At 34.8% G+C, this 136,638-nt stretch overlaps 1 protein-coding gene across 1 annotated transcript; it reads left to right on the top strand.

The window, feature by feature from the left end:
* The first annotated feature begins 14,956 nt into the window (after nt 1-14,956).
* SCaMC (Short Calcium-binding Mitochondrial Carrier) lies at nt 14,957-126,305 on the top strand. Its single transcript, XM_089088048.1, is given in 13 exon segments — nt 14,957-15,177; nt 43,725-43,933; nt 49,446-49,457; nt 49,597-49,711; nt 61,613-61,700; nt 72,313-72,424; nt 108,517-108,678; nt 112,896-113,127; nt 113,130-113,155; nt 116,964-117,131; nt 118,668-118,815; nt 120,285-120,430; nt 124,775-126,305. Coding segments are annotated over 12 exon segments (1,485 nt in total). The 5' UTR covers nt 14,957-15,177; nt 43,725-43,732; the 3' UTR covers nt 124,850-126,305.
* Nucleotides 126,306-136,638: the final 10,333 nt, after the last annotated feature.

Genomic DNA, 136,638 nt, shown 5'->3' with positions numbered 1-136,638 from the left:
TTTTTGTCCATGGCATTTGAAAAACTTGGATCAGTAGGAAAATGGTTTATATTTGAGTCGCCTAATAAAAGAGGTTTGAATTGTTATAAATAAGTATGTCTGGAATATGTTACTTTTGAACAACCTATTTATAAACTAGTGTTATGTTTTCAACCACTTTTCAATAACTTAACTAGTGGTGATAACTTCTTTGTGTGGTTACAAAAATGAAATATCTTTGGGACCCTTTTAAGGGCTCAAGATGCAGCTAGCTCCAGAAGCAATTATTGAATTATGAAAAAGCATAGGCCTAAAAAAGGTATCAAATGACATTTTCACTTTTACCCTAGCTAAATTATAGCACCACCTAGAAATTTACCTTTTATTCACATAGGCAATTAACAGTAAGTTGATTTTCTTCTGATTCTAAAAATGTGACATTTATTGCTTGATATTTGTTCTATAGATCACGAATATTAAATATAATTTCTCGCTTTTCAATTGTTAGTCAAAATAGAGACCAACTTTTTAATTTATGCTGACAAATTATTGGTGGAAATTTCACCAAGAAGGTGAGGCTTTTGTTACTACCCTCACATTGTATCATTGTTTAGTAAAATAGGGGTGATTTAAAACCCTGTCTCTATGTTTCCACAATGCCAAAGAAACGTGGTTCTTCCCAAAAAAGAGTCTTTTACCCTAGCATGTTTGGAGAGGGTATATTTACAGTTATCAACAATATTTTAACTGGGATGAAAGTTAATGCATCATTTGATGCCTTTTTTTATGCTCTTGTATCATTTCTTAATTACTTCTGTGGGAAATTCAAATTAAGCCCTTAAAGAGCTCCAAAAAGTAACAGTTCTTAGTAATCTAAAGTTTAAGAACATGTTTCTAAAAAAAATCTTCTACTGAGAAAAAACTGGCATTTACAGCTGATTCAGGAATGGTAATTATTATTTTTCTTAGTGTATATAGTAGCATGTTAATGCCAAAACAGATTTTCAAGAATTATTAGAAAGAACCTGAAACCCCTCAAAAATGACATCAAAGTAAGACTGACATAACTTTTGAGGGGTTTCTGGCTCTTTAAAATTTCTCCAAATTTGTTTCCATAGGCTAATAAAATTTTATTATTTAGGCTAATGAAAATAGAATTACTGTTCCAACATCGGTTATAAATTCCAATTGTCTCTTATTAGCCAGTTTTTTTTTTTCAGAAACACGTTTTTGAACTTTTGGCTACTATAGGCTGTTTTGAACCCTTTACGGGCTCAGAATACAATTTCCCCCAGAAGCAACTATTAAATTATGAAAAAGCATATAAAGACATAGGCTAGGTAGGGTGATGTATTCAGTTTCATCCTAGCTAATTTATGCGAAAATTACAAATTTACCAAAGAAAGAGCATAAAAAGTTTTGAGTAAGAGCATTGATAAAGGTTAAGAACCATGACTTTTCAGAACAGTGGTTACATGCTAGAACAAACAGAGTGGGTTAAGTTTGTAGTTGACAACATAACTAAGCTTGGACGAAAGGGAATAAATCACTGATGCCTTTTTTGTGCTTTTTCATAATTCTATAATTGCCTTTCTACATATTGAGCCTGTAATAGGGCACCAAAAGGTTGCTTTTTCATAATTCTATAATTGCTTCTGGAGGAAATACATAATAGCCTGTAATAGGGGACCTATAATAGCCTGTAATAGGGCACCAAAAGGTAAAACAGTCCATTGTAACCAACAGTTTAAAAATGTGTTTCTAGAAAAACTGTATGGTGATAAAAATTGCCATTTGTGACTGATTTACGAATGGTAATTTCTATTTTCCTTTGCCTTACTAGTAAAATTTTATTTTGAAAACAAATTTGGAGTTATTTTTTAAGATTAGCCAAAAACCCCTTGAAAATGACATTACACCAAAACTGACATCATTTTTTAGGTGGTTTCTGGCTATTTAAAAAAAAAAAAATCTGCTAGTTTTTTCATACTAACATTTTACTGTAAAAACTAATGAAAATAATAATCACTATTCTAATACAGCTATAAATGTTTTTTTTTTCAACCAGTTTTTTTTTAAACATTACCTTAATTACCTTACCTTAATTCGCACTTCAGAGCAAATTAAGGTCCATACTGGATCTGTTGTGCTCCAGGTCAATGATGGCAAAAATTCATCACTGTGTTAGGGCCCAGTGACACGCCATAGGAGAGGTCTGCTGGAGAGATGCAATTTAAGCCCACTCGGTAGCGGTGGCCATGAGGTAGGTATGGCCTGTAAAGACCATTCTCAGTGGTATAGAGCTGACACCGCCGCACAACAGCAACTTCGGATTGAGTATGCAAGATGGTTGGGTATGATAAGCGGCATCAGCCTCCTAGCAAGACACTCATTATGATAAAGTTGGCATCAGTCAGTAGTTGAGTGGGACGGACAGTCCCACTCATATTTCCATGACTTGTTATTCCATTCCTTGTCAAGTCTGGACTTGAAGGACGCAGCAGTAGGTGCAGTTGCTGTTTCAGCTTGAAGGCTATTCCAATCGTTGACAACATGCTCAGAGAAGAAGTGTTGCCGCGTTCGTGTTTTGACCAAACGTTTTGACAGCTTATGTGAGTGTCCTCTTGTATGGTGCTGACTTGAATGTTTGGTAAAGAGGGGGTTATTTGGTTGTGCGTTATACTTGTAGGTCTGCAACATATCACCACAGTGGCGTCTGAAGAAGAGTGTTGGCAGCTGCATGCGTTCCAGTCTCTTGTTGTATGGGAGATCTCGTAGGCCAGCTATGCACTTCGTGGCACGTCTCTGAACTCCTTCAATTAGACTGGTATCATTCTTATAAGAAGGGGAGGTGAGACAGGTACCAAAATCCAAAACGGGTCTAACTATAGCCTTATAGAGCCTTAGAAAGGCTGTACGGGAGCGGCTGGTTATAGTGCGTTTGAGGAGACAAAGGCTTAAATTTGCTTTTGAAACTGCTTGTTGCCAGTGGCCGTGGAACTTCAGTTGTTCATCTATCAGCACTCCTAGATCTCTTTCTTTGGGACTTGTCTTTAGTACTAATTTAGCCAGTGAATTGGGATCGGACATGTTGTACTGGTGACGGGGTTGTTGCTTCCAAAGTGAAGGACACTGCACTTTGATGTGTTGAATTCAATTAGCCAGTCTTGTGCCCATGTTTGGATTTTATGAAGGTCACGCTGCAGACTTTGTTGGTTTGCAGGCCCAAACAGCTTGGAGTCGTCGGCATAGAGAGCGATGTTGTTTTCTGTTCCGTTCATCATATCGTTGATGTATATAAGGAATAGGGTAGGGCCCAAAACAGTACCTTGGGGGACTCCGCTTACAACATCACATGGTTTAAACTTTTGGTTACAATGACCTGTTTTGAGCCGTTTTAGCCCATTAATACCTCAAAACGTAGTTTCCACCAGAAGAGATTATTAATTTATGAAAGAGCTTAAAAAAGGCATTAAATGATGTACTCACTTTCATCTGAGCTAAATTGTTGTCAAATACAAATTTACTGAGAGACAGTTTTAGATCACTAATTTTTCCAATTGTCGCTAACAAGATAGCTAAGAAGTAGACATATCTTCAGAATCAGAGTTTCTTCCTGAAGCCCAGTATAACATTCATTCATGCCAAAAAGAACTTTACCCTTACCCTCCTAATGTGTAACTATATACCTTGAGTTGTATATAAGCTTTCTGTAAGTTTTATTTTTCTTCAATATTATTTAATAGTTTATCAATAAAATGGAAAATTCATTCCATATGTACAGTTCAGGGTATATATTTACACATTGGGGGAGGAGGGCTCATTTTTGGCAGAAATGAATGTCATATTCAGGGTAAGATTCTGATCCTAAAGATATGACTATGGTACTTGTATGATGTAGGCTACCCCCTACTGCTCAAGTTGAGATTGAGAAAAGACAAAGATAAGTGACAGAATAGATGGGAAATATGTAATTTGGGCTGTATATCTTCACATTAGGGGGGTGGGTGGGGGGGGTAAAGTATTTGGACAGTGTGAAGTCAGTAAACAATTCTTAGTTCATTATATCAGAATAGTTAAAGCTAACACATTTTGCATGTAGACACACTGTACATTACCCCCACCCCTGCTAATATGCAAATATATAGCCCAAATTTGTTGTTAAAGTAATATGTTCTTATCATACTTAGGTATATTTTATTAGGATTAACCTAACTTCACTTCTTGAGTGGTACAGGGCATATCATACAAGTACCATGTATATTTCTTAGATATCTAATTAGGGAGTTAATCAGAAAATTTACCCTTATTTAGGCTCTTTTTTGCAGTTTTGTTCATTTTTTGACAATTCAGTGCCAGTCCCCCTCTATAGAGCCCTAGGCTATATATAATATAAAATTGCAGCATTAGGCTCTTTATTTTATGCCCCTTTTTAACATAATAGTTGTTAGCTTCACAATATACCTCCCTCCCCCCAATGACACATATAACCCTAATCTCTGTTGACTCCCAAGATATCAAGTTTAACCTCAGTGAATGTTCTGAATATTGGGTGCAATGTACCTTAAATTTAACAAGTTAAAAATGTGAATAATAATAGAAGAAAACATGATAATTTGATTAATGTAAATTTTACTCCATATTAAAAAGTAAGAATTTCATCATGTTTTATACAGCCTATGGCTATATGAGACAATTAGGGGAGGGGGGGGGCTGAGGATAAATTATCAAAAATGCAAACAAAACCATGCTATCTTCTCAAAAGAAGAGAAGCATATCTTATTCTTGACCTTTACTGTATGCTTGCCTTGTCCCCATGTCAGCTATAGAATCTTGTATATATTGAACCTTAAATATTTCCCAAAAGAATATCCCTTTTAACCCTCCCCCCTATAATGATCAAATATATACACTGAAACATAAATACATATTGAATATTTTGTGTGTAAATCTTTTCTTCAAATTAATTTAATGCCAAACAAGCAACATCAGTTGCATCAATCAATACAAAATTCATAGTGAATATATAATTTTGACTATATTTGACCATTAGAGGCGTGGGAGTATGAAATAAAGTGGTGTGCTTTTAGGGAGGATATCAGTAAACCTCTTATAATTTTAAAAGGTAACTTTAACAATTTTATAGTGTTTCTCTCTGAAAGGGGCAGCCATGAAACTTGAATCTGTTGCTACATGATTGAATTGAGTTTTGATTTTGGCCATGACCCTTTGTTGCAACTTCAAGCTCCTTTGTCAAAGAATGGGCAGTATCTTTTAAGATTTGGCATATGTTAAGCTTAAAAGTTGTGGATGAAGTTCTAGTTGAGGTTCTTTTGCTGTTTAGAAAGGGTTTGAGCTAATTTATGGCTAATAACACTTTCCAGAATGAAGCTATGACCTCAAATATATCCTGAAAATCAGGCTACCATTACCTTAATTACCTTCACCTAGTTCACATTTCAGAGCAAAGTAAGGTCCACTGCTGGATCTGTTTGGCTTCTTTGTTATTGTTGGCACTTTTTAGCCTATATGTAACATATAAATAAAGAAATTTGATATCAATGTGTTTACAACTCAGTCACATGCCTCCCATTAGATATCCACATATGTACTAAGCCTAGGCTAGTTGCAGGAAATTAATGATGGGCAATCATATTTATATTTTGATGGCTTGTCATCCTATACTTTGTGAAGTCTCCTATTGAAAACTTTAGCTAATACTGGAAAAATATTCTCCTTACTCAAACTGTTCTAATCATTGACTCTTGGGCTCAAAGAATCTTGTCTCATTCTATGGCTGAATATGGCTTTATGTAGCTTCTTTGAGGAACCTTAATTTCATTTTTGATTGGCAAGCTGCACAAAGAACATGTTTTTGGTTTGGTTGCATTTAGTCATTTAGAAAAATAAGAACAGGTGGACCACAATAATATTTAAAATATTTTATGGATGAAAATAGCAAAAAAGTGAAAATGTGCAAACTGAAAGTTTCTATAAAAAGAAACCTCCTGCATAGCATATTTTAAAGCAGATTGTTTTTGTTATTGTGACATTTTTTTTATATTTTTATAGCATATATAGCCTAGAGCCATATCAGCAGGGATGCAGCCAAGAGGCGTGGGGATCCCCCCAAAATTTCCAAGGCATCAACATGCAGTGCTGATGCCTTGGAACTTTGGTTATCTTAAGTCAGCATTTGTGTGTCTGCATTCATTGGCACAGTGGACAATTTTGTTGGCACATTCTTTATACCCCCCTTCAAACTCAAAACCTCAGATTTGCACCTGCATATTAGGTGACATTAGTAGGGAGGTTGCCATTGTCATTGTACAATAGTAAATGGGAGGTTGCCACAGCCATTAACATTGTTATGTTTTGAAATAGTGTTGATTAGGAAATCAAATGATAGTCTACTAGTCATTTGGTATTCTACTATTTCCTTAAAAAAAACTCATAGAAAAGTGTTGTTTAAGGAAAATTATTACCCTTGAGAAGGGAAGGGTAAAGGTGAGCGCAATTTTATTCTTTTACTTCTCTTCTAAGAAAAAGCAACTGAACAACCTAGGCCTAATTTTCAGATATCTTGATTAATTTAACATGGTAGCTAAAAGATGAACAACCAATTTATGAACCTTTTAACGCACTTTCCAAATTTGCTGATTACTACCTTTACAAATTTTATTGTGAGTTCTTGAGATTACACCTTGTTCTTTGCTTTTTTGCTAGCACACATAAGACTAAACATTCCATCACTAACCATCATCTGTTCTGCATAAATGGATTTATTAAAATTGAATCCACTAAACTGAACAATTTGTGACTTTGAATTACACCATTTGAACATTGTCAATAGCCTATGGGGGGACTTTTCTAGCATATTAGTTGCAGTCACACATTCCTTTAGTTGTACAAAGTTGGCAGGAAATAAGTCAAATCATAAATCTCTTTCAAGTAAATAAATGGAATAAAATGAAAGAATGTTGAAAATAAAGAAATGTTAGTGAATAAATGGAATAAAATGAGTAAATAAATAAAGTAAATAAATGGAATAAAATGAAAGAATGTTGAAAATAAAGAAATGTTAGTGATAAAAAAAAAGAAAATCGGAATCAATATTGGATTTTGCATCAAGTTGAATTATTACCTTAGATCTAAGTAATAAAGGACTTAAAAATAAGAATTAAGGTGTCACTTTAAGGGTTTCTTTAAGGCCTCATAATAGAATATACAAGTGTGGTAGCTCATATAATTTGAAAGAGTGAATATAGGTGTTGAGTTGTATGTTCATCTCTAGGAAGTAAATCAGTCAAGACATCCAAAAAATTACCAGCCCAATGTGTTCTTGCCTTTCCAAATTGGCTTTGATGATTGTATGTGACACATACAGTGATTTGTGTAGGATTGCCTGCAATAATACATGTATTTATTACTTTCATGTATTTATTTGAATTTTTTATATCCTCTCCTAAAGCATTATACTGCAATTATTATTAAAAATCACTTCAAATTTTAGTCCAACATATAGATAGTAAGCCAAAATCTGAATTCTTATAGAGAAAAACTTCTAATTGTATGTAATATTTATTTCTAAAACTCAACCTTGCTACTCCTTTTCCATGTAATATCTTGAACTTTTTGTATCCTAAACTATTGGCAGTGGTGAAAAGTGGCAAAATTAAAAAAAAGTTTATCTGAATTAATCGAAATAGTCTAAGTCTGTGTTAGAACAGATGACTATGCAATGTCAAATTAGCAATGAATTTGGAATTAAGTTTTTAGTTATAAATACTCAATAATAATAAGAATAAAAAAACGTAGACCAAGGTTTCAAAATTGAACATGTCACAGTATGAACTGGTTTGGAAAGATTATTAATAATTAAATCAAATGGTATGTTTATCTTTTAGCTTGTAAAGTAATATAAAATACATCAACTACTACTAATTAGGCTAGAGGTATTAATGAGACATTTTTAAGGGAACATTTAGGAGGATGTTCAAGGAAATAAAACTGCACTAAATAGATGCAAGTTGTCAAAAGGGTGTATCAGCAATATCCCAGGAACAGCTTAGAGTATTAAGTTGAAACTTTCAGAACATATTAAGGGGGACGTTGAACTAACCTAAAGGCACTATGTCTGTACTACTGCTACTACAACTACTACAGCTGGTACCATTACTACTAGTTACAACTGCTACTACTACTACAGCTACCACAACTAATGAACTAAGGGTAGTAAGGTGAAACTTATGGAGAATGTTGAACTAAATTGAAACACAATGTGTGGATATAAGTTATCAAAAGGTGGTAGCAACTATATTCTAGGAACAGCTTTGAGTTTGAACCTAAACGTTCAGTGCATGCTAAGGGGAATGTTGAACCAACCACAATGCACTATATACAGGAGCACATCTCCAGCATTTTTACCGGGGATGGGGACGAGAGGGGTCCAGATCTGGAGAGTTAAGGGGCATGTGCTGTATAATAAATTTTTTCTCCAAATTATTGGGGGAACTGTCCCCTCCCTTGTTCTCCCTCCCCCCCCCAAACGACGCCATTTACTATACATATTGCTACTGATACTGCCACTTCTGCTAATACTAGGACAATTATTATGACTAGAGGGTATTAAGGCAAAATTTTCAGGATTTGTTGATGAGTATGTTGAATTAAATCAAAGCATATGTATACAGGTTGTCAAAAAGGCATATGAGCAATATCTTTAGAATAGCTTAGAGTATGAGCCTGAATCTTTCAGTGCATGTTTAGGGGAACATTGAACTAGCCCAGAGGTACTACATGCATACTACCACTACTACTTCCACTAGTGCTATTGCTAATACTATTGCCACTATTAAGGCTAAGGGTATTAAGGTGAAATTTTCAGGAAATATTGATGGGGATGTTGAATTAAATCAAACATGCTATATGTATTTAGGTTGTCAAAAGGGCATATCAGCAATTTCTCAGAAACAACTTACATTAATAAGTTGAAGCTATCAGGATGTATCAAGGGGATATTCAACTAACCAAAAAGGCAATTCGAATGCTGCTACTTCTGTAAGTACTACTGCTATTGCTGCTATGACAACCACTATTCCTAATGCTAAGGCTCTAAAGTTAAATCTTTCAAGGAATGGTGGAGGCAGTGTTGAACTAAATTAAAACACTATGTGCATGTAGGTTTTCAAAGTGTTGTATCAACAATATCCATGCAACAAAATAGGGTATTAATCTAACAATTCTGGGGCTGATAATATTACTAGCACTTTTGCTGATATTTCAGCTACTAGTGCTGCTATTATTGAACTAAATCAAAATGGTTGAAGTGCATCCAGGCTTGTCAAAATGGCATAGGCATGATATCTTAAGACTGGAATAGGGTATAAAATGGAAACCTTCGGGAAAATTTATGTTGCTGTAAAACCAAATGGAAAGGCACTATTTGCATGCTGGTTATCAAAAGGCTGTATCACCCACATCTTAAGAACAGCTGAGGGTATTAAGTTGCAATTTGCAAGGGTAATACCACAACTACTTCCACTTCTATTACTAATAGTGAATTAAATAAAAAAGGATTTTAGTGCATCCAGATTGACACAATGCCATTGATTCAATGTCTCAGGAACATAACATAATATTCAATGTTTATATAGTTTCTGTATTTTTATAGGTTTTAGGGAGTGTTAAGGGAGGTGTAAAACTTACTCCAAAGGTACTATATATACTTAGATCAAATCATCAAAAGGACTTATACTCAATATTCCAGACATAGCTAGGGGTGTTATGTTGGAACTTTTGAGTGTATTAATTGGGGATGCTGAACTAACACAAAAGAAACAATGTCCATCCAAGTTTGTCACAAGGACACATTTGTAATATGTTAGGAATTGATATAAATATTGACTCAAAACTTTCAGGGTCTGTTAAAGGGGATGTTTAACTAAACATGGATGTTAAATGAGAGTATCTGCAATATATATCTAAAATGACTAAGGTCATTTAGTTAAAACTTTCAGGAAATGTTTTGGTATAAGTTGAACAATATGAAAACGCGTTATACACATGCAGGTTGTCCAAAGAGCCTATCAGAAATATATCAGGAACTGCTGAGCTGTTAATTTGAACCTTTCAGGAGTACTACTACTTCCTCTTCTACTACTACTGCTTGTGCTACAATTACTCTTACTGCTACTATTTATGACTGTGACTGCTTATGTTTGTAACTATGCACAACTGCCACTAATTGCAGCTCTGACTACTTGTGTCAATGACTCTATTTGAGACTACAACTGCATATACCTTAGACTGCATCAACTAGTTGAGCCTGTTGCTACTTATGACTGCAACTCCAATTACTTTGCGACTATGGCTGTGAATATTTGACACAGTGAATATGACTACTAGCAGCTGCAAAAACTTCTGACTGCGACTGTGACTAGTTTTGATTGTGACTACAGATACAGGCAACTGTGACTACTTTCTGCTTAACTGTGACTACTTACTACTGCTAATACTTCTTTTGAACTAAATCGAAAGAGTTTAAGTATGTAAAAGACTTTTTTTTTCAAAGGAGAAGTGGATCCAGGTTGTCAAAATGGTACAGATGCAATATCCCAGGAATGGAAAAGGATATTAAGTTGAAATTTTCTGAGAAACTTGAGGGGGATATGAAATAAAATCCACATAAACTGTGTGTACTCAGATTGTCAAAAGAGTGTCTATGTAGTATCTCAAGAAAAACTCAGAATATTATTTTGGAGATTCAGGGTATATTTTTAGGGATGTTATATTGGATCAAAAAACAGTATGTGCATTCAATTTTGTCCAAAAAGTGTATCTGCAATATCTCCAAAACAGCTAATGGTTTTAGGTTAAAATGGTTGTGGCATGTTGAGTGGGGAATTGAACTAAATCAAAATGCATTATATGTATCCAAGGTAGTCAAAAGGGTGTCTCTGCAATGTATTAGGAAAGGTTAAATTGAAATTTTCAGGACAAGTGGAGGGGTATAATTGCTTATTGTTTGTCTACAATCAAGGTTGTAACATCATGGGGTTAGAATTCTGTTAGCTCTATTGAACCCCAAGATTATATAGATTTTTAAACCAGAATATGTTAATATTTATCTCAATACCCATCAATCCAAGGCATTACAGTACAACTATAAGAAAAAATGGCTGCAATTTTTTTTGCATAGCCTATAGATAGCAAGACAAAATCTTAATTCTTATCAAGAAAAACGAAAAAGACTTAAATTATCCTTTCTTAAGTTTTGTCCATTAAAATAAACAAAAAAAAATCCACAAAAGAGGTTTTTTAAAGAAAACTAAATAGGCACATTAAACCAAAGATGAGCAGAAACAAAGTCAAATAATCTTTCAAGCATAAAACTTCTGCAAACAATCTGTCAATAAATAAACGAACCCAAAATGAACAGAAATTATATTAAAAAAACAAGTGAAACTCAAAGCAGAAAGAAGCTAATGCCCTCTCTACCTTCTAAAGACCTGAACATAATTTGCATATAACTGAAAATAAAATACGTTTTGAACGTTTTTCTCTTTTATAACCTTAATAAATCCAAAAATTTTATGACTTTCAGGAATGAATATCAGTATATATTTAGATTGAGGGACATCATCAATAGGCAATTTACATTGATATTTACCAATGAACTAAACTTCAACAAGATGACTAATAACTTGTACCCAAGACTATTTAAGGAGCTCCCTAAAGAAATCGCACTACTGCTATGCAGTATATTCCAAGCATTGCTTGACTTAAAAACCTTTGCCTTTAGACTAAACGCTGACCATGTTACCCCAATACTCAAGAAAGGCAACCATGTTAATGTAAAAAATTACAGACCCATCAGTCTGACCTCAGTGGTGGCATAAACCATTGATCCTGACACATCTCCTTAATAAATATAGTGTCCCCTGACCAACAGAACTTTTGCCCAGAAAAAAGTTGGTTGAGGTTTATCTTCTCAAGACATACAATATCATAGTAGATTTTCTGCATAAAAGAATCTCTGTAGTCCTGATTATATTGCACCTTGCCAAGACTTTTGATTAGGTACCACACAACAATCTCAGGCTGAAACTTTTGGCAGCATGTATCTATATGGATATGGTCAACTGGGTCATAGATTTTTTTACTGGTCAGACTCAGCAGGCTCAATTTATAATTGGTTCCTTGTGCATGTGTTTTGTTTATTTGTTTGCTTGTTTTTTTCTTCTTTTCTTTTTCCTCTACTCCCTCTTATCATGTTACATTAATGATGGGTGTTCAATAAATAAATAAATGGTGACATGGTTTTCTTCAAGCTATGTAATCTTGGAAGTGGAGTCCCCCAGGGCACTGTTTTTGTACTCTATTTTTCATTTCCATCAACACTATGGTGAACAAAGCAGAAAATGAGATCACTCTCTAGGCTGACGATTCCAAGCTGTTTGGTTTCCACAAATCAACTAAGTCTGAAGAGTGACCTTCATAATATCTAACAATGTGTGCATGATTAGCTGTTTGAATATAGCATACCAAAGGAATGTGTTCTTCACTTTGGTGCCAATAATTTCTATCACCAGTACACCACTTCCAATCCTAATTCCCTGTCAAACTCAGTAATAAAAACAGGCTCTACAGAAAGAGATTTAGGACTGCTGATTAATGAGTAACAGAAGCTCCATGACCAATCCAGAGGGCCTTAAAGCTCTCAAATGGATTAAGGTAAGGTAAGGTGAAAGACAACAAGCAATTTCAAGAGTAAAAACAAAGCCATAATTTTTTCAAACAGACCCAAAATAGCCACGTACAGTCAGGTCTGTTTTGGATTTCAAAACGTGGCTTATCTCTCCTTCTGTGAAGAAGGATGCTAGCCCAATCAAAGGAGTCTAGTGGCCAACCACTAAGTGTATAGCTGCCGTATAAGATCTTCCATGCCATAAAAGCCTGGAATGCTTGCAGCTGTCAGCACTCGTCTTTAGATGCTGCTGTAGAGACATGATGCTGACTTACAACTGTAATATATAAATAATTAACGCCATCTTTACCAAACACTCAAGTCACTATCACACAGGTGGCGCCTCTGAAAGCTACCAAAACTTCCTGTCAATACATGAACACTAACAATAAATGTTCTCCAAGCATGTTTTCAGCAACGGGAATAACCTCCAAGTGGAAACAGTGACTCTGCCCAAAATTGTATCCTTCAAGTATTGACTAGACAAAGAATGGGACAACAAGCCATGACAATATGAGTGGGACTGTCTGTTCCATTTAACCATCTACTGATTTAACTGTATTTTGACATCATTGGCGTGAAGGAGCAGAACAGACAGAATATGAAGCTTACTTTTCACTCAAAAGGTCGAATTAAGGCAATTCAGCTGTTGTAATAATACTAGGCTTCTACATCTAGTCCCCCCCTTCTGAAGGTCACTAAGCTTTGGTGAGCGTTAAAGCAGGGAAGTAGAGCTTTAAAAACCTTACTAGTGTGCAATTTAGGCTCTAAATTTATTCCTGAAAGTTCTGAAAAAAATAGTCCTACTCGACAACTTTCAGAGGTGTGTAAAGTGTATATCAAAGTCTTTTTTTTCTTTTTCAGCATAGTTGAAAATTTTCATATTCGTTATCTACTGTACTTAAACAACTGTATTTTTAAAAAGTGAACAATATTGAACAAAACATCAAAATTTTAAGCAATTTAATGGAATCCTAGAATTAAACTTTGATTAAATGGAATGCAGCTATTAAAGAATACGAATAAAATTGTTGTTATAAGAATTAGTTGTTCTATTGATCTCTTAGAAAAAATTGCACTGTTTCTAATAATAAGTGACATTTCTTTTCTTCTCATTTGTTTTTAGAAAATGACTGTAAAATTACTTGCAAAAATATCTTATCATGTCCTTTTTCATGCTGAAGAGTTATGCCTAAAAGTTTATTTCGCCTTGCCTAGTTCAAAAGTCTTGTTTGCATTTGGTGTTCTTCAATCACACTGGTAAGCTAATCAACCAATGAAAATTAAATAAAACTGTTTACAACATACTTAAAAACAAAGCTTGGTTGATTTATTTGATGTTTTGTCTATGAAATATCAATTAAAACAAGCCTTAAGCAACAGAAGCCACTAAACAAGGGTTTAAACAAGGGAAATAGATCTACTACCCAAATATGGATCACAAGAAGTATTTTTAGCCTTACACTTCCTAGATGTTTCTACTTTTAAGGTTTGAAATATTTTTTTTGAAAACAGATCTGAACTTTGTGCAAAAACCTGAAATACATTTCAAAACCTAGCTCCTGAATTGTCAAGACCTATAGCCTAAAAAGAGCAGGATCCACAGTCCCATTCATTATGATATATAGCTTTCAATAGCAGGCTCATTCATAAAAGCCTAAGATGAAGTTGAATTGTGAGTTAGGAAAAGCCAATCTCTTTGAATTCTTTAACACTTTAGCCTGCTCTGCCTTTCGTCTGACTTCGACCATCACATTCTTATTCCTAACCAAGGTAACTTGTTTAGTTATCTATAACTTGTTATCGATTACTTGTTTAGCTATCTATCTACCCTCCAATGAAATTTCAATTTCCTTAAAATACTTTCTTAGAACCTCTTCCTATCCAATTTGGGGACTGCTTTTTGTTTAGCCTTGGATGATTGACCAAAAACAACAATCTGTCATCCTTCATCCACAAAACATGCCCTAGCCTTTCTATCATTACAGCCCTAGAACTACAGAATATGAAAAACAGGTTAACCAACCTAATTTGGATAGTAAATACCGTACTAGATGAGCTAGAAAGAATAAATGTAGACTTTTACTTGAAAGGAATTTCACTTTAGTAACAGAAAGATATAATGAATTATTTGAGTATTATCTTGTTTGTAATTTTAACCATTCATTTTATTGCTCAATATGTTACAGGTGAATGTTAATTTAATTTAAACTGTTTCCAGATAGCTCGTTGTCTATACCTGTTGCTGTTGTCTACCAAAAGTTAATGCACAAGGAAGAAAGAACAGATTAGATTTAATATAGAAGACTGAGTAATATATAAGGCTGGAAGAAAACGTTCAGAGACGTTTGGAGAGACAAACGTCAGAACGAGACGTTCAGGGAATAAATTGAGCAACAAAGAGCTGTAGAACTAGGTCCTAGCATTTTATTTGGCCAGAATCTTGAAAAGTAAGTAAGTGCTCTGTTGTGAAATGTATAATCTATTGCAGCCAATTGAATTGTTTTTCGAGTAAGTTTGACTCCTCCCATGAAGGATGAATTTTCATTAGTGCAAATTGTATAGCATAAGGACAAGTGGGGTCAGGGGAGGGGTAATATGGTTTCCAAAATACAATGCGTGTTATAAAAGCTAATTTAAGATTTAATCTTAGGAGAAACTGAAAATATAATCAAAATATATTCTAGATTGCTTGGGAAAGTTTCAGTGTGAAATCAATGACATTTTATGAAATAGATTCACAGGCTGACCAGGACTGATCATGGTGAGCTAATAACTTACTATGTGATATGTAGATGCAAATGTGTTTTTTCCGTCCTTATTTGTAAATTCTAGATGGGAGGGGTATTTGTAGATTACATGAAGCTTGATATAATAATATAATATATTATAAGTGCATATATAATCATGGGCGTAGGGAAGGGGGCAGGGGGGGGGGGGCAGCTGCCCCCCCCCCCTAGAACTTCAAATTTACGATAGATATTAGCGAGAAATTTTCGTATGTTGGAATTTTTTGTTGGATGTTACCTGGTAGATGGTTAAAAAAGCTGGAAATAAACAGAAATTTCCAAATATCGTTTGCGATATCAACATGAATTGATTCAAGCGATAAGAAGTTGCTGAGCATGTCAAAGCAAAAGTAACTCATTCAATACCATCCTTGAAAAAGATAATTAGAAATACTCCGCCATTTTTCCACCTGGATGCCTCTCTATCCAAGTGGTCAAGAGTGCCAAACCTGGGCCATCCCGGCACTGGTTCTGTCATTTCTGCCTTACTTTTGGCCACTAGACAAAAGAAAAAGAAAAGTGACCAGGGGAACATTAAAGCTTGTTTTTCGGCTTTAAAATTAATAAAGAATATGGTCAGTATAAAAAATTAGCAAATGAATTTCAGTAAGGTTTAAAAAAGAAATAAAGAGCTTTAATTTAAAATTATACATTAACTGATCAACACCAAAAGTAAGTCGTTCCGCTAATCTTGGTGTTCTACCTTTCAGTGTTGGCAGTTTTATTTCAACTTCTGTCTTTGAGACACTATTCATCTCGTCAGTTAGCACAAAGTCTCTTGCTCCAGTCTTCTTCCAAAAGAGGACCTTAAGTTCTTCTGTTGCTACTTTTTGATAATGATAACATTGTGAACAGAATTCCCTTTCTTGCTCTTCAGCTCAATCAGAATGTAATCACCAGCCTTGACTTTCTCAGTGTCAAATTAGAAGTTGCTGGTAGGGGGCTTGTCTTCAATGTCTATGCTGAGGTCTGAAGAGTTGTTGTATACAGGATCATCTACGTCAGAATCGTCACTCTAGCTGTAACTCTTGTTGCCAGAGACACGCCTTTTGCTTTTTAGTCTTTTCACTTGTCTGACTTTCTTCCGTTCCAGGACTAGGGCTTTTTGGCAGATACGGCTTTTATCCTAGCAGTAATGCATTCTTTCATAGGGGGTGTCAGTGGTACTTTTATGCTCTTAATAATGGCATAAGTGTATGCAAATTTACACGGTTCTAGGGGAATACAGTCAAAAGCATATAAGCTATCGTTTTCAAGTAAGTTTTTAGTCTTTTTGCTTGTTCCTCTGTAAATACTGATCATGGGTTGTAACAGGGTGTAAGGAAATTCAGGTCCAGACTTTTTAGAGGGATTTTCAGCTTCTCAACTTTTTTTTATGTAGTCTTACAGCGTTCCTCTAGGGACACCCATGGTACTTCCAGAGAATCCAACTGACTTCTTGTAGAATAAAACAGAAAAAACTGCTATTTAATTTTCTTCTGGATCCCAGCCACCTTTCTTTCTTTTATCTTCTGTTTTACTTTTAATCATTTTATCTTGAATGAAATTTAACAGGAAAAAAAAAGAACTTCAGTTCACCTACTGTTCTGACAGGATTAAACAACGCCAGAAATAACAGTTTTGGGTATTAAGCTTGCCTTCAACCTTTAAATATGCTGTTTACACAGCTTTTACAATCATAGCCCACTTTTGGACACCTTGGTACGGCATGCCGAATTTACCCTGGGTATTGTGGCCGAACATGGGAGTTCACTATCACACAGGATGAAAAAACACTAACAGTAAACTGGTGAAGATGACGAGGCTCAGAATCTCCCAAAAACAGGCAAATAATAGGAGGATAAAGTGTGAGTTTACAACGTGAGTTTTCTGGTATTCTTAACTAAGCGAAGACTTTAAGAAAAAATTGAAAGAAATTCCAGATTTAATCACCATAAAACCTGATCTAATCTGGAATTTTTTTTAAAAGTATTAATTAAGGTCAGACTTTAAAAAAAATACACTGCAATCTGTCAGAGCGTTTATAATCCACCAAAAGCCCCATAGGTTTTTGTATTGAAACTGTTTGCTTTGGCTAGACGTGGGTCGGTCTCCCCTATACCAATTTTAATATTTAATTTTGCCCAACTGTAAACTTTTGAGTTGAATTCTTAGAAGAAGCTGTTATCTAACCATAATTTGATTTGTGTCAAATCGTTTTTGTGGTTTTTATGTTTTCTGGAAATCGGAAGTAGGATAGTGGGTCTCTTATGTTATACTGTTGTAGGAAAAGTGGAACTTGGAAAATGTTGAAGGCCGAGTTTTAGGGAAATATAGAATGACTAGTTTCTGAAGACCTATATTCAAAGGACCTCAGGAAGTATTAGTAAGATCCCTCCCCCTCCATCACAGAAGCGGCTGCCCTCCCCCCCCTAACACAAGATGCTGCCTACGCCCATGTATATAATATAACATATTGTAAGGGCTCTGCATAAACATACAGTTATAAATTTTCTTTGTGAGAATGGGATACTAACAACATTTTCTACATTAATATATGGAAAAACCATGTAACTTGCTATTGAACAAAAATCAAATATTAAAAACATGTTTTTTCCACAAAAGGCGGAAAGCCAAAAAAGTTGGGGGGGGCGCGCCCCCAACTGGGGTGACGGCCATTCGTTCGTTCAGGCCTGTATTTATCAACAGGCCCACTAAGCCCGAGCCTAGCTTTGCACAATGCCAGGGGGCACAATAAATTACGACTGAGTGATCTTATTTTTCTTAACAAAAACTGGACTGATGTGATTTATCGTCAGAGTGCCAGGTGCACTCCGCCGCCGTGCTGCTTATTGACAAAAAAAATTATTCTAAAACAACACAAGAGTTCTGTGACCATTTATAAACTGTGAGAGGGAGGATTGTAAAATGCAGGTTTATGGTTTCCGACCGTGGTGATTATGGTATTTTCACTCTTCATCGTGGAACCTTTCACGGTAACATAGCTGAAGACTTTACGTTGCAGTATGTAATCTTACCTAAGATAGCTTTTCCTAAGATGTTGCTGACACTCCCTGTGGTAACCTGTATTGTTTCCTCAACATTTCCTTATTTTTAACCTTATTACCCTTAGCCTTAGTAGTAGGCAAATCTTACTAAATCTTACTTATGAGTGTTACTTACCCCCGCCCCCCCAATAAAAATGCTGGAGCTACACCACTGCGTATGAGGAACATGTTGTGTAGGCCTCATGCTGCTTGGTAGTACAATGAGTTGTTTGCAGTATAAGAGCATGGATATTCCTAAATTTATTAAGGAATTAAAAGGGACACTGATGAATTTTACATCCCCCTCATTATTTCCTGAAAATTCCGACTTAATGTCTTGAGTCACTCTTGAGCTACACCTTTTTGACAATCTCCAAGCACATAGTGTGTTTTGATTTAGTTTAACACTTCCCTCAATATTATCTGGAAGCTTCCCCTGAAGGCACTGCCAAACTTCCTTGGCTCGCACTGATTGTGTTAATTTTCTCTGATTGTGAGTATTACTTTTTTTTTTATCAGAGGGGCAACTAGAAGTTGTATTTGGAAGATGGAGGCAGGGGGATGTTCAAAAAATTCTGATTGTTTTTGAGTGTTTGGGCACATAAGTTCAAAATGCCCCCCTTTACAGATAGCAAAAGCTATATGTAAATAATGGGTGAATTGTATAACTTACAGCCCTTGCACCAAGGGCTGGGGGGAGGGGGAGTGATATATATACATATATATATATATATATATATATATATATATATATATATATATATATATATATTTTTTAATACAAGACATTATATTATTTTAAACCGAGAACTGACATGATCGACACAAGATGCTAGGATTATAAGAGTCCTGTTAATGATGTTAAAAGTAAAGATCAACATCTAGTAGTGTATAGGGTTGATTGAAAGCTAAAATTTAGGCAGGTTAACTACCTTCCGGGAAGGTAGTTACTATGATGCTGGTAGACATCAAGATGAGAATTTGAGAGAATGTTTTCAGGACCAGTTGATTTCTAAACTGGAGAGTTTGAAATTTGACAATGTGAAGATGATGAATAGAAGATGATGAATAGGAAAAGGTTGGGAAAATAGTTTACAAAGTCGCTGAGGATGTCTCTGGGAAAAAGCTAGAAATGCCGCTAGGAATATTAGTGAAAATGCTTTATGTTCAAGTAGAGCGGAGGGGGAGGGGCTTGTACAAGAATCACTTGGGTGATAGACCATATGAAACTAAGAGCGATGTAAAGAAAGTGGAGGAAGTATTAAAATGTGAATTAAGAATTTGTGAAAGTGGAGATCATGGAATTTGTGAAAGTTGCCATGAATCTTGAAGATGCACCTAAATGGTATAATAGTAGAATACAGGTATGGAAAAACTTCCAAAGCTGCCAGTAGCAGAATTCATCAGAATTTCAATAGCTGCCGACACTTTAGCAGCACAACTTGTGTTTTGACAGCTTTTCTTTGAGCAAAAAGTATTTTTACACATAAAATTGGTATTTTCAGACAAAATCGGCAAAAAAAATTTGAAAACTACCAAGTAGGATTGCTACTTTACTACCCCACGCTTTGCACAGCGGGTAGAATATTGTACTGGTACGCTCATAAATTGAGAGAGAATAGTCGTCTGGACTTGTCCCAGTTATCAAACAGTTTGTGGTACCGAACTGTAAGTAAAGAGCAACCTGGCTCAATAGTAAGCAAAACTCTAAAAAACAAGATTTTAATACCAATAGATATCTCAAAGAATCGGCTTATTATGCTGATTAGGAATATATAAGTTTCATTAAGTTTCTCTTACCAATCAAAGGCTACAAACCTGAGAAAATTTGTCTGATTTTTGAACTAAGGGGGAAATACCCCCTAAAAGTCATAGGATCTTAAAGAAAATCACACCATCAGATTCAGCGTATCAGAGAATTGTCCTATAGAGGTTTGAAGTTCCTATCTGCAAAGATGTATGGTTTTGTATTTTTTGCCATAAGAAAGATCATGGATGCGTGTTTTTTTTTTATTTTTTATTCATGGATCCAGTGGTCCTAAAAAATCGGGAGAGGGCTAATTCGAATGGAAAAAAAATTTCTAGTGCCCCTTTTGTGTGACCAAAAAGATTGGGGGGCAACCAGGCCCCCTCCCAAGATTGGAGGGCAACTAGGCCTCTTCACACACTACTTTTTTTCTCTCAAAATCGTCTGATGAAGATTTTGAGATAGTCATTTTGTTCAGTATAACTGAAAGGCTAATTTGCCTGATTTATTATTTTTAATCCGTTTAGCACTGTCACTAGACCTTCAGAAAATAAAGCTTCATTCACATTCACAAGTGTCACTTCTTTCACAGGTGTCAAAAACTTTTTTCAATCTTTTCTATTATCTTTCCACGTAAGTCTTTAACGCTTTACACATTCTCAAAATATTCTGGCTTTTTCTTTACCTCTTTTCCTATCATTGATTGTCACCCCGTTCCTATCTTCAATTAAATTTAAAAAAACAAGTTTTTTCAACTGGAAGTAAGGAGCAACATTAAGACTTAAAACGAACAGAAATTATTAAGTATATGAGGGGTTTACCCCCTCCTCAACACTTCTCTCTTTACACTAAGGCTTTTTAGTACTTTTAAAAAAGCTTCTTATTGTTCTAACTAAACAAGCCTTATATTTTAGGAGTCGTTCTTAGGATCGCGACAAAATTCGAACATTAGCGTGAAGAGCGAGGTGTTGAGGAGGGGGCGACCGCCTCGTATACGTAATAATCTCTGTTCGTATTAGGTTTTAATGTTGCTCCTTACTTTCAGTTGAAATGACTCGTTTTTTAAAAAATTTAATTTCTGATCGTTTTTTAAGTAATGTCAGGAATTCTGGCTCCACATCCACGGAAAAATCCCTAGCTGCTGAAACTGAGCTTTTTTAAATAAGGTGGTTATGAGCTTAGAGGTAAGTTATTGAAGATTATGAATATACGTTTTTTAAAAGGGGAAGTACCTAGCAATTTTCGGAAAACTCCAATTAAACCCCTCTGTAAGAAAGGTGATAAGAGTGAGTTTGATAATTGTAGGGGAGATTGGGGTACCTCCACACACGGGGCACCTCCAGACATTGAACCTGTTGGCTCAGCTATTTAGCGGAAAAATTGGTTCATCTTGGAGGCAAGATGGCACTTCCATCACAGAGCATGGCAGTGAGTCAGTCGGTAATAAGACTTTAAAGAGACAGCTGCCAATTTTTTCGCGTGATAATAAAAGTGAAATAGAGAGGTAAGTTTTATAGATACATTTAATGTAATGTTCTAGGAACAAGCAGAACGAACTCAAATATGCTTCTTCTACATAAGATTGACATTACTCTAGGTGTTCTTTGGTTATAACTATTTTCTTCTGAAAGGCTCCTTCGGGGTTTGGACACTGTCCGGAGGTGCCCCGATGATTTGAGCAGCCATTGATGTTTTTTTCTTTCATTTTTAAAAGCAATGGAAAGGACGATATCACCTAGCAGGGGTGTTGCTCGCAATTTTCCTTTAGGGGGGGGGGGGCGACAAAAATGTGCCGACGAAAATCGACATTGCACCGACGACTTTCTAAAAAAAAAAAGAAAAAAAAGCATGGAACATTGAACGTTTCTTTTTAATAATGGCAAGCAAATGGTTTGAAAACAAAGATTTCTTCTGCGAAGTGGCGATAATATAACTAATAGTTGACCACAAAAGGGTCAACGTGTTTATAAATTCAGTCCAAGAATATTGTCATTTTGTTTTATTGCTTATTTGGCAATAGACAAAATAATTGGATGGTCTGAAGCAGGATTTTCAGGCGCGAAGCGCCGAAAATTTAAGAAATTTTCCTGCTAAAACGTCCCTTTTTCTTGTGCTGCTCAGATATTTTCGTATGGAAGCAAATAGTTTTAAAGTTAATATTATGCCGGGAAGCGGCGAAAATTTTTGATCTAGTATTAAGAACTGCCACTTAACCCCTTTAAGTTTTAGTATTTGAGACAAAACAACAGAGTACCGCGAAGCAGTAGAAATTTTCAATCCCAGCATTGAGAGATGTCCTTTTCCCTTGCATTTTCTTCCTTCACACCCTCGTTTAAACAGTTAAATATCGGGGTTTTGAGCACGAAAGAGAGAGAGAGAGAGAGAGAGTGGTCTAGTTTTAAATAGGCATAGTACGACCTTGTGACTTTATGTGTTACTTTACTAGCAAAATATTCCAACTGCTTCCGGTTATATTGAAAGAAGCGAAAATAGTTTAATGCTTCGAATTTTGCATATTAAAAATATTAAATTTTGTAGTTAATTATTAGTTTTAATTGTAGTTGATTATAAGTTTTGTAGTTCTGAAGTTAATTCTAGTTAAATATTAAGTTTTGTAGTCTACAAAATATTTAATTTTGTTGGGCTCCACCTGACAAGTCGTTTTCTAGGGGGCCAATTAGTTTCTGTCGACTTTTCGCAGATGAAGCAGTAAATTTCGTCGTCTTTGCCCGACAGAAGTCTTTTATGACATAGTATGGGACCGAAAAAATATTAAGTTTCGTAGGGCTCCGCCCGATAAGTCGTTTTCTAGGGGGCCAATGGGCTTCTTTCGGCGTTTCACACATGAAGTGGGAAGTTTTGTCGGGCTTCGCCCGACGAAAACCCTTCCAAAAGCTTCACTTCGCGCCGAAAGATAGTGACTTTTGCTGGGGTTCGCCTGACAAAAGTCCTTTCTAAGGACCTTTAGGGGGGGGGGGGTCCCCACTCTAAACACGCCCCTGGCACCGAGTAAGTGCTTAGTAACTGAGTTTTACTGAAGGAAGCATTTTTTCTTTCCAGAAATGGTGGGCAATTATACCTCTACTAAGTCTGAGCCAAACGAAGAAGCTATCAAACAAGGGCTAAGAGCCTTACAAGATGGAGATTCGGTCAGAAATGCGGCCAAGACCGATGGAATAGCTGCTTCAACATTATTTGATCGCTTGAAGAAGTCAAAATCAGCCAACGAGACTAGTGTGGATGAAGGAATAGCCAGATCAGCCAATTTGAAACGAGGAAAGTATTCCACCCACCAGGTTTTCACTGACGATCAAGAGGAAAAACTTCAGACTTAACTTCTTTATTCCTGTGAACTTCACTATGGTTTGACTTTAGCACAAACTCAGAAGTTGGCATATCAATATGCAGTGAAGCTGAGGGTCTCTTATCCCAAGAACTGAGATGAAAAGTGTGCCGCCATATATGACTGGTCATATGGATTTATGAAGCGTCATCCAGAGCTGAGTCTTCGGAAACCTGAGTACACCAGCCTGGCCAGGGCTTTAGGATTCCATCCCTTCAATGTAAACTCGTTCATGAATAATCTTGAAGCTTTATACAATCGGTACCGCTTCACACCTGAGCCAGTGTACAACCTAGACAAAACCGGAGTAACAACTATCATGGATAGCCCTAAAGTCATAGTGAAATCTAGTATAAAGCAAGTGGACAAGGCCGTAGCTGCTGAGCGGGGGGAGTTAGTTACTGTTTGTTGCATCGTTAATGCCATCGATAACACTGCCCCCCCCTCGCGTTTGTGTTCCCACGCGTGCACTTCAGAGAACACATGCTCCATGGAGCACCACCATGTAGCCTTGGGTTAGCTTTTCAGTCTGGTTGGATAACTGGACCGAACTTCTTAAAAGTTATGAAGCACTTCGTCAAGTACACTCGATGCGACAAGGAGAATCCGGTATTGCTCATCCTCGATAACCATGAAAGCCATATTTATTTGGAGGTAGTTCTATATGCAAAAGAGAATGGAGTAGTGCTTCTCACATTTCTGCCACACTGCAGCCCTTAGATGTAGCTGTATATGGCCTGATCAAGGCGTATCTGAGGGCTAGGTTTGGCGAGTGGCAGACCAACCATCCACACGAAAGATTTCAAATAACTCACGCCACAAAACTAGTTGGTCAAGCTTATCCCCTAGCGTTTACTCCGAACAACATCACATTGGGGTTTTCAAAACCAGGAATATGGCCATTCTCAAGATCAGCGTTCACTGATACAGATTTCATAGCTGCTAAGGTCTCAGACAAACCAAACACCGTTGGAGAAGTCACTGATAGGGTAGAGTCTGAGAATACTTTGGAAGCAGTTGCTGACCCTGTCCTGAATTCCTTGGCCTTAGAGCAACCACCAGGGCCCAAACATGATGTCAATCCAGAAGATTTTTTTATATTCCTGAAGGCTAAACCAAGAAAGCTAACTGTGAATAGGGCTCGAATTGGCAAAACGAAAATTTTAACGGATACGCCAGAGAAATAAGATCTGGAGAAAAGAGCACAAGCAAAGTCAGCAAAGAAGACTGGTAGGAAAAGAGTAAAACTGGCAAAGAGCAAGGACCAAGAGTTGTCAACGATAAGAGAACCTTCCTCCCCTTCGGAAATCTCTTTCCATGACTCTACAGATGAAAGCCTCCATGTAGGGTCAGACTGTGAAATACCTGAAACTGAAAGTGAAGTTTTATTCATCCCAGAAGAGACCAAGGTTGACGAAATTGTACTAGTGAGGTTTCAGCTTAAGAAAGATTTTTTTCTTTATGCAGCAAAGATCTTGGAGACTGATATTGTGAATAGGGAGTTTCAGGTTTCTTTTCTACTGAGAAAAAAAAGACTGGTCGATTTCACTTTCTTGATATTGAAGACAAGGTATCGGTGTCGTTTGAAGAAGCTGGAGGTGACTCGACACGGTGGAACTACTCGGGTCCAAGCTACTTACGTTTTTGCAGGTCTTTGGTTGGATCATATCCGCTGAGTGATTTAATTTTGAAAACTATGAACCTTTTTCTTTTATATTTACTTTTATATCCTATATCTGAAGAATACAGCATCTGAAAGCATGTCTGGTGCTACTCCTACACCTGTGCGAAGCTGCCCCTATATAGGGGCAGTTTCGGACATTTTGTGGACGCAGGGAAACGTCAACTACTTAGCAGCGCTTGCATATTTTCGCTTAAGTTCTATCCAGGCTTTGTCCAAGTGGCTAAGCTATACTGGTGCCAAATACGAAGTTCTGATAGCGCGTACAAGCCGAAACAGGCAAATTAGATTAAAAAGTGCACGGAGGTACCCCTGTCTCCTCTATAGGTATTAGCCTAGTTTCTTTAGGAAGGAAATTACTTAGTATGATGGCAATTTTTAGATTTAGATATGATGTAGATAAAGTTTTAAGAGAAGAACAGTGTGGTTATAGGAAGGGTAGAGGAGGTGTCGACCAAATTTTCACTTTTAGATTAATTATTTTGCAGTGTCTGAGTCATCAAACGCCTCTGGTCCTCAGTTTCATAGATCTGGCACATACGCAGGGGTGGGGGGGGGGCCCGGACCCCCCCCCCCCCAGAATAAAAAATCAAATTGGGAAGCAAAACTTCCTTCGGTTTAGGTTATGCTGATGATTTAAGCAATCTAGATAAACATGTTAGCAAAATGAATGAATTTTAAGAGGTTTTGCGAGTTCAGGGCACAAGCATAGGTTTGAAAATCAGCATTAAGAAGTCTAGGCTGCTACGACTGAGAATAGGTAAACATGAAAAGATTAGGTTGGGTAATAAGAAGATCGACCAAGTGAACAGCTTCACATACCTTGGGTAGTATTAGTAGTAAAGACGGTGGGTGCAGTGTAGATTTTAAAAGTAGAATAGCCAAGGTCCAGGGTTTTTTCTCACAGTTGAAAAAGTTTGGAAGAATAGGAAGATACTTAGAAACCAAGATTATTCACGAAAGGGGAATTAATTTATTGTTTCCAAGGAGAATTGTCTCCGGGACGAAGTTTATTAATATCTCTGGAGTTCGACCAGGAAAATTGTTTCCGGACGAATGTTTTGATATTAGAGATGAAGAGATTAATGCTGGAAAGGGTTTCTTAGTAATTTGAAATGTGACAGCGCAGAGATGCCAAAGAAAAGGAACACGCTGAAATTACGCTTAGGGGTTATTTGGGTGAAACTGTTTTAGACATTTTAGGGAATTATTTCGGCGAAACAGTTAGAGACATTTTAAAAGATGATTTTAGAAGATGTTTTAGAAGAGAATTTGAGTGTGGTCGTCATAATACACAAGTTCCATTTGAACAGTGTCGTGAGGTCCCCTAACCCAACCCCAAAGGGCTACGATTACCCATACCCCAACCCCGAAGGAAGCCCCCCGTCCCAAGGGTCCCCTGGGCCCCCAAAGGGCCTCCGGCGCCCCAAAGGCCCCTGAGCCCCTATTTTTTAATATTTTGTTAAGGCTATATTATATCTTTTCAGAACAAGTTCCTTTCTTAATGTCATTCCTTAACCCATTTTTACAACTTGAAGTACCAATCCTTTCACCACAACTTTACTATAAGGCTTTTTTGAATACTTCAACACCAAGAAATACCTTTCAAAAGACATTTCAGAGCAACTTCTTTTCTTAATGTTTCCTTCTGAACCCATTTTCCAACTTGAAGTACCTGTCCTTTTCACCCACAACTATACTTTACAGCTTTTTAGATACCTTAACACCAAGAAATACTTTTCAAAAGGCATTTCAGAACAACATCCTTTCTTAATTTCATTACTTAACACAATTTTAAAAGTTGAAGTACACATCTTTTTCACCCACAACTCTAATTTAGAGGTTTTTGGTTACCTAGACACCAAGAAATACTTTTCAAAAACCATTTCAGGGTAACTTTTTTTCTTAATGTCCCTTCTAAACCCATTTTACAACTTGAAGCATCTATCCTTTTCACCCACAAATATACTTTACAGCGTTTTTGGATACCTCAACACCAAGAAATACCTTTCAAAAGGCATTTCAGAGCAAGTTCCTTTCTTAATGTCCTTTCTAAACCCATTATACAAGTTGAAGCATCCATCCTTTTCACCCACAACTTTACTTTACAGCTTTTTGGATACCTCAACACCAAGAAATACTTTTCAAAAGCCATTTCAGAGCAAGTTCCTTTCTTAATGTCACTCCTAAACCCATTTTCCAACTTGAAGTACCCATCCGTTTCACCCACAACTTTACTTGACAGCTTTTTGGATACCTCAACACCAAGAAATACTTTTCAAAAGGCATTTCAGAGCAAGTTCCTTTCTTAATGTCCCTTCTAAACCCATTTTACAAGTTGAAGCATCCTTCCGTTTCACCCACAACTTTACTTTACAGCTTTTTGGATACCTCAACACTAAGAAATACCTTTCAAAAGACATTTCAGAGCAAGTTCCTTTCTTAATGTCCCTTCTAAACCCATTTTCCAACTTGAAGCATCCATCCTTTTCACCCAAAACTTTACTTTACAGCTTTTCGAATACCTCAACACCAAGAAATACCTTTCAAAAGGCATTTCAGAGCAAGTTCCTTTCTTAATGTCTATCCTTAACCCATTTTCCAACTTGAAGTACCCATCTTTTTCACCCACAACTTTACTTTACAGCTTTTTGGATACCTCAACATCAAGCAATACTTTTCAAAAGACATTTCAGAACAAGTTCCTTTCTTAATGTCCCTCCTAAACCCATTTTCCAACTTGAAGTACCCATCTGTTTCACCCACATGTTTACTTTACAGCTTTTTGGATACCTCAACACCAAGCAATACTTTTCAAAGGCATTTCAGAACAAGTTCTTTTCTTAATGTCTTTCCTAAACCAATTTTACAAGTTGAAGTACTTATCTTTTTCTTCACAACTTTACTTTGTAACTTTTTGCATACCTCAACATCAAGCAATGCTTTTCAAAAGGCTTTATTATGTCTTTTCAGAACAAATTCTTTGCATAATGTCCATCCTAAACCAATTTTACAAGTTGAAGTACTCATCTTTTCCCCCACAACTTTACTATAAAGCTTTTCGAATACCCCAACATCAAGCAATACCTTTCAAAAGGCTTTATTATATCTTTTCAGAACAAGTTCTTCATGTAATTTTCTTCCTAGACCCATTTTACAAGTTGAAGTACTTATCTTTTTCCCCACAACTTTACTTTACGACTTTTTTGCACACCCAAACATCAAGCAATACTTTCCAAAAGGCTTTATTATATCTTTTCAGAACAAGTTTTTTTCTTAGTGTCAACACCAAGCAATACTTTTCAAAGACATTTCAGAAATGTCCTTCTTAAACCATTTTTACAAGTTGAAGTAGTTATCTTCTTCACCACAACTTTACTTTACGACTTTTTGCACACCCCAAGATCAAGCAACACTTTTCAAAAGGCTTTATTATATCTTTTCAGAACAAGTTCCTTTCTTAATATCCTTCTTAAACCAATTTTACAAATTCTAAATTTTTTCTTAGGAATATTTCAGTAGTGTTTTGTTATGGTTTACCTTTGTCACAGTTACATTCTCTTGATTTTTAAAGTTCATTTATAAATTTCTTTCGTTGAAATGCAAAAGTTGGAATATTTCAGTAGTGTTTTGTTGTGGTTTACAGCGTCACAGTTACATTCTCTTGATTTTTCAAAGCTCATTTTGAATTTCTTTCATTGAAATGCAAGAGTTGGATTATTTCAGTAGTGTTTTGTCGTGGTTTACCATGTCACAGTTACATTTTCTTGATTTGTCAAAGTTTATTTTGAATTTCTTTCTCTGAAATGCAAGAGTTGGAATATTTCAGTAGTGTTTTGTCGTGGTTTACCTTGTCACAGTTACATTCTATTGATTTTTCAAAGTTCATTTGAATTTTTTTTCATTGAAATGCAAGAGTTGGAATATTTCAGTAGTGTTTTGTTGTGTTTTACATTGTCACAGTTACATTCTCTTGATTTTTCTAAGTTCATTTTAGTTTTCTTTAATTGAAATGCAAGAGTTGGAATAATTCAGTAGTGTTTTGTTGTGGTTTACCTTGTCACACTTACATTCTCTTAATTTTTCAAAATTCATTTTGGTTTTCTTTCGTTGAAATGCAAGAGTTGGAATATTTCAGTAGTGTTTTATAGTGGTTTTACCTTGTCACAGTTACATTCTCTTAATTTTTCAAAGTTCATTTTGGATTTCTTTCGATGAAATGCAAGAGTTGGAATATTTCAGTAGTGTTTTGTCGTGGTTTACCTTGTCACAGTTACATTCTCTTGATTTTTCAAAGTTCATTTGAATTTCTTTCATTGAAATGCAAGAGTTGGAATATTTCAGTAGTGTTTTGTTGTGGTTTACCTTGTCACAGTTACATTCACTTAATTTTTCCAAGTTCATTTTGAATTTCTTTCGTTGAAATGCAAGAGTTGGATTATTTCAGTAGTATTTTGTCATGGTTTACCTTGTCACAGTTACATTCCCTTAATTTTTCAAAGCTCATTTTGGTTTTCATTCGTTGAAATGCATGAGTTGGAATATTTCAGTAGTGGGTTGTTGTGGTTTACCTCGTCACAGTTACATCTTAATTTTTCAAAGTCCATTTTGAATTTCTTTCATTGAAATGCAAGAGTTGGAATATTTCAGAAGTGTTTTGACGTGGTTTACTTTATCACAGTTACATTTTCTTGATTTTTCAAAGTTCATTTTGGTTTTCTTTTGTTGAAATGTAGGAGTTGGAATATTTCAGTAGTGTTTTGTTGTGGTTTACCTTGTCACACTTACATTCTCTTAATTTTTCAAAGTTCATTTTGAATTTCTTTCATTGAAATGCAAGAGTTTAAATATTTCAATACTGTTTTGTCGTGATTTACCTAATCATAGTTACATTCTCTTAATTTTTCAAAGTTTATTTTGGATTTCTTTTGTTGAAATGCAAGAGTTGGAATAATTCAGTAGTGTTTTGTTGAGGTTTATCTTGTCACAGTTACTTTCTCATTATATTTCAAAGTTCATTTTGAATTTCTTTCATTGAAATGTAAGAGTTGGAATATTTCAGTAGTGTCTTGTCGTGGTTTACCTTGTCACAGTTACATTCTCTTAATTTTTCAAAGTTCATTTTGTTTTTCTTTCTTTGAAATGCAAGAGTTTGAATATTTCAGTAGTGTTTTGTTGTGGTTTACCTTGTCAGAGTTACATTCTCATGATTTTTCAAAGTTTATTTTGAATTTATTTCGTTGAAATGTAAGATTTGGAATATTTCAGTAGTGTCTTGTAGTGGTTTACCTTGTCACAGTTATATTCACTTGATTTTTCAAAGTTCATTTTGGATTTCTTTCGATGAAATGCAAGAGTTGGAATATTTCAATACTGTGTGGTCGTTATTTACCTAATCATAGGTACATTCTCTAAATTTTTGAAAGTTTATTTTGGATTTCTTTTGTTGAAATGCAAGAGTTGGAATAATTCAGTAGTGTTTTGTTGAGGTTTATCTTATCACAGTTACATTCTCTTGATTTTTCAAAGTTCATTTTGAATTTCTTTCGTTGAAATGCAAGAGTTGAAATATTTCAGTAGTGTCTTGTCGTGGTTTACCTTGTCACAGTTACATTCTCTTAATGTTTCAAAGTTCATTTTGGTTTTCTGTCTCTGAAATGCAAGAGTTAGAATATTTCAGTAGTGTTTTGTTGTAGTTAACCTTGTCACAGCTACATTCTCTTAATTTTTCAAAGTTCATTTTGGATTTCTTTCGATGAAATGCGACAGTTGGAATATTTCAATAGTGTTTTGTCGTGGTTTACCTAGTCACAGTTACATTCTCTTGATTTTTCAAAGTACATTTTGAATTTCTTTCATTGACATGCAAGAGTTGGATTATTTCAGTAGTGTTTTGTCGTGGTTTACCTTGTCACAGTTACATTCTCTCGATTTTTTAAAGTTCATTTTGGATTTCTTTCGTTGAAATGCAAGAGTTGGAATATTTCGGTAGTGTTTTGTTGTGGTTTACCTTGTCATACTTATATTCTCTTGATTTTTCAAAGTTAATTTTGAATTTATTTCGATGACGTGCAAAAGTTGGAATATTTCAATAGTATTTTGTCGTGGTTTACCTAGTCATAGTTACATTCTCATAATTTTTCAAAGTTCATTTTGGATTTCTTTCGTTGACATGCATGAGTTTGAATATTTCAGTAGTGTTTTGTTGTGGTTTACCTTATCACAGTTACATTCTCTTGATTTTCAAAGTTCATTTTGAATTTATTTAGTTGAAATGCAAGAATTGGAATATTTCAATAGTGTTTTGATGTGGTCTACCTTGTCACAGTTATATTCTCTTTATTTTTAAAAGTTCATTTTGGTTTTCTTTCGTTGAAATGCAAGATTTGGAATATTTCAGTAGTGTTTTGTTGTGCTTTACCTTGTCTCTGTTACATTCTCTTGATTTTTCAAAGTTCATTTTGGATTTCTTTCGTTGAAATGCAAGAGTTGGAATATTTCAGTAGTGTTTTGTCATGGTTTACCTTGTCACAGTTACATTCTCTTAATTTTTCAAAGTTCATTTTGAATTTCTTTCGTTGAAATGCAAGAGTTGGAATATTTCAGTAGTGTTTTGTCGTGGTTTACCATGTCACAGTTACATTCTCTTGATTTTTCAAAGTTCATTTTGAATTTCTTTCATTGAAATGCAAGAGTTGGAATATTTCAGTAGTGTTTTGATGTGGTCTACCTTGTCACAGCTACATTCTCTTGATTTTTCTAAGTCCATTTTGGTTTTCTTTCGTTGAAATGCAAGAGTTGGAATATTTCAGTAGTGTTTTGTAGTGGTTTACCTTGTCACACTTACATTCTCTTAATTTCTCAAAGTTCATTTTGGAATTTCTTTCATTGAAATGCAAGAGTTGGAATATTTCAGTCGTGTTTTGTCATGGTTTACCTTGTCACAGTTACATTCTCTTAATTTTTCAAAGCTCATTTTGAATTTCTTTCATTGAAATGCAAGAGTTGGATTATTTCAGTTGTGTTTTGTCGTGGTTTAGCTTGTCACAGTTACATTCTCTTAATTTTTCAAAGTTCATTTTGAATTTCTTTCATTGAAATGCAAGAGTTGGAATATTTCAGTAGTGTTTTATAGTGGTTTACCTGGTCTCAGTTAAATTTTCTTGATTTTTCAAAGTTAATTTTGAATTTCTTTCTTTTAAATGCAAGAGTTGGAATATTTCAGTAGTGTTTTGTTGTGGTTTACCTTGTCAAAGTTATATTCTCCTAATTTTTCAAAGTTCATTTTGGATTTCTTTCGTTGAAATGCAAGAGTTGGAATATTTCAGTAGTGTTTTGTCATGGTTTACCTTGACACAGTTACATTTTCTTTATTTTTGAAAGTTCATTTGGATTTCTTTCGTTGAAATGCAAGAGTAGGAATATTTCAGTAGTGTTTTGCTGTGGTTTATCTTGTCACAGTTACATTCTCTTGATTTTTCAAAGTTCATAGTTGGAATATTTCAGTAGTGTTTTGTTGTGGTTTACCTTGTCACAGTTACATTCTCTTGATTTTTCAAAGTTGATTTTGGATTTCTTTCATTGAAATGCAAGAGTTGGCATATTTCAGTAAGGTTTTGTTGTGGTTTACCTTGTCACAGTTACATTTTCTTGATTTTTAAAAGTTCTTTTGGGAATTTCTTTCGTTGAAATGCAAGAGTTGGAATATTTCAGTAGTGTTTTGTTGTAGTTTACCTTGTCACAGTTACATTCTCTTGATTTTTCAAAGTTCATTTTGAATTTCTTTTGTTGAAAAGTAAGAGTTGGAATATTTCAATAGTGTTTTTTCATGGTTTACCTTGTCACTGTTACATTCTCTTAATTTTTCAAAGTTCATTTGTATTTCTTTCGATGAAATACAAGAGTTGGAGTATTTCATTAGTGTTTTGCGTGATTTACCTAGTCACGGTTACATTCTCTTAATTTTTCAAAGTTCATTTTGGATTTTTATCATTGACATGCATGAGTTTGAATATTTCAGTAGTGTTTTGTTGTGGTTTACCTTTTCACAGTTAAATTATCTTGATTTTCAAAGTTCATTTTGGATTTCTTTAGTTGAAATGCAAGAGTTGGAATATTTCAATAGTGTTTTGATGTGGTTTACCTTGTCACAGTTACATTCTCTTGATTTTTCAAAGTTCATTTTGGTTTTCTTTCATTGAAATGCAAGAGTTGGAAGATTTCAGTAGTGTCTTGTCCTTGTTTTCCTGGTCAAACTTACATTCTCGTGGTTTTTCAAAGATTGTTTTGAATTTTTTCATGTAAATTCAAGAATCGGAATATTTAATCAGTATTTTGTAATGGTTTATCATGTCGTAGTTAAATTTTCTTAATTTTTCAAAGTTTATTTTGAATTTCTTTCATCGAAATGCAAGAGTTGGAATATTTCAGTAGTGTTTTGTCGTGGTTTACCTTGTCACAGTTACATTCTCTTGATTTTTCAAAGTTCATTTTGAATTTCTTTCATGAAATGCAAGAGTTGGATTATTTCAGTAGTGTTTTGTTGTGGTTTACCTTGTCACAGTTACATTCTCTTGATTTTTCAAAGTTCTTTATGGTATTTCTTTCGTTGAAATGCAAGAGTTGGAATATTTCAGTAGTGATTTTTATGGTTTACCTTGTCACAGTTACATTCTTTTGATTTTTCAAAGTTCATTGTTGGAATATTTCATTAGTGTTTTGTCGTGCTTCACCTTGTCTCAGTTACATTCACTTGATTTTTCAAAATTTTTTCTGGATTTCTTTCGTTTAAATGCAAGAGTTGGAATATTTCAGTAGGGTTTTGTTGTGGTTTACATTGTCTCAATTACAGTATCCTAATTTTTCAAAGTTCATTTTGGAATTTCTTTCGTTGAAATGCAAGAGTTGGAATATTTCAGTAGTGTTTTGTTGTAGTTTACCTGTCACAGTTACATTCTCTTGATTTTTCAAAGTTCATTTTGAATTTCTTTTGTTGAAATGTAAGAGTTGGATTATTTCAATAGTGTTTTGTCATGGTTTACCTTGTCACTGTTACATTCTCTTAATTTTTCAAAGTTCATTTTGGATTTCTTTTGATGAAATGCAAGAGTTGGAATATTTCAATAGTGTTCTGTCGTGGTTTACCTTGTCACAATTACATTCTCTTGATTTTTCAAAGTTCATTTTGAATTTCACTCATTGAAATGCAAGAGTTGGAATACTTCAGTGGTGTTTTGTCGTGGTTTACCATGTCACAGTTACATTCTCTTGATTTTTCAAAGTTCATTGAAATTTCTTTCATTGAAATGCAAGAGTTGGAATATTTCAGTAGTGTTTTGTTATGGTTTACCTAGTTACTGTTACATTCTCTTGATTTTTCAGTTCTTTTCGGATTTCTTTCATTGAAATGCAAGAGTTGGAATATTTCAGTAGTGTTTTGCCGTGGTTTACTTTGTCACAGTTACATTCTCTTGATTTTTCAAAGATAATTTTGCTTTTCCTTCGTTGAAATGCAAGAGTTGGAATATTTCAGTAGCGTTTTGTTGTGCTTTACCTTGACACAGTTACATTTTCTTGATTTTTGTTAGGTTAGGTTAGGTTAGGCTAGATCAAATTAGGTTAGGTTAGCCTACTTACGCGCGCGTACGTAGCGGCTAACCTAACTTAACCTAACCTAATTTGATCTTTGTATGAAAATGTAACTGTGACAAGGTAAACTATGACAAAACACTACTGAAATATTCCAACTCTTGCATTTCAACGAAAGAAATTCAAAATGAACTTTGAAAAATAAGGAGAATGTAACTTTGACAAGGTAAACCACAACAAAACACAACTGAAATATTCCAACTCTTGCATTTCAATGAAAGAAATTCAAAATGAACTTTGAAAAATTAAGAGAATGTAACTGTGACAAGGTAAACCACAACAAAACACTTGAAATATTCCAACTCTTGCTTTTCAACGAAAGAAATTCAAAATGAACTTTGAAAAATTAAGAGAAGGTAACTTTGACAAGGTAAAACACAACAAAACACTACTGAAATATTCTAACTCTTGCATTTCAATGATAAAAATTCAAAATGAACTTTGAAAAATAAAGAGAATGTAACTGTGACGAGGTAAAGCATGACAAAACACTACTGAAATATTCCAACTCTTGCATTTCAATGAAAGAAATTCCAAAATGAACTTTGAGAAATTAAGAGAATGTAACTGTGACAAGGTAAACCACGACAAAACACTACTGAAATATTCCAACTCTTGTATTTCAACGAAAGAAAAACAAAATGAACTTAGAAAAATCAAGAGAATGTATCTGTGACAAGGTAAACCACATCAAAACACTACTGAAACATTCCAACTCTTGTATTTCAATGAAAGAAATTCAAAATGAACTTTGAAAAATCAAGAGAATGTAACTGTGACATGGTAAACCACGACAAAACACTACTGAAATATTCCAACTCTTGCATTTCAATGAAAGAAATTCAAAATGAACTTTGAAAACTTAAGAGAATGTAACTGTGACAAGGTAAGCCATGACAAAAACACTACTGAAATATTCCAACTCTTGCGTTTCAACGAAAGAAATCCAAAATGAACTTTGAAAAATCAAGAGAATGTAACTATGACAAGGTAAACTACAACAAAACACTACTGAAATATTACAACTCTTGCATTTCAACGAAAGAAAACCAAAATGAACTTCGAAAAATTAAGAAAATGTAACTGTGACAAGGTAAACCACATCAAAACACTATTGAAATATTCCAACTCTTGCATTTCAACGAAAGAAATCCAAAATGAACTTTGAAAATCATGAGAATGTAACTGTGATAAGGTAAACCACAACAAAACACTACTGAAATATTCTAACTCATGCATTTCAATGAAAAAAATCCAAAATGAACTTTGAAAAATTAAGAGAATGTAACTGTGACTAGGTAAACCACGCAAAACACTATTGAAATATTCCAACTTATGCATTTCATCAAAAGAAATCCAAAATGAACTTTGAAAAATTAAGAGAATGTAACTGTGACAAGGTAAACCACAACAAAACACTACTGAAAAATTCCAACTCTTACATTTCAACGAAAGAAAACTAAAATGAACTTCGAAAAATCTAGAGATTATAACTGTGACAAGTTAAACTACGACAAAACACTACTGAAATATTCCAACTCTTGCATTTCAATTAAAGAAATTCAAAATGGACTTTGAAAAATCAATTGAATGTAACTGTGACTAGGTAAACCACGACAAAACACTATTGAAATATTCCAACTTTCGCATTTCATCGAAAGAAATCCAAAATGAACTTTGAAAAATTAAGAGAATGTAACTGTGACAAGGTAAACTACAACAAAACACTACTGAAATATTCCAACTTGCATTTCAACGAAAGAAAACCAAAATGAACTTTGAAAAATTATGAGAATGTAACTGTGACAAGGTAAACCACGACAAGACATTACTGAAATATTCCAACTCTTTCATTTCAACGAAAGAAATTCAAAATGAACTTTGAAAAATCAAGAAAATGAAGCTGTGAAAAGGTAAACCACAATAAAACACTACTGAAATATTCTAACTCTTGCATTTCAATGATAAAAATCCAAAATGAACTTAGAAAAATTAAGAGAATGTAAGTGTGACAAGGTAAACCACAACAAAACACTACTGAAATATTCCAACTCCTACATTTCAACGAAAGAAAACCAAAATTAACTTTGAAAAATAAAGAAAATGTAACTGTGATAAGGTAAACCACGTCAAAACACTACTGAAATATTCCAACTCTTGCATTTCAATGAAAGGAATTCAAAATGAACTTTGAAAAATTAAGAGAATGTAACTTTGACAAGGTAAACCACGACAAAACACTATTGAAATATTCCAACTCTTGCATTTCATCGAAAGAAATACAAAATGAACTTTGAAAAATCAAGAAAATGTAACTGTGACGAGGTAAACCACAACAAAACACTACTGAAATATTCTAACTCATGCATTTCAACGAATGAAAACCAAAATGAGCTTTGAAAAATTAAGGGAATGTAACTGTGACAAGGTAAACCATGACAAAACACTACTGAAATAATCCAACTCTTGCATTTCAACGAAAGAAATTCAAAATGAACTTTGAAAAATTAACAGAATGTAATTGTGACAAGGTAAACCACAACAAAACACTACTGAAATATTCAAACTCTTGCATTTAAATTAAATAAATTCAAATGAACTTTGAAAAATCAAGAGAATGTAACTATGAGAAATTAAACCACGACAAAACACTACTGAAATATTCCAACTCTTGCATTTCATCGAAAGAAATCCAAAATGAACTTTGAAAAATTAAGAGAATATAACTGTGACAAGGTAAAACCACTGCAAAACACTACTGAAATATTCCAACTCTTGCATTTCAACGAAAGAAAACCAAAATGAAATTTGAAAAATTAAGAGAATGTAAGTGTGACAAGGTAAACCACTACAAAACACTACTGAAATATTCCAACTCTTGCATTTCAACGAAAGAAAACCAAAATGAACTTTGAAAAATTAAGAGAATGTAACTGTGACAATGTAAACCACAACAAAACACTACTGAAATAATCCAACTCTTTCATTTCAATTAAATAAATTCAAATGAACTTTGAAAAATCAATAAAATGTTACTATGACAACGTAAACCTCGACAAAACAGTGCTGAAATAATCCAACTGTTGCATTTCATGGAAAGAAATTCAAAATGAACTTTGAAAACTCAAGAAAATGTAACTGTGACAAGGTAAACCACGACAAAACACTACTGAAATATTCCAACTCTTGCATTTCAATGAAAGAAATTCAAGATGAGCTTTGAAAAATCAAGAGAATGTAACTGTGACACTGTAAACCACAACAAAACACTAATGAAATATTCCAACTCTTGCATTTCAACGAATGAAATTTATAAATGAACTTTGAAAAATCAAGAAAAAGTACCTGTGACAAGGTAAACCATAACAAAACACTACTGAAATAATCCTAAGAAAAAATTTAGAATTTGTAAAATTGGCTTAAGAAGGAGATTAAGAAAGGAACTTGTTCTGAAAAGATGTAATAAAGCCTTTTGAAAAGTATTGCTTGATCTTGGGGTCTGCAAAAAGTCGTAAAGTAAAGTTGTGGTGAAGAAGATAACTACTTCAACTTGTAAAAATGGCTTAAGAAGGACATTAAGAAAAAAACTTGTTCTGAAAAGATATAATAAAGCCTTTTGGAAAGTATTGCTTGATGTTTGGGTGTGCAAAAAAGTCGTAAAGTAAAGTTGTGGGGAAAAAGACAAGTACTTCAACTTGTAAAATGGGTTTAGGAAGAAAATTACATGCAGAACTTGTTCTGAAAAGATATAATAAAGCCTTTTGAAAGGTATTGCTTGATGTTGGGGTATTCGAAAAGCCTTACAGTAAAGTTGTGGGGGAAAAGATGAGTACTTCAACTTGTAAAATTGATTTAGGAAGGACAATACGTAAAGAACTTGTTCTGAAAAGGTGTAATAAAGCCTTTTGAAAAGTATTGCTTGATGTTGGGGTATGCAAAAAGTCGTAAAGTAAAGTTGTGATGAAAAAGATAAGTACTTCAACTTGTAAAATTGGTTTAGGAAAGACATTAAGAAAAGAACTTGTTCTGAAATGCCTTTGAAAAGTATTGCTTGGTGTTAAGGTATCCAAAAAGCTGTAAAGTAAACATGTGGGTGAAACAGATGGGTACTTCAAGTTGGAAAATGGGTTTAGGAGGGACATTAAGAAAGGAACTTGATCTGAAATGTCTTTTGAAAAGTATTGCTTGATGTTGAGGTATCCAAAAATCTGTAAAGTAAAGTTGTGGGTGAAAAAGATGGGTACTTCAAGTTGTAAAATGGGTTAAGGAATGACATTAAGAAAGGAACTTGCTCTGAAATGTCTTTTGAAAAGTATTTCTTGGTGTTGAGGTATCCAAAAAGCTATAAAGTAAAGTTGTGGGTGAAAAGGATGGATGCTTCAAGTTGGAAAATGGGTTTACAAGGAACATTAAGAAAAGGAACTTGCTCTGAAATGTCTTTTGAAAGGTATTTCTTGGTGTTGAGGTATCCAAAAAGCTGTAAAGTAAAGTTGTGAGTGAAAAGGATTGATGCTTCAAGTTGGAATATGGGTATAGAAGGGACATTAAGAAAGCAACTTGCTCTGAAATGTCTTTTGAAAAGTATTTCTTGGTGTTGAGGTATCCAAAAAGCTGTAAAGTAAAGTTGTGGGTGAAAAGGATGGGTACTTCAAGTTGGAAAATGGGTTTAGGAGTGACATTAAGAAAGGAACTTGCTCTGAAATGCCTTTTGAAAGGTATTTCTTGGTGTTGAGGTATCCAAAAAGCTGTAAAGTAAAGTTGTGGGTGAAAAGGATTGATGCTTCAACTTGTAAAATGGGTTTAGAAAGGATATTAACAAAGGAACTTGGTCTGAAATGTCTTTTGAAAGGTATTTCTTGGTGTTGAGGTATCCAAAAAAGCTGTAAAGTATAGTTGTGGGTGAAAAGGATGGATGCTTCAAGTTGGAAAATGGGTTTAGAAGGAACATTAAGAAAAGAAGTTGCTCTGAAATGCCTTTTGATAGGTATTGCTTGATGTTGAGGTATCCAAAAAGCTGTAAATTATAGTTGTGGATGAAAAAGATGGGTACTTCAACTTTTAAAAATGGGTTTAGTAATGACATTAACAAATGAACTTGCTCTGAAATGCCTTTTGAAAGGTATTTCTTGGTGTTAAGGTATCTAAAAAGCTGTAAAGTATAGTTGTGGGTGAAAAGGACAGGTACTTCAAGTTGGAAAATGGGTTTAGAAGGGACGTTAAGAAAAGAAGTTGCTCTGAAATGTCTTTTGAAAGGTATTTCTTGGTGTTGAGGTATCCAAAAAAGCCTTATAGTAAAGTTGTGGTGAAAGGATTGGTACTTCAACTTGTAAAAATGGGTTAAGGAATGACATTAAGAAAGGAACTTGTTCTGAAAAGATATAATAAAGCCATAAAAAAGTATTAAAAAATAGGGGCTCAGGGGCCTTTGGGGCGCCGGGGGCTTCCTTCGGGGTTGGGGTATGGGGATCGGAGCCCTTTGGGGTTGGGGTAGGACCTCACGACACTGTTCAAATGGAACTTGTGTATTATAACGACCACACTCAAATTCTCTTCTAAAACCTCTTCTAAAATCATCTTTTAAAATGTCTCTAACTGTTTCGCCAAAATAATTCCCTAAAATGTCTAAAAAAGTTTCACCCAAATAATCCCTAAGCGTAATCTCAGCGTGTTCCTTTTGTTTTTGGCATCCCTGCGCTGTCACATTTCAAATTACTAAGAAACCCTTTCCATCATTAATCTCTTCATCCCTAATATCAAAACATTCGTTCGGAAACAAGTCTCCTGGTCGAACTCCAGAGATATGAATAAAATTCGTCCCAGAGACAATTCTTTTTGGAAACAATAAATTAGTTCCCCTATCGTGAATCAATAATTCCGAAAACAATTATCATGGTGTAGCTCCAAAGATAATAATTAACGTAGTCCCGGAGACGATTCTCCTTGGAAACAATAAATTAATTCCCCTTTCGTGAATCAATAATTCCGGAAACAATTCTCCTGGTCGAACTCCAAAGATATTAATAAACTTCGTCCCGGAGACAATTCTCCTTGGAAACAATAAATTAATTCCCCTTTCGTGAATCAATAATTCCCCTTAGAAACAACAAATTAATTCCCCTTTCGTGTCAAATCAATCAACCATGACATCGTCTGTCACACGTGATCCTGTTTCCTATTCCTGGATCATAACATTCGCCCCGAGCGTGCACTTGGCCAAACAACAACAACAATAAATAAATCGACCTGGGAAAAAAGAGGTCATTGACCCGATTACGCAAACATTCTCCCTGGGGATTCCATGCCCATATTAGGAATCCCGTCAGCATTAAACTAAGTTGTAGATGACAGCAGGGGTGAATCGTGGGGCTGGTACCCCCCTTTCTACTGACGAACACGCTCCACAGTAAAAAAAAAAGATAGCCTTAAATCCCTAAAAGAAGTGTCAGATCGGAACACAAAGTACAACATTGGAACTTTCTTGGCCGAAAACTCTATAGAGGAAACTTGCAGTTCCTGGGCTTGAAAAACCAGGAAAGTGGGTACATCCACAATAATCTGCATCGAAAGCATCTTTATTCTTTTTTTTATTACTCTGCAGGTAGCTGGGCACTGGAACATCATAGAGAGCTGTTTAAGGGCTCATTTTAAAGGAAATTGCTGCATATAATGTCTTTTGCAATTAACAAAAAGCAATATTTAAAATAAAATATTTTTTTACGAAAAACTGCATTTTCATATACAAGAGGATGAATGACGTCATAACCGCAGGTTATCGCAAAAGGTAAAACCTATATTAGATTATAATATCGTCAGCATATAACAACGTCATGCCATAGGTGTTAAATAGAAAAAAAAGTAGGGAGAAGTTTAGACCATATTTCAGATATATAACTGTTACTATAAGATAATAGTTTCTTTGTTATATAATGATTGAAATGAAATAATGCTACACAAAAACAACCCCAGTTCAAAATCTGGGATATGGTGCTATTTTTGACTGACGTTGCTGTAGTTTGGGTTTTGCTATTCTAACTAAGAAAAAGCCACTGGCTTTTTCCTGTGTGTATATGGTGCTATTTTTTGTTCTGTTCAATTGCTTCAAATTTATACAGGAGAGCCAAACACGTAGATTCTACTTACTACATTTAAATTCGCTGATAAAAATGCTAGAATTACAACTTACTTAGTTTCATCATAATGGTAAATAAATGGTAAATGGTAAATAAAAGAATAATGACTGGCGGAGTGACTGACCTTTTCGGCTAAGATTATTATTTAATACAGATGTTGGAATTTTTGGCTAAGATTCGGCTAAGAATCTTAGCCGTTTTGGCTAAGATCATTATTTAATACAGATGTTGGAATTTTCGGCTAAGAATCTTAACCTTTTCGGCTAAGATTATTAATTAATACAGAAGTTGGAATTTGCGGCTAAGATTTGGCTAAGGATCTTAGCCTTTTCGGCCAAGATTATTATTTAATACAGATGTTGGAATTTTCAAAAACAAATTTGTTGCGGTTCCATCCAGCAGAAATAAAGTAAATCCCCTTCGATAACAGTTTTTCGAAATAAAGAGGGGAGATGGATCTTTGATATATTTTGATGGTCCTCCCCTCTTGTATGCAATTTTGTTTACAGGGTTTTTGTGGAAAAGAGGCTTTTTTGTGTCAGATTTTCCCAATTATTTTATACAACTCTTACAGAATTCCATCTGTTTGCCTTGTTCATTCGTCTCTCTTTTTTTTACGAATTTGTTAAGTTTCGTCGGGGTAAGAGAGCAAAATGTTTTTTTTTTTTGCTAATTGCCAAGATTGAAAAAAAAAACAGTTATGGCAAAAAAGTGTCATAATTTAGTGATTTTTAGTTTTTATTTCTCCAACTAGAGCCATTATCCTTTTTTTAAGATAGTAAAATTTCTTAAACATCTCTCTAAACTCCAAGAGTATAATGTTTTATATGATATGTCCACTTTTTCAAAAGTACTAAAAAAATTTCCTTCCCACCAATAAATACTAAAATAATACTATTAATAAAAATATCTTAAATAATAACAAAAAGGAAAAGTCAACGATACGTGTTTCTAGATTTCCGTATTTCTTTCTACGAAGCCGTGAAAAGGCTACATACTAGTACAGATGGGAGGAAATTCGAAACCTCTTCCGTCGTAATTACCTTCTTCTGGAAAATTGTACATCCTTTTCTTCTAAGAGAAAATCTTTTTCAGAGAAATATATATGACAACATACAAAATACTGGGGGGGGGGGATATGAGAGCTCGTATTACCTTTGTCCGGAAAGTCATTGGTCACCATTTCTTTGATTTTTTTTTTCTTTTTGTAGAAAATTTTTATAGGAGAAAATTTGTAATATTTTTCAAGCAGCTCTCTTTGAAATCCGTTCAACTAAATAGATAATGAGAAGTTTTTGTCACGTTTCAGCGTTAAAGGTTTCAATACCATTGGTTTATTTTTGCTTTTGTTGTTTCTTATGGAAAGGCAGTGTGGTCTTCGTCGCTATATTTAATACAAGGAGCTATGATTAACACAGTAAGGAAAACGTTAACCTTTAAAATTAATTGTTAAAATGACAAATAAAAAATACTTAACGAAAAAATACTATAACTTTCTTTTGTCCCTTAAAGTAAAAGTCTATTTGGAATTCTTTTAGCTATTCTAGTATAGTATTTAGCGGTCAAATTATTATGATAGTGCTGGGTGAATAATTTGAGGCCAAAAATATAACAAAATTTGCTATTATTCCAGGTTATTGAATGCCTGGCAGCTATAAGAAAGAAACAGAAATTCCAACGCTCACCCCCAAGCTGCATCATGTTTACGAACTGCCAACTGATGATGAACTGCGGTACAAGCGACTTTTTAAGCAGCTAGATCAGAATAGTGATGGAAGAGTCTGTATCGAGGATCTCGTCTCAGCGTTCCAAAAATATGGAATGTCTTACGCAGATGCTGAGGTATATATTTTTTCTCATAATGTTTTTGTCACGTTTTCAGTCAGTATTTATATATATACTTAGATCACACTGCCAATCCCTATCTTTTTGCTTGGCAGTAGCAAGCTTATTAGTTGAGGATTTTTATGCTTTCGTTACAATTTAGGAAACATCATTTATGAAGAATGAACGCCTAACAATGAATAGATATTTTCTAGATTGTGTCTACAGGCTATAGAGATTTTTCGGTTAAAGCCCCTATCTACAAAAACGTGGAATTTTGTAATTTTTGCCAGAAGAAAGATCACAGATGCACGTTTATTTTGTTCACTTTGTTTGCTTTTTTTGTTGTATTATACAACTTTTTTTGCTTTTTTTGTTATATATATATATATATATATATATATATATATATATATATATATATATATATATATATATATATATATATATATATATATATATATATATATATATATATATATATATAATTCTTGAACCATCTAAACTTTGTTATTTATATCTTTTAAATATTGGTTATCTTTGATTGAACCATCGCAACTCTTTGTTAACGGGCATTTAACTCTCTCGCTGGTCTACGGTATCACGTCATTACAAAATAACGAGAAAAGATTGATGAGTGGCATCAACTGGAGAGTCGTGTTTGTCCTCTCCTAGATCTTGAAAAATACCTTGCCTTAGGCATTTTCATTGAAAAATGCCTTTTTTGTATTTCATTTAAAAAAATTATAGCTCTTCCATAGTAATTACCTTCATCTGGAATCTTATACAACATTTTCTTCCAGAAGAAAATCCTTTTCCGGGAAAATCAGGAAGCCAAACTAACTCCAAACTTTCTAGAACTTTAGTCTGTCGGGGCATACTTTTGAGCTTGCTCAGGGGAAAACAACCTAACCATTAGGGGAAAATATTCAAATATGTGCTTGTAGTTTTTCAATTTTAGCTATGAAAAAGCTACATAGTATTGGGGGGAGGGGTCTGAGAGCTCGTTTACCTTAGTTACCTTAATCCGGAAAGTCATTGGTCACCATTTCTCAGGATTTTTATTTTATTTATTTGTTTTGTTTTTTATAGAAAATTAGTAACATTTTTCAAACGGCTCTATTTGAAATCCGTTCAACTAAATAGAAAAGAGTGGTTTCTGTCACATGATTGAGTGTTAAAAGTGTTCTTGAATTTCATTAGTTTATATTTGTAATGTATTTTTGAAAGGACTCTGCCCTGTATGATCCGAGGAAGATATCCCATCTCAATGATTACTCTTTATTGCGATTATAGCGTTCACCATTGAGGGTGTCATCAGGATATAATGGTTACAGTACGAAAAGGTAAAACTGCTTTACTGAAAACACGAAGTAATGGCCTTGGCCCTTTGCTGGGTTTGCCCTCTTGATATTCCTTTTCCCCGTATTAGTGGCTTCAGCGATTTCCTTTCAACGTCCTTGTCTGTCACAAATATCTTATATCTTATTGTGGCGATAAAAAAACCCACCACAAATAAGAAGCAGGGTTTCTTAGTGCCCTTAAAGTTCTGAAGGTGTTCGCTGTATTTTTCTTATTCCTAGTTTCTGGAAACTGTATGAAGGACTCTTTGCAGACTGGCTAAAGGAACAATTTCAACCTCTTTCCGACCTAAGGCAATTCGGGAACCTCAAATCCACTTCAACTTCTAATTACTTCTTCAAGTTTTGAAAGCCACTGGGAAAGCTTGAAAAACATAATTCTTGCCTAATTTAATTTCCATTGATCCTTTTGCTGCAATTTCTAGCCTTTTGCTGATGTGCTGCAATAGCGGCAACCCAGCAAAAAGCCAGCAATGTCCATAGTAACCGAAATCTTATAAACACGTTTTTTTTATGGAACTGTCTAGTGAGAAACATTTTGTAATAAAAGCCAATTCAAGTATAAAAATTAGTATTCAGGTTGAAGTAAATAGCAGTTTTTTATTATGGAAAGAAATTTTGAAGTTAAAAAAAGAACCTGATTCTCTCAGGCATGACAAATCAAACTACACCATTGAAAATGTTTTTTTTCACACCTACTTATGGACTACTTGCATGTAGGCAACTAAATGGCATTGGAGTAGGGTACCATATGACACCAAAATGGTTCTTTAATGTTTTTAGTATTATTTCCAGAGTGGAGAACATGGGCACCCATAAGGGGGGGGGGGCTCCAGCTCCTGCTTGGCTGAATGACGCTGCCTTATATTTGTATTAATTTTTAAAACTTTTTCCACAAAATAAGTTTTTCAAAGAAAAGTGATAGCTCCATTAAGCCAAAAATGGGCAGAAATATGGAATAAATCGCCGAGTCAAACTAAAAAAAAGCAAAAATTAACATTAATAGGGCTGACAACCCCCATGCCTTCTCAAGAACAGAACATAATTTAGCCTTTACTGAAGAAACAAAAAAGAAATGGCTGTGGATTGTCAGTTTAATATACCCATACTTATATTTATTCCTTAAAGTCTTAAATTTTTGGTATTTATTTAAGTACAAAAAGGAAAATATTTTTGCTTTCAGTAAAACGCAAAATGTGTTCTGGTCTTGGGAAGGCATGGGGGTTGTCAGCCCTACTAATGTTGATATAAGAATACTAATGTTTGTATAAGAATCTATAGTTTGGCTTGCTATTTGTATGCTGGGAGAAACTTTTTCAACATTTTTTAATCCTGACACAAATAGTATTTTTTAATTTAATTTTATACCTACTCAAGTTGTCTTGAAAAATAAAACTTAATATAATTCCCAAAAGATTCTATCTATGCTCTTTGACAACCTGAATACACTTTCACTCTATTTATTTATTTAAATTATAAGAGCATAAGTAGTAACAGTAGTATCCCCGAAAGCTTCAACTTAATACCCCCAATCGTTCTCGATATATTGCTAAAGTGTCTTATTGGCAACCGCAAACACAATACTTTTTTATTTTGTTTTAAAGCAGCATTAGCATAATGGGACAATTGCATAATTGTGGGCAGTTGATATGCCCAATATTCCTAAAGACATAGTTGCTGGACCGTTCTACTATGCTGAGGAAAATAGTTATCTCAAGATTTTGACTGGGTGTGTTCGGGAAATAAATCGGCTTGAGAGACGCGCTGATTGCCCTCCAATCTCTTTTTACTCTTAGAAAGGACACTAGAACTTTTAATTTTGAATCGAATTAGGTTCTTTAAATGTTTCAATGATATTTGTAGCTATTATGAGTGGTGCTTCCATGATATTGCTTATATGCCTTTTTGAAAACCTGCATGCAGACAGTTTTTTCGTTTAATTGGAACTCCCTCTGAATACTTCCTAAAAGTTTCACCTTAATACTCTTAGCGTCATTAGTTACAGTAACTGTAGTGGTAGCATTAAAAATATGCATATAATGCCTTCTGGCTAGTTCAAAATCCTCACTACTTACTCTTAAAGGTCTAACTTAATAATATAAGTTATTCTTGAGATATTGCTTTGTCACCTTTTTCAAAGTCCACATGCTCATAGTTTGTTTTTATTTAGTTCAACGTCAACCTAAAAATATTTCTTATATTTCATTACTGAAGACATTGTTATATTTTCTTTTGACTATTTGGTTACAAAATGGCTATCTCACAATTTCGATCGACTGTGTTTGGGAAAAAGAGGATATCAGAGAGAGGGGGGGGAGTATTTTCTCTCCATCACACTTGACTCTTGGAACTATAACTACACATTTCCAATCAAATGAACATCCTCTAAAGTTCACACGACCACCCCTTCATAAAAACCTTACATTCCCCCAGGGCATAACTTACAACCCTTACCCCCATACTCTGGGGGTTGTGTCAACCCCAAAGGCCGTGTTATGAGATCTTTGGACTATTTTGAATACGTGGCTATCTAAAAATTTCTATCGGATACATTTGGGGAAAATGAGACGTGGGGGGTATTGCTGCCCTCCCATAAATTTGAATCTTAAAAATGGCACTTAAACTTCTGATTTCCAATCCAAAGACCCCCTCCGAAGTTTATACAACCATCGTTTCAATAAAAACCTTATATGCCCTCGGGGCATAGCTTACAACCCTTGCCCTGAGGACTGTGGGGGGAGGGTCTCATCCTCAAAGGTATAATATATCGTCTTTTAAACTGTGTCAAACAAAATAACTTTACGAAATTTTAATTGGAAGTGTCCGGGGAAGTGATCGGCGTGGAGGAGGAGAGAGGGGCTGGTTGCCCACCATGAGTTCTTTCTGAATTTACTATGACATTACTTTCTATAATAAGTGCCCTGGCCTAAAATATTAAAAATAAATAATATATTTTGCCGCCCCCCCTTAAATTCAGCCTATGGGCGCCCATAGTGGAGAAGGCTAGTAAACATAAAATTAACCATTGAAATCCTGTTAAAATCCTTAACTGAATGTTTACAATCGTCCGTAATGGTTGTAGTAGTAGCAGCAATCTAGCAAAGACTAAACCGCGACCCAAACTAATCGGAAACTGCCTTGTGGTCAAAATACCTAATTGACGCCAATTCAGAACTTGTAAGTATTATATGTTATTATGTGTATGTAACATCATATGTTATTATATATTATATGTTACTATATTATTATATAAATTAAATGGAATTATAGAAAACATTTTAATTATGGAAACAAAAGTTTAACCATGTTGAAAAGAGCCTGACGCACCTCAAACTTGATGTGCTCTCAAATCGAGTTGCTCTCAAGTGAACCATTGAAAACCTAAGACAATTGTATTTTTGCATTGTTAGAGCTTATGTGCCCCCCTATAAAGATTTCGTATGCAGGAGTTTGGTGTTTTCAGTAATGCTCTAGTTTTGCACAATCCTAGAAACGTAGGAAAACATCATTTGATGGCTTTTGAAGTATTTTAGCCCAAATTTTTTGTAGGGTCACTTTTCTTCCTTTGTGTTTTGTATCCTATCCACATACTTCTAATTTCTATAGTTTTTCACAGACCTCATACCTCTAGTTTTTCATAATGTGCCTTTTTTACTCCTTGTATAATCCACAATTTCTTTTCAACCACAATCAATATGTCACTGATTGGGTTTGATTCCATATATTTTGCCAATATGTGATGATCCAAAATAATTCCCAGACATATGGTAATTCCTCAAAATTCAGTAAGTTTCTCATGTTCCTCAGCCATGTTCCTCGGACATGGCTCAGACATGGCTCAATGGCCATGTTCCTCAGACATGGCTATTAGTGCCCGTAAAGAGAAGAAAACACCAATACCAACAAGGGTCATACTGATGAAAAATTAAACCAGAAAATTCAGCATATCTAAGGAAACTTCCGAGCTTCCGAACTAAGCATATTTAAGTTCTGAGCTCATTTACGCAAAAACACAAAACTTCATTCTGTTTCAAAAAGAAAGAAGGTTGTAGAAACGAGCTTAAATGTTGTTCTTTTTCTTTGTTCTTTTTTTTAGGGGTTTTCATATCAATCCTTTGTTCGTAAAACATCTAGAAATGGGTCTTTTAGAGAGAAATCCAAACTTCAAGCGTTTCCTCAAAGTTTTGAAGTATTTTAGCTGAAATAATTAGAAGAGTTAAAACGATTGTTGCAGTATTTCAAATATACGTTTCCGGAGAATAGAATTGTATGTGCTTGAATTTAAATCGTCCATAACTTTCTTTTTATGTATTCATGAAGCGTTCAGATAAAGATAGAAGTGGGGATTTATCAATGGCGGAATTCATTATCTATTTAAAGGAACATGAGAAAAATTTATAGCTTGTGTTTTCGTCTATTGATAAAAATGAAGATGGTGAGTATGCTAGCTTTGTATCTGAATGGCATATGGCTTTATCTAGATGGGTCTAAATCAGAGATGACTCTATCTAGATGGGTCTATTTTTTCAAAATTAAGATTCCAGAGTACAGTCAGCCGAAGGGTGCACGTCCTGCACGACTCACCGAAAATATTTCCATGCTCCACCGGTGGCGCCTGTGCCCCACGTTGGGAATCGTGGGTCTAAATTAAAAGGAAAAGAATATATGAAGGTCATTACTCTTCAGTCTTACTACAATAAGTTGAGAAAATACCCCTTTCGTTTACTTAGACATACTATAGGCGTTATTGGTTTTATTGGTTTTAAGCTCAGACTGCGTTATTGGTTTTTTTTAACGTTATTGGTTTTATTTATAATCTTTCAAATCTGGAAAGATTTTTGCCAGAGACTGGAAATATTGAGATTTTCTTCTGTTTGATTGTTGTTATGTTTAGAATTAACTTGGACATTAAGTTATGTACTTAATACCGAATTTGAACTGGGTAAAGATGCTAGGCCTACACTAAGTATCATTTATTGAAGATAGTGAGGTCAGCACTATCATACCAAGAAGCATCTCAAATCAACTGCTCAATTTTTGTAAACACATAATTGAGATGAATAAAATTTTATGATTAAAAATAGAAGAAATAGGTACTGATCCGCTTAAATTTTGCATGTACTGAAATTGGATCTCCTAATCTGTTATAGTGATACCGGTCATACGCCTCGTTCTTCATTTGATGTATATAACTTATAGAACTCATGACTCTTCCTTTGTCTCTTACTGAATTGCACCGCACCACTTGATGATTCGCCGCAGCACTTCTATCAGGTTGAACCTCACGACCTGACTAGATATCCTGGTCATTCTGTTTGAATTGCTGGGCTCCAGTTTGAAAAAATAAAACAGTTTATCCAAAGCCAAGGAGAAAGAAGCAGTATTATTGGCCAAATGAACTTCTTTTTATTGGAAGGAAAATCAATATTCAGGTGTTCCAGACAGATAAGTCGGTTTAATATCACCTACGACAAAGAAGAATGGAAGTTGTTTATAGGTTCATTGGAAGAGAGTCTCAAAGCCCTCAGGTTTATCAAGAAAGCCAGTATGCATTTAAAGCAGTAAATCCCAACTTATTTTGGGCCATGCTCCACATAGGAATTTCTAAAATCCTGATGCCCCCTCCCCCTCTCGTGATATTTAAATTTTATTGTTTAATATTTCACCTGAAGGAAGCTTAAAAGGCTACTAACTTGGTATTATTTTTCGGGTCGTCCTCTAAGCTATATTTTATGCCAATGAAGAATATTGTCTGTAAAAAACACCTTTTATACATGCATAACTTCATTGCGATACTATCATGTATCCTTTTCGTTCTTAAAATACGTTTGAATGTAATGTCATTCACAAGAATTTTTTTTTTCTAAATTAAGGCTCTGAAATATTGTCAGACGAAGGGTGCAATTCCTGCCCATGGCCCACCAAAATATTGCCAGGCCCCACCGGAGGGAGCTGTACCCCGTGTTGGGAATCATGGGTATAAAGTACTGTTTCTATTTTGTCAATGTGTACGTTTAAACTCTGCACGATATGACCCGGGGAAGATATCTCATCTCAATGTGCCTTCTCAATTACCTTCTTTATTTTGATTATAGGCCACTATGCTTTCAGTTATCAAGGCCATTCTTTTAGGTGGCAGTTGTTTCAACTGTCTCTGCAGAAATTCTCCAGGTTTTCCAACAGCACATTTTTGGATAGATCAAGGTGACTCTTCTCTGAATGTAAACTTAATAAAAAACTTAAATAAAACAAGTGGGCCGTTGTTGAAAGGAAAAAGTAACATTTTAAAACAGACATTTCCAAAAGGAAAACAGATTAAGCTGTCATTTTAAAAAACAGAAAGGAATATTTTTGAAACAGGTAAAGCCGACCCTTTATGAGAAGAAAATTAGCCATTTCCGACCATTATGTGAATTGGTTTCTGTCAATTATGTAAATTGATTTGGCCATTACGTAGATCAGCTGTGGATATTATTGATTGTTTACAAAACTTTGTTGAAATAGGATATTTCTGAGTTTACCTCCATATTATTGCATCGTCCTGTTGATGAGGTCAAAACCTATGCTTGTATTTTCTTGGGATTCGACGTAAGATATGATAGTCTCTTATGGTAGTGTCATCCCCAAAGGCATAGTTATTGTACCTCTAAACCATACTAAATCAAATGGCTACCTCAAAATTTCGATCAAATATCTTTGGGAAAAAAAAGGCTGTACTAGGGGGCTAATTGTTAATCTATGATTATTGGTTTTACAAGATCATTCCTGGGTAATTAATATTAATAATAAAAAATGAATAAATACGCATCCGTGATCTTTGAATTTCACATTATTCTAGATAGGAACTTGAAACCTCTAAAACACGACTCTGATCTGTCAAATCTGATGGTGTGATTTTCATTAAATTCAGTTGAAATTTTGCCCCCCCTCCTTTTTGAATTATTGAATTATTATATAATCTTATTTCTGGTCGTCTCTGGAATAATAAGGTACTGCTCTTTTTTTATTAAAAAACTTCGTTCTTGGAAGTAGTTTTTTGAATTGATTCCTTTCTTTTTTAATTAGCATAATCTTTTCCATTAATTTATAAAAAAGTAATGTTTGAACATCTGCTTAAGAATAAAGATTTCGGCTTGCTATTTATATTTGGGACATATAATTTACTACAGAATTTTTTATTAGACGGAAAGAGGGAACATTATTCAAATGGCTTAAAAATGTACTTAATTTTCGACCTTCTATAGGGTGGAAGCCATCCTGACCTGAATCATGTTTGTAATTAAATTAAAATAAACAAGTTTTTTTACTGAAAGTAGGGAGCGACATTAAAACTTAAAACAACAGAAATTATTCAGTATAAGAAAGGGGCTGTCCCATCCTAAACGCCTCGCTCTTTACGCTAAAGTTTGACTCTGTGTCACAACTTTATTTTTTAAAACAGTAAAAAACTTTAGCTTAAAGAGCGAGGCGTTGAGGAGGATACAGACCCTTTCATATACAGAATGGTTTCTGTTCGTTTTAGGTTGTAATGTCGCTCCTTACTTTCAGTTTAAAAAAACTTGTTTATTTTTGCACGATACGACAGATACGATACGATCGAATTTTGTTCGAATCACAAACCCCTGAACTACAAATGCCGTTTAATTAGAATAGATAGCCCTTTTGAAAGTACTAAAAAATTTTAGCGTAAAGAGCGAGGCACTTACTAGGGGGTGATCCCCCTTATATACGTAATGATTTCTGTTCATTTTAAGTTTTAATATTGCTCCTTGTTGAAAAAAAAAACTTTTTTTTCATTCAATTTCTGATGGTTTTTTAAATAATGCTGAAAAATCCGGCGCCCCCCTCATAGAAGTGCCCCTTCCCTTATGAAAAAATCCTCCATGGAAAGATCCTCCCACGTAACCCCCTCCTCCGACCCCCCCTCCCCCACAAGTAAAAATCACTCCTGAAAACGTCTGTATACTTCCCAATAACCAATACCATATGTAAACAATGGGCAAAGTTCATAACTTGCAGTCCTTCCCCCGGGAACTGTGGGGGATGAAGTCATCCTCAAAGACATGTTTATTAAATTTTTGACTATGCTGAACATAATGGCCATCTCAAAATTTTGATCAGGTGACTTCGGGAAAAAAATGAGCGTTGTAGGGGGGCTAGTTGCATTCCAATTTTTTTGGTCACTTAAAAAGGGCACTAGAACTTTTAATTTAAGTTAGAATGAGTCCTCTCATGATATTCTAGGACCACTGGATCGATACGATCGCCTCTGGAAAAAAAATGCATCTGTGATCTTTCTTCTGGCAAAAAAATACAAAATTCCGAACTTTTGCAGATTCCTCTTTCAACATTTATCTGAAGTCACAAGAAGAGTGAGCAGTTTGTCCATCAAATTGTACTTTTGTAGGAGTCTACCCTACCCCCACCTAAACAATGATTCCGCCTCTCTCATTATAGCTGATACGTCATTACAGATCATTATAGCTGATACGCCATGACGTCATGACGCCATGACGTTACCATAACAATACAAAAATGATATTAATATGGTTTCATCCAAGCAAGCTACATACATGTAAGTTAAAAAAATAATACTACACAAGAAACAGAGATAACATCTTGAAAAGAGAAAAGCAAAGGGAACAGACCAGGATTATCGAGAAGTAAAAATTAAGGAAGCAAAACCACAGATCAAGGAGCGTTATCACAATGATAAAGTTTTCTTGATATTAAGGATTGAGATCATTAGATTGAGACCCACTTACTCTTGGATATTCCGAATATAATTATTGCAATTTTTATTGTTGTTATTTTTAGTTTTTTGATTAGCATTTGAATTGCATTTTGTTATTTGATTAGGAATAATACCTAATCACAGGTTCAAACGGACTATTGGATTGAAGTCCGAAATTCCGCTTTGAAATTCCTGTTGCAATTCACATTAGGATTAGAATCAAACCGCCACATTAGGATCGGGGAGGAGACAAGCACTGGGCAGGCATCTGGCCAGCTCGCACACATCAACTGGGGAGAATTCCAAGTTACTACAGTACGTTACCTTACAGTGATTTGATCCTAGATCTTTTGAATTTGAATGGATGTCGTTAAGCCACCGTACTACCGGTGACCGATAGTCAAGGTGAATTATTTTCTTTGTGATTATAATGAAGCCATAGAAAAATCGGAGAAAGATGGAACCCTGGATTATTTCTGTTGCAAATAAAACAGGCCTCATTTTGAAGGAAATTACTGCATCTAGTCGCTTTTGTAAATAATTAAAATTTTCAGGATTTATTCTAGTTTCAATTCACCAATCAAATTTTTTGTTATAACGTACTGACAAAGCTATGTATTCTTAGACCCCCCCTTATATCATTTTTTACTTTGAAAAATTGGTGGAATTTCATCCACGTAAGCGTACTCTTTTTCAATAATGTCTCAAAATGAATAATCTTTCATAATGTAGAAATTTCGGTGGCTCAGTCGCATAATTTAGTGACTTTTAGTTTTTAGGTATCCTAATGGGAGCCGTTATCGTGTTTTTAAGATAGTAAAGTTTCTTAAACCTCTCTCTAACTCCAAGGGTATAGTGTCTTCATATGGTATGTCCACTTTTTCTTAAGTACGGAAATTTGTCTATCCATCAATAAAGACAGAAATAAAATTATACTCAATAATACTAATAATAAAGATATCCTGAATAATAACAAAAAGAAAGTCAACAACATGTGTTTTTAAATTTCCGTTTTCCTTTCAACAAAGCTGTGAAAAAAGTACATAGAACAGATGGGAGGAAATTCAAAAGTTTTTCCATAGTAATTACCTTTATCTGGAATCTTATACAACATTTCCTTCCAGGAGAAAATCTTTTTCGGGGAAATATAAGCCAAACTAAATCCAAACTTCTACAAACTTTAGTTTGCCGGAGCATACTTCCGAGCTTGCTCAGGGGAAAACAACCTAACCATAAAGGTAAAATATTCAAATATGTGATTCTAGTTTCCCAGTTGTGGCTATGAAAAAGCTACACAGTATTGGGGGGGGGGGGAACTGAGAGTTCGTATTACTGACCTTTATTTTTTATAGAAAAGGAGAGGTTTCTGTAACATGCTTCAGCGGTAAAGTTTTTTTCATTATCATTGGTTTATTTTTGCAGAGTATTTTTGAAAAGACTGTCCGGTATGATCCAGGGGAGATATCCCATCTCAATTGCCTTCTTTATTGTGATTATAGCGTTCACCATTGAAGTTGTAATCAGGATATCCTGGTTGACGTACGAAAAGTTAAAACTGCTTAACTGAAAACACGAAGCAATGGCCTTTGCCTTGTGCTGGGTTTGCCCTCTGGACATTCCTTTTCCCCGTATTAGTGCCTTCAGCTATTCCCGTTCAACGTCCTTGTCTGTCCTTTTCAATAAGCGTACCAACTCCGGGCAATCGCCACAAATAAGAAGCAGGGTTTCTTAGTGACCTTAAAGTTTTGAAGGTGTTCGCTGTATTTTTGTTGTTCCTAGTTTCTGGGAACTGTATGAAGGACTCATTGCAGACTGGCTTAAGGAACAATTTCAACCTCTTTCCGACCTGAGGCAATTCGGGAACCTCAAATCCACTTCAACTTCTAATTACTTCTTCAAGTTTTGAAAGCCACTGGGAAAACTTGAAAAACATAATTCTTGCCTAATTTAATTTCCATTGATCCTTTTGCTGCAACTTCCAGTTACCTTGTTCGGGTTTTGGAAGCCACTGGAAAAACCTGAAAAACCTACTTCTTGCCTAATTGATGCTTCCCTATATATAAACTTGCGTTATATGAAGCAAATTACACTACTTTAGACGACGTTAGGGGGGGGGGAGATAATAAAAGGTAGATAATATATGAAGGTCATTACTCTTCAGTCTTACTAGAAAGATTTTTGCAAGAGACTTTGGAAATATTGAGATTTTCTTCTGTTTGATTGTTGGTATGTTTAGAATTAACTTGGACATTAAGTAATGTACTTAATACCGAATTTGAACTGGGTAAACATGCTAGGTCTATACTAAGTATAATTTATAGAAAATAGTGCGGTCAGCACTATCATACCAAGAAGCATCTCAAATCAACTGATGAATAAAATTGTATGATTAAATTTTTTTTTCTAAATTAAGACTCAGAAATATTGCTAGACAAAGGGTGCAATTCCTGCCCCTGGCCCACCAAAATATTGCCATGCCCCACCGAAGGGACCTGTACCCCATGTTGGGAACCATAGATATAAAGTATTGTTTCTATTTTGTCAATAGGTACGTTTAAAAATCTGCTGTGAAAACCTGGCCCTTGTTCTCCATAAAGTCAATCCATCGACCCCAGTTCAACCGCTTGCGGTAATATGTGTTATATCCATGCTTCTTGGTGTTTTAGTCGATATACAAAGTTCTGATAGCTCATTTGTTAGTGGGACAACCATAATAAGTTTCAACATTTGATAAGGTAGTAATGAGCAGGTATCAAAAAGTTTGTGGTAACGAACTGTAAGTAAGGAGCGATACGGCTCAATAGTAACCAAAACTCTAAAAAACAGAATTTCGATACCAAAAAAACATTAAAAGAATCAAAGTTTAACGCTGATTTCAAATATATAAGTTTATTCAAGTTTAGTCTTACCCATCAAAAGTCACGCGCCTGAGAAAATTTGCGTTATTTTCTAAAAAAATCAGGAGGAAACAACCTCTAAAAGTCATAGTACCCTAATGAAAATCACACCATCAAATTCCGCGTATCAGGGAACCCTACTATCGAGGTTTCAAGCTCCTACCTGCAAAAATGTAGAATTTTGTATTTTTGGCCAGAAGAAAGATTACGGATGAGTGTTTTTTTTTTTTTTTTTTTTTTCAGGGGTGATCGTATCGATTCAGCAGTCCTAGAATATCGTGAGAGGGCTCATTCAAACGGAAATAAAAAGTTCTAGTGCGCTTTTTAAGTGACCAAAAAAATTGGAGGGCAACAGGGCCTCCTCCTGTGCTCATTTTTTTCCTAAGTTCATACAGCCAAAACTTTGAGGTGGCCAATTTGTTCAGCATAATCAAAAACATACTAAATACGTCGTTGAAGATGACTTATTCACTCGCTGGTCCCGGGGGACGAACTGTAAGTTATGAACTGTGCCCATTGTTTAAGCTTTCATTTTAAAAAACAGAAAGGAATATTTTTGAAACAGGTAAAGCCTACCCTTTATGAGAAGAAAATCACTCATTTTCGACCATTATGTGAATTGGTTTCTGTCAATTATGTAAATTGATTTAGCCATTATGTAGATCAGCCGTGGATATTATTGATTGGTTAGAAAACTTTGTTTAAATAGGATATTTTTGAGTTAACCTCGATATTAATGTATCGTCCTGTTGATGAGGTCAAAACCTATGCTTGTATTTTCTTGGGATTCGACGCAAGATATGATAGTTTCTTATGATTGTATCTTTTTCAATGTCGATGCAGCCATAAGCTAATTTGAAGTATCTTTTGTTTATAAAGTTTTACTAGTGTCGTTGCTATTTTTGTTTCTTTATCTAATGGCTTTCCCAATGTTTTTAATTACTCAAATATGATAAACAGCTGTAAGTCCTTAATAAAGCTTTGACTTATAATTTGCAAAAGTGGCATTTGCTTGGGCAAACGAAATTTAAAATTCTATTGTTGGGTTAATTGCACACTGGTGCAGGGTTGCCAACTTTTTGGTTCATGAATGTGTCCCCGGAGCATCCAGAAATCTGTCACTTTTAGCTAAAATGTGTCCATCTTGAAATCTCAAAAACTAGAGGTGATTTTTTTCCTGTTGTATTATTGACCAAAAGACGCTTTGTAAACCTCTTTCAAAATGGCCAGTTAACATAAAAAATTAAATAAAAACTTAAAAATCCATATAAAATATTCATAAATATGACTTAGTGTGAAAGCACGAAACTCATTTAAATATGTAAATCCCTTACTTTGGAGAGAATCTTCTACGTAAGACACCTCTCGCAAAACTTGGATGCTCAAAAAAGCATTACTTTGAGGAAAAGTGACATTTTGCTTATCAAAATATATATCCAGTTGAGAGCGTTTTGTTTCATGTCATTAGTTTACAAAACATGTCTTTTTTATGACCCAAGTTTCTAAAATGTGTCAACTTTTTCGCCTTTTATGTCATTGTGTCCCGACACTTGGGAATGTGTCCTTTTGACATAGAATGTGTTCAGTTGGCAACCCTGCACTGAGGTTGCTTTTTAACCAGTTTGAGTCATCATAGTTCATTTAGCTCTCTCGGTTCTCTACCAAATTCTGAATAGTCAATGAATAAGCAATAAATCGAAATTATTTTGTTCGTTCCTTATATCTGATAAATGCTCGTTCAAGTACGCAAAGGTTCCAAATTAAAAACTAAAGACTTTGGCTCTCTTGTTCCCACATAAAATGATTCATGTGGCTATTTCTTGCTCCTGCAAATATTACTCTTTTGGTCATGTCGCTTCTGGAACATAGGGTTTTATTCTTTCCTTATGCTCCTACTACACTTAACTCTTGTGGCTATCTCTCGCTACCACTAAGCGTAACTCTTGCACCTCTTTCTTGCTTCTATGTGACTCTTATGTCTCTCTCCCTCTCGCAAAACCTGATGTTTGTGGCTTTTGCTCCGACAAAGCATCTCTCTTTTAGATTTATTTTTTCTGCAAAATATATCTCTTATGGCTCTTTCTTGCTCCGACAAAATCTTACTTGTTGCTCTCTCTCGCTCCTGTCAATATCTCGTCATGGTAGCTCCTTTTCTAGTTTTCTTTCATTTTTTTTCTTTTCTTTTTTTTCAGCTTTTAGAGTGTCATTATTTAATAGACTACGTTAACCATTTGTGATAAGGTTTTCGCAACCCCATGCGAACAAACTGGCTTTATTTGTACGCACATAATTCTAGTGGAGGCCCATTGGCTAGTTGATTGACTCAAATCTCTCAATATACGCATAAAAAGATTATCAAAATGTGGAAATAGCAAAATGGTTCCGCTTACATGAATATACATTGAATAACTAATCCAAATTCTTATAGTTTCAACACCAGTTTACCTAGTAAAAAGGGCAAAGAAGGAGTGTGCTCAGCTATGTTGGTCTCAAGCGGCATGGTATTGCAACCATACCGTTTGTAGTATTACTTAGCAGTAGTAAAATATTTTAGGTTTTGTCTATGTATAAAAACTAATAGAACCGTTTAAAACAGCTTCTTTTAAATAAACATTGCTACTAACAACTCATCTCAGCACCAAGCCGCCCGAGGCCAACATAGCTACGCACGCTCCTCCTCCATCTCAATCTATCCAAAGCCTCTCTCTTTACACCCTCCCAGAAACTTCCCATTTCCCTTAAATATTTCCTTATATTATCCTCCCACCCCAACCGCAGGTGGAATGAAATGAAATGACAAGAAGTAGGTTTGAAAAGCCTGTATTAACAGTAATTTAATTTATATATTTTCCGCTAATACTATGTTTATCTATATTTTTACAGATTTAAAATTCAAAAGACATAACTGTTTTTTCAAGCTCGTATCTGAAATGACTTAAAATCCAAGTTTATTGCTCATTCGTAGAAATTTAATTCTAGAGTTCTGCAGAAGTCCGATTACGGATCCAACGACATGGATTAGCACGATCCCACTTATGGGTCCAAATAGAACTACCCATGACAGCACCGCCCATATTTGCCGAGTTGGGCTGTGTTGAACTTTCAAGCGTAATTTTTAATTTTGGCGTCATTTTTGGCGACACCATGATTTTAAGTCGTAAGTTTTTGGAGTTATGGTTTAGGTTTCTTTATTTACCAACATAAAAATAATTTTTGTTATTTACAAACGCTGCACAAATGAAAAAAACAACGTTTTCGCTTGCGTGCAACCTAAGATAATAGCCAGTTTCTTCATCTCTAATTGCAATAATAAATAAATAATAATATATAATAACATATAAAGTTATATATTTGAAATCAGCATTGAAATCTGATTCTTTTGATGTATCTACTGGTATCAAAAACCCGTTTCCTAGAGTTTTGGTTACCATTGAGCCGGGTCGCTCCTTACTTACAGTTCGTTACCACGAACTGTTTGATCTAAAAGATGTTCAGCCATTCTAATGCTCATTGGTAACGAATTTCACCCAGAAGTTCCAATAAACTGCAATATAAACCTGGGTCATGTACTGTCCTATGCTCATGGTTCATTTACACATTAGGAAAATCCATGCAGAAATCCGTCCGTATTTTTTTGAACGATGGCATAAGAAATGCTACGTTTTAAGGCAAAGTTTTCAAATAAACGCATCAGCGTGACCCTCGTCTGAAAGCTATTGAGTAATACAGAGCCAAATGATACCATTTTTCTTGGTTTTCTTATAGCCTGGGTATCATACAAGCTGGGGTAGCCTTGAATTAAAGTTATAAAATCATCAAGTTTTTGGTGATCCAAAGTCATGGTTTTATTCATTTCAAAACCTTGCCAAGTATCCGTCCTGATTTGATCAAATGGTTGCGGAAAGCAAGAGAGTTTTCCAAGCACGAAAACGGATGGAGTCTCCGCACGGAACGCTAAATCCGGACCGATTTCCGCAATGTGGAAATGAATCATCAACCACCAAATTATCACTAAACCTAGTCTCATACCATAAATATCACAGTTAGCATGATAAAGAAAAGAAGAAAAGAAAACACTTGTGACTGGATTATTTTTTCCCTGGAAATAAAAACTACAGCTTGATAATCACGTAGTTAATACTTGCCTATTATCCCTATTGTTTTGATTTTGATAATTTGTACTCCTTTGGAATTACCGTGAAAATTACTGCTCCAGGTGGGACAGCCATAATAGATATATAGCTGCATAATAGATATGTATCATTACTAGAAATCGTTTTGGCAAGAAATGCTGCAGTCTTCGTATTATTCCAACTCCTCTGGCAATCTTGGAAGAAATAACATCAGTATGATGCCTACATGACAGATTAGAATCAAGGAATGACTCTAAGTATCGCTGCCAGTTCACTTGGTGCACGAGCTTCCGAAATAGCATAAAACGAAATTTGCTATCAACAGCCGTTCCTACTTTGCAAGAGATTATAAGGAAACTCTTATTTACGTCGATGCAGAGTAAACTAAGGTTCAAAAAAAACTGTCAACTGCTATTTCTTTGTTTGCTGGTATAAGGTGAAGGAGTATCTTATTAAAGGAGTACAGTTTATTAGGAGTACAAAGGAGGAGTTAAGAGTTTAAAGTAGTTTAGGAGTTAAAGGAGTACAGTTTACATTACCTACAGTTTTTAAACCGTATTATCGTATTCTAGGCCTTGTCGATGCCCAAGAACTGAGGGAAGCATTTAAAACAATGGGAATTAGGATTGAATGCATTGAAGCCGAAAATCTGATTAAGCGGTAGGTCTATCCGTTTTTTTCTTTTTATTAGTTTCCCATTTTTTTATTATATATAGGACTGATCCTGAGGGCGAATATGGTGGCAAACTTCGAAATGGGGGGGGGGTCTTGGAATACCTCTTCACATGTTACACGACGGGTATCTAGAGTCTTTTTTCTTCAATATTGTCCATACCCAAGGTAACAAGGCCTCGGACCTCGCAGTAAATTCTGTCCACAGCCTGGAACGTTTCATTCCCCAAAATAAGTAACTAAAGTCGCTGTGATGGTTGAAATGGTCAACAATAAAGACTGTGATCCTTTTTTTCTTTTTTTTTTAATTCGTTTTTTGTCATAGAAAAGTAATATTTTAGCTGTTGGGCTTGCCTTAACAATCCTAATATCTCATGTTTTTTGTAAACTCTAACACTACCTCTACCTCCCCATAAGCTGAAAGCATTGACTTCTTAAAATCAGGTGATGTTCGTGAAAGAGGAGATTTTGGGTACCGAGAACATTGATCAAGAGGATAGCCTACCTTGTTTAGGTAGTATTATTATTAAATATGGTGGGTGCAGATAAGATGTAAGAAGTAGGATAGGTGATGTGCAGGTCTGCTTCTTGTTTTTGCAGTTGAAAAAGCTTGAAGCAATAGAAAGATAGATCTGCGAACTAGCATTAAAATTTTGGGAAGCCTTGGTAATGCCACTGTTAAAGTACAGCACTGAAATGTTGCACTTCGAAAGGCTGAGGAAGATTTGTTGAATATTTTCCAAAAGAATACCTTAAGTACTCTAATATTTTTCTCTGCTAGGATATTTCTAAGTTCTCGTTAAACTGACATAGGTATTTTCGAAGACTCCACTACCATTCTACGACGAACAAATAACAGTTCAATAGGGATAAATCCTTTATTAGACAGTGAAAACAATTATAATAGGAATGATTTATCCCTATTGAACTTTTATTTGTTCGTCATAATGATGATCACTGTGTATGGCATCGAAATATCCATGTAACTGTTTTCGCTATCTAATAAAAAGATTATCCCTATTGAACTTGTATTTGTTCGTTAAACTGACAGTATATGAAACAATAAGCTGAACAAGAATGTGATACAACCTTTCCTTCTAGTACCATAATAAAGAAAGGTATAGAATACCTGGCTAGGCTTTACGGATGAAGGTTGACAGCTTGCCAAAAATTGTATGTTTGGCCCATCCATATTGTCTAAACGAAAAGCAGGATACCCCCAAATATGGTAGGAAAGAGATAATAAGTTGGTATTTAAGGAAAATAGTAGCTTCATGGGAGCGGGCAAAGAATGAAACTTTTGTAGCTTTGTGCTGAAGATAGCTGTTAGTAGTAGCCGTAGTAAAAGTCAGATGAGTGCAATGAAATTCAGCCGCTTTTCATTCCTTTGATTCTTCATGGAAGATTTTGCCCGTTTTCCTTAGCCTTTAGTTTGTTTTGAGGCTCTGAGAATCGAGCTAGTAGAATTAACTGCTAATAAATGTGCCAATCCGCCATATCAGTTAAATATCAAATAGCAAAAGAGCTGGCGCAACTAGTCGCAACTGATCTAAATCAGCAAGGGTGAAAAATGACCATGGTTGCCAAAATCTTTAAATTTGCTTATAAAAATGCCAAAATTTGAGAGGAAATCTCAAGACAGCACACATTAATCATATACTATATATACTTAATATATTTTTTAGCGTAATTTTCAATATATAAGTTCTGTTACGAAGATTTTCAGCTGAGGATGGAAGTCCCAAGGTCTTAAGAAAATATCTTAAGTAGTAGTGATCCTACGGAGAACTAAGAAGCTGCACATCGATTAATCTGCTTTATTTTTTCTGTTTACATATATATATATATATCTATATATATATATATATATATATATATATATATATATATATATATATATATATATATATATATATATGTAATAAGCTACTGTATTCTTATGGTTATACTCCGTCAAGTTAAGGTAGAATATTATCAATATATGTTATGTATATATGTGTAAACAGGAGGAGTGGAAATCAGAAAAAGTTAATAAGATATTTATTTAAAAAGTATTTAAAAGTTAAAAAGTATTTACCCAATATACCAATTTTTTAGGTTGTCGGTATGATTACCACTTCCCTTAACAGGCAGAAGCCGCCAAGTTCTTTTAGATAGGCAATGTCCAGGCCCGTCAGTTTACCCTACATTGCTATATGGCCCTACCTAGCTCGATTGGTCGTTAAGCCGGGCCTGCCCCAACAACTTACAGATTTGAAGACACATAATTTTGATTATAATCTTAGGCCTAAAATGTATAGGAAGGAAGTGACTTACCGATCAATATCGGTAATATCCAAAATCCAAACTTATTCAGTGAACGCCAGTCCAACAAAAAATTCTTACTCTATTAAAAACCAACAGATCGAGTATTCATTTCAAATGGAATAACACGTATATACAGGGACGGTAAAGGAGAGACAGGCAGTGGCGGAATTAGAATCTTGGGGAAAATAAACAGAAATACAAAAGGATAAAATTACATCTTCATTATATTGGCGATTCTTTTTTTTTGTTTTCTTCCCTTACACCACAACCTATTCTACAAGTGATTTTTACAACCTATTCTACAACCAACTTGGCCCATTTTTAAGCTCCAGCCTTAAGATCGACACAGAGGCCTAAAAACATATGTTTGGACTTTTTATCCAGAATATATCTGTCGATTTTTTTTTCATATTTGAATTAACTATTTTTTCTATAAAGAACGGAGGAGGGTGGACCTGGATGAAATAAAAAACCTTTGATGTGTTTAGTTCCTTCGCTACCCTTAAAACTAGAAAAAAAATGTTTAAGGCTCCTTTTACCACAATTCTCAAACAGAATTGAAGTAGCAAGTATGGCCAGATTGTAACCCTTTTCGATGTAATTTTCAAATTAAGTGTAGGTAGCTGGGATACGCCAGATTTAGTCCTTGTCACCACAATCTAGAAATGTAGCGCTGGTAGCAGGAGTGTGCGTACTAACTCGAACAATTAGTATCAGTTCCTCCATTTCATATGAATTGTAATGGAATGGGAGCCGACTTTCTCACACGGAGCTGATTTTGATTTATGTTTATTTGACTTCAGTTAATTCATCAATAATGCCTATGCCACATTATAGTCACACTTGTCGATAAAGTCAAAACTACGCACGACGACAGTGCCAGTTACGTTCGCCTTTCGTAATTTCCCGAGTTGAACATTGTTCAACTTTCAAGCATAAATTTCTTGACTGACGAATCAGAGTCAACGTTTAAGGCCTACTTTTTGAAATTAGAAAAGATGGAAACTTAGAACAGCAGTTTCTTCCTGTGAGAGGAATTTGACAAAAGTTAAGTAAGACTTAGCATTAGTAGAGGTTATTGAAACAGCAAGTCAGCAATATCTTGGGAGCGGCTATGAGGAAGGAGTTGAAGCTTCCAGGTACTGTTGGAGAGAAGAAGAACTGAGAGCAAAAGGAATTCAAATTTAGTGATGGGGCCAAAGAAAGGGGATGACAAATTCTGTCTCAAATTCCAGATAACGATAATGTTTTTACACTTTCGGACTTATAGTTTATGCACGGTAGAGAGATGAATAAAAAAAACACAACTTTCCAGGTTTTCGAAATGGCGTATATGCAATATCTTGGGAATAGCTTGGGGCATGAAGTTGAAACTTTTAGGTACTTTTGGACAACAGGAATGGGGGAGGGCAATACAAATTAATTAGTGTTGAGGGAGAGGGATGTGGCTAAACAGTTTTGGTTTCCTAACAAGGTAAAGTGACCGGTTTTGCGCTCTAAAATCCTATGGAACTTTTGATTTACACATGGCTAAGAAGTAATATACATCAAAAGACACCATGGGCCGACAGGTAATCGAAGTGGCGTATCTACAATTTCTTGGGAATGCCTTAGGGTATGAATTTGAAACTTCCAAGGAAGGATTGAAGGGGAGGGGTTAAGCAAAGGTTAGATTATGAAGTGGAGACATATTAGAGCTTACTTTTCTTTTCTTTCAAAAATGTTCTTTTTTATTTAATTAATCCCCATTGAAGAATCCAAGCAGAAAAACAAATTATTAAGCTAATTTTGAAACGCATATGTAATCTGTATTGTACACTATCTAGGGCGAGGGGGCGCTGACTTCTCGCAACTGGGTTTATATTTCGCAACGACACGTGTGCCGCACAGTTACGCTACGCTTGGAACGTGCCACCTAGTTTACTTTATTTCTGAGAGATATAACCCTCTCTCCTATGGGGTTTTAAAACCTACACCGAATATTCTCACGGTTCAAGAATATGGGGACCTCATGATGTATTGAAAGCTCTTCAATTGAACTGACTGTCAAACATAATTATACATCTTCTTTTGTTCTTAACAGCAGTAATTTGACTCTGCCCAAGAGCCATGACACAAATTCCCTGACAAAACATCTTTATTAGCCCTTCCTTTTTTTCTTTTAAGCAGTAAATCATTTCTATCAGAGGATCCCTGACGGATATTTTCTCTCAGGTTAAATTTATGGTCCAGAAAGTAAAATAGACTATCAAGGCTGTACCCAGGATTTCAATTCGGTGGGGGGGGGGCACAAAAAACTGCAAAATGCAACAAAATTTTCGTATGTATTTTATTACGGTGATTATCGGCTACGAGCATCTACCTGCTGATCCGTTTAAGTTCTTGCCAAGACGATGCTATAACTGTCACAAAATCGGTCACCTCGCTTCCCACTATACGGCTGAACCTTTATGCTTCAGGTGTGCCTCAAGGGAACATTTTTCTACTCGAGATGAACCAAGCAGACAGCCGACATTCTCCGTTGAATACAAAATTGGCAGTCACACGTGTTACGATGTAAAATGTCCCTCAAATAGTAATCCACAAAAGAAATGACATCTGAAGCTTATGCAGTTAAATGTTTATCGTGGAACATTAATGGCTCGTTCACGAATAAAATTCCGATCTTAGATGTTGTTTTTGAGCAAAATGAAGTTGTCTTTTTACAAGAACATTTCGTCACAAGCTGCAGTAAGAGTATTCTTATTTTTAATAGTTCAGTATCAGTCTATTCTGCCTCAGCAAAGCAGCCAATTTGAAAAGGGCAACCTACCGGTGGCATTGCCACTTTTGTTCGTTCGACTCTAAGATCTAGTGTATTTGAAGTCAATGATAATTTTCTGGCGATTCGTGTTGAGTGCTATGTTTTCATTAATGTGTGTTTTCCTAAAAATTACCATGATGAGTGTTCGGAGCGTGCTTTTTACTTTTTCTAGTGATAAATTCGGCCAGTGTATTAACCGTATTAGATCCTTAAGCCTTGAATGCATACTAGTTGGTGACTTCAATTGCGACTTGAATGAACCGCTGTTATCTAGGTCTTTACGTTCTACGTTGTTGCTTAGTATTTTTGGAGACCAGTTTGACCTCAAGTGCAAAGATTTAAATTTTACACATGTACACACCTCAATGTCCACATCAGATCTTGATCACGTTGTTGCGTCCCCAAATCTCAGGATTTCGCCTGTCAAGGTTGTGCTTGATTTTCAGCTGTCTGATCACTTACCAATACAGTTCTCAGCCGAGATTCTTTGCCACAGCTCAGATACACAAACGCAAACTACTTCGAAAATACCTCCTATGTCTCGCCGTGATTGGCGTAAAATTTAATCTGTTTTATTTCAAGAAGAAGCCGCCAGAGATCTTAGTAAGATCCGTGTCTCTTTCCATCTTCTCTGTGGATTAACTGCTCTTTTAAAGGAGGAAACACAACTACACAACTATCAGTCGACTTATATTGCGCAGAAATTGGCCATACCCTTCGCTGTGCTGAAAAAGCTGCCGTCCCTCTAAGTAGACCCCGTCAACCTACCCTTTCAGGCTGGTCTGAAAATCCAGAGTTAGTGGATACACATTGCAAGTCTGAATTTTTGCTTCAACTCTGGGTTTCTTGTGGACGACCCCGTTTGGGGGTAGTAAATTCAATCCGCCTGCTCACAAAAAGAAAATTCGCAAAGGAGCTAAAAGCTCACAGAAAAAAGATGATTGATATCGAATCTACACGGGCCAAAATTAATCCTTCTCTTCTTTGGCAGTTTCTTTCCTCTAAAAGCGATGAGTCTTTATCCACAGCTGCTATCCCTGATTCTGGATTGTACGCATATTATGGGTCAGAATTTTTGCTTCCTGACCCAGCCCTCAACGAAAGATACGAAACTGAGTTGAACAACTTCTTAGATAGTTGTCCTCGAAGTGATTATCTTGTAACGGAGGGAGCTGTATGTAGGGCCATCTCTCACCTAAAACCTAAACAATCTTTTCGGATTGACGGGATCAGTGCACTCCATCTAAAAAGTGGTGGGCCCGCTCTCATTAGTCATGTAACCCTCCTAATGCAGATTATCCTCATTCATGGTATTGTCCCAACCACTTTCTCAATTGGAGATCTTACGCCAGTTCCTAAAAAAGGAAAAGTTACCATGCAATGCTCCTCTTTCCGTCCAATCACGGTTGCTACCACTTTCTGCAAGTTATTTGAACTTTTATTCGTAGATGAGTTTGAAAAACTGTGTTGTAGTCCACCAAGACAATTTGGTTTCTAACGCGGCACTAGTTGTGCGGAAGTACTCTATGTCGTTGCATATGCACTCCTAGATGCAAACAAATCACGAAAAAGTCTAGCAATCGGGGGCTTGGACCTACAGAGAGTGTTTGGTTCATTGATTCATGCACGTATGTTGCTAAATTCAGCTAAAAGAGGAGTGAGCTCAAATATCCTCCGGGCTTTCCGTGATATTTATTCTCACCTTCGCGTGCGACTTAAGCTCCCTCCCGATAAAGGCCTTCCGCTAGCCCCACGGTCAGCTTTGATACCAGTCCGTAAAGGTGCCCGACAGGGAGCAGTTTTATCCCCCAATTTCTTCAATAACTACATTATTGAACCTCAAGACAGCTGTCCTTCATCATGCATTCTCAGTTCCATTGACATCTCCCTAGTATGCTATGCCGATGACACGCTGAATCTCAGTCGGACGTTTAACCGCCTTTCAGAAATATTCTCATGTCTGCAGTCCAACTACGATAAAGTCGGTCTGAGATTTAACTCCCGAAAGTCGGAAGCTTTGCTTTATAATTGGAAGAATGACCCTCCTACTAATATCACACTAGGTGATTGCTCAGTAAAACCAGTTGATAAAATAGTATATCTGGGGCTTCCAATAGGTTCCTCATTGCAGCATACCCGTTCCCTCCTGATCTCACATCTTGAACGGCGAATATCCAGCTCCTATGCTTTGATTGTTAAATCCACTCTGAGATTTAACCGTCCACTACTGGCAAGTATTTACAACGCTACCGCTCTGCCACATATATTATATGTGACCCCTTTCTGGAATTTATTGGAAAACCGTGAAAAGTCTAAAATCCGCTCTATATTTTTCCGTTTTGCAAAGTACGGTACCTACTAAAATTGCAACCTTGGAGAAAAAATAGTTTTCTGATTCGGCGCTATAACCTAGCGGACCCAAATCTAGCTGTTGAGACACTTATTAGCCGGCAAAAAACAAAACCAGCAATTCTAAAGCACAAGTGGGCAAGTTTGCTTGTTTAATTTTCCCTTTTGTTTCCCTTTTTTATTTTTTTTTTTTTTTTTATTTATTTATTTTTCTCCTTTCAAAAGTTGTTGTCTTTGTTGCTATTTTCGAAGAAGTTGTTGTTTCTGTTGTAATCTTTGAGTATGCTATCTTTCAGTTTCCACTTTTCGTACTTTTTTTTATACTATTTAAGAAGTTGTTGCTTTTGTTGTTATTATTATCGTTTTGTTTCCTCTTTTCGTATTTTTGTATACTCTGTCATTGTACATTTATTGTATACGACGGGTTTTCAATATATATTATATTATTACTTTTTTACGAGCCGAACAAAAATCTTTGGGAGGGAGGGGCTCAAACCGGTTACCCCCTTCCCTAGTTACGACCATGTACACAACAATTACTTTTTTTTACGAAAATCTTACTTACTACCAACTTGTTGTGGGAACTCCTAAAAACTCTGATTCGTTTTATTGAATTTATAGTAGTTGTTTAGTACTTGATGTGTATTAATATTTTAAATGTTGTTTTTCGTATCGATATAGACATTTGGTATTCAACAGGGGGTATAGACATTTTGTTATTCAGTTCGGCTAATATATCGATGTTGATACGTCAATATTGCCCATCCTTCGTTGTATTTTTACTATTAAATTTTGTTATTATTTTATTATTAAAAACAAGGACCAGACTTGACCTTCCAAAGTTCAATCCTGTTCTGTACGATTTGTTTCATTTATAGGAAATGCGTTATGCCATTTGTTTAGTTAGTTATGGTTAAGTCAGGCCTATGTAACATGCGGCCTGCAGGCCTAATGTGTTAAATTTTTCAAACATTTAGCCTTTTGAAGTATTTTATATCTTGAACATTTGGCATTGGTTAATGGCAGCAACATTATAAAGGTCAACCTAATTACTGTGGGAATAATCCACAGTATTTACTGATAGAATAAATTTTAATTATACTTTTAAAATTTATTAATATATTTAAAGTTTGACCTAAATCTATTGGCTAAGTAGCTTGTTTCTTGGAGAGCTCCAAAATAGGTAAAATAGCAGAACCACTCAATCCACCCCCAGAACAGAGGATGGGAAAAAAGACTTGCACACTCGCACTAAAGACAAGGTTAATATTTCAATGCTTTCAAGAGATGTTTTGTTAAATTTTTAAAGTTCATTATATTCCTAAGACATTTACGTAGTTTCTTTGTCTAATATCGGTATATCACCGACTTATATTACCGGTATATTACCGGTAATAACGGTATATAACTCGGTATATTACCGGTAATATCGTATATCGCCGGTATTTCTTTGTCGGTATATCGCTAGTGTTAGTCATGACCTCCTATTCATTTTACATGTAAAATGTAAAATTTTATTTTAAAGGGCGACAAAAACTTAAAGGGTATAAGCTACGAATCTCGCCTTGCGAGTTCAGGTGACTTGTTGGCTATAAGTTTTCAATCTTAAATCTATATCATCGACCCACACCTGACTCCAGTGGGCTTTCCGAATAGGCAAAACTCAGTGTGTTTGAAAAAATCTCACTCACCGGCTTGCCTACAAGTCCGGTGGACATTGTCAGTCATGAGTCTACCTAAGAATCTTGGTTGCCCCGTTGCAATTCTGCTGAGCTTTCCCAATAGGCAAAACTCAGAGTGTTTGAAAATATCTATGTCCCCTACTCTGCTTACAAGTCCAGTGGACATTGTCTGTCATGATTAAACCCACAAATTTCGGTCATCTCAACTGCAATTCTAGTGGGCTTTCTCAGTAGGCAAAACTCATGTTGAAAAATAAAATAACTCGTAGGCTACGAAAACTTGAGTTTCATAAATCACCTATACCAGTTGGCGTGAACCAAGCACAGCAAAATTGTGTCACCAAGCATGATCGCACTGTTCCTTTGTGGGGACTGTTCGCCACGTGGCGGAGATTTGCCATGAGTGGCGGAACTGTGTGAAACATTCGGCGCTCAAGATGAACACCAGGTTGTGTAAAGTGATTCCATGCAATGGATATTGTGCAAGCGCTACTAACGTCTTGATACTTGAAGGTCTAAGAATATAATGAGAAAACATAACAAATACAATATACATTTAATTGTTCAATGCTGACAAAGGATAAAGAAAGAAAAAACATAGAAAATATACAGTAGAATCATCAACAAAATAAAAATTGGTAGAAAAAAAGAAGATATAAATTAATGAAAAAGGAAAGAAATAAATCAAAATTAAGAAACCAAAGAAAAACAGAGATAACCTGTTAAACGTTAGGTCATGAAGAAAAAATAATATAAACTCAAATAATTTTAATCAAGAACGAGGAGTATAAAATCAAGATAGATTCCTACATATATTTTTATAAGATAAAGCAGAGATAATTAGTAATTGGGATAGCGTTTTAAGGTAAAATAGACTGAAAAACGAGGGATTTTTGTGTGGCTGTTACTTTTAAGTAAAATAAACTGCCGAGACGAATAACGTAAGGATAGAGAATATTCCCTTGATGAACAGAGGGTGAACTGAACCCGATGGTTGAGTTTCCTGGTATATTGAGTAAGCTAAATTTAGGGTTTTTTTTCTGGCAATTATGTACTCGAGAGATAATAAGCCTGTATCTGTATGTATATCAGCCGAAAGCTAAACTCTAGGAAAGCGAGAGGTGACTTTAACTACTCAGCTATTTGAAGACTGAAGAAAGTGAAAGAGTCTACTATTGTTTTTACACCAGACAACGTCGGCAGTAGTTTTGGCAGAACAGGTGCCTGTTTTTACTCTGGCACCGGACAACAGCATGCCATGTATTGAAAGACAAAAGCGTAATAAAGGGAAACCATCATGAAAGGCAAGGATTCATGCAATCCAACATATCTGACAGCCTAAGGACAATGAAGCAAATTTAGGTTGCACAGATTTAAAGAACAAGACTTAATATCATACAAATAATAATCCTAGAAACTTAGAAACTTTGATGTTTTCAATTTAATTAAATTTTTCTAGGATAGACAAAGAAGGAACACTCGAAATTACATTTTCAGAATGGAGAGATTTCTTTATGTTCAACACAAGTTCAAATATATCAGAGATTCTAAAATTCTGGCGTCATGCCACGGTAAGTTCGGTTTTTTAGTAGATTTGTAATTTAATTTTTAAACCAATAATTTTCATTATTCCATAAGCGATGCATTACGTCTCCCATGTAATGCGTTGTAATTTCTTGTATTTGCCTATGTCAGGGTTATAATGAATTTAATAAGTAGGCATATTGCACTTCATCTTAATTGAAAAATTGAACAATTTTCATTTTCTTTTATTATCAAAAATGTGCCTTTTGCCGCTTCAAAACCCTCAACTCTTCCTGTCAACCTTTTAGCAAAAAGACAGGCATTTTGCATTTTCAAATTATTAAGGTGATGAAGTGATACCGTTGCCCTATTGACAGTTTTTCAGAGGATAAGTAAGGGGGCTTTTTAATGGATCGTCATTTTCTAATGGGTGACTCAGGTGGAATACGAACAGGAGGTGGAACCTCCCTGAACCTACTGAAAAACCACAATAAGTAAATAAAAGAATCACAATAACTAGAGACAAACCACACACAAGATAAAAAAAACTACCGTATTTCTCTAGTAATTTTGAACTTTGGTAAAATATATTCATTTTGAAAAATTACATAAAAACTATTTTTTTAGTTTTTATGGAGGAAGTCAATTTTCTCCTGAATTTGGTGAAAGACCAAATAGTATGTGCTTTTTTGGTGTAATTAGTAATCTTAGGTTTGAGCGCTTTTGAAATGTTCCTTTGGGAGGTAAGAACACGGTTTTACGCGTTCGACGACAGTATGCTATGGTATGTATGTTAAAGTCTCCTTTTCTTTATTGTAGACTCTACAGTTTCTATTGATTAATTATGTCCGAACCAGACCTTTTTGTTTCCCTTGAGGCTGTGCTTTTTTGTGGTAAAACGTAAATATGTCCTCCCTTTTTAAGGGTTTAAGGCAGCCATTCTTTAATTTTGCGCTTATAGTGGGGTTAGTTGTTCCTGACGAGTTAGAAGAACATTTTTTAGCTGAGAACCTGACATTGATTGAGATGCCAACTTATCCACAGTTTTATTCCCTCATTACCCCTATATGGCTTAGAACATGCTGAAAGATGATTTCTTTGACGTGTATTTGTAGCTCTAGAATTAACTATCATAGGTGTACAGGGTCAGCCTTGGTGATCTTCCTGTGAATATCATTTGCAGTTTCTTAAGTTAAGCGAGAGTCAATGAAAACAGCCGCATTCTAGTTGGCTTGTCTTATCTTTTGGTGTTGTTTTGAGGCCAATAAAACCGATCCCACTTCATCTGTGAGGATTAAAGATGAGTTCCTCTGTTTCATCTGTATGTGTATTTCCTTTCATGTGACGGTTGCGTCTGTTTCTGCCATGTCTTCTTAACGCGATCCATCTCTGTAGGTTCTTGTGATTAGTGATTCTTGCGCCTGTTACCTTTCCTTTCTGTAAACATTTTCACTATTTGGTTTAGGTTCTTTTTTCCAAGACCACACTGCCTTTCTATGACGAACAAATAACAGTTGCATTTGAAGTTTTATTTAATATTAAATCGAATTAAAAAAAAAGAATTTTGACATGAAATACAGCCTTGTTTTGTGAATGAATCCTACTCAATTCAAGATAAACTTTACAATTGGTAAGTAAAACAATGAATTATCAAGATTTAGGCAATATCACAATTTTTTCAGTATTTCTACGTTGAACCGTGAAAATAAATAAGTGTAACTAATTTGTTAAATTTGACAACGATTTTCTTTCTTAAGCATTCAAAAATTAATGATTTGTTGATTTCTAAAGACCCCTACACCTTCAAAGGAAAGCTACTCCTTTTCATGCTGTTTGTTGCCATACGGCTTTTGCTTATTGTTCTTCTGTCTTCTTTATTCGAAATTGAGGCTCCGATTATTCCATATGGCTGGGTAAATTTCTATGCTTTCGATTCAATTTTTGCTGTTCTTGATGCTTCAATCAAGAATCCCACGCCAGTTTATCAGCAGTGTTAACACACTTTCTTTGTAAATTCTTAACATGTCGCAGTTGATGATCCTAATATCTCCCTTTGCTGTTCAAGGGGCTTATTTGTTCAGAATACGCCCAGGTTCTCTTGCTTTGTCTGGCCCTGCTCACTATTGGTCGTCTCTAGGGAAGGAATTATTCCGTCACTGTGCATTAATACTACTTCCATTTTCGGGGACTTTGTCTTTTGACCCTCAGCATCTTTTAGTGGCTCTTGTATAACGTCTTTCAACAGCAGTTCCAGTTTGTTGTTTCTATGATCTAATACTGCTTCTTATAACAGCCCACCGCAAGGTCAAGTCACCTGAAACAAACACGGCTGTGCACCTTTCCCTGTCTGTAGTCTGTCGGAGCATTGCTTCCCTCCACGATCTTCAATTTTCTTTAAACCCTTTCTTATAATCCCCTTTTACTCCATTCAGAGATGACCTGCATCTCGTTTGACCTCATATAAATGGCCAAGAAATTCAATCTTTATCAATTAGTCATCCTCATTCCGTGAGACGTGGCGTAGCCATTTTAACCCTTCTTCCATTTAAAAAATAATAATCTGTGATGATCTTCATATATGTTTCTTGTGATAAGTTTGACTTGCTTAAAAAAAAAGAAAAGAAAGAAAAAAAAACTTCCAAAAAGAAGTTTTTCAAAGAAAATGAGTTACTTTAAACAAAAAGTGAAATAAAATTTCATTAATGAAAAAAAAAAAATGAGGCCCATCACGAGCAGAAATGTTTAGCAAATAAGAAAGTCATGTTTAAAATGAACGGAAATTAGTTCAAGCGCAAGGAGCTGAGTGTATTTTTTTGTTTTGTTTTTTTTCTCATTCGAGCGGTATGTTTTATTTGTCATAACAACAAGAAAATTTTTCAGGACATCAACAGTCCTCGATTCAAGGGAAAATCAAAGATAATTTCTCATATTATTTTGCGGATTACTATGGAACACTTGAGGACAGGGGCATCGTATGGGGGGGGCAGTTGCGCCCCCAATAATTTGGAGAAAAATTATTATATAGCACATGCCCCTTGACTATCCGGATATGAATCCCTCTTGCCCAACCATCCCCCCCCCCCCGACCCCAAAAAAAATTCTTGAGCTACGCCCCTGCTTGCTTGAGGAAGTAGCGTGATTATTACCCTGCGCATGCGCAATTGAACTTTCTTTCCCTGGGTTGTAAATCAACAAGCTTTTGTTTAACAATAATGAAAAGAAGCTTTAATTCAATCTCTTCTCCAATTATGTTTACCCTTAATGAAACTTGGAACAAGAAAAGTCCAATTACAAACTAGAGAATTTCAATAAAACGCAATGGAGCAAAAAGGAATGTTGCTTGTATCTGTTTTCCCAATGGGATGCTGAAAATCATAATGCGAAGTTAATTAGGCTCCAAAATGTGTGAAGTGAATTATGATCTGGGGTTCTATAGAATCTTTTAAGGGGCTTGCACTCAGTCCCCCTCAAAAAGTACTTCTAGTGAGAATCGGGCCCCTTGCATCTGTTAACAAATTGACCCAAGATAAAATTTTAGTTCGAAAATTTTAAAATTTGGCTTTTACTTAAGAAAAAGAAGGGAACAAGAATAATTAATGAGTTGCCGAATAGGCTAATATAAGATACCAAACTTATGTTTTATTGATATATTATCTCTGGCTGCTGTTTTTGTAGAAATTGTAAAAAGCACTGCGAATGAACCTAGTACTTATTAAAGTAAAATAAAGTTTGAAAATAAAGTTAAATATACAGAAAAAAGGCTTTTTCACCTATCTGGAGAGTTGTTCTTTTACTGATTTATGATCAAAATTAGCGTTCACTCTTTTTAAATTTCCACTTGTAAGGCTTTCAAGATGTTCATGTATTAGGGCATTCGACCTTGGCTCCAGCTCTCCCTAAAATCTCATGACTCTTACTCATATTTTCGCATAAATTCCATGTTTGTTTGTTGCCGTTTTTAATGTTTTGTCGATTTTAGGTTATAACTGATCTGTTTGGGTTTCTGTTATGGGTGTAGCCGAAATTTTGGGCAGGGGAGCGAGCAATTTTACAGACTGGCTGGTCGTTTTTTATGACTGATTCGAGTGCAATTTCAATTAAAATTGGTTCATTTTTCCGACTGAGATCTTCTTTTCGGTGATTTGGCGTCATTTATTTCCATTCGTCATTTACCACAATAAAACGAAATTGAGCCATAATAGCGACGCTCTGTGCCACTATTTTATTGACTCAATTTTTTTTACAGACAGGATGAAAACATTAGGGGGGGGGGGGGTTATCCACCTTTACATGATTGCCGTTTATGTATGCATCGTCTTCGGACCTGATTTAATATTTAAAAAAAAAAATCATGATCACTAAAAGTTAATAACCAAGAATAAACGATCATTTTTTATAGGATCAATTTGTTTTGTGAGGAAGAATTAGCGACAGTACCAAAAGGATTAAAAAATAATAAGGCTTCAGATGCTAATAGTGTGGTAAATGAGTTTTTTAAATATGGCGGCTCTGAGGTTAGAAATAAGTTACTGAAGATTAGGCCTATGAAAAGGATTTTTGAAAAAGGGGAAGTACCTGTCGATTTTTAGGAAAACCTTCATTAAACCACTGTACAAGAAATGTGATAAGAGTGAGTGTTGTAATTATCGAGGCATTAGTCTGGTCTCTGTAGGTAGCGAATTACTTAGTAATATGATACTTTTTAGACTGAGAGATGCTGTAGACAAAGTTTTAAGAGAAGAACAGTGCGGTTTTAGGAAAGGTAGAGGATGTTTCGACCAAAATTTCACTCTTAGGTTAATAATTGAGAAGTGCCTGAATTATCAAACGCCTTCGGTCCTCAGTTTTATAGATTATGAGCAAGAGTTCAATTTTATTGATAGACGAGCTTTAGCAAAGGTCTTATCCTTGTATGGTATGCCAGACAAATACATTAAAGTGATTAGTGCTATGTATGAGATTAACACTGCTCCGATTAAGGTAGGAAATGAGGTTAGCAGCTGGTTTTGTATTAAATCAGGAGTTAAGCAGAATTGTGTTCTATCCCCCTTTATGTGGATCATTTTGATGGGTTTTTTCTTACGAAGCATAGGAAAGGCAATGGGAGACCCCCGAATCAGATGGGAAGGGAAAACTCTCCTGGACTTAAATTATGCTGATGATTTAAGCGTCCTATATGAAGGTGTGACCAAAATGAATGAACTTATAGAGATTTTGCGAGTTCAACGTGCTAGAATAGGCTTGAAAATAAATGTTAAGAAGACTAAGTCACTGAAGCTAGGTTGTCTGTATTCTGTCTACCCCGCGCTTGCATTTTTGGTCTTAAAGAATTCAAATATGTCCGTGTAGTTCGTGCATATTCAGTTAAAACGACTTTTTTTGTTTCGCTTTAATATACATCTAAAATTTAAGATAGTGTTGGACCCATTAATTAGTCTTAGGCGGATTTGCTAAAACGATGGCGCATAAAAAAGGTAAGCATGTGAATGTAACCGTGTATGTTACACATAAAATAATTCTGCAACAAAAAGGGAACTGTCACGGCGCAACCCATATGATAGGCTTATTTCAAAGATGTTTCTAAGAGTAAAGAGAGATAAGGGAAAACCCAATCCTTCCTTTTCTAGATGTATATGAAAGTGTGTTGAGAGTTCGAATATTTGGGCCTAAAAACATCATTTTGAGGTTACAGACACCTCACTGGTGCGTTTTTATTATTCTAGAATTGAATCGCCCTCTACATCACATAGAGATTCTATGAACAGGCCCTACCCAGAAGGATCTATAATTTTTGGGGGAGGGGCAGACATGTTGAAAAAAATCTGAAAAATAAACGGAAATAGGCCTACCCTATTTCATGTAAGAGAAATAATACAGGTATCAGCTGATGCTGGTATGCGGTTAAAGCGGTATACCAGGTCTCTGAAAATCTGATTCAAAATGTATATGAAGTAGTAATTTTGTTATTATGGTGTTATGTTAGGAAGCGGCCATGCATAACATGTTAGCTAAGTAAAACACAATATCTGAACTTTATGACAACTGTTTCTGAAGGCAGTGAACACTAAAATAAAATCTAAGCGGACGTTTTGGTTAATTGACCAATAGCTGTCCTCGGCAAAATGTCCTCGGCAAAAACTCACGATGGATAAAGCCAAAAAGACACTTAACCCTATAGACAAGAATTCCATAAAACAAGATAAATGCTCTAATGCAATAAGTCTGACAAAATTTAAAGTTTCGACACTGTTAAATAAAGCAATATAAAATAAATAATAGCCGATTAAAGCAGTCTTCTACTTTGGAGATACGCAAGCTAGCTGTCACAAAAGCAAGCAATTAAATAAGAAACCACTTAAAATTTTAATAAAGAGATTGTGAATTTTTTAATTTTGATTTCTACCTTTTTTATTTAGCTTTTTTTAGCTTTATTTTGATTGGTTTATTTGTCAGAGCTTCTTCCTCTTTTCCGCTGAGGACGGCTATCGGTTATATAGCCGAACTCGTCTAAGTATTATTTGAATTACTTTTTATTAGAAAATCTCCATTTCAAATAACTTCTCGTTTTTCGTATAGAGGATAGGCAGTGTGATCTTCGTCGTTATTTACGTCAAAAATAACATAGGGAATTAATGCAACTATTGCACTGCATATAATTGACGTTAATCTCAAAATCCGTTTATAGAAAGTGATGATTGTAACCTGCTATTCCCTGGATGTTGTCTACGTTAGTCCTTGCAAATTTATAAAGCTGGCCCTTTTTTATGGCTATCGAAGTCTATCAAGGAGGCACACTTGTGCCTCTATAAAGAGGCGACCCACCACAATGTTAAGCGATTTTAGGTCCTAGAGGTCGCAGAGAGACGGCGGTAATTGCATTTTGTAGCCCAAGCTCAAATTAAGAAACTTGCAAAATTTCATTCTCCTTCGACTGTATCTTCATGGTGTACACTGGGCCGGGAGTTTCGGCCCGCCCACAACAGCCCCCCTTTAGAGTTGTCTGATTGGACTGAAATTAAGTAGTTGGGATTTCTTCTGGCTCAGGCGCTTATCCACAAAATTTCAGCTCAATCCGATCAATCCAACCAAGAGGCTGTGCCCTCCTCAACGCCTCGCTCTTTACGCTAAAGTTTTTATTGTTTAAAAAAAGAGTTGTGAGAAAGTCAAACTTTAGCGTAAAGAGCGAGGCGTTGAGGAGGGCACAGCCTCTTTCATATACGGAATAATTTCTGTTCGTTTTAAGATTTAATGTCGCTCCTTACTTTCAGTTTAAATTTTTTTTTTTTTATTTAAAGGCTGCGAAAGCGGGGTTTGGGGGCGGCAGCCCCCCAACTGTGCCTCCTAATCCCTGTACGTTTTAAGGTTCGACCTTGTAACTCAGCCTCTTTAACTCTTTAGAAAACGTAGTTTTTTTCAAATAATATAGAAAGCGACAACTTTAGCCAGTTATTCCCATCCGTGTAAATTCTTGCATATTTTTAGCCCTTTTTTATGGCTATCTAAGTCTGTATAAAAAGCAATAACTTTAGCCGTTATTCCCATCCACAGTGTATAATCCGCCTTAATTTTTGCATATTTTGAAAAGCTGGCCCTTTTTATGCCTATCTAAGTCTGTATAAAAAAGCAATAACTGTAGCCAGTTATTCCCATCCGCAGTATATTATCCGTGTTAATCCTTGCAGATTTTTAAAGGCTGGCCTTTTTTTAGTTTGTTTATGGGAAACAACGATTGCAACCGGCTATTCCCGTCAGCAAGATGTTATCGTTGGTAATCCTCGCAGGTTTTGAAAGGCTGGACTTTTTTATTATTGAAATTACTGTAGGAAATCCCATTAACGAGTGTGTTTTAGATGCTAATATCGTCTATTCACCTAATCTCTGATAAGAAATGTAGGAATCTAAGTTTTTTGTTTTTTTTTAATTTGTTTGCATTCAAGTTTGGTTGCCACGAATCTGTGACATACTTGTTGTTGAGTGAATGGATCCTGAGGATTGTAAGAGTGCCGGCAATGTATGTTTACTAATTAGAATAAAAACAAGTTGCTTTTCTGGTGGAAGTAAAGATCGATGTTGAAACTTAAAATGAACATGAATAATTACTTTCAGTTCTTGTAACATATATATAAAAAAATTGTTTTAAATAAACTGGCTTGCGATGTTAAACTATATTTGTAGAATTCTGAAAAAATCAGCACTTTAGTAAAAACAGAGCTTGTTTGAATTTGTAGGGAATTAAAATTGTATAGAAAATATACAATTTTATATTTTCTTTGTAATATGTATCTAAACATATAGCTTAAAAACATTGTATATATATATATATATATATATATATATATATATATATATATATATATATATATATGTGTGTGTGTGTATATATATTTACCTATATTTGTAGAATTTGGAAAAAATCAGCACTTTAGTAAAAACAGAGCTTGTTTGAATTTGTAGGGAATTAAAAATGTATAGAAAATATACAATTTTAATTTTATATTTATATATATATATATTTTATATTTTTCCATTATATATATATATATATATATATATATATATATATATATATATATATATATATATATATATATATATATATATATACACCTATATTTATAGAATTTGGAAAAAAATCAGCACTTTAGTAAAACAGAGCTTGTTTGAATTTGTAGGAAATTTAAAATTGTATAGAAAAATATATTTATTTCGTTGCCGATGAAGGACTTTAGAGAGCCTTACATTTTTTTTTTTTTTTTTTTTTTTTTTTTTTTTTTTTTTTTTGTATCGAAAAGCTATTTAACGATTTTGCTGCTCCTAACCCTGTTTTGTTCCATCGTTTATGTGTTTTCAGCAAAACGCTAGTTTTTTAGAATTCTACAAATATAGGGAAATATCATTAGGCAGTTCATTCTAGACAGTTTTTCAGATATATGTGCGTAGCAAAAATTATTGTTCACTTTAAGTTCAGGTTCACTCTATTTTCATCAGATTTTTTATTGTTAATTGTTGATTGTTTTTAGGTTTTAAAAGCAAATAGGCATACACAACAGATGTGACGAAAATATCTTCCCAACTTAGGCCAAGAAACTATTAGAAAAAACATTAGTTTGTTTTAAATAAGGCATTAAACATAGGTTTTGCTTCGCTTCCCTCTTCAGCAATCTCTTCAAGCCAAGAAACTATTAGAAGAAACATTAGTTTGTGTTAAATAAGGCATTAAACATAGATTTTGCTTCGCTTCCCTCTTCAACAATCTCTTCAAGCTAAGAAACTATTAGAAACTATTAGAAGAAACATTAGTTTGTTTTAAATAAGGCATTAAACATAGGTTTTGCTTCGCTTCCCTCTTCAACAATCTCGTAACCTTTAAACAATCTATAATTTGTCACAAAAAGCATTCAAGGAGTATATCAACCTTAGTTTGTTTGAGAAGTTATAGAATAAAAATTTAGTTTGTTATGAGATATTCCTAAATATTATAATAGACAGATTTCAGAAAAACCGAAGCATATTAAAAGGATTTAAGATGTGTTGTTAATAATTAATATGATTTTCGGACATTCTTGTGATTATTATTCTGAATTTTTCATTGAATTTTGAACTTCTGAGAAGAAAGTGTGCTTTCATTATTTTCACTTCTTGTGCTTTTCGAAGAATTAGTCTTAAAAATCATGCTATTATAAAAAATATAAAGTTGAAACAAGAAAATTCTCCAAATTTAGGGATAGTATTCTTTCCCTGCCTCCAGAAAACAGACCTATCTGCAACGTCAACGTCTATCGTCAACGTCAACGTGCAACGTCTATCTGCAACGTCAGTATTCTTTCCCTGCCTCCAGAAAACAGACCTATCTGCAACGTCAAAACCAGTGACCTGTTCATACAGACTGGTTAAGGATGTAAACCCTAACTCTGAAAACTTTTTATTGTTACGCAATTCAACTTTTTCTTTATGCCCAGTCTCCCTATGGCACTGCAAAAAAAGAAGCGCCTCAAGGTTTAAGCTCTTTTTGGAAATTCCTAAAAATATGTTTTAATATTTAACGTTTATTGTCAGAATAAATGCGAATAGTATTTATCATTATTCCTGAATAAATTGAGAATTTTAAGTGGAAATTTTCTTTCACCAGACACTTTTTTTCGGAACTCGTTTTTTCAGTTTCATTTTAAGGGGACTGGGGGGGGGGTAACATTCAAGAGGAAGATTCTAAGCATCTGGATAATGGTGTTTGGCCTTAACGATTTCAGTAGTTTATGAATCAAGGGCCCCTTTTGGTTGGCACATGTAACACTTTACAGGTACTTTCGAAAAATATCCTAAGCACATACAGGTAATTATTAGCCTTTAAGTACGCTCTTAGACAGTTATCTACGATTTTAGGCTCGTCACAAGTGCTGGAGAAATAAAAGAATTAACAAAAGAAACATCAGCGCTTCAAGCTATTTGTCGAAGTTTCCGAAAAATTGTTTTTGGAATTAACTTTTACCGTTCAGATAAACATTTATGATTCCCTAGCTAATTTTACTGATTTTTTTTTTATTCCGTAGCTTTTTCGAGTATATGTTTTTTTGTTTTCACTTATTAAGTGGCTGAGAGGAGGATTTTTACAAGGGGGAATTGTGAGTCTTCAATTAGGGATTTTTAGCAATGGAAATTATAATGGTACTATTTTTATTTCCCCCTGCTCTTCAGCTCAAGAAGCGGCACCGAAAAGTGAAATTTTGGGCCCAATATGGTTATTCACGATGACTTTATCTAGACAAATTGACAAAATTGACAACAACAAAAAAAAATTGACAAAAGCACAGCTTTGAATTGAGCCTATAAACATCTCTCTGTTATGTGATGTGTGTGTTATGTGCTCAAATGCGATGTTTCTACCTTTTTGCGCTATTTTCATCATCTAAGAAATGAGGAAAAGGCTGAAATGGCTAGGAACCCTAGTGCGGTTGAACGATGACAGATTGTCAAATTTGGTCAAAATTGGTCAAGATTGTCAAAATTGGCTACGCAATTTTGTTTAATTATATTTTATGGTTTGTCTTAAAATACTAGTCAACATTTAAAAGTTTTTTTTTTAATGTGTTTGCAAATTTCAAAAGGATTTTTTTTTTTGGGGGGGGGCGGTAAAAAACTTCCAGAACGCATCAAAAATTTGTTCCTAAACATTTTTGTTATGTTTTCACGAGTCAAACAAAAATTTGGGGGGGGGGGGGTCCCCCGCCCTGGATACGGCCTTGCTGCAAATTTATGTCTATTTCTTGGTCAAATGGGCCTCTGAGTGGATTTAAATTGTCAATGACATTGACAACGATTTGAAATTACTCTAATTGCTTCTCTCCTATCCAAAACTTTGATTTGAATGAAAGAAATTTCGATTCGGCCCAGGTTTTTGGGTGAAAAGTAATATATACTAGTCTTGGAAAGTACCAGGACTCTATGCACAAATCGAAAGTAAACAGGGTCAATTGGGGTGCCACCCGAAATGCTACCAAGTGATGCTTGAGTATTTTTTTCAGAAAGATGGTTGAGATTCCAATTAAGTCCTAGCGTAGCAATTTGTTTCAAATCGATGTTATTTTTGCCAAAAAAAAATTAAAAACAAATTGAATTTTCATAAAATTTCTCAAAACAATCAAGCCTTGATAAGGCTTGCTTCATCCGTCATGACGGCTTTATGGTTTTGGCGAAATAATTGAACTGAGCCATTGCAACCTTTTAAAACACTGTTTTTTTACCTATCCTATGTCTCTAAGTTTATCGATTTCGCTATAACAGGCGTAATCATCAGATCTTCAATGAATACTTCTTTTTTTATATAATGTTATTCTCTGCACCTTTAATATTTTGGCAAAAAAGAAAGAAGCTATAAGAAAAAAGAAAAAAAAAGAAAGAAAGAAGCTATAAGAAAAAAGAAAAAAAAGAAAGAAAGAAGCTATGTAAATCTGAGGTTAAGCATTTTGTATAGTTATGTCATAGACAAAATCATGTGATTCCTCTGTAGTTTTTCTTATAACAGAAATGTCTTCAATAGGTTTCATTGAGAAGCCTTTTTAGCTTAATCTCTTAATATATCTTTATAATTTATAAATTGATTTGTCTTTGTCAGTTTTTCAGACACAAAGTACAAGATGCAGTTATGAAAGTTCCAAAAACCAAGGACAAAGGGGTACATACGTAAACATGTTTTCCATTACCTATCATGTATTCCATGTTCTAAATACTATATTTTATCTTTTAACATTGTAATGCTTACTAACGTCAATGCTTCGTGCTAAATTTAGAGCAGACCTGATTCGGGTTTTAATTATTATAATTTATAGTACTGGGTTGAAAAATGCTAGAGTGATTTCGTACGAAGCGAGGTTGATAAAATTAGTGGGGGCTGATTGGTAGGGGGCTGCATTTGCCCCCTAATAGTTTTACATAAAAACTTTTTGTAGTATTTTCATTGGGAAGTGCCTTGTTTGGTATTTCCATTGCCAAAATTGTAAAAACAGCCAAACCGTCTCTCCTAAATTTTATAAATACAACCCCCCTTTATTTAGTGAATCGGTGCTACTGTTCAAAGCGCATTTTCAGTTCCAAATATTTGAATCTTGAAAATGTTATCAATATCTTAATAACTCCAAATTTTAGGACTATTAGATTTGCAAGATTTAGGACTGTTTAATAGGTGGCAAGGCTGTGCAATTTTGTGTGTTACAAAAAGTGCATTTTGGATAATATCTCTAGATGTTTGGAATTCAAAATTTAGCTTATTTTTACGAACTGTTTTATTATCAGAAATGTTTAGAATACTGAAGTATTTTTGCAGGAGGTGATGTTGCTGTAAAACACATTTTTTTTATGTTTAAGTACGTGAAATTTGTAAAATTATGTTTATTTTGATAGTCGAGATTTTTGGATACATTTTTTTAACATCGAATATTTTAACATCAGCGTATCAAATACCACTCCTTTAAGTGAGGAGGGAATGGGCTCAATAGCAACCGAAAGTCTAAAAAACGGAATTTCGATATCAATGGATACATCAAAAACATTGAGTTATCTTTTATCGTTTAATACATCTTTATAGCAAGATTTTGGATTCATAAATTAAATGAAAAGAAAAAAAATCAAGCTGAAATGCCTAAAAAGAGTCGAGAATCAAAATATCAGAGGAAACTTATTTTTTCTTGCGGGTTTGATGTTTCAGTACAATTTTTCTTGCGGGTCATTGCTTGAATACGCGCTTTACACCAAATATCTAGGTTTTTGTTTATTTCATTCCCTAGTTCCATTTGAGGGAAATGGGACAAATCGCAGACAACGTTGATTTATGAGAAAACATGAATCACCGATATCGGGTCTGGACCCGCCACAGGCGTTTTTTTTTCATGCAATCCTGCTCTCACTAAGACCAGAGAGCATTATCAGTGTGCTACCCAGAGATATCTGGCTTTTTCAACTTAGCAATTTTATGAAAAAAATGGTATTTTTAAAAACTTTCCGAAATCGTAAATGAAACCCCATTGCAAATGCCAGTTTATGGAGTGTGATCACGTCACTGGAAACGAGGTGAATTTCCAGATAATTGTCTATTTTCATTCTCAATAATTTTCACTGTGCCGCAATATCAGCATTAACCCTATAAATCTGTAAATTAATTATATCAATCATCGAATTTTCTTTGAAATTTATTTCTTTTTCTAATAATGTAACCAACAGATATTTAATAGACTTTGAATAGTAAAGAGCCACTTTCTTCGACTAAATGAATTATCCTACAAGGTGAAATTTATCGTGCAATTGAAGTCTGAAATTAACAGCTGTGAAAAAAAAAACATTAGAAAACCCTGCAAATATTTTTTTTAAAGTTCTTTACAGTGATGCTCTTCAAAAAATAGCTTCGAAAACGAAATTAATCAACTCATTTCAGCCCACAAAAGGTGTTGTTCCAGGAACTTGTCCCTGCCTGGGAATTGATTAGTTTGATTGTCCCCATTTCCCCCATAACTTTTCTCATAAATGTTGTTGTTGCGAATTATGTAAATTTTCACTGTTCTTTAGGAAAGTTGTAGAAAAAAGTTGAAAACATTAAACTTGGGACCGCTGCAATGACAGAAGGTTTGCGTACATATATGGGACGGAATATCATGATTGCAGCGGTATATGAAACCTGTTAAATCATGTCTAAGGGTCGTGTCGGACGTTTTGACAAATCCGATATATGCTAGAATTATTTTGCTGTGTTGTTCACAGAGGGAAGACAAATGGGCTATGTATGTCAAATTATTCTCTTTCGATCGATTGGACCTTTCCCTGCAGATCCTCTCTTTGAGAACAGATTTTTTATAAAAGAATTTTCGGCAATTATCTCAGAAATATCAAATTATAAGATACGACCTTTTTGCATAACTGTCACGATGTTCATGGTGTAGAAAATATCACCAGTAACGCATGTTTAGTACGGATTAGGTAAAGATTGTGCTTAAATTTGGATTTTCTTTCTTCTTTTTTTGCTAGAGAGAGAGATGGTTCATCTTGACGGCTATTGTGCATCGCCACTCTCCCCCTGTCCTATTTGTCTTTGAGTCTCTCTCAACTTTTTTGTCAAGTTTCCAGTGCCAATTTTAGCTCCATAAACTACTACTAAAAACAATGTCTGTTTTGTGCTTACAATCCTAAAAGTTGTATTTTTTGCAGTATTCACGCAAATAAACACTGTCTCTACTCCTTATCCCGAGTCTTATACATGACATACGAAGATATTTGAGTATGGGGGGGGATTCCAGAGAATTTTCCTACTTATTGTTTTGCGTACCCGATTGACTGACCATATTTCGAACAGTAGGTTGTACGAAAAGTGTGATTCAATCCCGCTTTCTATGGCTATAACGAGATAAAGTTTGAGATGGCTAGGGCACGTTCTGTGGATGAAGCATGACATATTGCCAAAGATTGTACTTGTCGGCCAACTATCAAGGGCTAATCGGAAAGCAGGTCGTCCTCGGTTAGGGTGTGAGGATATTGTAAGGAAAGATTTAAGGAAAATGGGAACTTCCTAGGAGGGTGAAAAGAGGGAGGCTTTAATAGACTGGGATGGAGGAGGATCGTGCGTAACTGTGTTGGCCTCAAGCGGCTTGTTGCTGCGGTGACTTGTTCGTGATAGTAGTAACATTCAGCCTCAAGAAAAATACGGGAGTAATGCGAATTACACGGAAAGTATATGAAGTTCTTGGAGAATAGTGAAAAATATTTAGATTTGATGCGGAATGCACGGTAGTAAAAGAGATCATCCTCTTCATACACTAATTAGCAGCTTTGCTAAATGTATTGGCAAGTTTCCAAAGTTTCTGGAATCTTTCATTATAATTTTTCAAAATATGAATCCCAAAATTGCTATCACCTAGTGACAAAGAAAGTAAAAATTTACTTTGATTAATTTTAGGGAAAAATTCTGGGAAAGACATTTGCGTCGGGAGGGGGGGGGGGGGCTGGAGAAACATATGTACAATGGTCACCAGCCCCTGCCTTGCGTTGAACAGCGGTTGTGTAGAAAAAATTGACAAATTGTCTAAGCTTTGGAATTTTTTTTTTTTTACAAGCTCAGCTTGTAAAGGGCCAACAAAACAAATAAGACACTATTATAAAGCACATAAAAAAAACAGAATAAAACATACTTACAAGAAAAAAAACATAGAAAAAAAAAAGAAAAAAAAAAGGATCTGAGACATTTATGAAAATAGGAGAATTAACAGGAAACTTCACAAATAACTGAAAAAAAATATATATAAACGAAGAAGAGATTGAAAATTAGGATTAAATATATATATAAAAAAAAACAGAAAAATATATTGAATGAAAAAAAAGATATATAAATTTGGAAGGAATGCCAAAACAAAGAAAAAAAGGGGGGAAATAGTATACTGAAAAGACCTAGTGAGAAACTGCATTTAAAGACAAACAGAGACGAGCGTCAGAAGCGATGGAGTTCCATGGTAAAATTGATCGATAAAAAGGACACCTCTGACCTGCTGTTGATGATCGTTTGGGTAAAATGAATGAATCTACAATGAGAGCTACGTAAAAAAGAAGAATACCTACCTGAGCCTGACAGAAAGAAAAACAGCTGCAGAGACGGTGAATGTGTTCCTAGAAAAGCAGAATGCGCTAAATAAAGGTAACTTTTACCCACAATACGATCCAGCGGAGCTATTCCGGTATCATTATAGTGATCAGAGGAAGGGTAAAAACAAGTTAGAAGAAAAGTAGCCTTTACTGCCCTATTTTGAGCTCTTTGAAGTGAGCAGAGAAGAGATTTATTAGTACTACCCCAGACAGAGCAGCAATAAGAAAGGTAAGGAAAAATAAAAGCATAATAAAGAGAAAGCATAACCTCTGGGGGAAGAAATGAGTTAACCCTGTATAACACTGAAGATTGGCGGAGGACAAGGGAACGGGTATGAGTTATATGGGGTTTAAAAGGAAGAAAACAGTCAAGATACACACCAAGAAATTTCACTATAGTAGCTTGCTGTATAATATCAGTCCCTTAAGTCAGGATGAGTGGCCCTCTTGTGTCTCTCATACGATAAGAGGTCCTGAAGTGTACAATTGTACTGTTATGGCTGTTAAGAGTCATACCATTAGACAAGCACCAATGTGTTACTTTATCAAGAAAACGTTGAGCTAGGGAAGTGGCAGATGGCAGGTCCACTGCAGCAATGACAAAGTTACTGTCATCAGCAAAAAGAATAGGGTGCATAAGGGGATGAAGACCATCAGCAAGATCATTAATATAAATTAAAAACAAAAGTGGTCGAAGCAGAGCCCTGTGGGACACCTTTCACAATAGGCGAAGGAAGAGGAAGAAGTACCATTAACCGAAACATACTGAGATCTCCCTGAGAGGTAAGACCTAAACCATTCAAGTGGGACTCCATGCACTCCAAATGAAGATAATTTAGACAAAATAACAGAGTGATCGACCATATCAAATGCCTTTGAAAAGTCAAGAAATAGACCCAAAACCCACAAGCCCTTGTCAAGGTTAACACGCGCAAACTCTGTTGCATCTGAAAGTGCATGCAAGGTAGAAAAACTGGGACGAAAGCCATATTGATGGTTAGTTATGAGAGAATTACCTGCAGTCGTATTAATACTAAATACAAATGAAGAGAGTCTACAATACAATACTTTTTCAACAACCTTAGAAATTACAGGAAGGAGAGAAATAGTTCTATAGTTTGAAATTAGAGATGAATCACCTTTTTTAAACAAAGGTACAACATTAGCAACCTTAAATAAATGAGGAAAAACACCAGAAGAAAGAGAGAGGTTAGTTATGTGTGAGATGGGGTTAGACACAAACTGACCAATTTTTTTAAGAACATTACAGCTCAAACCAAAACCATCAACTGAACGGCTACTTGAAAGCTGAGAAATAATGTTAGAAATTTTGGTATCACTGCATGGAAAAAGGAAAAATTACTGTTCTGCTACGGAAAAACTACTTACTCTCAGTTAGAATGGATTAGGAACTGAAGGAAATGAAGTAAAATACGAATTGGAGGCTGTTTCTGAAGAATTTTTGTCACGAAAGATCCATAGCCTCTCTTGTAGCTACAAGGGGATAACTGCTTAAGTTTCTTGTGGGAAAGAGCTTCATTAACTACAGTCCAAACCTTTCGCAAATTCCCCTTACACTCATCAATTCGACGCGAAAAATATAGCTTTTTAGCTGCACGTACTGAAAAAGTAAGTATATTTTTATAAAGTGTATACTTCAAAAGATCATCCTGTGTCTTACTTTTACATGCAGCCTTGAACAGAGACGTCTTCATATGTGTAGCATTGATCAGACCTCTAGACATCCATGGACATTTGGGTATGGAATTCCTTGGCCTCTTTCTAAGAGGAAAATGCTTATCCAACAGAGCTCCCATACGACACAAAAATAAATTCGTTGCACAATCAACATCATTAGCTTCAAGAACACTAGACCAATCATTACTCTGAAGACTATGTATTAAATTAGAAATTTCTTTATCTGTGGAAGTTCAAAAAGAAGACTCACCCTGCTCATCCACAGTAATCTCAGTTTGAGGCACAAAAAGTGAAATATAAATAGGGAAGTGATCAGAAAGATCAGTGAAAACAAGACCAGAAGTAAACTTCAAATTAGAAGAATGAGAAATGAAAATATTGTCTATTAAAGTGGCAGAACTTCTAGTAGGGGCAACACGAGAAGGAAAAAAAAATTGAAGGGAGTAGACCAGCAGAAGAAAGCACATCAAAGAGATGGTCACATTTATCACTTGATCCAATATTTAACATATTACAATTAAAATCTCCCAAAACACAAATACGTTTTTTAGAGAAAGACCTCACACAAGAAAGTTGATCAAGCAAATTGCAGAACAAATGTGTTGGAAAAGGAGGGGGCTTATAAAACAAACAAACAGTGTCACATGCAAACTGGCTTTTCAGATCAATAACAAGAGAATAAACTGTCCTACTATTTGACACTACTGATGTAAACAAGGATTCAAGGTCAGACCTTCTTCTAACCTCAATATCAGACTTTATAAATAAAGAAATATCCCCTGAGCACTTTGTTACCATTCTTGGGATATGGACAGCAACGTAACCATGCATATCATAGACTGTAAAATTTTTACTATCAGATAACCATGTTTCTATTAAACCTATTATATCAAAAGGGCACAGAATTATCGGACCAAAAACATAATTTCAGACAATTACACTGATTTTTTATCTTGCGTATATTCAAACAAAATACATTGAAGCTACTATTTAAAGACAATGAGGGTATAATTTTATCCCAATAATCAATGGTAGTGTGATAATTATCAGCTAGAATTAACCATAGATTCAAGGAGAGGGTCAAGCGTGTGAGTTTCTTGTTTACCAGCCCTACTTGGTTGATCAAATATAACCGAATTAAGAATAGAAGAATTCAAAAGAAAAGAGAAGTCACCCATAATTATCACACATAGTAAATGTACACATAGAAATATAAGTGGGATGGCAAAATTATCCAAAGTATTGGATCAAAGTATAATGTGACACCAGTTCCCATTACATGAGCTGCAAGTGTGCTGGACTGACGAAAAAATAATAAAAATTAGGCTACATGAAGGTGAGAGGATCACAAAAAGCATAAAGAGATATCAGTAGAATGGCTGATTTTATTCAAAGTATTGGCCCAATTTATAATGTGGGACCAGTAAATTATGTAACCTGTAAGTATGCTGACATGAAAAAAAATATAATACTAGTCAGCCTACCTGATGGTGATAGGATCACAGACAAATATAAGTGAATATCAATGGAACGACACATATTATTCCAAATATTAGCCCAAAGTATACCATGGGTAGTAAGAAATTATGAGAGCTGTATATATACTGACATGACAAAAATATGATAGAATGCAGGGTACACAGTGTGATAGCATCAAGAAATAAGATATGGAAATATCAATGAGATGTCATATATTATTCAAAATATTGACCAAAAATATAATATGGGACCAGTCAAAATTATGTGAGTTGCATGTTTGCTGACATGAGAAAAATATGATAGAATTCAGGCTACAGGAAGGCAATAGGATCACCAACCCAGATAAGGAAATAATAGTGGCATGGCACATATTCATCAGAATATTGGCCCTAAGTATAATGTGGAACCAGTCAAGATTACATGAACTGCAATTGGAATGACAAAAATATGAAAGAAATCAGCCTGCATAAAGGTGATAGGATCACAAACAAACATAAAAAATAAATAAATAACAGTGGGATAACCAAAATGCAATATGGGACCAGTGAAAATTATATGAGCTGCAAGTGTGCTGACATGACGAAAACATTATAGAAGCCAAGCTACATGATGGTGAAAGGATCATAAACAAACATAGAGAAAAATCAGTGGGAAGGCACATATTATTATAAGTATTAGCACAAACTATAATTTGTGACCAGTCGATATTATGGGGGTTCCAAGTATAATGACATTACAAGAATATAATGTAAATCAGACAACATGAACGTGACAGAATCACAAACAAACATAAAGAAATATTAGTGGGAAGGGACATATCATCCAAACTATTGGCACAAAGTGTAATATGGTACCAGTCAAAATTATGTGAGGACAGTAAAGAATAATAGAGGAATATTTTAAGAACAGCCAGTAAATCCCTACAGAAATAATGCAATATATTATAACAAAATAAATCTAAATCCATCACTTTAATTTTTCTGCATTTGCAGCACATAAATCAATTTCATTCTGATTATTAAACTTAACCACTCTTCCAGATTGGGTTTTATACAGGGTATCACCTTTACTGGACCAAACATTACGTAAGCCAAGCTTTGACTTGACATATGAAAGACGTTGTAAGCGTGGTTTTGTAAGCGTCTCAGAAAATCGAATCCCTGATCCTTTCAAATCCTTCTTTTGTCTGAGAAGCAGTTGACGAACTCGTAGGTTGCAAAATTCAACAACTATGGGTCTGGGTTTTGTAGATGATTTGCCAATTCTTTTGGCTGATACAACATCAGACTGAATAATTGGTATGCCAGGAAATTTCCCAGCACATAGTGACAAGAATTGACTTTGTGTTTTCAATGGAGGCATCCTCTTTCACCCCAAAGACAATAATTTGGTTGCTCAAAGCCTGCTGTTCAAAACGGTCATTTAATCTTGCCAGGTTGGACTGGATAGGCTGGAAAGAGTTTTTAAGGTATATCATGGATGACTCTAAAGTAGCCAATGAAGATTCAACAGAAAATATGCGTCTGTTATAGCTTTCAAGAGTTTTATAAACTAGATTACTAAGATCTAGGTTGAGGCCAGCATACACCTCCTGCTTGATTGCATCCAGCTTATCTGAAGAGATAGTGACATTATGTTGCATGAATGTCTGTTCTTCTTTCATTTTAACCACTGCCTCATCTATCTGGGAAGAGATCTTAGCCAATATAAGGTCATCAAGTAACCCTTTCACTGAAGATTTAAGGTTGTCAGGTTGTAGTGAATCTGCTAGCATTTTATGTTTGATTTTTATGCTATTTATGTGGTTAGTGAGCATGAGTAGTTGCTCTGAAACAGATTCTGATCCAGAGAATTGGATTGAGCTGTCAGACCTTAGTTCATGAGGTAGCTTGAGTTGACTTTTCATTTCTTATCTGAAGTAAACAGCAAAACAGGAACAGAATAAGCAGTGGTGTAAGACAGTTTGGGTATAAGGCAGGATATAGTCCACAATCAAGTAACAAATTTCAAATACCAAAGCAGGAAATTGTGAAATTTGAAGAATAGAAAGCAATCAGCACAAAACATCAAGCATCAACAGTAGCAGTGGCATAAACCCAAGGAAGTTAAAATTGGTATAGGTCTCACCTGATGAGTCCCCTCTTACACGCCACAGGATAATATATTTTATCAACATTAGGTTATAGTTTCAGAGAAATATTTTTTTTTTATCATAGACAGCTCAGTAGCGCTGCCTAAGTAAAGAGCGATGTGGGCACAATGTAAACTGTTTTTACTTTTATAACTTTAATAAATCAAATAATATTAACATTTTGATTACTAAATATCAGTATATGTATATTAAACTGACAATACACATTCGTTTTTTTTCAGTAAAGTGCAAATTATGTTCTGGCCTTGGGAAGGGATAGGGGTTTTGAGCCCAACTTATGTTAATTTCTGCTCGTTTTGAGTTTGACTCGGTTATTTATTGTAATTTCTGTTCGTTTTGGGTTTCATTTATCTATCGATGCTGATTTGTGGTAGTTTCACGCTTGGTAGGTTAATTGATTTTATTTTTGCTCGTTTTGGTTTAATGGAGTTCTTTACTTTTCTTTGAAAAACTTATTTTGTGGAAAAAGCTTTTTTAATTAATTGACAAAAAGAACGTGTCGACTTGAAGTAGTTACATTCACATGTCCAGTATTTCCGTTATCATTTTTAAGTGACATAGAAACGTTGTTGACGATTCAGTCAGTGCAAGATTCATTAAGATGTCTCGTAGGCGATTGGCCAAGGGCTGATTGAAGCTGGTTCTTTGCATTATTCAGATTATTTTATACTGTATATGGGTCATCTGAAACACATTTTATGCTAGTGTCAAACAAGGTGGAACAAGTCTATCATGTACACTTATGATAATCTGTAACCATGGTAATTTTGTCCCTGCAATCTCGTGCAGGAATCCTTTTTTATTTATTTATTTTTTAGTATACTATACCTATATCAGTATATATAATAGTATAATATAGTAGTTTCATCCGTGGAGCGAAAAAAATCGTCAATTTATTAACAAAACAGTAAATGGATGTAACGAGCGAAATTAAAACGAATAGAAATTATTCATATATGAAAGTGGCCGCCCCCTCCTAAACACCTCGCTGTTTACGCTAAATTTTGACTCTTTTGCAACTCTTGATTTTTATAGTAATAAAAAACTTATCGTAAAGAGTGAGGTGTTGAGGAGGGACAAACAATTTCATATACTGGAATAACTTCTTTTCGTTTAAGTTCTAATGTCGGTTTGAGCTTGAAGACAGTGTGGCAAAACTAATCTATCAAAAAGAGATTAATGAAATTATTTTTCAATATGTTGATAATGAAAACTAACTTTTTGTTCTTGAATTTCCTATGTGCCTTTGGTTGTTTTTCTTCCTTCTTTTTACACAGTCAAAGACTATGATATTCTACTATGTTATATATTTGTCATTACATGCTGATTGTTTGATCACATAAACTGCTTATAAAATATTCAAACATGACTTAGTATTTTCTGAAGCTTGCATCATAACGTTGTTTAAAATTGGTCAAGGTTAGACCAACTAAATAAATTTGGGGGGAAAGCTTTCATTTCCCCTATACTTTACCCTCAGCCCATTAATGCCCCATGCATTTTGTCATGTGTCATTCTCGTTTTCACTGTACAGGCCAACCCATAAATTAAATCAGTGATGACAAAATCAAGAAACAGAAAAAAATATATAAGAAATATATAATTTGGGCTATTCATTTCGACATAAAATAGGCGGGGGGGGGGGCAAAGTTCCCTTCTCAATAGCCCAAGATCTTGGCTAATACCATTGGTTCTTACTGCAAAATAACACCAATTTAGAAAAAAAGAAATATAATATATATAGCCTTAGGCATGGTCTATTAATGGATTTCCACGGAAGCCAAATTTCTGTTTGAAACAAAGCTGAATCAGGAATCAAATAAAGCTACTCTTTTGTTATCACACTGCTTATTTCATATTTGGGATCTTGGTTCATTCACCATCTTGTCTTGAGGTACAGGCCTATCTACATCTTTGAACAATAGCCTAGGCCTTGTTGTTTATATGACATAAATTAGATACAAATTAAAGAAATATAACATTTGATTCCCAACTTAATTTTCTTTTCAAAGGTAATATGTCTAATTAATGATGTTGCTAGCGTGACCTATTCATATTTATTATTTGGTATAATAGGGGTTTCCCCCTCCTTAATACCTCGTTTTTCACACTAAAGTTCTTTAGTACTTTTAAAGAACTTTTTAATCTAATTAAATGGCCCTTGTGTTCAAGGAGTCGTTCTTAAAAAATCGGGATAAAAAGTCACACTTTAGCGTAAAGAGTGAGTTATTTGGAAGGGGGCAACCTCCCTAATATAAGAAATAATTTCTGTTCGTTTTAAGTTTTTATGTTGCACCTTACTTTCAGGTAAAAAAAAACCTGTTTTTATATCTAATTTCTGATTGTTTTTCTAACTAATGCCGGGAAACCAAGTTTTCCTCCATGGAAAATTTCCCTCTTCCACATAAAATTTGTCGAAGTAAAGCCTCTTCTAACGTAAAATACCCGTGACCAACCCATCTGGAGAACACCTCCAGGACAATTTTATCCTCGCTGTAAATCTTCTTGGAAAATTTCCTGTGGACGTTTTCAAATCTTTTTGGAAACATTCTCCTTGGAAGTTTTCCCCATAAAATACCACCATCCCCAGTGTATTATTTTATCTTAAAATTCAAGTCATAGGTCTTCATTTAGAGGATAATCGTTTTTTGAACTGGCAGCCTCTCGATACAGAGGCGACTGCTCTACTACAAGGCTATGAGCTATACACAACAATTACGAATGCTGTATTGAACAATATGCAAATTTCACAACTTACAGCCCTTTCCCCAGGGCTTTATTGGGTCATCTTATCCCGAAAGGTATATTTATTGAACCAAATAGATATTCTCAAAAAAGTGGCTATCTCAACATCGGATGATCGAAAAACTTTGGGGGAGGGGGCTAGATGCCACCCGATCTTTTTGATCACTTGAAAAGGCACTGTAACTTTAATTTCCGTTCGAATGAGTCCCCTCTTGATGTTCTAGAATCATTGGTTCGATACGATCACCCCTGGGGAAAAACAAACAGATAAACACGCATCCGTAATCCACAAAGTACAAAATTCCTCATTTTTGTAGATCGAAGCTTGAAAGAACTACAGTAGGGTTTTCTGATACGCTGAATCCTATGTTGTGATTTTCATCAAGATTCCTTGACTTTTAGGGGGTGTTTCCCCTCTTTTTTTAAATAAGGCAAGTTTTCTCAGGCTCGTATCTTTTGATGGGTAAAAATAAACTTAATCTTATAGGATATATTTTGAATATGTATAATAACCCGATTTTTTTTATGTATCTATTGATATAACAATTCTGTCTTTTTAGAGATTTTGTTATTATTGAACCGCGTTGCTTCTTATTACATTTTGTTAGAACGAACTGTTTTACAACGAATATATTCTCCGGATTTATCATACTTGCCCAAATGAAACCATTCTATGGTGCTTCGTACCATGGATTTGCGCCATCTCCCATTATTCCTCGTATTGATTGTGCCTAAAAAGTGTTGCCATCTTTTATGCTAGTCATTTTTATGCTGCCATCTTTATTGTTGCCATCTTTTATGCTTATCTTTTTATGCTAGTCAAATGATATCTGAACTTACACGCTGCAAATGAAGTCGAAAATGTACTGAAATTGGAGCCGCAAATGAAACCAGTCCCCATAGTCAATCCATTCTATTGTGATACAATCTACTAGCATCATGTGTCAAGTCATATACTATATAAATAATCGAAAAGAAATCTTCGAGCTTCACCTCCTTACTACTTACCTCCGCCTCATTTCCTTCTTCTGCTAGAGTTTCGCACTTGCTATTAGCGCTTTAAACCAAGATCGATATACGCACACCTGTGGTACATCACATTAAAGATTTAGTGCTTACTGAAACAATAATCAGAAATTATGAGGTAGAAAACATGGTGTATGGTTTTTTTTTTTTTTTTTTTTTTTTTTTTTTTTTTTTTTTTTTTTTGTCTATTGTTGTGTGTAAATCCAAGTTTTAATTCGTATACCGCAAATGATATATGAAACTGCAAACGGAATAATACGCTATAAACAATCATTTCCACTATGGTAATGCCATTTTTCATAATATACAAGGTGTCCATAAAGTCTGTGGGCACTAAAAAAAATATAACTTTACTTGTATTTGCTATATTTAATCTGTTAAAAGGATTTAAAAGAAGAAAATCTATATTTTCTAAGATTTTATTGAAATTTTATTTTAAGTTTCCGTGTGTCCTCCATTATTAGCAATGCAAAGCGTAATACGATTTTGTAGTTCACAGAAAACATTTGCCAATTGATTTATACTAATCTCTGAAATCACATTAGTTATTTTAACTTTCAAATCTTCTAATGAACTGGGTCTGGTTGCATACATAATTGTTTTCACATGCCCCCATAGAAAAAAATCTAGTGGATTTAAATCTGGCGAACAAGCAACTGCATCTTGTTGAAACTCTGTATCACCTTTTAAGTTTAATGGTACTTGTGTGATATAGCCCCGACCACTTAAGTTGTTCATCCATTGACGCATTGTAGAACCGATTTTTTTCGTTAGCTTCTTTCAGATTAGCATGAGACAAGACAAAGAGAAGGGGCAGAATAGATGAAAAATATATAATTTGGGCTATATATTTGTACATTAGGGGGGGAGGGTAAAGTATTTGGACAGTGCGAAGTTGGAAAACAATTCTTACTACATAATATGAAGAATAATTGTACCTAACATTAGGCATGCAGACCCACTATACTTTACCCCCTCCCTCCCTAGTGTGCAAATATATAGCCCAAATTTGTTTCTAAAGTATTATATTTTTATTATATTTAGGTATTTTTCGTTAGGATTGGAGCGTCAGAGAAACGGGTTCTACTTAGATGAAGAATATTAGATCGGGGCTATAAAGTAATTATGCAGCATATCTAAATAGATGTCACTGTCAATAAGGCGGTCTGGTACTTGCCTAATATACAATAACCACTCGAGAAGTGAATTTTGGTGAATTCTAATGAAATAAAAGAAAATATGATTAAAATTCAATACTCTAGTAACAAAAAATATGAAAACTACCACAAAGAATTATGGTAGGGGGGCCGCCAAGAGCGCATTATATTAAATACGTAATCTAACCTAGGTACCTTTTTTGCCCCTCAACCCCAAAAAACTAAAGTTTCAATATTGTTCACGGAATGAGAAACCCCTGTTGCCAGCCAACGGAATTGTCTTGTTAAAGAAGTTGCTTGACTAGTTTTTCGCGTCACAAATTCATGAGTGGCTATTGTATATTAGACACGTACCCAAGAACCTCATATATGGCCATACATATTTTTTCTCAAAGCACACCAATCATTAATTTTAAGAGAATCCCTTTCATGCTCAATGTTTTCATTTGGGTTTTCAGTTTGCCAAATTCGGCAATTATGCATGTTGACCTTGCCACTAATGTGAAATGTTGCATCATCAGAAAACAGTAAACTACTCACAAATGCTCTATCATCCAAAGTTTTATTGAACTGATGACAAAATTAGCCGTGCATAATAATCCTCTTCTAACAACTTTTGATGTTATTGAGTTTTGTAAGCTTTCAGGTTTAGTCAAAAATTTCCTGGTGGTGAATTATTCAAGAACTATAGGCTACTTAAAGCTAGGCAAATGAAACTTTATACCATTTTTTAAAGATTATTTCTGTCGCAAATACAAATGAAATTATACATTTATAAAGGACGTACAGACTTTATAGAAACCCTGTATATTATGTTGATAATTGAAAAATCCCTTCTATTCCCTTCTTCTGACAGTGGGCCTCGTAATATATTATTCATCTGTGTTGCATGAGTCTTTGAATTTCACACTTAATGAATTAACAAATCAAATGAGATTACTGAGAATAGTAAATAAGAAAAATAAAAAAAAAAGTAGATGCCATAGGTGCGTAAATTGTCGCGCTTTTTTTGAACCGTTAATAGAACCTACGGAGAAGAGGAGAATGGAAGTGGGGATTATGTTGGAAGGGGTAATGATCATTCAGTCAATAATGACTTCGTTTACATTTGATTGTTGAAGTCGAAATGATGTATTTTTTTTTGAAGGGGGAAGTAAAGATAAAACAATATAGATTTGTTATCAAATTTTCCTGTTTTTTAGAAAGATTGTTCAGAACAATTTTGGACCAAAGACTCTGACGCCTCGGGGGGGGGGGGGCCAACGCCATTTGCACTTCATTAGTTATTCTTAGTTTCAGTAACATTGCAGGAGAATGTCTCTTTCACTCCTCCTTTAATGTTTCCAGTATATACTACTGCTATAACTAACAATGCACTGCAGCACAGAGCCACCTGAGGCCAACATATCTACACACGCTCCTCCTTCATCCCAATCTATTCAAAGCCTCCCCCTTTATACCCTTCCAAAAAGTTTCCATTTCCCTCAAATCTTTCCTTAGGACCTCGTCCCATCCCATTCGACGATGACCTGGTTTTCGTTTGGCCATATATAGTTATTTCGTTAGGCCATATATAGGCTGACAAGGATGATCTTTAGCAATTTGTCATTCTTCATTCGCAGAACGTGTCCTAGCCATCTCAACCTTTCTCTAATTATATTCCCTAGATTGCGGGATCGGACGTTTTTCGTAGTGAGACGGATATCCAAAACAATCTGTTGGCAGTTTCTCTGAAAACGTCGAGCAAATCCGCTTTCATCTTTTGGAGCGCCCATGCTTCAGAACCATACTTTACCACTGTCTTCACTGTACCTTCCACTGTTCTAATCTTGGTTGGGTGACTTATCTCCTTATTCTTACAAACCTTTTCCAATTGTGAAAAACACCCTGGGCCTTGGCTGTTTTACTTTTAACATCTTTGCTGCGCCCTCTAGCATCACCTCTTCACCTTCTATTATTCCTAGTATTAGTGACTTAGGCTTATTACCATTAATTTTTAAAGTTATTCTTGAACCCTGAGCTCTTAAAACCTCCAAAAATCCATTCATTTTGCAAACATTTCAGCAGCATAATCTAAGTTCAGGATGGTTTTACCTCCCTAATTGATTCCGTGCCCTCCCATTGCCTCTTCTGTGCTCCTTAGAACAAAGTCCATCAAAATTATCTATATAAACCCCTAGGCTTTATACAAAACTAACGATTAAAAGCGATTAAGTTCCTACTTTATGATATACACCAATTTTCAGTTAACCACATTTTCATCTTGCTTTTCCTTTTCATTCAAGTTTTTAAGTCATTTTTGATAATATAGGTTCTTTTGATATTTTATGAAACACCTTTATCAGAATAAGAAAAATCACGCTATTCACAGTGGCAGGATCTGCCAGGATTGCTGCATTTGATGAATATTATAAATCTACAAAATTTTTTGCCATCCCATGGAAAAAACCTTTTCTCTAGTGTTTATAAATTTGAATTTCAAATGTTGATAGTGTTATTTTTCAAATTTGTTCGCTGTGTTTCGTGTAAAACCTAAATAAACATTAAAAATGGATTTAGAAACATGGATATAATTAAACAAGGGCAATACCTGGGAGTAAATTGTGACGCACAAGGTCGTATCCAGGGGAGGGGGGTTTGCCTGGTTTGACCTCACCCCTGGAAATTCTTTCCAATTCGTAAAAACTTAACAAAATGGATATGAATAAATTTTTGATGCTTTTTTTAAGTTTTTGTAAAACACCCTCTCCCCCGACAAAATCCTGGTTACGCCCTTGGTCATGGAAGAAAATCTGGTACTTCTGTGTTATAGCAACCACACTTTGTTCTTGAACTGTAATGAAGCTGGTTTTCTGCGTCGACTCGGAGATAATCAGTTTATCATGAGCGAGATAAAATACTATGCAGGTATATTTTAATTAAGTATTTAATATATAGAGATGGTTAGGTTAGGTATTTAATGTAATATGTTCTTGGTGGCCTTCTTTTCATAATTCTCTGTTGTATTTTTCATAATTTTCTTATATTTTCATTTTATTTTGGTGTATTTCATTATGATAAACCTCATTTCAGTTCTTGGTTGTGGTAAGCTATAAGACGTAAGTACTGAAAATGTTTGTGTGGGAGGGTGGATGCTTAGGGGAAGAGAGGAAGATTATCAACGTGTATTTGTGTGACCCAGTTCTTGCGGGGAGTTCGTTCAGTGTCAAATTTAGACTATGAGTTATTTACATAGGCGAGGGGATGCAGCGCTTAAGAGGTGGGCACACGTAGCTGATTTCGGGAACTGATTTCCAAATCAGCGCCGATTTTAAAAGAAATCGACGTCAATTTGAGCTTGGAAAATTTCTAGTTTTCGGCGCGGATTTGCAAAATCAGCGCTGATTTTCATCATGATCATCACAAAAAATAGGGATACAAATAAATAGTCTGCCAGAGGTATCTATGGCGAAAGACCCACTAGACCTGAGAACTAACCTGATGTCAATCAAGCAACTATTAATAAACTCCAGTTGACTATTTGTGTCCATGATTTTTTGTTTTGAAAATTTTGTGCAATAAATTTTTCTTACTGATATCGTTTGTCCACTGATGCTGAAATCGGTTCCTATTATCAGCTACGTGTGCCTAGCCCTTTACTGTCAATAATTTGCTATAAGTTTTCAATTACAGTCATTGCTGCTGCCAATATGTCGATCCAAACTTTAAATACGTTTTTACGATTACCCATCGTGGATTTGCCGACAAACGCTGACTGAGCCTTGCAACATATTTCGCATGAAAATCCCTTTGTTTACATTATTATTAACGGACGGAAAATCTTATCAATCGAAACATCAGTCGTCTAGGGAGATCCTTAGAATGAAGTGTAATTCCATGTTTGTAGGATTAAACGGTAAAATAGACCCAGGGGATGTGTTTTGCTTTGTTACCTTTCCCTGTTCAGCCTCGTCTTCAAGAAAGGAAAAAAAACACTCAGGTAGGCAGGCAGAGTTTTAAATAATTAGCGAGTTACATGGACATGCATTAACATCCCGCATTGGTAAAATGGCAGAATATGGGCATTCGAGAAAGTGGCCTAGGGGATTAATACTTAGGAATTCTAAGTCCAAATTAAGGTCATTAACACCGTTGGAGAGGGACCCTTCTGAAGGAAACAAAAAAGCACCTTTGAAGGTGAATATCTGAACTTAATAGTTTTAGATTTTAACTTTACTCCTACTAGTAACAACTCACCGCTGCACCAAGCTACCGGAGGCCAAACAGATTCCTACGCTCTCCCTCCATCCCAATATACTCAATGCCTCCCTATAACCGCTTTTGTGATAATTCGCCCTCCATCTCTAATAGTCCCAAATATAGCCTTAGGTTATATACGAAACCGAGGCCAAGAGTGGTGGAGTTCTTGCTTTAATTATTCAGTGATATTTGATCTACCAAAAAATCGGTAGCCTACTTCTATGTTAAACGCACTCAGTAATAGTATAGTTTACTATACTATAGTCGTGCTAGTATAATAGTTTAGAAACAAATTTGGGCTATATATTTGCATATTAGGGGGAGGGGGTAAAGCATAGCAAATATTAAATGCGTAGCCTAACCTAGGTACCTCTTTCTCCCCCTAAACCCCAAAAAACAACAGTTTAAATATCGTCAACGCATTGAAAACCACGCTAAGCATTCATTACTGTATAGCAGTGTCTTGAATTAACCCATACAAAACGGGTTTTCTGTCGCGTCTCCAGAAGGGTACTCCTGTATTAAACGCACTCTTTTATATACTGCTAGTTTGATTAATGCTAATGAAATTAAATAAAATAGGATGAATATATAATAGTTTAGAAACAAATTTGGACTATATATTTGCACATTAGGGGGGGTGTAAAGCATGGTATATATTACGTAACCTAACCTATGTACCTTTTCCCCCCATAAACCCCAAAAAACAGCAGTTTATATATCGTATACACAATGAAAACCGCGCTATACATTGTATTACCCTATAGCGGTGTCTTAAATTAACCCGTCAAAACCAGTTTTTTGTGACTGGTTTCATTTTTCATTGCAGTATATAAGAGATTGCGTTTAATACAGGAGTACCCAAATTTGTAATGAAAAAAGAAAAAAATTCGTTAAAAATTAGTATAGGATAGGCGAAATGTCTCAGGATTGGGGTGATTTGGAAGTTTTATTATCTTTATTTATATAAATTTTATCTCTGGGATGTACATTTTATTAGCTCAAATTAATTTTTAGGTATTTAGAAGCTTTGTTTCCGAATTGGATCTAACTGACTAAGTTAGGTGTCCCCAACTATATGCAATAAGTTCAATCTCTGTATTATTATTGTTATGATTCAGATTAACAGATCTACTTTTATCCCAGATAAGTTTTTTCAGAATGTTTTGGAAAAATCCCCCCCCCAAATCTGGTGTCTGGCTGATTCACCCCCCACCCGCCGCTGATATTTCCCCAACAGACAATTATCCGCATGTAATTTGCCCAACTTGTAAATTGAGCAGCCAAATCAAAGCTAAGATAAATAAAACGAATGAAGAAAAGAAAGGATCTTGAAATAGTCTACCTATATTCCAAAATTTATGTAGAATATATGGTATGGAATATCCTATTGTATTTATTTTTTATTTTTTGCCGCGTGTTTGGGGTTGAGTTGTCATAGCAGGGTGAGACAAATGCCAGAAAAAAATAATTTGCTTGTTTATTAGGAATAAGGAGTTATGTCCATCTTTTTTCCTTTTTTTTGGCTCTTATAATAACTTTCTGGGCGTGCTCTGATAAATTTCTAGACCCCCTAGTTGTGGAACAAACTATTTGTATGAGAAATGAGTCTTGTCTAATTCAAAAATGCTTTGTCACTCATTGATTTACTGCGCTACTCGATTACAAAGGTCATTCCATTGCCCCTATAGCAGCCTGGATTGAACCCTGGACCGCGTATCTCTTGTTAAGTTCAATCCATGGGTCAATCAATGGAAACTTCTACTGTGTATCCTTTCTCAGTTTTAGAAATCCGAGGGACATGCCCACGTGAAATGGCATTTCAGGGCTGATTTAGATGTATTTCAAAATAGAGGATGACATTTGGATGACATAGAGGTTTTAACATTTGTTTGTCACTAATAATTTTTCTTCATATTGTCGATTAACTATTTGCTTTAATCGTGTTGATTAACAATGTTTTCTGTCCTTAACAGTAATTGATACTGAACTTATGCCATTTCTTTCGCATTTTACTGTAATGCTTGTGATACAAATTTAAATATAGTTAGCAGAAATAGTTAAGATTTTTTACTTCGTCAAAAAGAGATAAGTATCCTGTCGGAATGAAAAATGGAGCATCCTGTCGGATTGAGGAGCCAATGAGAAAGTAAGGCAAATAAAAGGAATTCTGCATATGAGTACCAAACGGTTCCCCCGTAGAAAATTCTCCTGGAAATATTCCTCTCCACGGAATGTTCTCCCCGTGGAAAATCCCCACCCCCTGCCGAAGAAAATAATTCTCCGAAAAGTTTTCGTGGGTGTCCAAATAACATGCTACATGTAAACAAAGGGCAAATTGCGTAACCTATAGCCATTTCCCCAGGGGCTGTAGGGGGCCATGTCATCATCAGAGGCATAGTTATTGGACCTTTCAACTATCTTGAACCAAATGGCTATCTCAAAATTTTGATTGTATCTCTTTGGGGGAAAAGGGACGTGGAAGGGGGATAGTTTCCCTCCGTTTTTTAGTTACTTAAGAAAGGGCAATAGAAGTTGTAATCTCTGTGTGAATGAGCCCTCTTTTGATTTTCTGTGACCATTTGTTTAATGCAATCATCCCTGGAAGAAGAAATTTATAAACATGCAATCGTGACCTTTCTTTTGGCAAAAAAAAAATTACAAAATTCCATATTTTTGTAGATATGAGCTTGAAACCTCTACAGTGGGGTTCTCTAGTATTATGAATCTGATAGTGTGATTTTCATTAAGACCGATTCATTTCTTTGGGTCTTTCTTCCCTTTTACGAGAATCTGGTAGATTTTCTCAGGTTCATAGCTTTTCATGTGCAACATTAAACCTGATGAATCTAATATATTCGGAATCACCATAAAAAGTAAAATCCTTTTGATGCATTGATTGTTATCAAATTTCATTTTTTTTTAAGTTTGGGCTACTATTGGGCTGAGTAGCACATAAGTTACAGCTCGTTGCCCTAGATTTTTATCACGGCTCCTGGGCCTTATAGTGGCCGGATTGGTGATTTTGGAAGTGGCGATTTTCATAGTGGAAAGCTAAAAACAAGGCTTACGTAGATTCGAATTTGAAGGGTAGTAGTCCTGAACGCTTCTTGTTATTTGGGTATCCTTCAAAGCCTAATCTTCGGTTGAAGCCTCATAACTTTCGGTTAAAGCCTCATAACTTTTCGGTCAAAGCCTCATAACTTCTTTCATATAATTTATTAACATACAATACGCTAATAAAATTACTGCAATTACCAACGCGTTACGTTCTAATAAATTTTCTGAAAAGTGCAAGTCAAACGTCAGCGTAAAAAAGTGGCGGCGGGGGTAATCAGGTGCGGCCTTCCTTCAACACTGGTGATCGTTTCCCTGGTAGCGTTTTCCCTTTTCTTGTCGCTAATCCAATATCTTAGAAATCCCGGCACATGTTCCATCGATATATTATCTAATTAACATGTAAAAACGCATATTGTTTCACTTTATTTCTCCTCTTTTTCGGGTTGATGAAGCCTAATTTTCTTCGAAAAACTTCTTTTGTGGAAAAAGTTTTTAAATAATTTCCTTCCGTTTTTGATTGACAATTCTTTTTCATTGGTTAAGGGAAAAAATGTGTTTAAATCTGTTCGTTTTTCCTCCACAAGAATTAAGATTTTGGCATATTTGTTTATATGTTGAACAAAATTTGGCAACAAACTTTAATAATAGTTGAACCATAGTCCTTTGAACAGACGGGTACTGGGATTAGTATTTAAAAAAAATGGGTTTAAAATCTGCATAACCTTTGCAGCCTTATAGAGCTGAAAGAATTCTTACCCCCATGATGTTACAACCTTGAGTATAGACACATATTTGCTAAACATCCTCTCAACATGCCCTGAAAGTTTAAATCTAATTCCCTTAACCTTCCCTGAGATATCACAGATACTCCCTTTTGACAACCTTGGATGCACTTAGTGTCTTTTGATGTAGTTCAACTTCTATCTGAACATGACCCGACATTTTTAGCTAAATAGCCTTATCCAATCCTGTGACAATGCAGGTACTGCCTTTGGACTAAAAGGGATTCACACAGTGTCTTTTGATTTAGCTCAACAAAATAAAAAAAAATGTTTCTGTTATTTTTTTCTTTTTTTTTGTTTGTGGGACTGGAGTCTGTGTTATCATAGTAAGATAAAGTTTAAAGAAAATAATCTGCTTCCTCATTCGAAATAAGGAAATCGTTCATCTTAAACTTTCTTAGTGTTGACTAGCCTTCTACAGTAGCCACTAATTTTATACTTTCAAATTATTTTCTCAAGCCTTTGTCTTACCCTGATGTGATACTCTGCTCCCCGCAAAAAAAAACACAAAAGAAAGAATTAAAACCAATAAAAATTTAAAAATTAATACTTTTAGACATTCTACACCATATATTTTGATTATATTTTAGAATATAAGTAGAATTTTTCAAAATATCTTAATTCAAAACATCAAATTATCTTAAATTTCTTAAGTCTTTGTATTTTATACTTTTCCTTTGACTGTTCATTTTTACACGAGGAAGGAATTTTTTGGATCAATTTTCTGTGAAGAGGTGGGGGGAGGTAGTGGCATTTCATTGCCAACATTACCATCTTTCTTACTTGTTCTACACCTCTCATTTCGCCCATTATGTCGAACTGGATGACTCTGACTCAACTGGGCCATATTTCCCCGCAGACGTAACCAGAGCTGTTCCCCTGGCAATGGGTTCATTTTTGGCGGAGGTAATTAGCCTAGAACCATATCTACTTATCTCTCTTGTTTAAGATAACTTTTGTTTAATTTTTATCATACCATTACTGTATATTTTTTCCAGTATACCCAAATTCACAAGCTCTGCTCTCCGTTGGGGGTTAATGTTTCTTGTTTTATAAAACTGTTTAAATGAAACAGTTGAAACCCCTATTGCAATATCCCTAGAAATACGGTCAAGATCTCGTTTTTGTATTAAATAGGCAGAAAAGGATAAAACAGCACGTAAATCTGTGTAAAAATTGGATTTCGAAATAAATAACATAAAATATTAAACTATCAAGTTACTTGTTTCATTAAATTGATTTATTTTACGAAATTTTCATTCAATATTCGAACTTATTAGCTTTGGTATTTTTATTTTTCAAATATAGTTCCTTAAGAAAGGTTGGCATTTATCAGTGAAGTTAAATGAAAGGTTGAATTTAGTTTGAATTAACTTTGAAAGTGTAAAACTAAATCGTACCAACTTGAAATGACTAATCCCGCGTTTGGTTAAGCTTATTGCAATTATTATTATTATTTTTTTCAAATCTTTAAAGGATTTTTTAAAGTCCTGTGCGTCAGAAGATAGCATAAACATTATAAAAAAAATATTTGCAATAAGCTTAATCGAGCGTGGGGTAAATGCGTGTTATAGAACGCAGCAGAATTTCTAATTGTTGGATTACTGGTATTAGTTCTGAACGAACGAGAAACTAGTGGTGAATTAACATTCGCTAAAAGCATTAATATTATATTCGTTTCATTTTAGAGTTTGGATGTTTCACTTGACAGCAACGCAGTCCCAGATGACTTCACCAAACAAGAAATGGTCACTGGAATGTGGTGGAGGCACCTTGTGGCTGGAGGAGTTGCTGGAGCTGTCTCCAGAACATGCACTGCTCCACTTGACAGGATGAAGGTGTTCCTTCAGGTATTTAAGTTTTTTACTGTTATATTCTTACATAAATCTTTTTCTTAACATAGGCAAATTCAAAGCTACTGAGAAGCCAATCGGGAGACCCGACGAAGCTCTTACTTTTTTATTTTATATATATGGTTTTCAAGCTCAGCGTTTTTAACTAAATAGCCTATATCAAATCGTGGATTATAATTAATATAAAAAAGACTTAACAAACGAATAAACTAAAAAAGAAATTGCATTACTCACATTTAAGTTGAACATGACTTATTACCGCGGCCTACCCTTTGAAACAGTCAGAAGAAAGCCTATATTTGATTCATTTTGTGGTTATTTTTCTAAATTCTTAAAGAAGGAACCTGCTCTTAGTCCCTCTTTTAGGTCCTATGTTCTAGGTCTAGTCATTATCAATTAGAAGTCTGAGAATTTTTCAAATAGCTTACTGTATATCCCATTGGCAAAATAAGACAGTAATTTTGTTTTATTCCCATATTTGGGACGTCACGTAAATTTAAGTACCTGATTTGCCTCTAGTCTTTAACGTCTTTTTATAACGAGAGTTTATATTACTGTTGAATCTTCTTTTGAAGGAGTCGACAGAGAAACTTTCAGAGATAACTTCCCCATGAAGATCGTTACAAATCAAAGTGTAACGAATGAAGCTGCTTTTCAAGTACTCTGTTGTCAGCCACTCATCCTTAAGATGATGGACCGAACTGTGTGCCTTCGTGTCTGTCTTGTCGGTTGGGGGGGGGGGGCAGTACGAAACAGCTCTAGAGGAGGTGAATCTGTGTACTTGCAGAAACATCTGTCGACGCTACATCAAACCTTTCACCAACAGACAGAAGTCATGGTGAACAACTAAACCTGCATTATTAGCCCTTTCTGGATCTTTTGAAGTGGTGCAACAACGTTTCTGGAACACCAGTATACAGCGGGTATCCATACTCTTCGATGGGTCTCATGCAAGACTTGTAAAGTGGGATGATCGAGCTGGGCGCTAGAAGATTTTTGGGGCAAAGTGATCCCCAGCTTTCTTGCACAGGAGGTTTTCATCTGATTAAGGTGCGTTTTCCGAGAGAGATCTCTAGGGAAGTGGATTCCAAGAAGACCAAGGTCCTTGATTATTTATACCTTCATTCGTGAAGATGAAATTGAAGTGTAGCGTTTAATATGATATTAAAAAGATTTCATAATTTAAATATTAAAAATATATCAAACCTTATATAAAAGTGAAAAGCGTTACAATAACACAATAGTATTGCTTTTTTAAGCCGTTAATACCGGAAAAAATATGACATTTACCCTCGTCAACTGACCTGCAAGAAAGAACTCACAAGCTCGGAACCGCTTTTTTTCTTGTCTGAAGCTTTTTCTGAAAAACTGCCATTTATGAGCAGACGAATTGAGTATTGAGTTGAAAATATGAGACCCAAAAGAAGGTAAAAACGGGCATTTTTACAGATTTGTTTTTCTTATAAAAATAGCAAAATATATCCAGAGAAAAACATAGAAAACCTTTTTTTGCTATTATGGGAAATTTTAAGCCTAATTGCATGTTTGAGTCTATCCTTTTGACGTACAGACAAAATCAGGTGCAAACACTTTTTTTTGAACATTCAATACAAACCGTCTAAATGTAACTACGTGTAATATGCACCAATATATAATATATAAATGTAACTACGAGTAAATATGCACCAGCAACGCCATATCTCATAGCAAAAGTTTTAATATTTCTGTTTTGTTTGTAGTTTACATTTTATACATGATTTTCTTTGGGGGGGGGACTTTGAGCTAAAGAAAGTCTTGTTATTCAGAAACAATCGTGGAACGGTTCTTACGGTTTGTCTTGATTAAAATGTGTGTTTGGATCTTTTAAGCAGTACTGTAAACGTTTTTTTTTTTACCCAAAAATAATTAAAAAAATGCTATTGTAGTAAGCATTACGAACGGAAGATAGCGTGTTTTTTTTATACAGGACCTTATCCAGAGGCTGAGGGAGGAAGGTTTTTTTAAATATTGAATAACTACAAGACGCCTCAAATTGTTAATATTCTCCTTAGTTGAAGTCCCTCAGTTCCGTGGTTATAAATTTTCAGTGTGGCCTAGAATTTGAATGAAGTTCTTCAAACAGTGCCCTTGCTCCTCTTACAAGACCAAATATATTTCATAGTGGAAAACGTTTCAATATTCAAAAAATGAAATATGAATTTTCTGGTAAAAAGGGTTTATTAATTCTTGTTTTTAGGATTTTGTTAAAACCCCTCCAAATGTAAATCGTTATTGTTGGCTGAGGGCTAGATTTTGAAGGAAGAGTTTTTTGATTTGTGAAGGTTTTGAAATTCAAAGATTTTGAAGGAAGAGTGTTTTGATTTCTGAATATTTTGAAGGAAGAGTTTTTGACTTCTGAAGATTTTGAAATTCAATGATTTTGAAGGAAGTTTTTTTATTTCTGAATATTTTGAATTCAAAGATTTTGAAGGAAGAGTTGGAGCTTACTGTAAATTTCTTTTTTTTTGTAGAAGCTTTCAACTATGGAAAGGAATGACATTCAATGAATTTCTTATTATGATTTAACACATATTATTCGATTTGGAAACAAAGCAGTTTCTTCAATGGTCAATCTTAATCTACCGCGAAATTCATTAGAAAATGTAATAATTCGAGAGATATCAGTAACTTATTAACATAACTTATAACTTATTAACATAATGTATAACAATATAACATATTAATATAATATAACAATTAGCAATAACAAAGAATTAACATATAACCAGAGATATCAATAAAATGGGGTTTTTGTAAAATCTTGCTTTTAAGTCACCTCTACCTTTTCTTTTTTGCGGATTGATTCGTGAATTTGATGCAAACACAAGGAAGAAAAAATATAATCTTCGGCTCGAAAAATTATTTTATTTTGTTTTTGTTTTTTTTAAACATCGTCGTCCGCCCCCCCCAAAAAAAATTTAAGTAGTTCTTATAATCCTGGAAGATCTGTTTTCGTAATTAGGAATTTCAATAAATATCATGCTCTTCAGTTTTATCAGACAATAATTGTTAATTGACTTTCACAAAAAATTGACACACAAACTCAGCTTACAATTACACGTAGTACCAGTCAGTTTGCCTTATTCTTTTATAATTGGAATTACAATATCTTTGAAAGTGACAGGTATCGTCACCTACTTTGGTTCGAAAAGGAAAATAATAGATGGCGACTGATCTACCTCCAATTCACAACATGGTTTTAGGATTAATGGTTGAACCGCGTTGTGGTCACTACCATCCCCGTCTTTGGGCTTTTGTGGGAATATTCTGTCGGTTTGGGCTGCTTTCCTTACTGCTGGTCTATCTTGTAAGGATGTGCCCACATTCAAATGCATGTTTCTGGGGAGTATCAATTATGGAAGAAGTTCTTTCTCATCTTGGAATCCTCTTTTTTTTAAGATCCTCTTTTGCAATTAGTTTTTATCCCTCCGTTACAGTTTTTTAATATTTGACAATCGTTTTAACCTTCAATGATTTTTTAAATATTTAGTCTCACAAATACCTTCTAATAATATTTATTTGTGGCATTTATCTATTTTTGTTTTCTTTTGATTTCCGTCAACCTGAACAGACATGACATGTGGGGAATTATTTTTGCTTTTCTTCTCTTCCGGTTGATACGATGGTACATTAAATGCAAGAATGACTCGTATTTTTGAACAAAGGGGCGGGGGCGTAGTCTGTAAAAATGTCAAATATAATCAAAATAAATTATAAATTCGTTTGGGCCATTTGCACCGCTGCTACGTTTTTTGAGCCATTTTGACATTTAATATTTTTCAAATGTTTAGTCTCAATCAATCAATTTATTTAAAAGAAACAGAGAAAAAATTGCAAAACTTTAGACCCCCACAAAGGCTCTTTGGCCTCTGAGAGTAGGAGACTGACTATTACATTAAATAATAGCGCGAAAATCAAACAGAAGGACAAGAAGAAGAAAAAAAGTAAGAAGAAGAAAGAAAAGGATTTAAACAACAACAACAAAAATTACCATGCCCAAAATAATAATAAAAATAAGTGAAATAAACAAAGTGAAAAGGAAAGATAGAGGAGGAAAAGAGAAGGGAGGAGAGAACTAACTCTAGGCATAAGAGTGGTCACAAATCTAATTATATTTATTTTTGTAGTATTTATATATTTTTTGTTTACTTTTGATTTTTTTTTTTTTTTTGTAGGTGCATGGCTTGGATAGATTTGGATCTCTGGCCGCTTGTGTAAGACATATGTTAGTTGAAGGGGGTGTCGTTAGCCTTTGGCGTGGCAATTTTATAAACGTGCTCAAAATAGCTCCTGAATCGGCGTTGAAATTTGCAGCTTATGAACGTGTGAAGCAAATTATACATCAAGATACTTGCAAGGAGCTGGGGATGTATGAGCGATTCGCTGCAGGCTCTTTTGCGGGGGGTTTGCTCAGTCTGTGATTTATCCAATGGAGGTATTTATTTTTATAAGCCTTTTTTTCTTTTTTATCTCGGGTAGTCAGGTATGTATACCTCGCTTCTGAACTAGCTACTATCATAATTCTTAGCTTATATAAGCTAGTGTTCCTTAACTTACTTCTAACCTAGTTTCTTTAATGTCCGTGTGGGATTTGAATTCTGACGGATTTGATAAGTTTCAAAACTAGATATTTTTCACTTATTCAAAGTTCCACTAAAGGCAGCGTCAAATGCATTGGATTTTCATTGAAGGTTGGGAGGAAATCAAAGTTAGGATATTTTATCTTCGGGCAGAAAAAAATAGTTTCAAGTTCTGTAGCTTGAATTCTTCCATTTTTTTTTTTTTTTTTTTTTTTTTTTTTTTTTATAGAACTATAATAGCAAAGTAGCAACGGTTTTAATGAGTTTATTTTCACCATAATATATTTTAATATTAAATATATAATTTTTAGTATTGTAATATATTATATTATTTTAATATATAATATTTATTTTAGTATATTTTTAATATTTTAATATTAAAAATATTTTAATAGTAGCAACAGTTTTAATGAGTTTATATTGACCATAATACCATGTATTCCTGTTAAAAACTTTCCCAGTCAATGCTTCTAATTCGGAAGTAGTTGTTTTTGGTCTGTTGGAAAAGATGCATGGCCTTTTGACAAATACAAGACTGTATGCAGATGTTCGAGGCTTGGGAAGTGAAGCCCTGCCTTGCCGGACAGGGAATCATGCAGTGCTTGGCGCAGTGGTTATAAACGTAAATTATGACCAGAACCGCACGGCCTATCCATCGTTCAAATACTAAGGCAGATAATCGGCAAAGTTTTTAAAATAGTAGAAGAAATTTTGGTATGGCAACCCATAAAATTTTAGACAAAAGTTATCCCGAGGAAAATCTGTTGTAGGAAACTGTTGAAGTATATAATAGATTGGGGGCAACCTGTATTTTTCTGTTGATTTTTTGAATTAAAATCAATTTAGTGGAAGTGAATAGAAACTTTGGGAGCCAAAGCCTCAGGAGGACGACCGAGTTTTAGGATTGATACATGTCCAACAAGTCCCCTGGACTTGTTTTAGGACTAGTCTTAGGATTTGAATTAAAATCAATTTAGTGGAAATGAAAAGAAACGTGGGAGCCAAAGCCTCAGGCGGACGACCAAGTTTTACGATTGATACATGTCCATTAAGTCCAATGGACTTGTTTTAGGACTAGTCTTAGGATTTGAATTAAAATCAATTTAGTGGAAGTGAATAGAAACTTTGGGAGCCAAAGCCTCAGGAGGACGACCGAGTTTTAGGATTGATACATGTCCAACAAGTCCCCTGGACTTGTTTTAGGACTAGTCTTAGGATTTGAATTAAAATCAATTTAGTGGAAATGAAAAGAAACTTGGGAGCCAAAGCCTCAGGCGGACGACCAAGTTTTACGATTGATGCATGTCCATTAAGTCCAATGGACTTGTTTTAGGACTAGTCTTAGGATTTGAATTAAAATCAATTTAGTGGAAGTAAATAGAAACTTTGGGAGCCAAAGCCCCAGGCGGACGACCGAGTTTTAGGATTGATACACGTCCAACAAGTCCCCTGGACTTGTTTTACAAACGAGTCATAGGATTTGAATTAAAATCAATTTAGTGGAAATGAAAAGAAACTTGGGAGCCAAAGCCTCAGACGGACGACCAAGTTTTACGATTGATGCATGTCCATTAAGTCAAATGGACTTGTTTTAGGACTAGTCTTAGGATTTGAATTAAAATCAATTTAGTGGAAGTAAATAGAAACTTTGGGATCCAAAGCCCCAGGCGGACGACCGAGTTTTAGGATTGATACACGTCCAACAAGTCCCCTGGACTTGTTTTACAAACGAGTCTTAGGATTTGCATTAAAATCAATTTAGTGGAAATGAAAAGAAACTTGGGAGCCAAAGCCTCAGGCGGACGACCAAGTTTTACGATTGATACATGTCCATTAAGTCCAATGGACTTGTTTTAGGACTAGTCTTAGGATTTGAATTAAAATCAATTTAGTGGAAGTGAACAGAAACGTGAGAGCCTAAGCCCCAGGCGGACGACCGAGTTTTAGGATTGTTACATGTCCAACAAGTCCCCTGGACTTGTTTTACAAACGAGTCATAGGATTTGCATTAAAATCAATTTAGTGGAAATGAAAAGAAACTTGGGAGCCAAAGCCTCAGGCGGACGACCAAGTTTTACGATTGATGCATGTCCATTAAGTCCAATGGACTTGTTTTAGGACTAGTCTTAGGATTTGAATTAAAATAAATTTAGTGGAAGTGAACAGAAACGTGAGAGCCTAAGCCCCAGGCGGACGACCGAGTTTTAGGATTGATACATGTCCAACAAGTCCCCTGGACTTGTTTTACAAACGAGTCTTAGGATTTGCATTAAAATCAATTTAGTGGAAATGAAAAGAAACTTGGGAGCCAAAGCCTCAGACGGACGACCAAGTTTTTGACAAATTTGCACTAGTCTTGAATTCTGTATTTTGAAGTTTTTTTGTTTTTTTGTTTTTTCAGAAAAAAGCAATGAGATAATTTGTCTAAATTTCTCTGGACTTTCAATTGTCACTTTTCCTTTTTTTTTATTTTTTTTTACCAGCAAATCAAATTTAAAATAATTTTATCTGTAAACTGATCAGTGTGATCATGGATAGTGATGGCAAGGGTAGTGTTTTGGGGGGCTTAATTCCCGCTACCATTTGGTTGGGCGATAGTGTGCTACCTGTCCCTGCAAAAAAAAGAATCTAGTAACTGTAACGTCGTCAGTTTGACCTGCCATGTGCCATAGATGGCTCTGGAGGATCTTTATCCTTTAAGTAGTTTTGCGGTTTAAGTGTAGTTAAATTTTGCTGTCACCTGTCTTGTGCTTGACAACTAATCAATTGCTTGAATCTGCTTTTTTACATTATAATTAACGAAACATTTTCTATGGAGTTGATATTTGTTTGCTGTTTATTGAAAAGATTTGTATTTTGAGAAGTATATTTTTTATTTGTTATAACATTAACAGCAACACAACAACAAAGTAATATTACAGGGGTAATTATGGTTTATAATTAAGACCTATCGCAAAAAGGGTTGCCTCCCCCTTGTCAGCCTATATGATCAGCTTAAGGTGTGTTTTTTTTTTTTTTTTGCGCCACACTGCAAATATTGACTATTTTGAACAGTAGTTTTGTTCGAATATATCAACAAAAAGGAAACTTAGTATAATATTTAAGATTATAGGATAGAACTAATAATTGTTTAAAATGTGACATATTAATGTCTAAAGTCATTTCCTATATGGGACCGCTTTTCTGAAATGGAATCCTGTCCGACGTACTTGCTGTATTTTTCTGTTTTTTTTCTATTTTAACTTATAATTGAGGAATAAGTCTAGTTTTGCTTTGTTTCTATCAACTGAAAAATTCAACTGAATATCAATTGAAAATTTTTAATGCTTTTGTCTAAGTTGCTCTATAACTTTTGTCGAAAACAAGTCACATTTAATCACGCATGAGACATAGGACGGTAAAATTCTACAAATACCGAGAAAAATGTTGAAACTATAAAGGAACAGAATTGTTTTGTTGCCCATCATCTTTACATTTCATGAATATAAAATTAAGGTACTAATAGATGGCCTTCTTTTCGAGCTCAGGTCCTTGTTGGCTTCTTTCAGTTATTTGTGTATATATATATATTTTTTTTTGTGTCAATAAAAGTGTATTGCTTGATATCCTTTCAATTGATAATGTGCCCTTTTTTGCCCTTTTATCAAAATTGAAACTTTTTAGGTGCTGAAGACACGGTTAGCAATTCGTACAACGGGGCAATATAAAGGGATCATCGACGTGGCCCAGAAAATATATGTTGCCGATGGTGTTAAAGGCTTCTACAGAGGATATATTCCAAATCTTCTTGGTATCATTCCATACGCTGGATTTGACCTAGCTGTATACGAGGTAAATCAGAAACAGAAGTTTCACTTGATAGAATATTCAGAGCTAGTACGATTTATTATACTGACTCGCAGTTTAGTTTTCCAAATTTTTACATTTTAATGGGATATTTATTCCTTTTAGTTGTCTGCTTTTGTCATTTTTTTTTCCAACGTATTGGACGCTCTGTAATGTTAAAATTACCCTTGAAAATGCTTTTACATAGCTTCTGCGATGGAAAGTCTCTAGCGAAGTATCGGGAGTTCTATAACGTTAAAAATTGCCCTTAAAAACGCTTTTACAAAGCGTTTGCAATGGGAAGTATCTAACAAAGAATCATAGGATTCATAAAATCAAACACTGACTTTAGTCCTTGTTGTTGTTTGTTTTTTTTGGGGGGGGGGAAGGATGCAAAAAAATTCAGTTATGAATTATTCAAAAATATCAGTTTTTAAGACAATTTAAAAAAAAATTAAGTCTATATTCCTTCTGTTATTGTGAAATTTACCTGACCATTCATTTTCGTATATTTACAATATTTATTTATGTTTCTACAATTTCAAAAAACAACAAGACTTGTCAAAAATTAAGTAGCTACTATGGTCAACAGTCTTGGAAGCCCCGTCTGGAAAAACTGTCCTAACAATGAGATTTTTGAAAAAATTTCCCTTTCCACAGAAAAATTAGGGAGTTCAACCTTTTCCCTTCTCATAATAATTTTTTTCAAACTTTGATTTTCTCTACCTGCTTCGACGGCTTAAACGTTATGTTTGTAAAAATAATTTTCTGTATAATTTAAGTATAAATCTTTTTCTTTTTTTTTGCGTTATATTTAAATATAAATCACATTTTTCAGTTAAAATCTTCATATACCTAAATGCAACTTAGCCGCAATCCTTCTTTGTTATTTCTTTTGAAATTCTAGAAGTGCAATAAGGAGTGATGGATGGCCCATAATACTGCCTTATATGTGGTGAAACTGGTTTGGAGCTGCTCCACTTTATGGCCCTTAGTCCCTAATTTTAGGAAAGAATTATTTTCAAATAGTGTGGGGGCAAATGACTGGTTCATTTCAGTAATAGGATCGAATGACATTGGGACAATGAAGGAAACATAATAAAAGGTTAATGGCAAATAGAGAAAAATTTTCTAAGATTGGGGGGGGGGGGTGTGAGTGCTTGAAATATTGTTGGAATATGTGAATTGTTGTCTGTATGCGTTTTTGAAATGCTCATTGATGTATGAAAACCATTGATAATTTAATTATTTCACTTGTTGTAATGGCTCTGTGTTGTTTTTACAACATAATAAAAGGTTAATAGCAAATAGAGAAAAATTTTCTAAGATGGGGGGGGGGGTTGAGTGCTTGAAATATTGTTGGAATATGTGAATTGTTGTCTGTATGCGTTTTTGAAATGCTCATTGATGTGTGAAAAGCAGTGATAATTTAATTATTTTACTTGTTGAAATGGCTCTGTGGCGTTTTTACAACAAATATACATCTATCTATCCCTTTTGTGTTTTCGAACACTATTTTCAGTTTTTTCTTTTATTTCACAGACCTTGAAAAAACGGTGGCTCAAGTCGCACGGCAATGGCGACAGTCCAAGTGTTATAGTCCTGCTGAGCTGTGGAATGGTCTCATCAACAATTGGCCAGCTCGTTTCCTACCCATTGGCTCTTGTACGGACTCGTCTGCAGGCTGCGGGTAATTAGATATACCAAGCCGGCTGTGATAATTAAAACCGCAACATATGCTATTTTAATCGAGAATGAGATGATTATTGGTAAATTTGGGACGAGAAATCGAATGGTGCAGTCAAAATTGTCCTATCTCGTACCGTTAAGAAGATAAAAATAGATATAAGCCTTTAAATGGCGTATGTCTCTTTTTTAACGGGTCTTGTTGCATTCAGAATGACAAAAGAGGATTATCTTATGGAGACTTAACATGGGGACTTTGCATTTGTCTTCTTTTTTTTGCTCTCTTGAAAAGTTACAAAAATTGTATATGTCGCACTTTTAATTGTCACAGCCGAATTAGTACCTGAGACTTATTAATATTAATTAACAGATTGGAATTAATCATAAACCGAATAAAAAAATTGTTAAAACAAAATGGTCTATTCAACGAAAGGAAGAAGTAAGATTTAAACGTAATACCTGTAGAAATTCCCTGCAGAAATAGCAATTTCATAAAATATCTGCAGAAACTGCTAGGTGTTACAGCCTAAAATTGTCATACCTAGAAATGTTTTTCTGTATAATGAGCATTATTAGGGTATACTTTTTTAAAAACGTTGCAGGATTCGAGAATTTTTTCGGATTGTTTCTTGAAATCAAAAATGAAGAAATAGAAGACGTTCGTGCTCTTGTGGTCAACTTATAATTATGCTTACTTTTCATCCACTTCGTTTTTTTTTTTTTTTACCTGTCAAAATTCTTTTTTCTTAATTCAAATCCTCAGTCTGTGTGGAGTTTTTTACTTGAAGTGTTTTTACTTATTTCTTTTTTCGTCTGAAATTTATTTTTGTCTGTTCTTTTTTTATTTACAATTTTTTAGTCTTCTTTCTATTTATTTCCTTTCTTTCTTCTTTGTTGTCGAATTCATTTTATCTCTGCTTTTTTTAACTCATCTTTAATTTTTTGAAGACTTGAAAAATGCTGTGAAGACTTCAGTCAAAATAGAACTACTCAATTTATTTGTTCTATCTTATCAAATTCTTATTTGATGTCGTCTATTCTTTCCATATTCTTTTAATCCCAGCCACTCGGAAGACTAAGTCCAAATGGAATTTCTGTATTCTCTCTTCTTCCTTTTATAGTCATTTTTTTGTTTCTTCTTTCCTCAAAAGCACAATTTTGTTTCAAGGCTTAAGTCTTAAGTGATATAAATGTATTTCTTTTTTTCTTATGAAATTCATTTTTTGTTTTCTTTTTTCAGTTACAATTTTTATTCTCATTTACTCTGAAGACTTAATTCCTGCATTCATCTTTCTTCTTTGATCGCTAGTTCTTTGGTTGTCTTCTTCTTTTTTCAAATTACAAGTTCATATTTCTATCCCAAATGCTCTGAAGGTTTTTAGCCCTAAAGGAATATACCCTTATTCTTTTCTCTTATCAAATCCTTCTTTCATCTCTTGTTTTCTGCAGACTACATTCTTTTTCTTTTTTCAGCTGCCTTGAATACTGTATGTCCAAATGGAACACCACCTCCACAAGTGCCACAAGAACTCTTAACAATGACAGGGCAGTTGAAACACGTTGTCAATACAGAGGGTATTCCAGGCTTATGGAGGGGCATTGTCCCGAATTTCCTGAAGGTGTTGTTCTTACCATTAATGATATTCATTTAGAATTATGGGCGCTTTTTTTTATTTTGTAGGTCTTTTTCTATATTGATGAAATTAGTTTAAAATTTTAGGTCCTTTTTTAGATTGATAAAGTTCATTTATAGCTTTAGGTCCTTTTTTATGTTGATGAAATTTATTTGGAATCTTAGGTTCACTTTTGTTTTTTAAGTCCTTTTTTATATTGATGAAATTCCTTCAAAATTTCAGGCCATTTTTATATTGATGAAAATCATTTAAAAATTTAAGCCCTTTTATATTGATATCCTTTTTAAGTCCTTTTTTTTTTAGATCCTTTTCTATGTTGATCAATTTCATTTAAAATTTCAGGTCCTTTTTATATTTACGAAATTTATTTAGAATTTAGGTCCTTTTTTATATTGATGAAATTCGTTTAAGATTTCAGGTCCTTTGTATGTCCTTTTTTATTAATTAGGCCCTTTTCTATTTGTCCTTTTTTATATTGATGATATTTGTTTAAGATTTCAGGTCCTTTAATATATTGATGAAATTCACGTAGAATTTTAGGTCCTTTTCTGTTTTGATAAAGTTCACTTAAAATGTTAGGTACTTTATTATATTGATAAAATTCGTTTAAAATTTTGGTTCTTTTTTTATATTGACTCCCTCAAATACCAGATTTTTTTTGCAATGTGCCTTTTACTGGGCACGTTTTTCATTACCCCATATGCTCTTAACTACTTGTACCAGTCCTGTATTTATTTATAATCTTCGTATTCTATATTTGGCCATTAGTTGTTATTTTAAAACGTATTTTTACAGAACAAATTGTTTTTGACCATTTAGCACAAGTGCCACATTTTGGAAATGTATTCCTTCTGTTACTGGTTTTATCAATTTTTTATGACTACTTGCATATCAAATATATATATATATATATATATATATATATATATATATATATATATATATATATATATATATATATATATATATATATATATATATATATATATATATATACTAAATGTATATTTATTAAATATATATATATATATATATATATATATATATATATATATATATATATATATATATATATATATATATATATATATATATATATATATATATATATATATATATATATAATGTAGATTTTTACTTTTCTTTGAAAAACTTCTTCTGTGGGAAACGTTTTTTAAAATTAATGAGCAATAAAAAAATACTCTTTAGACAAATGAAATTATGATCAAAACTAAAATACGAGGAAACTAAAATAAAGACTTATCAAACTACTTTGTGTTTACAATACTGTTTATTCATCAATTTTAATCTAACTTACAAATGACAACTGAAAATAATTTATAGTAAACAGTGAATTTAATCGCTAGCATAAGACTAATCGTTAGCATAAGACTTCCAGAACAAGCTGATTTTCTTTCCTATTTGTCATTCAGGATATGCTTTGTGAATAACCTAAACGCGGGGTATATATATATATATATATATATATATATATATATATATATATATATATATATATATATATATATATATATATATATATATATATATGTAAATGGCGATAAGCTTATTCTAAGCCAAAAAATTCAATTCTCACTGCTATAGAAAGGCAGGTATGCTACACTTAATTTGAACCCAGTCACGTGAAGATTTGAAGTGAAGCATCAAGGAAATTTTAAAAGCCTTGGATCGTTATAATTGTTGAGGGGAATGGACAACTTCTTGTGAACGTGCAGGAGATTAAATATAGTACGTGTAAAATTTATGAATAATATTAGTCAAAACAAGAGAAATTATAAATAAGAACTTGAAAAGCTAGACTATCTAAGACTTGCTAGACTATCTAAGAAAAGCTAAGACTTGAAAGCTATTATGAAAAAACGCTTTGGTCAGTTTGTCTTTAAGTCGCTTCTACTAGTACAATAACAGCAACAAATTTTGCCCGCCCTAACTTACAGCGATAAACCCGCTTATTCTTTTTGTTTTGTTTAGTTTTTTATAACTTTTTTCAGCTGAAAAGGTTGTGTTTATTTAGGAATTAAATGATAAAAACAAGTGTTTTTCAACAGAAAGTAAAGAGCAACATTAAAACTAAACGAATAGAAATTATTCTGTATATGAGAGGGGCTGACTCTTCCTCAGCCCTGGTTTTTTATGCTAAATTGTTAAAGCTATTTAAGAAAGCTTCTCATTCCAAATCGAAGGCCCCTATGTTTGAGTTGTCTTTCCTCAAGAATCAGGACAAAAAGTCAAACTTTAGCGTAAAGAGCGAGGATCGAGAACGTGGCTGCCTCTCTCATATACAGAATAGTTTCTATTTGTTTTAAGTTTTAATGTTGCTCCTTATTTTTAGTTGAAAACCTGTTTATTTATATTTAATTTCTGATTGTTTTTCAGTCAATTTCTGACTGTTTTTAAAATTCTCCCGTGGATAACACTCCCATCCCCGCAAAAATTATCCATGTAAATGTCCATATATTTCTCAATAACAAATTCTATACAGGGAGAATATGGCCAAATTGTGTAACTTACAGCCCTTTCTCCAGATATTATGGAGGATCATGTCATCACCAAAAGCATAGCTATCGGACCGTTATCCATTCTGAATTAAATGGTTATCTTAAAATTCTGATCGAATGTCTTTTGTGAAAAAAAATAGGCGAGGGAGGAAGGCTTGATACACTCCAATCTTTTTGGTTCCTTAAAAGGGCACTAGAACTTTTGATTCCCCTTTAAATGAACTATCTACCAATCTTCTAGGACCATTTTTTGCAAGTAGGAGCTCAAAACTTTAACAGTAGGGTTTTCTGATATCCTGAATTTAATGATTTAATGGTGTGATTTTCGTTAAGATCGGTTGACTGTTTGGGGATGTCCCCTCCCCCTTTGAAAATCTGGAAATTTTTTCAGGCAACATTAAACTTAATGAAGGTAATATATTTGGAACCAGCATAAAAAGCTAATTTTTTTTATGTATCTATTGTTATAAAAATTCAGGTTTTTGAGCTTCGGCCACTTTGGGCCGAGTCGTTATTTATTTGCACTTCGTTACTAATAAGAGTATGAATGAAAAAATCGTGTTTGAATTCCAGCTATTGCCACGTAGTTAACAAGGCCTCGCATTTTATTTGTGGCAAAGCTTAGGTGTTGCAAATTAATGTTGCAGATGCATTTGGGGATGATCAATAATTGTCAGAGGCAGTGAAATAACGAAAGAAGAAAATGCTTTCAAAAATGTATCTATATATTTTTATCATCATATGTAATTTATCTTTGAGCAATATTCTGGACGTTGGCTTAGTTCAGGTAAACTCCCTCACTGGCACTGACATAGAGTGCTATCATCAACTGCTACCTTTTATTTGGTGCAACAAAATTACCGTTCTTAAGCGCTTGAGCTCTGAGCATCGCAGTGGCTAACTGTCCCTTTTTCGATTGATCAGTCAGATGGCCAAAGTCCAAGATGGTGGTGGCAGTTTATCAGCAGATTTTTAGCTTGCTCTGTACACTGCTTCTACCATCCCTGAATTTTTTAAAGAAATTGCTGAATATCTCAGGTTTTCCTTGAAAGAAAATTCAGGTTTTCACTGTCATCCATTGTGAACTTGTATTTGCAAAAAAAAAATAAGTACAGACATACTCGTATATTTTCCAGTGTAATTAAAGATATCTGCGAAATGATGGATTATTTTCACAATTTTCTATGGAAAACGGTAAAGGACTTGATTTTTTTTAAATTTTAATTCATGAAGCATGAACGCACATTGTGCAATTGAAATTGATTGCTTTATTGCTGGAGTACACGCAGTTAATTGGGCAAGAGCGACAGGTAGTCTTAAGAGGATTTTTAAGAGGGATTTTTAAGAGGGAAGGAGGCAGGGGATTTTTAAGAGGGATTAAGAGGCAGGGGATTTTTAAGAGGGAAGGAGGGCATAAATAATTGTATTTACTATTGAATTTTTCATGTTTGATTTTGATAATTATTTTATTTTGGAGATTCATTGAAACAAAATGACATGAACTATGTTGCTAATAGCTGCCTACCCCAACCCCTTGAAAAACCCGTAAAACCGCTTGGCCTCTTGGCAACTTACACCTAGCTATTAAATAAACGATTAATTATAATAAAAACATAAAGAAAAAGAGTAAAAAGCAAAAAAATCTTTTATATTTCTTTTATTCCATAATAATGAAAATGAAAAATTTTCACAAACACCTATTTATCTGATCTCTTAATTATTCCTGGGTGCTGTTTTGCTATAATTTATCTTGTGCTGATTTACAATATACATATATATGTGTATAGTCATTTATTTTTATTTTTTTTAGGTTGCACCTGCTGTGTCAATCAGCTACGTTGTCTACGAGCATGTGCGGCAAAAGCTAGGGGTGAAAATGACATAACATTAGTACCTTTTAGGAATTTGGGGATTCACATTTTAGGGTGTTTTATTATTTCATAAGAGTACAATGAGTCTGGCACCGCAGTCCTACCGATTCTTCAAGTGTGTTAACTCGTTAATTTGTGATTTTTTTTTTTTTTTTATTTGAGCTCCAGTCAAGAACGTATCCAGGACTTTTTCAGGGGGTAGAGGGTGTTAAAAAAAAACTTTAAAAAACGCATCTAAAATTTGTTTATATTCATCTTTGTTATGTTTTTACGATTCGGCAAAACATTTCAGGGGAGGGGTAAACCCTTTAACCTCACTCTGGATACGGCCTTGGCTCCAGTATTGGATTTTAATGCCGGAATAGGTTTATATATATCATTTGCATTCATTCAATAGGCAATATGTGATATATATTTTGAGGAAGGCCAATGACCTAAGAATTTTGCTTTATTATATTATTTCTGTTCTTGTTCTTTTCTGTTCGACTGTTTTGTATAGTTTTCATTTTATTCTTTAACCTTTGTATATTGTTTTATTTTCTGTTTTGTCTTTATTTTTTCTAAGCTCGAACTTGTATTCAACCAATAATAAAAAGGTTCATGTTCTGTTTATGCAATAAATAAAAAGAACTTAAAAGAATAAAAACAGAAAAATATTTCATTTTTCCCCTTTCTACCGAGGTCAGGCTAATAGCCGGGGTTTGTACCCTTGATGGTTGAAATAGAACGGCTAGGGCAGAGAGTGGGTAACTTTGGAAACTGGTTTACAAAAAAAAAAACATCAACGCCATCTTACGTTGGCGACACTTGGCATTTTTCAAACTCTGTAATCGTTTTTCATATCAGGAACATAGATCAGACACTTATTACTGCCCTTAATTTATAAATTACACTAATTAAATTAATTATTCTTACTAACACACAGGAAAAAATGCCAAGTGTCGGTAAACGCTAGATTGTGTTCTAGTTTTTCGTCAACACTGGCACCATTTCCCACTTTTATAAGTTATTCGTAATCTTTGGGCTGGAGGCTAATAACTTTAGTCTCGAGTCTTCAGAACCGATCGGTCCTCGGAAACTTGCCGCAGCCAAATCGGGATGGCATTTAATGTATCTAAGTTTTATATATTCTTTCGTTTGTTGGGCCATCTCATGCCATACACGCTTTAATATTTCAGACTTTCTCTCTAGGCCACAATTGCCACAGCAATGTTTTTGTTGTTGAAAAAGTATAAAGTTTTTTTTCTAATAGTTTTGCATAACTATATTTTGTGTATGTATTTACAATTGAAAGTATGATGATTTCAGAGATTGCTGCTTTAAAGAGTGAATGGCTTTGGCCACTGTCTGTGAACTAGTGGCGGGCTTGTATCTGGTAGACTCCAGGCCAACGTAATCATCCCCTTTGCTCTTTTGTTGCATGATGTGCTGTATTCCAGTTTGTTAAATAAACTATTGCTGGCACTTGAATTATGTTATATTTGTGGTGAGCCAATTTAGATAGTTTTGACTTTGAAAATTTATTTTCAAAGTCAATTTAAGTTTTAAAATGGAATTTACAACAAATTGTATGAATTTTGGAGTTCAAGATGCAAGAATAGGTAAAAAAAAATTATTATTAAGAAGACTTTTGGGCAGTTTTCGCGACTTGGAAAGCTGATCCAGAATCACTTGCCATGTATTTCTGTGGCTGAAAATGGTTATGAAAAACTTTCCATTCAGGTTGTTTCGTGACTTGAAAACGCTTTCCACTATTTTGGAAAGTGAATCCAAACAGCTCCTGGAAATCGGAGCTGAAAACCACATTTCTGGCGTAACTTTCAAACAGGTCAAAGAACGTGGTAGAACATCCTTACATTTGTAAAAGAAAATGTATGTGGCACAAATGAAGAGTACCAGTTCCTGTTCCAAAGTCCAGGTAGACTAGATAGCGGCCCTGAAACTTTTCCAGTAGTTTTCGTGCTCCAAGCGTCGTCTTCACTTTCCAGTTTCCCATTTTTCCTTTCCAGCAGTTTTCGAGACGTGCAACCGAGCTGGAAAGTTATTTCTGAGAATATCGTGAAAACTGCCTTTAATTCGGGTAGGCTAGATAAAGTGTTGCTCTGGAATGTGGGCGCTTCGAAAGGCAGAGAAAGACTTGAATGTTTTTTGGGGGAACTGTCTAAGAACAGCCTTAGGTACCTATTTAACTGACCGTATTTAAAAAAAGCAGATATGTCTATCGATCCTACTTTCAAGGGTGACAACAAATGAAGGGTGAAGATTGGTGGGTCGCGTTTCACAGACGAAGATAGATCGCCAAAGATTATATTTTTCTTATCCAGCAAACTGGTAGAAAGAGGTCGTAACAAAGGATTTAATGGAAATTGGAACTTCGTAGAGGGCAAACAGCGAAACAAAAAGGGAAACAGGTTTTGAAAATCTTCAGTTATGCACTTTATTTTTATGCAGGTTAGGTCATATCTGGACAAGTAGTGGGAGGCGTTGAATTTCTATAATAGTGGTTGGAATGTGTTAGTGTTTTCCTCATTTGTAACTGTTTGCTAATTACAGAATAGAGCACAATGCACTTATACTTGGGTCATAGAAAGTGGACTATGAAATCTTTTAGTGAATCCTGATTATATAAAGATAAGAACAAAGAATTGTGCTTTTTTTCTTTTGGTTTCCTTGTAATTACTTTATAGTCCCAAATTTCTAGGGGGCCATGCCCCCCTGTAAATCTTCAGTTATGCACTTTCACCCTGGGGGCGCAATTAAACCCCGTTCTCAATGAATACGGCCTTGTGAGTAGCCCACTTCATGTTTCTCCCAGCATTTCCGGCCATGGAGCATTGCGAGGAGTATTTGATGTCTTGGGGGGTTTGTGTTGTTGTTATTTTCGTGTATGTATGTATGTGTTTGCTGTTAATGAGCTCCAGTATTTAAAACCAGATATGTTCTTTTTTTCTTTTTTTTACTCCTAATTCGTCAATCCTTTTCTTGTTCGGTTTTGTAATGGTTTTTTGTTCGGTTTTTTGGATGGCATGTAAAGTCATTAGTGCATATGGGTTAATGCCTAGTAAGGGATTTCACCCTTTATATGCATGTACTACCCGTGTGTACATATGCTTGGTCCATAAGAAAAGAGGGCTATGAAATCCTTTTAATAAATTCAATCAGTATGTGAAAAGTGTATTTTGAAATCCAAATAGTTTTGGGTAAGCGCCTTACCTAAAGCCTTGATAAATGCCCTACTTAGCGTTATTCATTCATTAGCGCATTGTAGAACCGGTTTTTTCGTTAGTTTCTTTCAGCTTTGCGTGAGACAACACAAAGAAGTGACAGAATAGACGGAAAATGTAAAATTTGGGCTAAATTTTTGCACATTAGGGAGGGGGAAGAGTAAAGTTTTACCCCCACGTAATGTGCAAATATATGGCCCAAATTTGTTTCTAAAGTATTATATTTTTAACTTACCTTGGCATATTTCATTGGAATTCAGCGTCAGTGAAACATATTAGAAGAACATTAGGTAGGGCGTACGTCATACAAGTACCGGGTTTTGGAAAAAAAATTATGTGAAGATATTGAACATGTTAGAGGGGTAGATGGTGCCATGTGGTTTGTGTTGACAGAATCCATCAGTGCATATGGGTTAATGCCTAGTAAGAGATTAGATAATTTTCTCATTAAGGAGATAATCATAAATTATGGGCTAATGTATAATAAAAGAAGAGATTATCTGATTTTCAGGAATTGTTTTTATCCAGTTTCGGAATATTTGGCTATTTCAAGGAACAGCATAAAACCTTAATCATCTTGCCTTAATATCAAGCGCATAGCCAAATTTCTCATTTGGTGATCTTATAGTCAATTAACTTTATTTAGCTTGCCTTGTGTTCGTGCTAGATGCCCCAACGTTTTCAAGTTTCTTAGTTAGGACCCGTCAAAATCGGGTGAAAGGAGAAACTTGGAAAAGGAGTGCCTGATCCCTGATCCACGACCAGTTTTTAAGAAGTAAATCTACTCTTTGTTATCTTTTCAAAAACTTCAGAAACAGGTGATAAAATAGTAATAGTCCTGTAATTGTTCGGAATATCTATCACCTTGCTTAAACAAGTGTAAAATTTAGCTACTTTAAGACAGCTGGGAAAAATCCATTTGTTTATGTAAGGATTAAAATTATATAGAAGCGGCTGAAAAAGTATATCAGTTAACAGAGAAGTCGACATACCATCACATCCTGTCGAAAATCTCTTTTTAAACTAGTAACAGCTTTTTAGTACTCCAAGAATATAAATATATAAAGAATATAAAAATATAAATATAGTCTTATCTACTTTCTTTGGTAAATATTTTCTATGATTATGTGTTCCTGCAGAAATTTAATCCGCCAGATAATGTCCAACTTCCCTAAAATGCTCAATAAATGCTTCTTCCATTGCTCTCTAATCCGTTATTTTAACTCCTTCATCAGTTGTAGTATGAGATGAAATATGTCTTATTCAACATTATTAGTTTTTAAATTTATTGGGTTTTCCTTGTTTTTCGAGGGGAATCGCGTTTACGAAATTCCTTTTGATAATATTTTGCTTTGCCTCTCTGAGAACAAGTGTTAGCCGATTTCTATGCTTTTTAAAATTCTCAATATTAATTTAATTTGGTTGCTGCATATTCACCTTATATAACCTTTTTTTCTTCTATGCTCTTTAACAGGATTTGATTAACCAGTGGCTTACTAGGTAAATCCTTACTTTTTCTAAATCCAAAGGGACATACTGGGTCAAATATTTGGTTAAGTTTGCTATAAAACAATTGACTTATTCGGGTGCTCAATATTTAAAACGAATTGAAAAAATAATTATTTATAATTATTTATTTATAAATATTTATAATTATTTATCAAACTAGTTGTATACGCATTCCCGCTTAATTCCTTGCGTAAACATCTTGTGTCTCCTTCAAATCGGATCATTAAGTGAATGAGCCCTGCGACTAGGATTTACTCGGAGATTTACAATAGCCTTTCGCTCGATCTTGAGAAAATGGTGAAAGACAAGTTCTGTGAACTTGACCGGCATTTAAAATCCCTTGAGAAGTCCGTTTCCGATATCGATCTAGCTACTAATGCTGTGAAAGCGTCAGTCAGTGAAATTAAAGGGACAACAGACAATCACAATGAGACCCTTGCACAAGCGTCGCTAGGTAACCAACTGATATTTTTCGGTCTCGAAGAAGATGTAACAACGAACACTGTTATCAAGAAGAACGTAGAAAACAAATTTATGGAACTATTTGCGCAGAAATTTCCGGGCATTCCTTTAGATGCCTCTGATGTTGTCTTTGCCCGAAGAATAGGACGCAAAGTGTCGAAGCTGCCAAGACCGACTGTAGTTACACTTTCAAACCTTAAAGTTCGGTCGCAGATTTTAAAAAATAGGAAGCAACTCAAGGGGTCTAGAATGTCTGTCACTGAATGCCTAACAAAAACTAAACGTGAGTTATTTGCATACGCAAAAACTGAATTTGGACTGAAAAATGTCTGGACCACGGATGGAAATGTTTTGGTTAAAACCGGACCCACAAGTGCCCGTCAACTGTCAAATAAGGATGAGATTAACATTTTGAAATGATATCTTGATACTTTGATCGGGGGCATTTAAAACCAAGAAAGTGAATTGATAATAATATTCATGGATGTAATTAATTTGTAACATTGTTGCTTTTCTACCTTAGTGCTACCATTTCTTTTTCTCTTTCTACTTCTTATCCTGCTTATGCTTTTCCTGCTCTATTTCCTGCTTATGCCTCTCTTCTTGTTGTGATAGTTGGTCGGATTTCTCAGACTCAAAAAAAAAAAGGGGGGGGAGAAGGAACGGAGATTTTTTCATCTGAGGGTTGCCCGTTTTTGGCCGTCATTATCAGCACATATATTCACGAAATACTACAAACACCGAAACACTCCTGTTATTACTATTTTCCTCCACTATCATTATTTAGTCTAATTGATGAAAATAAAAAACATCGTTGATCTCGACGATGAATGATTTTTGATTCTTAATTGAACAGGCCCTGCTAAAAACCGCATTTCTCAATCTGCCAGGATGCGATGACGAGTCAGCTACTGATCCCGTGATAGACAGGGTGAATGCCTCGTCCTGCTCATATGCAACACCCCAAGAATATCTTAATGAAATACTTCCTGCAATTTCTACTAATGATAAATCTAATTTTTTCTGTCAAATTGATAAATTTAATCTTTTAATTCAAGGAATTAAACACAAATGGGATGATATTCTTACATTCACTGCTGAAAAGAAAAATCCTTTTAGTTTAGTTGGTTTAACAGAAACTTGGCTGTCTTCTCAAGATGGCATGTCGCCATACTGTCTGCCGGGTTTTGAAGCCATACATCTTCCACGGCACGTAACAAAGGGCTCCGGTGGCATTACATTATTTGTAAATGATTCTACCTCTTACAAGCGCCGCAATGACTTGGAATCAATTTTTAATGGTGTGGTCGAACGTCGTCGATCTGTCTACTCAATAGTCATTGAAATTCTTGGAAAGTCATCTCTAGTAGATTTCGTGTGCCTTTTTTATAAGCCACCGCCATTTCCAAGTGACATTTCAAGTTGAGCAGCTTATGTCGGAATGTGGTCGAGGTAAAAATACATGTCTTATGGGTGACTTTAATATCAACTTGCTGACGACTGACGGTGACACCAACCCGCGTTCGTTCCTTGATACAACCGTAGCATCTGGTCTTCTCCCCACTGTAAACTTTCCCACGCGGTATTGTTCAGCTAGAAATACTGCAACACAGATTGACAATATATTCCTTTCCTTTAACCCTCATACATCTTTTACCTCGCATATTATAACATCTGATGTTTCCGATCACTACCATGTCATTAAACGGGTGCCAACAAGGGCAGGCCGATACACGCAGCCAACGTAGACTCTTGTTTTAACGTGTCAAATTTAGTCCCAAAAAATCATTGACTGCTTCACTGGAACCCTGAAATCGAATGATTGGTCTGATGTAAATGATGTGTCTTTGGCAGATATGGCTGCAAATGCACTTACGAGCCGGCTTAAACAGTTAACAGAACGGTGTATTCCTCTACGAACAAGTCGGATCAAAAGTGTTCCCAAAACTCCTTAGATGACGAAAGGTCTCGTTCAGTCTACCGAACACAGAAATAGACTTTACCTGAAAGCTTGTAAATCTACAACTCCTGAAGCGAGAGAGACATACAAAAAGTACAGAAATACATTAAACGGATTAGTACGTAATACAAAAAGGTGGTATTATGCGGAGAGAATAAATGAATGTAAGAGTAACTTGAGAAAAGTATGGGAGGTTGTTAATGAAATAATTTGTCAAAGAAGGAGGAAGGTGGCTATACCTAAAGAAATAATAAATATGCGTGGTGAGACAGTAGCAAGCGAATCTCGTGCTGATGCTTTTAATCAATTTTTCGTTAATCAGACATCTCTATATGCTTCTGCCCCATCTCCTGAACAAACCCACAGTAGAACAATATCATGTCTTTTTCCAGCACCATGTACGAAAGAGGAATTACTAGTGATTATCAGTAAGCTGCCTAATGGCAAAACCCAAGACACCTTTGGGCTGTGCAACTACATCTTGAAGAAGGCCTCTGCAGGTCTTGTATCTCCACTAACACATTTGGTCAACCTTTCACTAGCAACCGGAGTTTATCCTAATGTGCTTAAAACTGCCTAAGTCCTTACCCTCTACAAAAAAGGAGACAAGAGTCTTATCTCTAATTATCGACCCATATCAATTCTACCGGTTATATCAAAAGTCCTCGAGCGAGTGGTTTATAACAGAGTATATAGATTCCTCGATGTCAAGCAGCTACTCTCTTCCCGTCAATACGGGTTTCGGCGTTATCACTCAACTTTGCATGCCTTAGTTGATTCAGTTGAATACATATTAAATAGCCAGGATGCTGGAGAAAAGGTACTAGGGATTTTTCTGGATTTCACTAAAGCTTTCGACACGGTATGCCATTCAATCCTCCTCACAAAATTACATTCATTTGAAATATATGGTGTTGCTCACGAGTGATTTTCGTCATACCTGACGGATCATAAGCAGTTTGCAATTGTGGAGGGTAGTATGTGGCCGGTATTGCAAGTAAAATCTGGTGTACCTTAGGGGTCGGTACTTGGACTGCTCTTCTTCATTTTGTATATCAATGACTCGACAACATGTCATACTACAGATGCACACCCAGTACTATTCGCTGATGACTCAAATTTCTTCATTGCTGCTGAATCATCCGAGTCTGCTACAAAAAAGACCCAAAAAACTCTTGACGAAATATCTGACTGATGTTTTCGTAACAAAATGCAGGTAAATGCTACAAAATCTGCATCATAGTCTTCACTTCTGATCCTTCAAACTCCTCATTGTCTCACAATGTCGCACTGTCAATCAATGGAAATTCAATTCCTCAGACCACAGTCACAAAGTTCCTTGGCGTATTCGTAGATTCCTCTCTTTCGTTCAAACATCACATATCCCAGCTGTCTTCAACAGTCTCACGGCAAACATCAATGGTTCATAGAGCTAACCTGCTTCTAAGTGCTGACATGATGAAAATGCTTTATAATGCTTTTATCTTCCCCTACTTGAACAACTGCTATTCTGTCTGGGTAATACATTCAAATCTCATCTAAAATCATTAAAGAGATCACAACACCGTGCAGTCAAGGCCACATATTGCCTCCCCAGGCTATACCCCTCAACAGACCTATACAGAGACACTGGAACAATAGATATAGCAGAAATAATCAACGTTAGTAATCTGCGTTTAGCACACTCGGCAATATCGAATAGAATTCCTCAAGGTCTTTCCAGGTACTTCGAACTTTGTAGCACAACTCATCGAGGAAGAGCTCTCCGCTGCAACAAGTACAATTTTAAGCTACCGAGAAGAAGGTTTACGAGGTCTCAACACTCCAGTTTATAGAAGTATTTCTGTATGGAACTCAATTAACGAATCTATTAAATCCATAAAATCATATGGCACACTCCAAAAACGATACCTCTCTTACACAGTATTGGATACTGCATGAGTGAATGTCTCAATTTTTCGTTTGTATCTTATCCTCTCGCTCTCCTTCTTAGACTCCACCTCGTCTCGATTCTTTTCTTTCTAATTCTTTATCCCTCTCTTATGTTATCAGCTCTTCTCTTTTCATTTCATAGTGTGATATAAATTTGTTTACCAATACCGGGTATGACTCGTACAAGCATTGCTTTGAGTCGAAATGTTCATGTTAATTGTTTCGTTTGTTCATTTATTTAAAAATAACAGGTTGATTGATTGATTGATTCTTCTTCTTATAGTAGAAAGGTAGTATTTCTGCGTTTGGATTGAAATATAAAAATAAATTGATGATTTTACTGTTAATAGCTCTGATACATTGTGTTTTAGGTTGCCAATAAGATACCTCAGCAATATATTGACAACGACTGGGGGTATTAAGGCTACTACTATTACTACTTCTGCTCTTATAATTTAAATACATAAAAAGAGTGTAAGTGTATCCAGGTTGTCAAAGAGTATAGATAGAATCTTTTGGGAATGATATAAAGTTTTATTTTTCAGGTCAACTTCAGGAGTTATAAAATTAAATTAAAAAATACTGTTTGTGTCAGGATTAAAAAAATGTTGAAAAAGTTTCTCCAACATACAAATAGCAAGCTAAACTATGGATTCTTATAGAAAAAAAAATTAAAAGGTATAAAATATTTTTTTTTCAATGAAAACAAGTTCTTCAAAGGAAAGTAAAGAGCTCCATTAAGCCAAAATGAGCATAAATAAAGTCAAATAATCTTCAAAGCATAAAACTACATCAAATCACTATCAATAGATAAATGAAACTCAAAACGAACAGAAATTACAGTAAACAGCCAAGTCAAACTGAAAACGGGCAAAATTAACATGATTAGGGCCGATAACCCCTATGCCCAGTGGCGGATCCAGGGGGGAGAGGGCCCCCCTTAGCGTAGTCTAAAGTAGTGTACTTTACTTAATTAACGCACGTTTGCGTTAATTAAACTTGCTCCTAACGGAAGTTTATCGAATCAACCTATGTTGCCCCCCCTAAGAAAATCCTGGATCCGCCCCTACCCCTGCCTTCTCAAGACCAGAACATAATTTTCGCTTCACTGAAAAAAAAAACATTTTTTAAATGTTTTCGATTTTTTTTATTTTCATAAATAAAAAATTATTGGAACCTTAAGGAATAAATATAATATTGCATTGCTCCCCAGAATAACCTTGGAAATTATGCAACCACTCCTGGGGGAAATGCTCTGAAACGTGCTCATAAATATAATAATAATCAATAATGATAATTTATTTATAACCCACTGCACAAACAATGTGATAAAAAGTGGAGTAAAGAGAAAAAAGAAGAAAAATAAACACACACAGCACAATGTAAAATATACAAATAAAAAGAACATTCAGTTAAACAAACGAATAATAATGATATATTTCTTACCACTTACAAAAGGGAAACGGTGAAATACCAGGAAAGAAAACAATAAAACTACAAATAAGCAAAAAATACACAAAAAAGAAACAACGAATTAGCTAAACAGGCGGATAATACGATGGTTAGGACCAAGACGGATTGGCGCATCATCAACTAATTTCGAACTCAAATTTTCCAATGAAAGAACAATATCTGTTGCCTGATACGGACTGATTAACCTCCGGTTCCGGAATGATCGCGGTAAATAAAGTAAAAACTTGCAGTAGCGATAGTAATCCGTCTTGGCCCTTTTTACGTCATCTTTATTCAGAAGCATATATACGCCAGAGCAAAATAACACGGAATGGTCGGAAAAACTCGAGTGAAGCTTTGTTAGCGCTTGTCGCCGGAAATATCCACGATTTCCAACAATTTTAGAATATCCCAGTTTAAGCTTATTTTTAACATCACGAATTGTCTGAAACCGAAAAGAACTTAGTGAATTGCAGACAGAGATCCCGAGCCATCGAAAAGAGGTGACTTGAGGTATAGAAAAAGAGCTGCAATCCAAAGGATGATACGAACTAATCCCATTAAAAATAAGATATTCACATTTATCAACATTAAGGAATAACCCAATACTTCCAAATGCAGCGGCGACGGATCGGACAGAACGCGCTAAACCAAACTCAGTTCGGCTAATAAGAAGCAAGTCGTCAGCATAAGCTAAGTGTGACAAGTCTGTGAATCCCGTAAGGCAAGAACTACTTATACCAGACAAAACATGTTCAATAGAAGCAATAAAGATATGGGGAGAGAGAACTCCCCCCTGCCTAACTCCACACTTAACTGTATGTCCGAAGAAATCCCCACTTCCTGACTTTAATATTAGATATGAATTTGAACACCAAAACTTTAGAACAAGAATCATAGACGCATTCACACCGAGTTGACTAAGAGTATAGAAAGCTTGGGCATGGCAAATACTATCGAATGCTTTAGATATATCAAGGGTACAAAAATGAAGACTATAGCTATTTCGAGTGGCTTCCTTAATAGGCAGCGCTAAAAGGCGGTGAGCATGTTGACAACTCAAACCAGACCTGAATCCAAACTGGTTAGCCTCATAATTTGCAAATTTATCAATGTGTGGAAGCAATACATACTCAGATAATTTACTTAGAGTACAAGCGACAGTAATCAGCCTATACGAATTACATGAATGTAGATATTTTCCTTTTTTTATTGTAGAAGCAACGCTTCCACATAAAAACGAATCAGGGACAATAGACCTAGA

The sequence above is a fragment of the Artemia sp. Qi Xiang Cuo genome, chromosome 1 (genome assembly GCF_049724085.1).
Source record: "Artemia sp. Qi Xiang Cuo chromosome 1, ASM4972408v1, whole genome shotgun sequence".
NCBI lineage: Eukaryota > Metazoa > Arthropoda > Branchiopoda > Anostraca > Artemiidae > Artemia > Artemia sp. Qi Xiang Cuo.
This window is presented reverse-complemented; position numbering and strand designations above follow the sequence as displayed.